The 125,255-nt window shown below is 34.5% G+C and overlaps 7 protein-coding genes and 2 non-coding genes across 11 annotated transcripts; 5 read left to right on the plus strand and 4 right to left on the minus strand.

The window, feature by feature from the left end:
* Positions 1–1,502: 1,502 nt before the first annotated feature.
* Positions 1,503–11,336, minus strand: Rtca (RNA 3'-terminal phosphate cyclase). The gene is made up of 9 exons (XM_068764377.1): positions 11,220–11,336; positions 11,029–11,146; positions 10,058–10,184; positions 8,876–9,061; positions 7,541–7,679; positions 6,937–7,049; positions 5,100–5,247; positions 2,757–2,867; positions 1,503–1,626 (listed from the first exon to the last, which is right to left on the minus strand). Exons 1-9 carry the CDS (start codon positions 11,265–11,267, stop codon positions 1,534–1,536), a joined length of 1,083 nt encoding a protein of 360 aa, XP_068620478.1. The 5' UTR covers positions 11,268–11,336; the 3' UTR covers positions 1,503–1,533.
* Positions 11,337–11,606: 270 nt separating this feature from the next.
* LOC137921521 (DNA repair protein RAD52 homolog) lies at positions 11,607–31,005 on the plus strand. Of its 3 annotated transcripts, XM_068764308.1 has the most exons (7): positions 11,607–11,828; positions 14,699–14,837; positions 16,103–16,254; positions 17,542–17,901; positions 27,256–27,373; positions 30,386–30,558; positions 30,698–31,005. In XM_068764308.1, the coding sequence occupies exons 1-7, from the start codon at positions 11,781–11,783 to the stop codon at positions 30,731–30,733; spliced, it is 1,026 nt and encodes a 341-aa protein (XP_068620409.1). In that variant the 5' UTR covers positions 11,607–11,780; the 3' UTR covers positions 30,734–31,005. The 3 variants fall into 3 exon arrangements, with proteins under 3 accessions (XP_068620409.1, XP_068620410.1, XP_068620408.1); XM_068764309.1 differs by lacking the exon at positions 30,698–31,005 and having other exon boundaries at positions 30,386–30,608; XM_068764307.1 differs by lacking the exons at positions 27,256–27,373; positions 30,386–30,558; positions 30,698–31,005 and having other exon boundaries at positions 17,542–18,789.
* Positions 31,006–32,498: 1,493 nt separating this feature from the next.
* Positions 32,499–32,703, plus strand: LOC137921818 (small nucleolar RNA U3). Its single transcript, XR_011107492.1, has one exon. It is a non-coding gene; the product is annotated as a small nucleolar RNA U3 (small nucleolar RNA).
* Positions 32,704–32,935: 232 nt separating this feature from the next.
* LOC137921338 (minor histocompatibility antigen H13) lies at positions 32,936–42,643 on the minus strand. The gene is made up of 6 exons (XM_068764046.1): positions 42,362–42,643; positions 40,961–41,142; positions 39,592–39,766; positions 36,283–36,466; positions 35,539–35,848; positions 32,936–33,677 (listed from the first exon to the last, which is right to left on the minus strand). Exons 1-6 carry the CDS (start codon positions 42,551–42,553, stop codon positions 33,611–33,613), a joined length of 1,110 nt encoding a protein of 369 aa, XP_068620147.1. The 5' UTR covers positions 42,554–42,643; the 3' UTR covers positions 32,936–33,610.
* Positions 42,644–43,444: 801 nt separating this feature from the next.
* LOC137921478 (WD repeat-containing protein CG11141) lies at positions 43,445–67,391 on the plus strand. The gene is made up of 10 exons (XM_068764251.1): positions 43,445–43,778; positions 47,498–47,661; positions 47,971–48,094; positions 49,118–49,281; positions 51,461–51,596; positions 52,870–53,063; positions 55,182–55,291; positions 61,780–62,287; positions 65,980–66,386; positions 67,172–67,391. The coding sequence occupies exons 1-9, from the start codon at positions 43,554–43,556 to the stop codon at positions 66,365–66,367; spliced, it is 2,013 nt and encodes a 670-aa protein (XP_068620352.1). The 5' UTR covers positions 43,445–43,553; the 3' UTR covers positions 66,368–66,386; positions 67,172–67,391.
* LOC137921821 (small nucleolar RNA U3) lies at positions 63,775–63,979 on the plus strand. Its single transcript, XR_011107495.1, has one exon. It is a non-coding gene; the product is annotated as a small nucleolar RNA U3 (small nucleolar RNA).
* Positions 67,392–75,561: 8,170 nt separating the features above from the next.
* Positions 75,562–98,407, minus strand: LOC137921414 (uncharacterized). The gene is made up of 9 exons (XM_068764169.1): positions 98,256–98,407; positions 97,907–98,189; positions 87,901–88,123; positions 83,301–83,455; positions 80,950–81,026; positions 80,577–80,662; positions 79,224–79,433; positions 77,474–77,611; positions 75,562–76,857 (listed from the first exon to the last, which is right to left on the minus strand). Exons 1-9 carry the CDS (start codon positions 98,316–98,318, stop codon positions 76,356–76,358), a joined length of 1,737 nt encoding a protein of 578 aa, XP_068620270.1. The 5' UTR covers positions 98,319–98,407; the 3' UTR covers positions 75,562–76,355.
* A 1,999-nt stretch (positions 98,408–100,406) lies between these two features.
* On the minus strand, positions 100,407–116,715 carry LOC137921803 (beta-hexosaminidase subunit beta-like). The gene is made up of 10 exons (XM_068764640.1): positions 116,339–116,715; positions 114,595–114,811; positions 111,754–111,863; positions 110,390–110,598; positions 106,291–106,403; positions 105,490–105,691; positions 103,798–103,924; positions 102,817–102,900; positions 101,348–101,550; positions 100,407–100,755 (listed from the first exon to the last, which is right to left on the minus strand). The coding sequence occupies exons 1-10, from the start codon at positions 116,516–116,518 to the stop codon at positions 100,566–100,568; spliced, it is 1,635 nt and encodes a 544-aa protein (XP_068620741.1). The 5' UTR covers positions 116,519–116,715; the 3' UTR covers positions 100,407–100,565.
* Positions 116,716–117,547: 832 nt separating this feature from the next.
* Positions 117,548–118,435, plus strand: EMC7 (ER membrane protein complex subunit 7). The gene has a single exon (XM_068764641.1). It carries the CDS (start codon positions 117,682–117,684, stop codon positions 118,357–118,359), a length of 678 nt encoding a protein of 225 aa, XP_068620742.1. The 5' UTR covers positions 117,548–117,681; the 3' UTR covers positions 118,360–118,435.
* The last annotated feature ends 6,820 nt before the right edge of the window (positions 118,436–125,255 follow it).

Below are 125,255 nucleotides of genomic sequence, written 5' to 3' on the forward strand. Positions count from 1 at the left end.
GGTCGACGTGCTATATTTAGCGCCGGGTACTGTAAAATGTATAAATTTGAGTTGGTAGTGAATACAAGATTCATTATATCAACTGCATTATCGCGCGGTACAATGTCTACAAGATGGACAGACGAACTTATTAATATAATTAAAAAAGACGTCTCAGATGAGTCTTATGTGAAATCTGTGAGTGATCCTATGTCGATCAATATCGTCCCCGCTGTAATGATAATAACAATATATAGCAGGGGAGACCAAGCTCTGAAAGTGCCGGCCATTTTTCGAAATTAGAATTTTTTTTTGAGAGCCGTTTAAAACACAAACAAATGTTATTTTACAAAAATCATACTTATTGAAATTATTTAAACAAAAATAATGTGTGATGAAGTTATATACACCAATACCTCGCTTGGCGTCGTTTCGTTTTGCGTTTTTTTTTTTTCGAAGTTGCGTCGCTGCTTAATTAGTTCTAATTTTCACTGTGCGTCGTTAGATTTTCGAGGTTTCGTTGTTTTGGATTCGAGTCTAATTTTTTTTTAATTTTCTTTTTTTTTTTTCTAAAAGATGGCAACACTTTTGTTTCTAATTGCGCCATGCCATTAAAAATTTGGGGATTCCTTTTCTAACTAAAAACAACGCAATTTCAATAGATATATTTTCACTTTGTTTTGCTAATTTTAGAGTTTAGTTTCAATTCCGTGGTTTATTGTAATAAAGTGTGTTGTGCTTTTTTTTTAAAGAGAATAATAAATTTATTTAAATTTTAACGAGTTGTTTCTGGTTACAAAAATGGCAAATATCTTTCCAAATTATTTATTGACAGAGTTATATTATTTTTGTTTTTTAAATGTTTATTTTGTTCAAATTCCCTTTTAAAAAGTAGTATTTCCGTAACCCTGGTACCTAACTTCGATCTTTACAAGGTTTGCTATAGAAAATCTTAATTCACTTTGCGTCGTGTTTTTGGGAACGTAACCACGACGCAAAATGAGGTATTGATGTATATGCACACGTATATGACAGCACTCCTAATAATACTTAAGATGCCAGTTAGTTAATTACGATCGGTGTTTGGATTTCGCTAATTTTATGTTGGAATAATAATAATAATCATTCACACCGGTAATTTATTTCGATTACCCAGGAGCTGATATAGGTTATATAGATTTAAATATTAAAATAATTCGACTATCAGTCGGAGCCGAAAATAATTGTTCAAAGAGCCGCATGTTGCTCGCGGGCCGCAGTTTGGCCACCCCTGATATATATGGTACGAACGACAAAACACGCTGAGCGATATCGGGCCTTATTACTAAAGTTAACTACGGAGTTCAAAAGCGTCCAAATATTCGAGAAATTTCGATGTACGCTGTTCGCTGATTGGTCAATTGGTATCGAACATTCTGGAACTCATATACTAATTTATACGAGATTCTTTGAGTGGCTCACTTACTTAAAAAAATTCTTTTATAACAGCATAAAGAGCTATTGGAATTGAAAGCTCGGATCGTTTGACATACCAAAAATGTATGATCCTCATCTTTATTCTGAACATAAATTCGTGTTCACCAGACCTAAACCGGTGCACTCGATGATATTTAGATGTTCACCTTCCTCCCTGATCGTGAATTCTACCTGGAAGTAACATTTTTTTTATTAATTGAATATATATATATATATATATATATATATATATATATATATATATATATATATATATATATATATATATATATATATATATATATATATATGTGTGTGTGTATGTATAATGTAAGGCGTAAGCCTCCTTCAAAGATCGCTACACTGGTCTAACACTACCCGCGACTTTGAATCTGCATGCCCACCCATCCTACCTTCAGGCCACCACAGAAATGTACATGCGTACGTACCTTTATCAATCCATGGTACACTCTATCTAATATATAAAATTCTCGTGTCACGGTGTTGGAACTTGAACTCCTCCGAAACGGCTTGACCGATTTTTACCAAATTTTACATGCGTATTCAGTATGTCTGAGAATCGGCTACTATCTATTTTCCATAGCCCTAAGTGATAAGGGTGGTCCACCCCTAAATTTTATTTTTAATTTTTTTAGACAATTTTTTTGGTTTTTATTTTATTATGATACAGCATACAGAAATACGTACAAACCTAAATTTTCACCCCTCTACGATCAACCCTTATCTTACATTTGTTAATTAAAAACTTTAATTTTTTTTGCAAAACAACGTTTGCGGGATCAGCTGGTAAATATATAATAATAGTGTTACAAAGCACGCGTTACAGAAAACACTAAACAATAAACACGGAACCCTAGAATCAAGTAGTGCCGTAAATACGTATGACCTTGAAATTATTTATAGAATTTCGTGTACAATTCTCGGAAATTCTAACCGAGTACTATCTCGAACTTACTAGAACCTTATCCGTAGTATAAGTGTACTCCCCATGACGGCAGTTCAGTGTTTTTATTCGAGTTATAAGATCAAGATCTACGATCATTAATAAAAAGATGACGATTTGGTAAGTTATTTTGACAATGATTTCTTGAGCGATTTGGAAACGCAGTTTGGAGTAAGCGAAAGTATAATTTGTGTTAAATTAGGGTGACCATCTGATTTGTGAATAAAGGACTCCTAGTGAACCAGTGGTGTTTCATTTCGAGTCAGAACCCACGTGTGGTCACATTTAATATAATACAGACAGAGAAATTAATTGAATGTTCGGGAATTCCCCAACTCTAAAAAAAAAATTGAATTACCTTCGTGAGCAATGTTGCGATGTAGATTGCTGTTCTGGTGTGAGTTGTTATATATCCGCATTTAACAGACGACTTGCCTTTAGCGAGCGCCATATATATAATCATCTGATCCTGGAAATCAATTAAAAATCATAATGTGTTTACAATGCGATTAAAATAAGAATAGGACCGGCCTAGCGCCATGTTGTGACGTCACAACGGGAACTTGGTATAGTGTGCAAAAAAAGCATATAATACCAGTGACTAAAGTCACTCGCTCGGTTACCTTCGAAGCAGTTTCCAAATGCTTAATGAAACTTCCAAATACATCACGCGATATATGAATATTGCCATCTGGCCCTGGTACAATTCTTGCTTGTTTTAACTGGTCCAACAACATAATGGCACGTTTTTTCTCTTTCTCGAAGTACTTATCAACATTGCTGATAATCTCTCGAGCTCGCCGATGTAAAACACTACCTCTTTTGCTCATTGTAGAACAAATTAAACAATCAACAAAAACAATTATTATTATTTTTTTATTTTATATATTTTATGCTGACCGTACTTATATGAGTGAAGTTAGCCGAGAGCCCGTCCTATTCTTATTTTAATCGCATTGTACATGTGAACATATTTTGGTACTTACGTATATTAACGCCACCGCGGCAAAAATTTACCTAAAAAGATTCCACCGTAACACATCACTGTCACCTAAATTACTGATGATTAAATATAAAATGAACCACTTTTTATAAAATCAAGAAACAAAACAGCCAATTCTACACCTACCTTCTTGTTTTATCGGCTTGTTAATAAAATTTTTGCCGCGATGGCGTAAATACGTAAGTACCCATATTTTTGAAATGAATTAGCGAATTTTGACAAAGGTTACATGATTGCCGTTTGTGCTGTAATATAGGCCTGGGTTCGGTAAGGGGGAACGTCATATGGGTGGTGGACCCACCTTGTTAAGAGCGTCAGATGCTAGATACAATCAGTAAGAAAAGGTCCAATATTTAGCTACTTCCACAAAATAAAAAAACAGTCTCTGTGTTTGACACTAATCGGTGTAACATAACTCCTGAATATGCCCCAGTGGAGGGGTGAAACACGTGTTGTGTGATTTAACGGTGGTAGTTGTGTGATTCGCATTGTTTGCCGCATACGCATTTATCAGCGGGCTGGCGAGCGGTGCACTTTGTTGCACGACTACCACTGCATGTGCGGAAGTGGCTAAATATTGGTCATTTTCTTACTTAGGATGGACTTCCGCAAGGTAACGCCTGATTCCATTAAGTATTTAAGACACAATTGGCTTCTAGAAAATCTGCTGAAGATTATTAGAAAATAAGCTGAAGCCCGTGTCCAATAGTGGATATTCTTTAGCCGAATCAATGAAACACCTACACGGAAAGAATTGTCGCTTGATGAGCATTCGAAATTTTTACAAACCCTCACATTAGGAAAGCAGGTACCTTTTTTTAGATTGGTAAGATGATTTGCGTCTGTTTTTCAAAAGTTAGAATATCACTTTGTTCAGCCCAAATCATTTCTTCGACTTTTTTTTGTCAAACTCAACTCCTATCGTTCCGTAACAACCGTATTCCTGATTTGGCTCCGTGCGACCTCTGGTTATTCAGCAAACTCAAAAGTCTAATGCGTGATTGCACACAGACTTGACTTGACACTCGGGCAAATCATGAACTGATGGAGGGCCGGCCGCCAGAAGTATAGGTAACTAAATTTTTTTGGTTTTATTCTGGAATAGAATTCAATATTTTTCGAATGTACGAGAGTATTATTTTTGCTGTCGGCGGGCCACCAGTATTCGACCGACGGGCCGCGGTCTGTGCATCCATGATCTAATGCGTGGACGCCGTTTTGACACTATTGAAGTGATAAACCGAACCAAAGGCCTTGAAGGCTGTATTGCAAGCCAAAGAGGTATACTTTTTAAATCTGTATCGTTTTCATTTTACCTATAGGACGACCACATCTAGACATAGCTCCCCTTATTTTACAATAAGACCTATCCTTTTTTTTTGAAGTTCGTAATTTTTTTTCTATCTTTGGATACTATTACATCTTCAGACTTGTTTTATCTAAACTCGTATCAGAGATTTTCTTTAACAGTTTATGAAGTCTTTTTTTCCAACAGAACGTCCACTACTGAACACAGAAAATGATAGATCTATAAGACCTGAGCATATGACTCTCCATAGCTTGTTGAGCGAATTGAGATGAATTGGGTATGCCCCCCCCCCTCCCCCTAGTTAAGGTGACGTCACAATTCAGATCGCGGGCGATGATTGGTGGAGACCTATACCTTGCTGTGAATCTTCCTTTAAATTACCAATTTACCTGCGCATGCAGGTCAACGCAGGCGCCGACTCTTATGAAGTCTTCCAGACCTTTCGCGACCATTTCGCCCACAGTGTAGGCAGTCGTGCCGCGCCCGCCCAGCGCGTCGGTGCCCATAACGCAACCCGACGACGTCTCCGCCGTCAAACTGATTCACAATAACGTGTTAATAATCTTTATTTACACATTCCATTATTACACTCATAAAGAATTAGAAGAATGCCATTGGCATACTTCGTCCGTAACCATAAGATTGACGAAATTATCATTATCATAAGTCTGTATGAGTAACATTACGTGAAAGTCATCGGCGCATCGAAAAGGGGAATTCCACAGAAATATAATTCTATATTTAAATCGTGCGAAAGAGAACACTCTACGACTATATATTATCGACTTGTGATTGGCTGACGATTTTCATTGGTTGAATATTGTTTTTAAATAGGTATAATTATAGGCTAATCTCGATGAATATTTCTGGTGATTGTACCTGCAATTCCATTCGTCAAGCGTTCCTAGCCTAAATTGTCGCTTGACGTATGATATAGGGCATTCCTCATATTCTGATCATCTTTTACTCTTTAGGGCCGCGTCCCTGGCCAGTTGGTCCGCCCTCTCGTCCCCGCGTGCGCTTTCACCCAATAGAAACTAACGCTCTTGCCATTCTCTCTTGCTTTCATACAATTGTCTTTTACTCTTACCGCTAAGGGATGGAGAGTGTCCGCTCTTGCCATTCTCTCTTGCTTTCATACCATTCTCTTTTACTCTTACCGCTAAGGGATGGAGAGTGTCCGCTCTTGCCATTCTCTCTTGCTTTCATACAATTCTCTTTTACTCTTACCGCAAGGGATGGAGAGTCTCCGATCTAGCGACTGTCTGGAGGGCGGAACGCGAGTCACTCAGTATCGCACATGACTGCGCCGACCAGCTGGCCGCGTACGCTGTTGCTTTCGCTAAAGCCAACATCAACAACAACAACAACAACATCTCAACGTTAGCACACGCGCTGCACATCGAGCCGCCGTTGGACACTACACACGTAGGTAAATACCAAAGACACCGGCGGCCGCGTGCAAGCGAGAGAGAAGATCGCTCGCGTCGTTCTCGATCACGAAGTAGTCTTCGCTTCGGTAACCTACCACTACACTACATTCCCACGGGTATAGTCCCTCTTGAAAAGAAAATTTTTGGATGCGATGGTTGGTTTATAGGGCGCCTTATGCATTTGAACAAAGCCGTAGATTCTTCTAGCATTCTTCTCATTCTTTACAAATGGTCGCTATAAATGATCCTGAATTAAAAATGGCTTCAAAGTCTTCTAGAGAGGAATAGAGAGAGTCAAATCACAAATTATAAGATCCGCAGAAGAACCAAAATCATCGAATCTCAAAGAATTGTTCGTCTGAAATGGCAGTCCCATTTGAACCGAAAAGTTGACCGATGACACAGATAAGGTAGCAAGAAGTCGCTGGATGAGGGCAATGCAAGATCAATCATCGAGGTGATCTTTGTGCGAGGCCAGCGCCTTGTAGTGAATGCCTATCGGCAGAGAATAAGTTTTTTTTTATGGCCCCCGCTAATGGGGGCCTTTCGTACTCCTAACTTTTTGGGATCATGGACTTTATGGTTCAATTTTTTTTTCAGTCTTTTCTTTATTTATCACTCTCTTTCACGCAACACAATATCTTTCGTTTTGCTCTTTCATACCTTCTTTCTTTCCTCGCCTTTCATCCATCATCTTCTTACTCTAAGGTGGCTGATAAAATGTACCTACATTTTATTTAGATTTAGAATAAGTTAAAAATAATATAAACAAGTGTTTTTATGGAAAACTCACATAATGCCGCTACAGTTGTCGCGGCTTGAAGTTTGCTCCTTGCAGCAGTTGATGTTGACGTTGGGCAACTGTTTCAGATACTCTTTAGCACCTTCTGCCATTTCATAGGCCAGCTGTGGACAGTTTAAATATAGTTAAGTGGGTAACGCGGGGCTTCTATCTAAAAAAAAATATTTTTCGGACATTATTGTCGTATTTTAAGATTATGAAGCAATTCAGGCGTTACCTCGCGGAAGTACATCCTAACTAATATATAGCTACTTCCGCTATGCAGCAGTAGTGCAATAAAGTGCACCGCCCGCCAGCCCGCTGATAAATGCGCGTGCGGTAAACAATGCGAAACACAACTACCACCGTTAAATCACTCTACACATGTTTCACCCCTCTACGGGGCATGCTTAGGGAATAATAAACAATAATTGTATTTCCAATTAACGAAACATAATTCTGAACCACTTAGACCAACGCATGAAAGAGTTGAAGTGGCAGGTGGCAGTATGGAGACCACGTACTGGCAAGTGTAAAAAAATAAACATATTTTCAATTTAAATTTTACGTATTTGGCAGTCAAAGTGTTAAAAGATTAGGGAATGAAGAGATATACCCTCATAGGCATCGTGCCAGTCACGAAGCTATAACCCTGGACTTGAAGCACCGAACCAGGTTCCGTCATCTCGATCCCGTGCAGCTGCCTCACGGGCATTATCATCACCCTCACATGACCACCGCCACGAGGAAAATACCTGAATCCAAGCATTTTACAATTTAATCCATTGTCTTGGTAACCAGGTGAATGTATACACCATATACAAATATCAAGGGTTTCAGAAATAATAACTTAATGTTAACTTAAGAAAATACGTTTTCCTAATTCGAATTATATGACGGCGGGTCGGTGGCGCCATCTAGTGCAAGAGGATGGAACGTTCCTACCGGAAGTGGACGAGAATGGAACTGACCGGAAGTTCCTACTCTAGAGAAACGTTAAAACCACCGTGAAGCGACGTTGAGGGGGCAGTTCGAGATTCAACGTGGCGCGGAACGGTCGGTGATGGAGGATCGATTACGTCTAACCGAAATTTAATTCGCGTTAATTTGTATTGTGATATCTAAAGTTTTATTTTCAAGTTAAGGTTTAACCACGCCCATATTATCCGTACAAGATGGATAAATTTGTCTCTGATCCCAATCGCCGACATGTATATTAAAATTAATTATTGTTTATTAATTTATTTCTAAGAGCTGCATTACGTCATCGTCAGCGGCGCATTAAAAAGGGGAATTCCACAGAAATATAATTCTTTATCTACATCGTGCGAAAGAGAGCGCTATACAATCATCAGTGCCTCGACTCCTTACTTGTGGCGGATCACCCCGACTCCGTCGCCAAGGCGATTGCCGCCATGCTAAGGGGGATTGGAGAACGGTGCGGTATAACACCCTCCGACGTCCAGCTCTTCGACTGCGGATGGGGAACTCAGATGTTCTTTCTCTCTCTCTCTCTCTCTTTTTCGCAGGTTATACCATCGCTCCATAACTGCTCGTTCCGTACAATCGCCTTAACGAGAGGTCATTCCCTACAGTACAAAGAAGCAAATGATACTTGTTTCAACAGCTCCTAGTAGATACCGGACTGTTTGTATTTCGTGCGACAGAGATAACGCTCTACTAAGCCTAAATTAGCCTATTGTCTCTTTCCAAAGGTGTGCAATATTTATAGCCTGTATAAATAGAGAGAAACAAATTCTTAAATGAAAAAAACAAAATATAATTTTGTTTGAACCCGGACCAAACCATGGGCATAGCTGGTGTATTATATAATCTTTAATACAATAATATCAACTATTTATTAATTTTACCTCAACAAAATTTTTAAAATTTATATAAATATAGTGTATAAGTATAGAAATAACAATTGCTTTCTATAATTTCCACTTACCCTCTTTTTAATATCTCCAAAGAGTAGTCAACTTTAAATTTTTTCAGTATCGGTCTCATCACATGTTTCATGTAGTCTATTGGCGGTGCCATGTCGGCATTGGTCCCACCCCTCAGGTCCAGGGTCACGGTTTTATCCGCCATCAAAGCGCATGGCAGTGCCACTTGAAGATTCAAACTGATAGCCCTGCAAAAATTATATACGTATAAAAATACAACTAAGGGACACAATATACTTGAGAAATAAAAAATACAGTTAGAAATATACATAGGGATAATCCTATATATGGTCCTCCTATCCAAAAATCAACGGAAATTCATTCATATGTTATAAAATAAATTACTTTTTACTACTTGTCCTCGCAAACTTTATTTTTCCAGAAGTGACCTCTCCATTCCAATAGAAAAACTAAAATAATACAACAAATTTTAGAGTGAATAAAGCATTCATAGGACAGGATGATTGGAATTAGATGTAAAACCAAATTGTTGACAAATTATACATTCACTACTACAAGGCTTGGAAACCTATAACCAATCATACTGTAGATAGGATTTGCAATCCCTAATATACAGACTCTCACACTATGAAAACATGCTTTATCCACTTAACTAGAGATTTCTAAAATGTACAATGGTTTAAATATATTTATTAAGAAAAGTTTATATATATAAATAACTTTATACAAAAAAAAACCTTGACATTGTAATAAATTAAATGAAAAAAAAAGAGCATTAATGAAGGAAAAAAGTGAAAAATCAAGTACACTAAAATAATAAACAGAAAAAAAATTACTTTTTTAATGAATCAGAAAAAAATGTTAATAGACAAGACCACTTAAATAATAAACACTGATAAAATTACTTTTTAAATGAATCAGAGAAAAAAAAATAAAAAAGTTTATAAACAAGACCACTCAAATGACAGAAACATAAAATGGTATTTGTGTATGGTACTACCCAATAACATTTAAGTTACTAAATAATTATAATAAAAAGGGACTGAGGTAACTTACACATTAATACATACATGTAAACAATGTAACAATGTTTCGAAAGAGCCAAAACAAGAGCCTAGAAGGCAAAAGGTAAAATGTATTTTGTAACAGACCATAATTGCGTGGGACAGACACAATAAATTGAAAAACAAGCACAGGCATGATCTTTTGAATGTACAACTCACCCAGCAGTTTGAATATCAACTTCAAAATGTCCTCCGGTTAACTGTTTTGGTGTAAATTTAATTTCTGTAGATCCCACAAAGTCACCCTCCAATTGTCCCTGACACATTTTCGCTACCAACTGGATACCTGGAACCATTCAATGTAATAAAGCGTGATTTTAATTAAATATTTTCGATTATTTTTCAATATAAAAATTTTAATTATTTGCTGTGCAATCTTAAATAGTACTAGAAAAAATTGAAATATGACAAATAAAAATTAAAATAAATTTTAATGCATTTATAAAAATGGTGACAAACACATGATAAATATAAGATATAAAAGAGGTTTCTAATGCTTAATTTTAATCATAATAAAGTAGACAAATAGTTTGTGGGGTCAAGTGAACAAATATATGATAAAGTTCCATATGATATCCTAAGTTTTACTATTCTTTGTTATAAATCAAAAATTAAAAGTATATAGATGAAGATATATTATGGTAATACATTATAAAATTGTTGAATTTCATGTTAAAAATATCTTAAAAGTATCTCAATGTTTCTGGCCAGCTCTTCTCCTCAGATCAGTAATCTGTGCCAGTGTTTTCTATTGACAAGAACTGTTCATGAGATTTATAGTGGAAAAAGGTTATGTACTGAAGGTTTTAATTATTTTAATTAAGGTTTGCTGTAGTTAATATAGGGATATTCATAATTGTTTGATAATAGTCTGTTTATCATGGTTAGCAATAATATACAGTATTGTTTCCCAACCTTTCATGTACTATGACCTACCTTACAATTTATAAGTCCCCATATGTAACATTTAATTCTTATATTAAATCGAAACAGTTAAAATCGTAATAAGCCCATTTTTCCATTGCCTTCTTTAATAATCAAACTACCCTCCTGTGAGGCGCGTGCCTAACGTTGGGAAACACTGTCTTACAGAGTAATACTTAACAAGTGAATGCAGATAGACAGAAAACCTTTCAAATGCTGGGCAGCAAGGCCGGGCTTGCTGCGTCCTTTTCTGATTTCTGTTATACGAATTGGTATACCCAAAACGGCGCTGAACGACATCGAATTGCGAAGGATTTGCCCGCCCTGAAATGTAAAATTTTTTTTTATCGTGAAAACAACGCCTAAATAATTTTGAATATTATAAAGCGATATATACCCCTTCTAAAATGCTTCCATCAATTTCCAAAAAACTGGACTGCGACATATCTATATAAGAGAATATAATTATTGTAGTATTTTCAGTTATTTTAATTCTCTTCAGTCGGACCGGCTTTCTATCTCAGATTACATTTACAATGCAATATTATGACATTGTCAAACAGATGTAAATTAAAATACAATTTAGAAATGTTTACGACAGATATATTGATTCAAACATTAATATTTTGAATTTTTATATGTAATTTTCTCTATTGTTAAGTTAGGTGTTATTATTTTACGAAATTATAAATTAATTTTCATGTCCCAAAATTGGCAATTAATTATTTGGCAACGTGAAATTAAACGTCACCTGTAACTTGTGAGTACCGCGCAAAATGTCAATAAATGTTTTGTTAACTTTATTTTGCGAATTGAGCTTAGACGATAGCTAAAGAAAATATATACTTGTAAAAACTTTGTGTTTCGTTGTTATATTTTAATTTTAGTAATTAATAATAGTGCTTGATATTGTTAATGGAACCTTGATACTTGCTATCGTGTTGTTGCATTGACAAGGATGCAGCGAAAACCAAGCTTCCCCGTGACCAACTGCAATATAAAAATGGTAATTAAGTCTAGCTGGTTATTGAGTGAATTTTATAAATATGTTTTTAGTCAAACTTTTAATCATATTCATTTAATTTTTTACCGTCAAACTGATCACGCGAAATATACATTTTAATTTTTTGTAATTTATTTAAATTACAAAAAATTTAATAAGTAAATGGGGAAATTTTTGTATTATTTTATTCATTCCCACATCAAACGTATGGTATATGGTACATTCTTGTATGTTACATTTTCTCAATAACATAAAAATTGCCAGTGTTCTGTTATTAAACAAAATAAATATTAGCTAGAAACAAGTGCTTTGGAGTGTGTGATCACACTTCTAAATACATTGTTTTACAAATGCATTTCTTAGTGTGATGACCTTTATTAAGAACATGTAATTAATGAATGTTTTTTTAATGTAAATAATGATACCTATTGATAAAATACACCAGACACATACCTCTTTATATTGTATCAGTTGTAAAAGATAAGGACTATACATGCAGGTGATGAAGAATTAATGATTTGTTACTAAACTTTTTTGTAAAGGAAATGAATTAATATGAATTACCTATCTTGTCTTCTCTTGTTGTCTTGTTAATAATGATTTATTTGAATAAACTTTTACTATAGTATTTATTTGGTGTATCTTATATTGAGAGGACAGTAAATATTTCATACATTACAGTAATAATTCCCCCTTCACTAGATCTTTGTTGTTTAATTCTGTGTTAGAAGTATATAGAGCATTCTCATATGAACACATACTACACTATGTATATCTTTTCTCTTTAAAGCAGGTTGCAATTTAATATCTTTATAAAAGCACAACTAGCAAAAGATAAATACTAAATTAATTATGACCTATGCACATCACTACAGATATAGTATACATGGGCAATACCTATGTTTTAGTGAGAGAAACAGTGGATATATGAGGAACACGATTACGAAATATTAGGAGATAGGTGCTCGGTAAGGCATATGTCTTTCCCAAAGATCATTACAATGACTGATCTTGCACTGCCTGCATCTAATGACTTCCCTCATCCTTGACTATGTAGGTCCACGTCCGGTTCCGTTTAAAAACCTATAATATAAAATACTAGTATGGAGACATATTTTCTTTGAATTGTTTTTTCCAAGTTTTAATTTTACACACAAAATCATTCCATCCAGATAGTAAATATTTATGATTTTGCTATGTATTGTTTTTCTAAGAGCATTCCAAATTAGGATTTGGAACTTTACTTGATTTTACAATATATGATGATGTTATAGTTTTTGACAGTAAAAGCATTTGTGGTAACCCTCTTGTCTACTTAACATTCAATGTTCCCAAACTCTAAACTAAATTGGCCCTGATGTCAGTTCTTGTTATCACACAAGCTGAATTAGAAATGTCAAGCTGTTCAATTTTATTGTGAATTTATCTAACATTATACAAGTCAACATCTACAATCCTAGTTTCATTGCAGCTTTCTTAAGTTAAATTCACATGATTGCATTTTTAACAACTTTTTATTTCTGATCAAGAATATATTCTCCTTTGTTATCAACAACCTTTTGCCATCTAGTAAACAAATTTTAAATGCAGTAGAGGTAAAAATCTATTGGTACTTGGGAATACTTAGATATCTAATAAAAGATGAAATTCCATACATTCTATTTTACTCTAAATTAATATAAACTTATATGTAAATTATATTTAGTTTCATAGTTAGTTGAGGATTTGACATCTGAATTGTCATTTATATTATCGTCTGTATATGTCAGCAACTTCAATTATGTTATCTGATTGTGTTGTGTAGGCTTTATGGCTTAATTTATTGCTTTTAGTTCGATAACATTCACACAAATAATACATCGGTTAAGAGGCAGAGAACAATTGTGAACTTCTATTTATATTACATTCTTATGATTCCATGTATTAGGGGGATGGGAAAGTAATATGGCGGACAGTCCCACTACGTCGGACTGTTCTGTCCGCGGCGGCAACATGCGCGCCCTAGCGCATTGACGTAACCCAGCAGCCCGTGGGACTGTCCGCCATAGTAATATCATTTCTGTCGACTTATTTTACAGAAAAGCCAATTGATTTTTACTGCTCTGATATTGATAATTTATATGTACTGTATATATATACTGGTCGGTGTAACATTACTCCTGAGAATGACTCATAGAGGGGTGAAACACATGTTGAGTGAATTAACAGTAGTAGTTTTGTAATTCGCATTTATCAGCGAGCTGGCAGGCGGTGCACTTCATTGAATGACTACTACTGCATAGCAGAAGTAGCTATATATTAATCCCTTTCTTACTTAGAATGGACTTCCACAAAGTAACGCCTGAATCTATTAGATATTGAAAATTTGTATACTAGATGGCAAAAGGTTGTTGATAACAAAGGTGAATATATTGTTTATAAGAAATGAAAACCTTTTAAAAATGTAGTCATTTGAATTTATGTTAAGAAAGCTATATTACTTTCTGGTCCCGCTAATATTATAATTGTTACACATTTACACTATGCTTATTTTAATAACAGATCACTTTAACCTTAATTATTATTTTTGATATTTCTTTTCAAATATTGGATACCTACTAGCCTTTTGGATTACTTTAGATAACGCTTCTCATTGGTTGCCATCTAGACAAATTTCTAGAAGTGTTGCCATATATTTTCTTGAAGTGCCTACAGTCCCAGAATGTTTATGTGACGTTTTTAGCTTACATTCCAATAGAAAAAAAATAATTTAACATATATCAGAGTGATTGCTATATAGAGTGATTTAAAATAGGTGTAAAAGCTGTACATTCACCCTTTTAAATTTTTACACTTATGACCAATTTGTGTAGCTCCATGTTTCCGATTTCCAGCCTGATTCAAGCATTCCAGAGGCCACACCATTTGAAGATGACTGGGAGCCTCCACATCGAAGGCAGCAGCTAATTAACTTTGGACATTCGCAGTGGGGTTTTAATAACTGGAGCTGGTCAGTCAGCAAGCAGGACCTTGGTAATTTTTTTTTGCTAAATATAGGTACCGCAGCTTTCATTATGCATCTAATATTTACAGACATGTTATTGAGGTTTGAAATTTTGATGATCCTGGTCTATTTATATATTCTCATGTAAGGTGTGGTATATGTGAAATCTCATTGGGATATACCAGGCTACTATGAAGGTTGGTCAGCAAAGATTTTTTTTTAATGTTTTTGGGATTTGTTACTGCCCATTGTCCGTGAATATTTTTTATCTTGATCAGCCCTCATAACAAACCATGGGAGGAGATGGTGTAAAATACTATGTCCATGTAACAATGGCTAATTATTGTTTTGTTGTATTAGTTTCCCAAAACACAGTCACTCTCTAATTTTTGAGCTTATGGAAATATTTATATCTTTACTATTCCTTAATTATAATAAAAATATCTTTGACAGCTCTTATAGTCTTTATAAACCATCTTAATAATTCATTGTATCCATGACAGAATTTTAATTGATTATTTTTAAGCAAACATCCTTGAAGAAGATTGGGCAACAAAGGAAACACTTTAAATTTAAAAGTTCTTTTGGAGTATAAAGTCACAAGTCAGATGTTTCCTTTTACGTGCAATCATATTCTTTAATATTTTTATTTGATGTGGTCTGATTTTTCTGCAATGATGTATAAAGTAAATTTTTAATGTCGTGTCACCTATAAAGTAACACAACAGAACCATTATTAATATAGATATTTTAAATGTTATTTTAACTTATATGTACTGCTGGTGTACCTTGTAGGATTTTTCCTAGGGCCAGTAGGTCTCAGTGGCAGCATCACAAAGTCGGAAGTAGAAGTGTGTTTATTCATTCCAGCTTCGTCCATGTTTATGTGGACCTAAATAGAGAATTTTATTTCAGCGAGATTCCTCTTTTCGATGCACCATTGACAATGATGTGATGCTGCCATAATACCGATTTAAATAAAGAATTCTGTGTCTATGGGATTCCCCTTTCGATGCACCGCTGACGACAACGTAATGTGGCCCCTACTACCTAAATAAATAAATATGAGTTCTCCAATAGTGTAGTGTAGTTCCTTTACTTAGTGTAGTGTATGGTATGTGTAAATATATTTTGTCGGTGAAAAACTTTAATAACATTTATTTGTATTATTTATAAATGGCTGGTTATGTTTAGACTGAAAAAGTGACATTTAAAAAAAAACATGTGTGTCTTCGAATTTCAAATATTTATTTTGTGCTATTTTTCATTTGATTTTTTTTTTACATTGTTCTAGATTTCGTGGACTACGTAGGCGGTAAATGTACAGCCGGCGTCGCGGCGTTTGTGTCAGTGGCGGTGAAAAGCTTCGACATTCACCGCGAGAATGTCGGTTATGCGACCGCCCAGGGAAACAATAAAGGCCTCGCTATACACCGTGCCAGGAAGGTAGTGTACCTGTTTTTATATGATTAGTCCAGTGATGACATATGGCATTGACATTTGTTGAGCTGGTTATACACTCCATCATCCTGTCAGCAGATATACGCCCAGTTAGGTCTTGGCCAATCCGAGAACCTTTCGAGCCCAGCCCTCTGCAAAACAATTGCAAAATGTGCCATTCAAAGGAACAAAACGCAAACACAGTAAATAAATAGAAAATAGATTAAAAAAAGGATAAAATAGAACCAAAGTGATACATAAAACTGTGATAGAGAATAATTATAGGATAAGTAATAATAATGTAAAATAAAAAAAATGGAAAATGAAAAATGTAATAACAAAAGAGGAAAGAATGAAAGATAGAACAGAGCAAAAGAGAAAGATAGAAGAACTGTAGCATGAAAGATAGATAATAGACTGAAAGAGACAATAAAGTACGAAAGAAGAGAAAGAAAATAAAAAACTATGTGAAAAAATAAATTGCAAATAAAGTCCCTGTCCCACCATAAATAGGGGTACGAGAGGCCCCCAATAGCGGGGGTCACAAAAAAAAACCTTTCAGGCCCCATCTATTGCCACTTCAGGCTAAGCGATATTCGTGATTGTGCTTCATCAGACTTCGGAATATTTCAGTAGTTCCGCAGAAATGCCAATAAGATAAGAAAAAAAAAACTATGACTTTCAATTTGTCTCTTCGGCAAACCTAATATGGGCAACGTTCTTTGATGTTCTAGAAGAAGTAGGTTATTTTCTATTTTTAATATTAGAACACCACGTTAATAATGATTACATTAATAATGTTTGACTTTTAAAATATTCTAATTTCACTTGGTTTCAATTTTACTTTTTATAGCTGTGTTAATTGCCTATGTAACTTTATTTATAGTTTAGTAAATAGAAATAATTATTTTGTTCACGCCTAGTATATAATATATTATTTCGTCCATTTACTGTATTCATGGAACAAACAATATAGCAAGTGACTGAAAAATTTGATTATTGTGAGACGATGCTGATTGTAAAGAAATTTAAAGATGCATTTATATGTAGAAATTTATTAAAAAGTTCAATTAATTCAATAATTATTTAATTTAAGTTAGTTTAGAGATTTCTTGCAACTTTTTAAAGTTATTATAAGTTGGCATCTTGAAGCTAGGGTCATATGTTTGTTATAGTCTAAAGGAGGGGAAGGTCCTTCCTCGACACCAAAGAGATAAGGCTGCGTTTAATCGGCCGACAGTAGTCAGTCGCCTCTGTGCGTGCATCGGTGTTAATGAGAAAATCAATTTTCAGTGCGCCGTGACGAACGCGCTGCGGGAGACGCTCCTCAGCTTTGGGGGTAGCGTGGCCACCGAGCTGATGGAGTTGCTCGACACCAATAAGGTTGAGGCTTTGAATGTTGCGCCGGAGCCGCTTGTTGAAAACAATCAGAACATCCCCAATAGACAGGAGAGCAAGGGCAGTCCGCCGAGCAAGGCCGTCAGGAAAGAACCCGAGCCGAATAGGGCTGCGGTGCCGGCGGCTGTCAAGAGCGCGGTGCTGAGCGCTCCGCCCGTCGCCAAGGCGCACCCGATGCCTGCGGGGCTGCCGCAGGGCCCACGCCCCCGGGCTCCAGCGCCACCGCCGCCGCCGCCTCTTCGCCCCAACTCCAACGTAAGTTTCGTGGTGCCCGTGATGGGCGGCGTGGTCCCCCCGCTCTACCCGCCGCCGCGTCTCGCTCCCCCACACGTCGCCCCACCCCACGTCTTCCCCAACTACTACGAGTACGCGGCCGGCCCGTGGCACTTCACCTACGAGAGCTTCGACCGCCACCACAGCAACGTCAACTTGAATTTTAACATCCCCCCTAAGAACCTAGTCGTCAACTCCCGAGCCGGCTCCGAATGTAAGAGCGCGTGCGCCCGGCCCGGCATGGAGGGAGAACCCGTGCAGTACGGCCCTCCCCAGAACCAGGGCTGCTGGATCAAGCCCACAATCTTCTACGACGGCTTCTGGACGGAGCAGAAAGTGAAGAAGTGGGTCGCGGAACAAGTCGAGAAGCAGTTCCCGGAGGAGTCACAGCACAAGACCAACTCTCCGAGCGCCAACCAAGATACCGCGGCGCCCAAGTCTTAGAACGCCAACGCACGAGAAAGCCAAGCAGAGTGACGTTTATTATTTTAAACGGATACGTTTAAAATATTGTTTTAAGATATTAGATTTCAAAACGGTTCAGATGGACTCTCGAATTTTTGCCTGTCAGTGACGTGTCTGACTTGTCCATCGGAACCAGCTAATAAGGAAGAAGTCCGGAGACCTCTGTTTTAAGGAATATCAGGGCCGTCTCGTTAGTACTCCGGAACTGCCGACCGGTTGCATTTTTTTTTAATATACATACACCATTAAAGCGTTAAATATCTTATCGCCCAGTGTGTCGCACTCGAGATATCATTCACGGTTGTAAGGGCAGGTACACACCGGCGACATTTATAATTTAAAATTATTTTTTTAATATTTATTTACATAACAATTTTACGCAAAAATGAAATATACAAAATAAAATTAATAACACAAAGATGTAAAGTAAATGTGTAAAGCTATATTCTAAAATGACATGTCAATATTAACATGTTTCTTAATATGATTTTCTAATACTAAGAGAGATATATCTTAGTTCAATATAATTATAAATTTTTATTAAAGAAAATCATATATTTACATTAACATTTTCTCGAACATACGAAATTGATTTAAATAGATATTGTGAGTAAATTGCTAGATTTCAGTTCGCTCTCGGTGTGTGCCTGTCTTAATGGATGTATGTATGTCAGCGTCACTGCCTCGTTTGGTTGTGTAGTCGAAGTGCGATTATATTCGTTCGAGTTTCGTTCGAGTTGATTGCGAGATGAATCTCTTATTGGGTACACTTGGAATTCATTAGTGTTAGGATATACAGTTTTAATGATTTAGGGCGTAGTGAAAAAATGGGACAAATATCTATATGTTCGTTTGCGTGAGTGACCTTTTAACGGGAGGGCGTTTGTGAGGTCCAGTAAACCAGGAGTGCCACTACTCTATGCAGTGGACAGTACGAGCAGTTGCTAGAAAAAAAATCTAGTTTTTGTTTATTCATTTATCTAAAAACTTTTTTTTACGCAAAAGTGTAAATGAAATCTAGAAGAAACTAGTTGACGGAACGTGCAAAAAAATTGCTGAAGGGTTTAACATATATACATTTGTGCATGTGTGTAAATTTTAACATTATATAAACATACACATATTTTTTTAACCAACGGTCATAAACAGGAAGAGACAGTAAACAATGATTTTATACAGTTTAAAGATATGGACAGTCAATTGACTTGTGTAATATTAAGTCAATCATAATGACTTTGCATGCTTCTCTGGGTTAATAGTCAATTGACTGTCCGTACGTGTCGTTTATAAAACTTACCACGTCAATTATCGAACTGTATTTGTAACAGTTGTGAAATGATTTTTTTTAAGTTAGGATTTCGTTTTTTTTAAGTTAAAAGTCTGGACTAAAATGTGGCATTGAAGTTCCAACTCCTCGCATCATCCCCATTGCTGAGGATCGTGATTCCCTGGATACGGAGTTATCTTTGGGTTAATTATGCTGCTCCATGTTCTTATCTTTGGCATTTTAGAGAGTAATATGAATATTCTTGTCAAGTGGCCAGCGGATTTGGTACGACCAACTGATGGAGTAACAAAGTTTGTCTTTTCTATTTGGCAAAAAAATTTGATTACTTGTTGCAGACAGAAAGAGATATTTGCGACTATCTCTTTCTTCTGATGTCTCAACTTATAATTGCGATGAGAAATCTTTTTGTCTCATACGAGCTATTTCCCATTTTCTCATAATAAGAATAAACGTATTGGTTGGACCTAGATCTGATTGTCGACTTTGTTTAGCATCGTTCAGGGCTTGCTTGATTTACATACTTCAGTATAACTTTAAAATTCAAAAACTTAGAAAGAGACAATCGTCTGAATTGCCGGTCAATGTTACGACTGTCTCTTTCTTCTGTTGTTTAAACTCCTTAAAAGCCTTTTACGAGATTTATCACTTGGAAGAAATCTATAAGTATAGGTCGAGAAAAGTATGCTGGGAATATATAAAATACAAAAATCGAAACTAGCACTTTTATGTTATCACAAAAACTTAAACTTTGTGTTTCAGGTACCAATCTGAGGCCACAGGAAATTCAGGCTTTTTTTGTGTTTATACAGACATGCTTAATGAGAATTGTTACTTAAAATGGTTTGATGACTAATTTAATCCTTGGTTTTGGTGGACTTGGGTCTTCTCCAAAGATTGCGTTGACCTTAATAAGGTCGTCTGACTAGAGGTCCGATGCGCTTACTGATCCGTGAGTTTACTTCAGAACCTCAAGGTCTAGCGGTAACCATTTGTTTTGCTCTCCATGTAGGCACATGGTAAATCTATCTTCAACTTTACCTCCGTTTCTAGGGCACTGCGCATCCTTGCATTTGCGGGTGTTGAGATAATTAGAGCTTGTATATGATACCGGAAGTGAAGTTTTGAATTTATTACATATGAACTCATAACCTCATAGCCGGCATTATGGAGCCTTTCGTCCTTCGGATGTCAGCTGCATGATCATTCAGACGACCAATTCAAGTTGATCAGTAATCTCTTGGTTGCGAATCTTTGAAAGATTGATATGCACAGTGAATGTCTAACGATTGATAATTAAATGAATTAAAAGACATTACAATGAAGTTTAGAGAACGGTGTTCTTTTATAATACAAATTCGAGAATTTTTTTCAGACTTAGATAAAAACTGGTCTGGACTAAAAAATGTGGGTAGATCTATTTCGGAATTGTGTTTCGCTTGTGGCGTGCGGTGATTGGATGCGAGTATTGTAGGCACTTGGAGTTAGTGATACTTTATAACGTACTATTAGCGAATGTAGTAAACTATTTTTTAATGGAATTTTTTGGAAGTTATTAGAATTAGTTTTAAGTGTTATTAGTATAAGAGTGGTTTAGCATTAGGACATGTTCTAAAGTAAAAGTTTTTTATGATTCACTAAAGTGTATTTGGACGAAGTGAAGTAGTTTTGGCTCCATGACTCACGTGAAAAAATTGCAATAAGTATGCGGTGGTGTAAAATGTTATTAAGTGCATTCTTTTTGATGGCAGCTCATTGCCTTTTTTTATATCTAACGTCATATATCATTTGATATCAAGATTGAAAATATATGTCCTTTATTTCTTCGTCTCTTAGCTCAGACTTAGAACTCAGTAAGGCAGAATAAAAACGTGTGAAATATTCCTATTAAGCATTTTATGTCTTTGTCATAAAGCATAAAATAGCTATCCGTCTCTCTCTTTTATGTGTAAATTTGCTATATAAGCCCATCTCTTTCCCTCTAACTCTAAACGAGCAGTAAGTGAGCACGAAAATTGAGTCTTAAGTATAAAGATATAGAGATACAATTGAAACACACGCGCGATTGAGAGTGATATATCTTTTGCTAAGATATATACCTTTTTGTCTTTAGCTCGTGAGCTACCTATCTCTTCAAAAACTATTAAAATAACTTCATAGGTTGTGTACTACTAGGCGTAGACATGTCTGATACATTTCCAACAGGGATGGACAGAAGCGGCCATCACCCAGCGTTTTCCATTACGAGGCTTTTGTTCCACCACCTCTTTTCCACTTCAATATCTTAACACCTTCACTGTCAGTGTCTTGAACATGGTAGTCAATTAGAAGCCAAATTTTTTTGTTGTTTATTTGTTTAAAAAGTATTTAAATCAAAATTAAAAATACGTAGTGCGTACATTAGCATGTTACATAAAAGTAGGTAGGTAGGTGTTTCGCGCCAGCGCGAGATCGGCAGCAATGTTAGGGATCTAGCAGCCAACTCTTCTGTGCTGTGGTCTGCCAGTTTTTTTCCTCTCGTTTCCGCTATCTTGGATGGACAAAGAATTTTTTTTTTTCACATGAATATATTTTCAATCTTCGTTCATTCGTCTCAATGTCTCAAATCACTTTCTGTCACAGTTTTTTTTTTTTAATTTTAGGTCCCTTCCCATTGTTTATCATCACCGATAAATACTTTTAGTTTTTTTTTTAAATTCGTGAATCATGGAGTCAAATGTTTGGAACAAAGACGCGTATCGCAGTGCACTACAATTCACGCCTCAATATGAAATGTATCTATCTATCACAATGTGCTCAAATCTCAATTTATAGTTAACCATTAGTGTCCTATATACAACGTAGTGATTATACATATATAGTGATAGAAGTAATGAAGGAATGGTGAAGCCACGATATGTGGAATACAATGTAGATGTGTGTGAAAAGGTGAATGTTTTTACAGCAATAAATCGTTTGAAAATTATCCAATTTTTCATTGTCATATATATGTACAGTAATACCCCGCTTTACGCGAGGGATACGTTCCAAAAAAAATCGCGTTAACTGAAATTCGCATATAACGAGGTTTATGATTAAACATAGTCAAAATTATTACAAAAAAATACAAATCATTTTAATCAATCACTTTAATTCTAGAAACACTTTATGCAATACATACACTTTGTTTTTTCGAAAAAACACATCTATTGTCTTTTGGGTAACGTTTTTTTTACGTTCTTGTAAAATACGTTAATAACACCCAACACTGTTTTTAATTGTTTGACAGATGGTCAAGACACCATAGAGAAGTTGATGACTACATTATATTTATACGCACTCTTTCGCGTAATTCGAGGCATTTGAGCGCGAAATTTGCAATTCGCGTTATAGTGAAACCGCGTATAACGGGGTCGCGTAAAGCGGGGTATTACTGTATGCTGTATATATTTATATATACATAATATTTATCTGTATTCCATGACTGGGTGGGCGGCGTGTGTAAACAGGTTGTCTTGAATGAATTTTTCACGTTTTCAGCAAGTTATAATATACTATTTAGACATATGTATGTTTGAATAAAAATCTTTTTTGTAACCATATAAAAGACTTGTAGTCTTTGGAATAAGCTGGATGCCTATATCTAACCGGATTTAAAATCGGAGAAGCCATGTTCAGCTGTCGATGTCCTGTGTTTGAAATGATGGTGAAGTGGTAATAAGTTGGAATGGTTTATATTGGTACACCAATACCTCACTTTGCGTCGTGGTTACGTTCCAAAAAAAGGCGACGCAAATTGAAACGCTGCAAAGTGAATTAAGATTTTCTATAGCAAACCGTGTAAAGAAGGTAGGTTCCAGGGTCACGAAAATACTAGTTTTTGAAAAGTAAATTGAATGAAGTAAACATTTAATAAAACAAAAATAATATAATTCTACCAATAAATAAATTGGAATAATGTTAAATTTTTATTAACCAGATACAACACGTAAAAATTTTCATAAATTAATTATTCTCTTTTAAAAAAAGCACAACACACTATGTAATTGAAAATGAACTCCAAAATTAGCAAAACAAAGTGAAAATAAAACTTAAAATTGCGTTGATTTTTAGTTAGAAAGGAAATCCCCGAGTTTTGATGGCATGTCGCAATTAGAAACAAGTGTTGCCATCTTTTAGAAAAAAAATTAAACACTTGAACTCAAAACAACGCAACCTCGAAAATCTAACGACGCACAGTGAAAATCAGTACTAATTAAGCAGCGACGCAAAACGAAACGACGCAAAGCGAGGTATAGGTGTATTTGCATTGAAGTCGATATGAAAATAAGTACATTTTTCAAGTCTCTTTTAAAGTCTGAAGAACTAGTGAATTTTAAAGAGGTTTCGACCTATATACTGACTCATCACGATATCTCTGGAATTATAAGTCTAAAATACTTGAAAATTTAAAGTCATATTATTTTTCTCCAGGAAAAATCAGCTAAGAAAATAATTTACGTAATTTAACCCGCAAGTTGGTTAAAAGCGTTCATATAAAAAAATTCTAATTATGGCTATTAAGTTTAAAACTGGACCAGAACAATTTTTTGGGTATGTTAAAAATTGCCAAGAATATATTTTATGATCACTTTTACCAAAAGCAGTGGGTGCTACCGGAAGCGGACGAAGGACAGCTAGTAAACTAATAGGGGGATCAGAAAAAAAATAAAAGATCAAAGATAAAGATAAAAAATTAAAGAAGTAGAAGGTAGAGATGAAAGACATATGTCGGGTAAAAAATTTGTGCAACAAAGAAAATTTAAATGAAGCATAAGATATAAAAAAATGCTACAAAAGGTATAACATAATTGTTATAATATAAATAACTAAAATATTGCTATAAATGTATATAACATATTAAGTAAAGTAATGTCGCTTTCTTAAGTTAAATTCACACGAATACATATTTAACAAGTTTTTATTTCTAATCAACAATATATTTACCTTCGTTATCAACAACCTTTTGCCATCTAGTATACAAATTTTCAATGCCGCAGCGGTAAAATCAATCAGTTTTTCTGTAAATTATATTGACAGAAACGATATCACTTTCCGGTCCCCCTAATATATAATATATAGGTTACAGTCAGGTAGTAAACTATTTATATTAAAAAAATAAGGTAAAACAGTGAAAAAGAGAAAGAGCATTCGAAACAGTGAAAGTCCTGTAACAAAAAACAAGATTCAAATTAAGAAAGGAACTAATATATAGCTACTTCCGCTATGCACCAGTAGTCGTGCAACGAAGTGCACCGCCCGCCAGTCCGCTGATAAATGCGCGTGCGGCAAACAATGCGAAACACAACTACCACCGTTAATCTACTCTACACGTGTTTCACCCCTCCACGGGGCATCCTCAGGAGACGTTAGACCGACCAGAGCCAAACACCGAGTGAAAAAGATTCAAATGTCAAATTTTAATTAAAAAATCAATTTTTATAAGAAAATTACGATGAATGTTAGATGACGAAATTAAGTAATAAGATACTGTATCGAGGATTCAAGTCGGCAACTGCTTTCGTATTTCGTCGGATAACCAGACGCCATTACGGATTACGAATTGTTGGTAGTTGCGTATAAACTTTTGTTTTCATAATTATTGTTATGTCTGGCAACTCTCTCGGCGTGTTAAGTACATTTAACGTTCCCACATTGGAAATTTCAAGCTGTTCGATTTCACTGTGCAAACATGTACTAACCTAGTTTCTTTGCACCCAAAGCAGAAGAATATATCCCATCTAGGTTATCATTTGAAAATCACGAACAATGCCGCCAAATCTTTTGTATAATATCTAATAGATTCAGGCGTTACTTTGCGGAAGTCCATCCCAAGTAAAAAAATGACTAATATATAGCTACTTCCGCTATGCAATAGTAGTCGTGCAATAAAGTGCACCGCCCGCCAGCCCGCTGATAAATGCGTATGCGGCAAACAATTCGAATTACACAACTACCACCGATAAATTACTCAACATGTCTTTCACCCCTCCACGGGGCATCCTCAGGAGTGATGTTACACCGATTAGTTTCACTCGGTGTTTGGCACTAATCGGTGCACTTTATTGCACGACTACTGCTACATAGCGGAAGTAGCTATATATTAGTGCTTTTCTTACTTGTGTATAATAATTTGGTCATAAAATAAAACGTTAACTAAATCTTAATATATCAACTATTATTTCAAATACCGTTTTCGATTTAATTATATACCTAAGTCTAGGACAACAGACAGTTAGGGGGGAGTACTCATAAATTAAAAGTTATTGAGCGGGTGTGTAAATAAAAAAGGTTGGTTAGACTGTTCTAGAACCTTCTGGTGTTTTTTCAACCATCTTTACTTTTATTAAACTATGGTAACATTAATTAATCCGTTATTTTTGATCAGTATAATTACGTTTCCGAAGAACTTGCACTTCTGTACATAAACCTTCCTAAACATCATCACCATATCATCCTTTTAACGCCCACTAAGGAAAAGGCCTCCCCTTAAAGATCTCTGCTCAACTTGTCCTTGGCTTACCGGCCAGCAACTTCCTGCGTGCGACCTCAACTATGACTTCGGTCTACCTAATGCTACCAGTTCGTGGTAGACATACCAGAACCCTTCGACTCCATTGAACAATAGATAACCAACAACAACCTACCCACTTATATTCACTTCCTAGCAATGTTCTAGAATTCTCTAATAATTAAAAAAGTAGTTAAAAAACCACAGGCATTTTATACATTCAGAAAAAGAATCGAAAATTCCGAACGCGTTGTAAAAGAGCCCACAATAAATTCAAATTTGGAATTGTTATCTATTTCTCAACGTAGTTGTGTTCTGGAACATTCTTAAAACTAAATCACGCACATGTCTTCTTACACTTTACGTTTAGTTTTTTTATGTCTTAAATCGAATTAACGAATAGTTCACCTATCCCTCGATTTACACGGTACTTGTTTTACACGTTTTCGCTATTTCACGGTTTTCACAAAAAAATCGAAGCGATTGTTAATAACTTATTTTATTACCATTTCTCATAATGTAAATATTTCTGCTTCAAACATCGATTCGGCACAAATAACTTCGAGTGATGAAAGTGAATTCGAACCTTCGATTCCGAAAAAAAGAATGAGAGTAATTTCTGACAGTGATAAAGGATAATAAAACACCTTTGGTTTCATTTTTTGTTCTTCTGTTTAATGTATTGTAATTAAATTAAAAACGGTGTTTCCGTAATATATAAATTTTTTTAACTTGTCAGTGCATTTTATTTTTATTACTGTGTACACCTAAAATATATTAAAAAATCACAACTGTTAAACAGCAAAATTATGCATTTTCTGCAAGCTTTTCGATTTACATGGTTTAAACTTGAAAATTTTTATTATTCGATTTACACGTTTTTCTCAGGAACATATCTACCGTGTAAATCGGGGGATAGGTGTATTAAAATAAATATTTCACCTAATTGTTCGCCAAACATTACACGTTTCGATTAGCTATGTTCAAGTCAAGCTGTGACTTAGATATAATGAAGGAGAGGAATACGGTGTGGTCTTAATCACCGCTTGGTGAACAGGAGGTGGTGAGCAGCGACATCAGCGAGGAGGAGGCACGGGCGGAGAGAAAGAGACGCCAGAGGCTCGCACAAGAGGAGTTCCGGCTGAAGCAGCTGCTCAAACAGAAGTCCGAACTTGGTTAGCAACAACACATTTGTGTAAACATAGTGTAGTCATAAAACTAACAAGATTTTTATTAAAAATCACCTGTATTTGAGTGTCATCTAGAGAGATTGGTTATTGGATTTAAAGAAGTGAATGTATTGCTCATATATCAGCAAAAGGCTTTAAAGGTCACTTAGCTTCATCAACCTGTGTAAAGTGCTAACTTTGAAATATGGTTCATTATTTTAGTTTATTGTAAACTATAATTAATTTTAATTTGTAGTAATATTAATTTTGACGTTATCATTTCTGAAACCATTGAATTTTGGATAGGATGTACCGTATGTTAAATGAAAGGAAATAAGCTAATTATGCATCGGTTTAAAGCTTTTGCACTTATAATCAAACATCCTGTATAGCTATGATCGACAGTGAAATTATTTTGAAATTGTATATTGAAGAAGTTTTTGTTTGAAACATACAATTTTAGGCACTCAGCGGAATATACGACGCAAGCGAATGACCTCAATTTCAAATGTTGCTTTGTCGCAGATGTTCCATTTTGTTTGCTTATACGCTTGTTAAACATTTATAATGCTAACAATTTTATTTTATAAACACTGTGTTTCATTTTATTATTTTATTTCACTTTCTCCTTCTAAGATTTTTTCTGTCCTTCACAATCTCTATCTTTCTTTGCGTTCATCTCCCATGCATCAGTTTCCTTCCATCACCTTGGTTCCTAGACCACTGTTTGCTACATTATCACAATATTAAATCAAATTTACGATTCTACTTATATTTTACTATTTCATATAATTTTTATTTCTAGTTTCATTATTATATTATTGGTTTATTCATGACTAGCTTGGGATATTGCTCGATCATTTTTAACTTACTTCTGAGTCTTAATTATTTTCTATTATATATTGTACTGCTTTTTTTAGAGAATTTTTAGTTATGGCTCGAACCATCGGCTGCACGAGATATGTGACCACTGTTACTTCAGATGACCTATTCTTTGAGCTACGTCTGTGTTCTTAATTCTTCTGCGGATCTTATAATTTCTGATTCGACCTCACAGCTAAATTATGAGTGGTCTGTTTATAAAGTCTATCGAAAGCGACTTTATTGACACCACAATACCCATTCTTAGGGGGCGGCTGCATGCTTCCTTACAGCGAACAGTGTGGATGAACTGAAATTGGAACCGGATCCATCCTTGGCTCGCCTGTAGTCCAAACTGCCGTCCCAAGCCGCATACACAACATCAACACTACTCACAGCTCTACTCGAATAGAGCGGTTTACTACGTGCAAATGACTTCTTGCAACTGAAATGCGCCTGTCCAGCTTCTGTTTTATTTTCAAGTTCACGGCACCTTCCGCTCCTTGAACTCAGTTTCGATGAAGCTGTAAAAGCCCATTAACAGCATCAACTTCAACCGAAACCGTCATTTGTCGGATCCTTAAGTCAAGAACTGCAAAACACTCGGGTCAAATAACTCAGTGTTTAAATATTACATAAACCTAAATCACAAACCTAAAAAACTTAAAGGCTTTTTTTTAATTTATTCATATTATTCACGTGGTCATTTATAGTGATCACTGGTGTACTATATGAAAAGTTTGTTAAAAGAGGTAAGATAATTTGTTCAACGTGTGGGAGGACGCCCCACGCTTCGCTTTGGGACGTGTTGCCAGCTGTGCACGTGGTGTGCCATCTACTCGCCTTTATAGAAATTATAGTTTTTGTAGCTCTGGCAAGGAACGGTAGCTCGCTGCACCCAGGTAAAGGAAGAGAAAAAACAAAACTAAATATCGCCCACGCGCAGGTACGGACATGAGAAGTAATGCTTAAATTAAAAAATAGAGAAAAAAGTAACAATAACAAAATTATCAAATAAAAGAAACCAAAATAGTAACAAATAATAAAAATAATGTGAAAAAATTATACCTTAGAAAAAAACACTGCTAGGCGATAGATGTTAAGATGGCGACATAACAAACTTACCAATCCTATGATAGGTTATGTCAGGGGGTCTTCAACCTTTTTAGTCAAAAAGCCAAAAATCAAAATTTACAAAGCTTTTAAAAAAAGAGCCAAAAAAATTGTTTCTTGCCAACAATAAATAGTGTGTCACGAGGCAGAGGTGCGGTGAAAAGCGATTATAATGGGCTGACAGATAAAAATGATGTCCATTCTCCTTTTATATATATATATATACATATATATAAATGTATGTATGGAACTAAAGAGTCGCTGAGTTTGATGAAGCTGTAAAAACCAAAACGGCTAACAGCACGTATCGACATTCGAATATTATATAATATATATGTATATATATTTCGTATCCAAAGGGCCGCAGGTTGTCGACCAAAACAAAGATTTAAAACACACTTATATTATCGGAAGAATAACAAACATAAAAAAACACGACACTGCTTTTGCAACTGTTGCCACAACTAACAAATTACAGTATTGTTCTATCTTATACAAAGAATAAAAATAATTATCAAAAGAAGCAAATGATACTTGTTGTAACAGCTCCTAATAGATACCGGACTGTTTGTATTTCCTGCGACAGAGAACGCACTACAAAGCCGAAATTAGCCGATTGTCTCTTTCCAAAGGTCGATGTGTAATATTTATCGCCGGGTATTGTACCTTTATTTAAGTGTTTATACACGCCCTTTTGAATCGTCAATTGTTATTAACATTATTAAAAGAGCTACAAAATAAGTCAAGTCACTAATTTTAAAAGAAATTAAACAGTGTTCGACATGTACATAATACCAACCTTGCAAATCAATCAATAAAACAACTTGCACAACTAAAAACTATTCAATGCTATAATAAGATTTATATAACATTGTACTTTTAAACGAAACCTTTTATTTCCCGAGGGTGTATAAATAAACCTGTAATTTTTTTAATACGAGTATTCCGTATGGAACACTCACACGGTTTACTCTTCACAGTTTCATTTGAGTTAGGAAAGAGAATTTCTCTTATCCTAAAGTTCCATTTCTCCATTGTCACCAGATGAACAGGCGCAATCAGACGGCAGCGGCTTGGATAGCCTGCTAATGGCTTTTCCCACGCAGGACATTATTATCGAGGAAACGGGAACCGCTGAGGAAATGGGGAAGAGAAAGTCGCCGGGAAACGACGGCGGGCAATCCAAACGACGGGGCAGTGTTGCCAACAAACTAAATGTTATTACCAATTAGAATTAAGTATAAGATATTTTCATAATGCTATTATTGTCGAGAAATTGTTATAAATAAATTAAAATATTATTCATTTTTTAATTATTTTTATACATAGTGTAATGGTAGTTTTAATATCTTGTAGGAACTCCTACCAGACAACCCAGAGTGGCGTAGATAACAAGAAATCACCTTTTTTTGGTTTCGGGAGGAAAATCTTCTGAATGGACAAAAAATACTCTACCCTCTGACGGAAAGTCACTGTAAAGTAAACAGTACTCCTAAGTAGCACGCAGATGACGCCGCTGCCAATCCTCTGGAAACTCGTTTGTGAGAAGTAGCAATCCTATATAATGCACGATATGTAAAATTTTATATAAAACTAGCTGATCCCGCAAACGTTGTTTTGCAAAAAAATTGATATTTTAATTTACAAATAAAAATAAGGGTTGATCGTAGAGGGGTGAAATTTTATGGTTGTATGTATTCTTGTATGCTGTATCATAAAAAAATAAAAACAAAAAATTTCGTTAAAAAATTTTTTTTTTTTTTAAGTGTGAACAACCTTTATCACTTAGGGGTATAGAAAATAGATAGTAGCCGATTCTCAGACCTACTGAATACGCATATTAAATGGTATTCCTACCCACTAAAACCTCTTTGGTGGTCATCTACGGTGCCTTTGAAGGGGCTGCTAAATCTCATACGGAACTCGCAGGTGACCAGTACTGTGCCAAGACACTTCCCAGGGAGAAGCTAAGCGTCCCTCGGTGTCCTAGCAACCCTCAACCCTCAGGAACCCGATGACCTTTTAGTCGCCTCTTACAAGAGACAGGGTATACCTTACCCCTATCTAATAACCTCGGGCTAAAGGGTTGACGGAATGAGGCGTCCGGAGGATCGAGCTTATCCCGATCCCACGACCTCTTTCTTCATGATGCCCTCACAGGCAACCAGCACAGCCTATGCGGTGTTCTTCGTCAGTGTAGACCCTACTGCTATTAGCAAAGGTCTAACGCGACATCTTAGATCAGGATCGGGTCGCTTGGACTCCTAGCTTGAAAACCCTTAAAGATCTCGTGGCGCATATGCATACAATTTATGTTACGTTATTTTTAAACTAGATGGCGCTGTGTCTACATAAAAAGTTCATAATATTAATTTTTGTATAAAGGAAATATTAGTTGTAACAAGGCAATCTAGCATTCGATAAAAGAAACCTGCCTAATCACCCTCAAACAGCAAAAGAATTTTCAGAAACTCAGGTGTTTGGTTTCTCCGTTAATAAATTTAATAGAAATCTATTTATTGAGTTATTAAACACAATTAAATATATAAAAAAATTAAACGCACCTTTAGATATATTTCCGAACGTTTGAGTCATTGGTTTTGAATAAAGTTAAATTATTCTTACAGTTAAAGTGTATTTTACTTCTCTATATTTATCAACGTTTGTAATACATTTTTATAACATTGACATGTCATGACAGATTAAAGTATGGATACTTCAACAAATAGACATTCAAAGAGAAAAAATTAAAAGTTTTCTTTTTTTATATTAGGTCCTGGAAAAACTATTTCGCAAAGTGTATTTATAAACTTTACCCCAACAGGAGATAACTATGTTACTGTGCCATCTAGTACTTAAATCGTATACTATGATCACAACTTTTTGCAAATTTGATGCGCATGCGCATCTTTATGCATTTAAAGTGTCTTAATACTTTCATTGGGTATAAAAACATTTTTAAAAGTCAAAATAATAAAAATATAGTTTTTTTGGAGTTCAATAAATTAAGAGAGATAACCACGTTGCGCATATGAATATAATTACTGTAATTATGTTATTTAAATAGATGGCGCTGTAAGGTTTGGTTGTAAATCGTGGGTCGCGGTGTTGAGATTTTTCGTAGCGCAATGAGGTCGTGCGGCGCGGTAGCTTCGACAAGACCTTACTTCATAGGATCATTTCTATAGTAAGTGCTTCACGAGACCTTCACACTACGTGAGATCTATCCAGCCGCGATGAGGAGACGTGGCGCGGCGCCCTGAGCGTGAGGCGGGCGGCGGTGTTCCACCGTCAGCCCTCGATGATCGTTCGCTCTCTTGCGCAAGCGGGGGAGTGTGGGGTGTTGTCGCTGTCTGAGTGGCTTTTTTAAAACCTATATATATACTCTTACTTGTTATACCCTTCCGGTAATTTTAATATTCATCATTTAATTAAACGTTATGTATGTATTATGTAACGGCTTGTCCAATATATTTTGGGTATTTATTTCAAGTCCGAAGGAAATGTTACATTAGTATGTTTGTATAAAAGTTTGAAAATCCCTTGAACATTCAGAGATCGGGGTTGATACAAGTAGAATTAATGAAAAAACCATTGACATCTTTAAACATTTATTATGCATATTCATACACCAATCGTGATTAGTGTTGCCCTGTTATTCAATAAATTCGCGTTGTGACATGTACTGCTTGGTACGGGCATTCGAAATTCAAATCATTATCAACATACACTTTTGAATAGCCACAAAGATATTTACGAAAAAAAAATTTACACATGTTTACAGCCAATAAGATTTTTAAAGTATAAAAAGTAAAGGTTTTACCATAACAAAAATATAAACTTAACTATCTAAGACTCACATTGAGACAAACAATATATACAATGATTTGTTTGAGATGTAAACATCTCGGAAAAAGAGGAAAAATAAATATAAAATAAAAGATTTTAATATAGTACGCACTACACCAACTATAACATTGACATCGAACAAGGAGACGGGGGAACTGTGCTTATTAATGTAATATCCAATCAAACATTCAAATGGAAGATACTAAATATGGAAGTCCCTCGTGAATTTTGATTCTACAATTCTAGTAATTTCAAAACTAAATCGACAAATAGCCGGAGCATCACAACACCGGTTCACATCCATAGCAATGGTCCCTCCTCAACGCCGTCATTGGAATTAAAAAAATAAACTTTTTGTCTATGTACTTAAAACGCAAGATGTGCTGAAGTTTGTGCTCTCGCATCTGACGTCCGGTCTGGTTACTCGGTCTTCTTGGTCTTGCCGCCCTCGGTCGCCGGGACTTCCAACGCGGGCTGGTCTTCGTAACTGTGGCAACATTACACAAAGATTAATCACACCGCGTCACAATTCAAATATCTTAATTCAAGTACACATTTACACTCACATTTGTGTAGTCTGTGATTATTTTAACAATTTAAGTAGTAAGTTACCACTGGCTCGGAATGCTGATCTGCTTAGAAAAACCCGGCCGAAGACTCGGTAGTTAATATTTTTAAAATGAAATGAAATTAAAAAAGTATGCATTATAATATTAACCATATAAACATGTCTTTCCAATCAACTAAAAACTCTTGAATGCTATGATAAAATTTATTTATAATATACTTCTAATTTTAGATTTAAATCTGAGAAACGGAGGTATTATTTATTTATGTATAATGAAATGAAGCATAAATATACATATATATATATATATAAATGTCAGAGTTGCAGAAGTTGCTGAATGTAGGTAATGCAAGACTGGTAATCATTAAGATCTTTGGTGGAGCCCTATGCCTTGCAGTGGGTATCTATCGGTTAGTATGATGATACATATTTTGTTACCAACTTAACCATAGAGAAACAAAAGACCGACATAGCACCGCGAGATGGTAAGTTGGGGTGACCTAAGTTTCTGAAGTAGTCCAAAGAGATGTCTTGATAATATATTTTTAATGATTCCCTGGAATAGGTCCATTAAATATCTTATCACTTTCGACTCTATGTTTATGTTTCCAGCACTAATACACAAGGCTAGGTACAAAGCTGGCTTCGTAGCTAGTAAAATATATTCTCTTACTCTGTTCGTTTACAATAGAGTCGCAACTAATGAATATAAAAAAATCCACATTAGATTGTATTGTATTATTATTTAGAAATTATTGCTGTTAGACCTAAGGCTTTTAGAGCTTCGTCTGAAAAGAAGTTTAATGAATGTAATGTACAGATTGGAGGGCAGCATTGATCACTTCCAGGCAACCAAGGAAGGTTACTGATCCTACTTCGGATCACCCACGCTGATCGCGAAGATGGGTTTACGTTTCGGTCGGTGAAGAGTGTTATTTTTGAGCATGACAAATGTTTATTCGTGAGGTGAGCAAGCATCAGCGAAGTCCACCTCAGATGTAATTGATATCCCTACTCTGTTGTCGAAAGTCGGCGAGAAACTTTTCCCCTACAAACCTATTAGTTGAAATTGTATCCAAGTTGGTAGACTGGTCCAAGTGGCATGCGAGTGTGGCAATACTTTGCACACGTCGCGCTACACTACTCGACTGTTTAGATAATGTTAGTGCTGTTGGCCCTAAGGCTTTTACAGCTTCATCTGTCATGAGTTCACGGAATGGTAGAGTTCGTGAACTATACTAAAAACTAAAGCATTTGTGTTTCAGAGCCTACATGTGACACTTCGACCGAGGTGAAGACAAGGCTTACCCGGTTATGTAAGTGTTGGTGTAGTGACAGAAGAGAGCATAGACACCTCTGCAATCTAAGGAAGGATTCTGATCCTACCCTGGATCGCCTACGGTGTTAGCCGTTTACGTTTCGGTCAGTGAAAACTGTGGTGTTTTGTTTTTGATCATCACACGTGTTTTTTCGTACGGTGAGCGAGTATCAAGCGCAGTTCACATAAGATGTAACGCTCGATGTACTTATTAGCTAATTGATATCTCTACTCTATCCGAAACTAGGCGAGAACCTTCTCCCGGAAGCACATTAGTTAAAATTGTATCTAAGTTGGTAAAGGACTGGTCTAAGTGGCATGCGACTGTGGCAATATTTTGCCCACATCACGTTACACTACTCTACTATTTAGATGATGTTAGTGCTGTTAGCCTTACGGCTTTTACAGCTGCATCTGTCATTAGTTCACTGGAGGCGGAATTCTAAGTATTAATATAGTTACTTGAAGAGAGCGTTGATGTCGCCCTTGAGCAGCGCCAGGGTGAGCGGCGTCGCCAAACAGGCGGGAACCAAGTAGAGCAGCGCCGGCTGCGCGTGGCGCCACACGTGCATCACCAGAATGGTGGCCAGCAGACCCGCCACGTACGCCAGGAAGGTCGCGCGGAAGTACAGCTCCGAGCCGCGCTGCAGCGACTTGTCGAAGCGCAGCAGCAGCGCGATGAAGATGCCCGGCACCACGATGTCCCCCAGACCCAACATCGCGAAGTTGCTGGCGCTCAGACCGTTCACCAGCAGATCTTGCGGGAACACCACTGTTCACGGAATATTTCACATTATATCATCACGGATGTTTACTATTAAAATTATTCTCATAATTATAAACACTTGTTCATTCAATAAATGTGGGTAACTAAGATAGCAACCATTGGAAAGCAAAATTTTTTACTCTTCTGATACTCTTCAGAGAAAGTTGTAAAGGTAATATTTGAAATAAATATCAGGAGTAATAATTAAGCTTAAAGTGGTATAAAGTAAGCCGGTAAAGCCTACAGATGCACAGCCCATCGGCTGATTTAGTCCACCAACACTTTGTAATAACACTGTGTGTAAATTTTCAAGACAATTTCTTTAAACATCTCAAATTTTTGTCAAAAATAATATATATTTATATATATATATATATATATATATATATTAACAACCAACTAAATATATACTCTTTACGATCAAATTTATATCAACGTACGTTTAATAGGCGCTTCAAAAGACTTTGCGACAGTGACCATCACGTTGGTGCCGAAAACCCAGAAGATGTCGTAGAGGAAGAGACCGCTGAGCAGGATGCAGCCGGTGACCACGTTGTTCAGGTGCAACAGTTCCACTCCGTTGATGGCGAAAGCGATGCCGAAAAGATTGTTGGCGATCCAGTGCTGTGAAACAATTTTATTTTATTATAAATGTTCAGTATTTGAGCAGTTTTGTTAACATAAAGCTTTTACACTGGTTTCAAATCAACCTGTATATAAGTGAAATATATAAGAATATATAGGAAAAATATATAAAATAATTTTATTTATTATTGTAATGTGAGAGGCTATAAATACACTAATTATGGTATATTGCGATAACTTTTGTTTAATGTATTGCAATGTGTTAAATGACTGAAAGTGATTTTGAACCTGTTTACCACAAATTTGCATATTATCAGACTATGAATTAATTTATAAATCTTAGCAATTCCAAGTTAATTGTTTTCTATGTGAGACTTTTTTTTATACATTCTCTATTACCCACTACTTAATACTTTTAATAGTTTCCACAACTAATATTTTTACTAGTTATTCTGATATTTTATATACTGTTTTTGTACATTGTTTAAGTTTGGTCCATCACTAAGAAACAGGTTCGAATGTACTGTTACAGCCATGTCGCATTTCTTACGCGATTAAGTGAAGGTCGTATAAACCTGCGTAAATATTTACAAAACATTCTTCAACAGGTTCAGTGGAGTGGTAAGACTGGTTACATAAATATATTCATACTGGTAATTAATTATCATATCACCTGTTCCGACAGATAATAATAGAAAAAACTAAATTGATTATATTATCGATAAATACTAACTAATGCTGCATTAGTCAATTAAAACTATGTTATCATAATAACTTTTATTTATTACTGCTTGAATTAATATCTCTGTGTTCATCAATAAGAAAAAAAACCTATTGCGTTCAATTTGTTCTTCCTTTTAGCAATACAATGTTTATATAGGTATTATTATAATTTTTAGATATATTCTTACTTCATACTTTAATTTAAAAAAAAAAGTTAAAATTATTAACAGCATTATTAACCTCTAGGGAAAAATGTTTTAATATTATACTATAAAAAACAAAAAAGGTTATGAAAATAAATGAGAATTTGTGGGGAAAATATACCATATTAGACTTAAATTCAAATAAAAACATCATATACAACAAATCATTGAAATGAAAATATTATCAGATTATTATTGAAATCTTAGTTTGCGAAAAATAAATCATATTCCTTGTTTGTTAACCGTTGTAATGTCATATATTAACTGTAATATGCGTAAAAAATGCCACAAACACTTTTTTATGGAATTTTGGAAATAAGAAAATGTGTAATATTTTTTAAAATCTATTTTCAAAATTATTTCAACATCTATTTCTAACGCCAAAAAATGGAATCAAACAATTTAAAAGAAAAAGGAAAAATTAAAAAATATGTATATGTTATTCAACACAAAGCCCATTAGGGTGTAATAAAAATATTTTTATTTTACATATAGTTATAATAACACAGCAGATGGCTTATTGCAGATTAGTGTACAAGCTAAGAAAGAGATTACATGTATTTCTTAGACTTCTCCTTGACGAGTAAGCTGTCTGGAATATGGTGTAAGCATCCAAAGTTCTGTCCGGAAAAGAGTTAGTTCTAACTTTGACTCTGGTAATTAGAGTCCTAGTTTAGACCCGCTGAGTTCCAAAATCGACTCCAGAGAAATCAACCTCCTTTGGAAATAAAGTCCCAAAATTGGTTTTTATAAATTCAATACCTAGTGTTTAGTTTTTAATAAAGAAGTCTCAGATTGTTGAAACATTATTCTATTATATTGTATTTCAACGTCAGTAATATTTTACAGCAAAGTTGGTCAAGGCAGTGCAATAACATATATTGTCAGGTTTCAACATTGTATGTGTAAGAATTCCCTTAAAGAAAAAGTAGGGTAAGACTACTAGGTATTTTCTAATATCTACCTGGCTTATAAGAATTCTTGCATACATGACAGATTTTTAGTTTATATTTAATTATTAACCTGCCAAATACATGACATGAATTTTCTTAATAACATATTTTGGGTCGAATTTTCACCGAATTTTAACGAGCAACATTTTTTTTACTCCAATGCTGAACTTGCACAGACTAAAAATACATTTTTTTGTATAAAAAATTATATACAGAGAAACTTTATTTTGACAGGATGGTTGGTTATAAGTATTTATTTATTTTTTATATTTACATTATTTTGTACACCATAGATTATAACTAAAATAAAAAAGAAACAATTCATCAAGATGTGGTCTTATCACACTAGGTGATCTTTACCAGACAACCGTGGATGAAGATGAGATACATAAAGGGGAGGGTAGTTTTGGGTGTATATATGTACAAATACATACATAACTACACACATATACATATAAACAAAAATATCTTAGGTAAAAAAGCTTTACAGCGGCAAATTTTCAAAAAGCTCATTTACCACTAAAACAGCTTTTTAAACTCAAAAAGCTGCTTAAATACGCTTTCCTAACACCCATTTGACCACTCTGAAATATGTTACTTTAATTTATTTTTTCCATTAGAAGGCGACAATAAGTTATGGAAGTACAAAGTCTACACGCCTACGCCACGGTCTCTTTGCCAAGACGTTTACATATAACAGAGTGGCGATGCACTGTAACATTAAAAACAAGAAAATCTACGAGGTAAAAAATATCGTTTCAAACTGGTTTGCCTCGTTGTCCTATGGCGAACTCGAGAATAACCTGGATTTAAATCGGCTAAACTAAAAAAAAAGTGATAACTCATCTGTACATAATCCTCACGACACAGGCTTAGCCTAGTGTGAGGGTTATAGGAAATAGAAATTTTAGAAATAAGTAAACTTTGTTAATCTATATCGCCAAATCTAAACTGTAAATAATTTTTGTCAATAAATCTTTTCATTTTCATTTCATTTCATTTCATTTTTACAGGGACAGATAGTAAACAATAATTAATTTAAATATGTAGTAAAACAAATTATGAAAATGCTTTTTCTTACTTAAATATCACTGTTATACATTAATTTTAAAACCATTGATTTCTCTCAACATCTCTTTAAAGCTTTGACACCTATTTTTAATCATCCCATGTTCCAAATGCCTTTAATTGACTATATAAAATGCCTTCAATTGACTACATAAAATGCAATAAAATCATAGAAATGTAGACTAACTTCAAGTACTGAATTCTGAGTGTGTCTTACCTTTTTGAGCAAGTACCAGGCTCCGAGACAAAGAGAGATGAGCAGACAGATGACGTCATACGAGGTGAACTTATAGTTGATGATGTCGGAGCGTCCATCTCTCTCGCCGCGGGTAAAGTGCACATGGTATGGCACATTGGGGATTGATGCCGGAACAACCAGAGCAATGATTGGGCTAAAATAATGTACATTTATTCACTTTAATTCATAGAGATTACTTGTGAATGTAAACACAATGCTTAAATATATATTACAATATTATTTAAGTTTCCTTATTATATAATGACATCCTTTAACTTAGTTATAAGGTTTCCAAACAAATTCGGACACATTTTTTTTTCATAAAAATTTTGACTATAGCTTTAATACAATAGTAGAGCTATTTAGACCCAACATTGAATGATGTACTGTCACCAAACATTGCTGATCGATCATATGTAAACTTGTGATGGTTTTTTTTCCATCACTGGTGGCAACCATGCAGTGCAACTGTTCATCAGTATATCACAAGCCGTTTCTCTCGCTTATAAGAGCCAGCAAATCTTTTGTTATAAAAATACTTTACAATTAAAAATAAATAAAGAACTATGACAGAATCTAATGAAGTACCTTTCAATGAATTATATGAACATACTTTATCTGATTGTGTAATTATGAATCAAATTATGTCAACTGTGAAAATGATACAGCATTAGAAGAGCACAACTCTGATATTAGACAACCAAAATATCTTAAAACAAATATTATAACATCAGATAATAACGAAAATTTGCAAAAAGAGTGGAACAAATATGATATTTCACCAAACATACAGAACTATTTAAATATTCCTGGTGCAACTATTGAACTTGGTAATGCTCCGAGTATCAGTAGGGTAATGGTTTTAATTTTTGATAGTGGTGTTTTTGATTTAGTCATTAAGCAGACCAATATGAACACGCCTGGTGACTCAGGATAAATTTTCAGTGAAATTTCTGGTCAACAATATGTCAAAAAGATTTAACAGGTTTAACAAAGGGTTAACAGGTAGGACTTTTTGTTTATTAACCTATAAATTTTAAATTAAACCTTCTATGTATCTAAATAATCTATACAAGATTTCTTTTAATGTCACTTTTCACATATACACTCCAACATTTTTTTAACACCGTGTTTTTACATGATTTTGAAATAACACTGTTCAATAATTAATAACATCATTTTATTATGCTGAAATGAAAGTTTTCCTTTGATTTTTGTGGTATTTAAAAAAAATACTATTCAGCTATAGCACATGTTAGAATTACTAAAAATTGGTGTCTATAATTATTCACCATGGCTTTGCAGCCTCTCCTGCAATATATTTGAGTAAAAAAAAGCAATATATTACCTGAGAAGGTGGCTCAATGCCAACACACCGAGGAAGAAGAAGTAACCAGTCAGAAGAAGGTTGATGTACTCTTTGGAGAAGAATTGGAAGAAAATGTACAGGGCAAAGAGTGCGCAGGATGCTATCATAGGGAACATCAGCGCATCTTTATTTGACATTGTTTCATGACGCTGACCAGATTCCTGAAAATGAGTGCCTATAGATTATTACAGTTCTGTTAAGGAATTAAACAATTATTTATTTTTATGTATAGGCATTGCGAAGCTCCTTTGTAAAGTCAAGATATTAATGTATCCAATATTTATATATGTACTCATATAAAGACTTCAGTCAGTTTAGAATGTTTTCTATTAAAAATCTCGACAAAAACAATAGTGACTTGTTCCATGCTAATTTTACAATATTTTCTTGTAATAACTTATTTGCCAGTGAAAATCAATGCGATCCTAATCCCAGATATTTTTATCTCCTAGATCAGTGTTTCCCAACATGGGGCCAGGATTTTGCTGTACATTATCTTTTTACTTCATCGCATCCTTACTGAAGATGTAATTTTTTCTCTAGTCATGTCTCTTGTTTAAGGTGTATTTTTACTATAGATTTCTAAGGAATCATGTAAGGGATAAATTAGTTTCATTCTGTAATGACTGGACAAATTTAGATTTCAGGGGCTAAGACCGGTTCCCTGCCAGACCAGTTTACTGCATAGCATTACACTCTAAGTATGTTATGAAATCAATCTGTTTTAAGTCATATGCTCTTAATAGAGCAGTCAGGATAAGAGTATACTTGGCTTTCTCAAAATTCCCTGCTGTCTTACCATTTCACATCATTCCATTTTGCCTAACCTTACTAAGTACAAATATAAATAGAGTGAAGAGTCCTATTAGTTAAAAATATGCATTAGGTCGAGGGTCATCAATATCCAGCCTCATGAAACATGATGCAGCTTTGAATGTCTATGAGCAAATTATTGATGCAAAAAGTTATTTTCACCTTATTTCTTTCACTATAAAACATCAATAAGTTGCTTTAATCAAATTAGAAATTTTAAAAGAATTCTGAATTATCAAATATATTTAATTACAATTTTATATAGTCACCACATAAGGCAATCTAATTTCGTAATTTCTTTTAATATTTATAATATATTTTTGACGTAAATATTAATTAAATTTTTACTGCTATATACAGATAATATAAGCTTTACTAAGTGAAACAGGTTGCAGATAGATGAGGATAATTAGCCCTTGTCTCAAATAACTTTACTTTGTGATTTTTTTGAATTGACCGTCGCATTGCCACGGTGACAGTACGAAGACGTGTAATTCTGCCATTGGTAAACTTCCTGTATGGTTTTGAAAACAGATTTTAACAAAGTCTCTATTTGTTATCACTTACCTTTTGCTCTTTCAGGTACTTAACAGATCTAAAAGATCCGAAAAATATGGGTAACACAGCCATTACCACCAAACTTAAGTACGCAATCGCGATGCCCTCGATACTTGACGGCGGCTTGTCCGTAACATTTTTTAAAGTCTCTTTTACTGTCTCCTCGATGTTCAGTGGCATTTCTGTTACAGATTCTGCCATTTTGCCCAATATTCTTCAAATGTAAGTACAGAAACCTGGGCTGCTTCCACAGACCTGCTCGATGTTTCAGTGCCACTTGACAAGAAATTGACAAGTGTACAATTAGATTTATCATGTTGGCAAATATGCACAGATAAGAATTTGAATTACAAAGCACAAATTCTCTAATTTTACAATTTATATAAATATATTAAAACGTATGCATTTAAATCTAAATTTGAAAAAAAATATATCGTGAGCATTATTTTATGCTTAAGACTCTCAATTATTTCAGTAACCTTCTTCATTCGACACACTATTTTCTTTGCCCATCGATATAGATGTGGGAAACGCACATCACTTATATTATATATCATTTCATTAAACCATTTGCTATTCTCTCTTTAATATAAACATATTATATCCCCCCGCATTGCTGTAATAAAAAGAGGGTGGTAGTTGCATGAATGGGACAAGCACGATAGTAAAGAAATTGAGAGGTGCGTTTACATTTTTGTACTTTTTAAAAAGTAAACAAACAATATTTTTTTTTAATTTAATTCAAATGTCTTACTTTATCTCATCAGCTGTCAATTTTTAAGTTTCTAACACTAATAGAGAAATTTTAAATACTGTTCTTTTACTTTTTAATCGATGAATCTTTAGGTCTGTATGAATAATTTTAATGACATTATTGATATTTTATAAAATTAATTTTTTTCTGATAATCCAGCTTAAGTATAAATATACTAAGATGTAAATATAAAAAAACTTTTATATATCAGAATTAAAATGGATACATCTTTTAAAATTAAATGGATTTTATAATGTTGGTATTTGTATACAGATGTGAGTGGAATGGATTGAATGTCGTATTGTGTCATTCATAATTCATAACGTCAAATGGTTGAGTACTGTCGACTTGTTTTAACATTTTATTATTATTTAAATCATGTGCAAATATTCTTTAATTGATTGAACTTATTATTTAGGCTTTTAAATAATAATTGATTGTTCAAAAATGGAAGTTACAAGTGGTGCCGAGGAAGGTTTTATTCGTGAATGGACCCCTTGTTCCCATATTTTGAATTTGATTCCGCCTAGAATACAAACTGGTATATTTTCTAATGAACTATGTTTAACGTGTGTTGATGCTGTTAGTGAATATATAGCTCTCGGTACAAATGTGGGCTTGGTATACTGGTATGATAGGAAGAAAGGAAATATTCAGAGGCTCCGATGTGAGGTGAGAATGACCATTTCTATAAACATATGTTATCATTATCCTTATGTCAATATTTTTCCTAATTGCAAAGATACAATAAAAATCTGTCAAATAATAATTTTGTTATTACTTTAATTATTCTATTGCTCAATACGCACGAATTTGTTTTCCTTTACCTTGGACGACTTATCGAAGTTTCGGGTATTTTCATACTTTGTATTTATTGACATTTTCTAATAAAATTTAATATCTAATATCTGAAATAATGCCTAATACTAACTTTTAAATGTACACACGTATTTTAATTGATACATAATATTAATATAATAGAGATTAATTATAATTGTCATTTATAAATTTATATGTAATATATTGTGAATTATATTTTTACCTGGAAGATAACAATGTAGGTTGAACAGGAATTTTCCAATAATTGCTATTGAGGGTACTTTAGATTATTATAAGTACATTGTTTTATTTGCAAAGATCAATTTTCTTGTGAAACATGTCTCTCATCTTGTTTGTTATTTTATAATAATATGTGATTGAATAAATTACAAAGAATCTGTATAATAAATACTGCCAATCCCTAAACTATTATACAACAAAATTTTAAGTTTCTCTGTGCATTGTGAGCAGTAAATAAATATTATTTTTTTCCCAACAGGGCAATAATGTTAACAATTATTTTTATTTTGCTTATGTTGATAAATATTATTTTTACATTATAATTTCATAATAATTTTTGTTTTTAATGCACAACTTGCAGTCATATATGCCTCTCATAAAATATAAGGCAAAATAACATAAACAAGCTGTTTGTAACCAAATTTACCGTTATTAATTTTAACTACCATTAATTATATTATACTTATGATTTTTTCACATTACATTTGTAATAGCCTCTATAGTGAGATGGTTTCAGGAGAGCAATCTCTTACTAGCCCTCTAGACTATCTTAAATACTAGACTACCTTAAAAACTTGTGGTTAATCCCCATCTTGATAAATTTGTATGAGTGTTGCCATGTATTTTCTGAAAAGGTTTCAAGTTTATTAATGGAAATGTAGTTTAATGTCTATAGAAAATTTGATGTATCGAAAATACTCTGCATTTTTTATAATGAGAGAAATGAAGATGTATACATTAAGAGACTTATTATGGTCTTTTAAAGAAAAGTCTACCTCATTAGATAGCGTCATAATGCTTAATTAATGTAGTCTGGATATTATAATATTATTTATTATTATTATATTCATTTTATAATTAAGCTCATATTTAGGACCTTCAAAACCTGATAATTTGCAGTGTAGAGAATTTCTTTTTAAAATTTAAGGGGAGTTATACTACAGGTTTTAATTCTGTAACTGAATGGTTATTTATAAATATTTGTTAAGTACTGTAGGTAGCCAAATTACTGGTTTTATGAAGTAGGTAATATGAGATGTAACTTCTCAGCATTCCATGGATTCACCATGTGAGTGCCAGATCCATCGTGTTGTTGGGAAAGGGGCAGGGTATGGTAAGAGGCCTCTATGTACTGTATTGGTGTTCAATGCCATTAACCAGATTTTTCTTTCTACTTTACAAAGTATGAAATGATACTTCTAATGCCGCATTGTAAGGCAAGTCCAAAATTGAGCTGATGTTCACTTTGTACGGGCGTAAATTCTTCAGCAGCCACAGATATTTTACAGCTATACGTTGGAAGTGTATTCTCTAGTGCAGAGCTCCCAAACTTTTTTGAGTCATAGAGCCCTTGCCATGTTTTTCCGTGTTGGGTAGACCCCCTACTTACCTGATATTGATTTCCTGTAAATTTCTAACTGTAGTAAAGTTTAGTGTTAAAAACTTAAAGTAAAAACATGTGTTAATTTATACATTTATTAATTGAAATTAAATTAAAACTACTTAAAATAAATTTTGTATCTACTATACCAACTAAACCAATCTATTATACCAACATCCTACAACTTACACAATTTTATAAACATATATAATACATTTTTTTACTTCATAGGTACTTTTATAAATAATGTAAATGTTTTGATATTATAAGATAGTATGCTGTAAGTAAATAGGTACTATCAGTGTATGTGTTGAGATCCACTATCATGGACCCCCATTTTCATTTCATGGACGCCCAATTTTTTTTCTTTGACGTAGACCTCTTGCAGGTTGTCATAGACCTAGGGGTCGATATAGACCACTTTGGGAATCACTGCTGTAGTGTAATGCCACTACTATTCCAAGATCGCTTTTGTACTGAACAATTGAAGGTCTTAAATAGCACATGACATCACATTCTCGTTGCCAGGCGACGCTTGCAGTAATGTGCGCCGCGGGCGCTCGCCGGACTGTCAGCGCACCTTCCTTGGGTGGCTTCTGAACCTCTTCACTGCTATATATCTCACACTTCTACCTCCCCCACATACAAATTTATGAAGAATATGTTTCTAGTTATTTTGCTGATTAGCTTTATAATACTGGTTTACCTTGGTTGTGTCAGCTTTAGGTTTCCCAAAATAGTCAAAATAAATTTTAAGTTTTTGAAATTACTAATTAGTTCAAGTCTGAAAGATATCACTGCTATATTTCCAGTAATTCTTTATTATAAACATAAAATGTAAATGGCCTTGTTGTTCTTCCTAGAAATTAAAAGTTAATGATATTTCAAGTAGCAATCTGAGTCATTGTTTTTAAAGACTCTTGCATCCAATTACTCCATGGAATGTTAGTAAATGCTTAACAAAATTTGCCAGCTGTCCAGTGAAATAAAAATAATTAAAAAGCTACAGCTTCTCTGGTAGCCCTCAAGCTTATTTTCTATAAATAAGTTTAGAAGAACTTTATTAAAAACTTGGCCATGTTAAACAAGTTGAAGCTGTAGACAAAGAGAAAAAAATATTTGTTGTATGCAACTAAAAATGGTGATAGTAGTAGAAATTCCCAAGGAAGCCTTCAAATTTAGTCACTATATTGGACATAACGCCAATTTAGATAGACGCAGAGATTAGCCAGACTGGATTTAACTCGAGACAATGGGACTCCAAAATTTAACCACTACAGAGTTTAATAAAATAAATTATCGTTGTAAATTTGACATGACAACATCTTCCTCCTAAATCTGACTCTATGTGCATTGCCATATCTTATTTTTATTAAGTAAATAACTTAATCAGTGTCAGTTACAACAAATATGTCCCCCATTACTAAGAAATCTAAACAGATAATGCTCAAAATAAACAATCATATTTATTATCTGTGTCCTACTATAAGGTTAGGTTAGAACTACAAGAACTTTGTTGAGCGATATTACACTCATTTTTAAAGGAATGGTTTTAATCAAGCCAACTCAATTACTCAAGTGTGTGTTGATGTTGTTGTGGAGTTTCTTCCTACTTCTTCTCCACAAGTATAACACCTTGCAAAACAGAGTAGAGTCAATAAGAGTTCTGTTAGAAGTTCCAATGTTGAATAAATGAATTTCTTCTTTAAAAAATCCCTTGATTCATTGATGTTGCCCACTATATTGGTGCAGCCCCCCTGTGAACTTAGGTGAGTGGCCTTGTAGAGTATGTGTATGTATGTATGTATGTATATAAGATATAATACTCCCGTATCCTAAAATAGTATAGGGATAGCAGTCGCCTCTTCTTCTAGATGTGCACTGCTTAAAGTATATAACTATCCATAACACCTAAAGCAAGTAAGGATTATTTGGACACCTTTTATTTCAGGCATCTGCAACTCCAATAACATTTGTGAAGATTGTTAGCACCGTGGACTATATGGTGGGTGTGGGCAACGCAGCGGGTCAGGTCACTGTCTTTCAGATACCTAAAGAGCACCCTGAGAATATTCCAGACGCGTTGAAACCCAAAGTGGAACCTAAGGTAGAAAGGTGAGAACTTTACATAGCTGTCTTTTCACACACTATAATACATGGTGATTGGTGATAGATGTAAAGTACAAAGCCTGCACAGACAGACAATAAACATTTAATATGTTTGTATATGTATTATAATCCAAATTGATCCAAAATTAAAACGCTTTTACTATGGTATCAGCGCATTATTATTTCTGAAACAGATTTTTATATTATTTTATATTATTGTTTAATCATCCAGCGATCATCCGTCCCTTTCACTTGTTTACGGTGCTGGTGAAAGAGCGCTATATTAGCTCTGAAAAACAAAATATTGACTTTCAGGTACACCATCGGCGACTTGCACAAGAGCAAGATAACCTCAATCGAGTGGTCGAAGAACGGCATGCGACTCTTTTCCGGCGACAAGGACGGACTGATTATCATGACAGAGATAGACTTCTACATGGTAAGTTGCGGTATGCCTAGAATCTGAAAAAAAGTCTCATCCAACACATTTAAAACACGCAAACGAATATTTTTTTTTACAAAAGACATATTTTTTGAAATTATATGACAAAAGTACAAAATATGTGTCTTGAAGTTAGGTATAATGGCACACTGGTGTTGGATGTTATTATAGGCAACGTCTATCTGATACCAAGTTCTCTCAAAATAAACTCTTTCAGCATGCCTGACTTGAATTTGCAATGAGGATAAATAATCAACAATATGGGCTGTTTTATTTTCTGTCAATTAATTTATTGTCATGTTAAACAAAAATCAATGGTTTAAATTAAAATAATATTAAAATCAATTATTATTTACTATTTGTCATTGAATATTTTTTATTGGCCAGTCGCATTTCAATAAAAAAAAAACTGAGACTGAAACTGATAGAGTTATTAGAGATTGGTTTTATATCTATTATTAATCAAACTTAAAATGAAAAATAATTTCAGCGTGGTGCATTCTGAATAAAAAAAAGACATTATTTTTTATCAGCATAACAAACATTTGATTTTTTATTCCACACGCATTCACATATTTATCATAGTACACCTATTTATACTACGGAGAAGGTTCTAGTAAGTTCTAGATAGTACTCGGTTAGAATTTTAAAGACCCGTAAACAAATATCTATAATTAACTTCAAGATCACTCGTGAATACGGCAGTTCTTGGTCCTAGGGTTCAGTGTTTATTGTTTAAAGGGTTCTGTAACTCGTACTTTGTAATAATATTATTAAATAAATCTTATAGCATTGAAGAGTATTTAATTGATCTAAATGTGTCAAACTTGGTTTGTCAATTCATTTATATGATTGATATTATAATTTACAAATGAAAAATTGTTGAACTGTTTTTAAAAAGAGCAACTATTGAGTTTCTGATCGTCTCTTATCAGCATTTCTAGCTGGTGACAGCTTACAAAGATATTTTGAATTTGGAATCTTTTTTTTTTTAAATAATAGTGTATGTGACGTCCGCAGCACCTGTGCAAGTCGATTGAGATCGTGAATGAAGAGTACGAGATAGTCCAGATGAGCTACCACCAGAACACGCTGCTGGTGTCCAGCATGTACCGCACCATCGTGTGCGAGCGACGAGACGCACGCTGGCATGTCAGCCAGCTCGGCAAGAAGGAGAGGAAAAGGTGTCTTATATCCTACATATTTAAAAATCCGACGTTTCTTGTTCATCGCGTGTGTGCGGGTGCTAGTTTGTATGTGTGCGTGTCTATCTCTCTGTCTGTGCTCGTATGTGTCTGTGTGCGTATGTGCTCGTGCGTGCGTGCGTGCGTGCGTGTGCGTGTGCGTGTGTGTGAGTGTGAGTGTGTGTGAGTGTGTGTGTGTGTGTGTAAAAATCTTTACGTCAGTTTAGAACATAGACACCCACTAATATAGGCCAAAGATATTTATGGATGTACCATAATCGCCACTCTTGGCAGGCGGGTTGGCGATTGCAGTATGATATTTTGGTACTCAGAGAACGCCGCTGTTCATCAGAAGACTTGTGAGCAGTGGCAATTCTATATATGCACAAATGTGAATTATATAAGTCTCTGTCCCTGGAATCGAACATAGTTTTCTTTTGACTCTGTGTTTGGCACTAATCAGTGTAACATAACTCCTGAAGATGCCCCGTGGAGAGGCGAAACACGTGGTGAGTGATTTGACGGTGGTAGTTGTGTAATTCGCATTGTTTGCCGCATCGGGCTGGCGGGCAGTGCACTTTGTTGCACGACTACCGCTGCATGTGCGGAAGTGACTAATAAATATTGGTCCTTTTTTACTTAGGATGGTCTTCCGCAAGGTAGCGCCTAATTCCATTAAATATAGTTTTCTTTGGTTTACTTATGTATCCCATTTTGATAGTCTCTTTTATGATTTTACCTTCTAATGTTTATACCAGGGTTGGCAAAACTGCGGCTCGCGAGCAACACGCGGTTTTTAAACGATTATTTTTGGCTCGGATTGTTTGTAGAATTATTTCAATATTTAAATTTATATAACCCATGTCTGCTCCTGGGAAATCGACACAAATTACCGGTATGAATAATAATTATTATTATTCCACCATAAAATTAGCGAAATGCAAACGCCGATGATAATTAACTGGCCTCTTAAGTATTATTAGGAGTGCTGTTATATATGTGTGCCATTATATCTAACTTCAATACACATATTTGGTACTTTTGTGATATAATTTAAATAAATATTATTTTTGTAAAAAAAAATGAATACGCATTGTATTAAATCAGTTTGCGTAAATTTTCAAATTTCGAACTATGTCTCGAACTATCAAGTAGCTTGGCCACCCCTGGTTTATACATTTGTTTTACTATGTTAAACTATAATGGTGGTTTCTATTAATTTGTTCGCACTAGTCCACATTGACAGGATTAGCGATTCCAGATAATCTTCTCCTTTCAGAGGGTTATATATACCATGCCTTAAACGACTAGATAGAACAGGAGATCACTTGATGGTATAGTCGCCAAAAAATGCATATAAGAAGTGGCATTTAATTTTATTATGTTTCATATCATTAAAAATCGTGTATGCTTTAATAAAGATTTTTTTACGGCCCTCGCTATTAGGGGCCTCTCGTACCCCTAACTTTTTGGGATCAGAGACTTTATTGTTCAATAATTTTTTTTCAGTCTTTTCTTTATTTATCACTCTCTTTCACGGGTCACAATATCTTTCATTCTTTACTTTTGACCTTCACAATATCTTTCGTTTCATCTTCGTACTCTAAGGTGGTACATTTTATTTATTTTTATTCTTTAATTTTATCTTACATTTATTTTATCTTTATTTACACATTTATTTTACTTTCTTAATTCTTTATTACACATTTCTTTTTCTATTTCTTATTATTAGTTAACAATTTATTTTGTGCAGTTTTTTTTTATTAAGTACCTTATTCTATACAGTTTTATTTCTTTCAACCGTATCACTCGCCACCACACGAGCGAAAAATAGGAATGATGGGCTAAGGTTGTCGTCGCCCATCATAACGGCGATGCTCTCTATGTCTATCTTTAGCTTTGTTTCAGTCTCTAGGGCACTGCGCATCCGTGCATGTGCGGGACAGTAGGCCACAAGGTGGGCCACGGTCTGGTCCACACCCGGTTCGCAGTAGCACGAGGGGTCCTCCTTGTGCTTGAACCTATGAAGGTACTCAGAGAACCCCTCGTGTCCCGTGAAGAGCTGCGCCAAGACCGCGTCCACCCCGACCTTGCGAAGCACGCGATAAGACTGCTTAGCATTCGGGAATTAATAAAGATATTGTGAATTTAAATTTGATGATGGGATTGGTGTTTGCAGTTTGTGTCGTCTGGGAGCGGTGTTCCAGCATTCATATGCACGCGGTGGTCCTGCGGCTGCATACTGCGCGCGCGCAGGTCTGCGTATATGGCGCGCCGATGCTGCCGGCAACGTACTACACACTCTACTGTTTAAGGTAAGTGGTGTTTGAAATGATACCTGCTCGTCTGAAGTGGCACTCGAGCGGTGACCACCAGCCGGTAGACCCCCCACCAGGTGCATAGTTAAAGTCGTGAGAAGTTCCTGGATTCACATAGCCCACGACCAGACAATGGGGCGGATTGAAGATTAGTACAGATTAAGTATAAAGCGAACATTATACCAAAGACATTCATCCCTAATATTCAAGCGGTTAAAATTAAAATATGCTATGTTATAAAATGAGTGAAGCCTATTGTCTGAAATAAAGGTAAAAATATCAAATTGTTTAAATTTACATTAACGGCTTCCAAGAGTTAGATTCATTGAGAAATATCACTATTTTGGATTTCATATTGTGAAATACCTGGTAATTTTAGATATTCATCATCGCATAATTAAAGATCAATCTTAGATATTAATGGTAGCATAATTAAAAAATTTATATAAAAAAAAAGACTATAGAAAAGGTTGATAGGAGACCGACCATCTTTGGAAGTAACCAATCTATTATGAAACAATTTAAAATAAATTTATCTGATGCTTATATGTGGTTTGCAGTGTGTACTTTTTAACCCTAGTATATATATATATATATATATATATATATATATATAATACTAATGTGTGTGATGGGCATGTGATGGAGTTTAACAGGTTAGGTAGGCAATGTTAGAGACAACACCTAGCGAGCTGGAGCACAAAAATTAAAACGCTTATATGAAAGATAGACACAGTTTATTTTAAAAGTCATCCGCCTACAACTTGAGATACACCAACGCCGTAATAAGTTATTTGTCATGCAAATGAAATAATTTTTACATATAACTTTCACCGCTCATTTATAAATATTAAACATTGATTCAAAATTGATATAACATAGTCTTTAATTTCATATTCCATCACAGCACTAAAGATTTAATACAAATTCACAAACAACATCACATATGTCACATGACGCCGTTCGCCATTATTATATTTCATAATATTTTTCGGCGTGAGACGCGGTTTTGACAGCCGCCTACAAATCATACGGCGCGCGTCCTTACATTTTGCGCATGCGCAGACCGATGGATTGACAGATAAGCGAAAAAATTTTGACAACTGTGATTATTTCGCTAGAGGCATATGTCAAATATAATAATTATAAAAGATTTATATATATAAAAGGTTTTATATAAGATCGGTCATCATGGACATATTTATATGGTGTCTAAGTTTTGAAGTGGAAGTATATTACCTGACTAGAATATTGCGAATGCTGTTCGTAGGAGGCGATCTCGAACCCTCTGACGGTGGCTGAGCTACTGAACCCAGCTCAACGGAAGGCGGAGCGCGGCGAGCAGAGCTTCGGACCGCTGCACGTGTTCCGCGAGCACTTCCTGGTGACGCACGACGAGCGTCTGCTCTATGTCCTGGATCCTCGATCGCTGACTGCCGTCGCCGTCGTCGACGACCTCCGCAGGTGAATAATAAAATTTTTAATAGTTGAACTCAAACTCTTTACATAAAAGTTATATATGTAAACTGGATCAGGTCGATTTTGATGTCCAGAAGTGGACTGGTAATGTTTCTGATGATGAATGATACATAACAGGGGTGATAAAATGCGGCTCTTTGAACTAATTTTTTTGGCTCCGATTGTCCGTACGTATTGGACATGATGGCCCTAAAAAAAAATATAAACACTGCCAAATAATTATGAAATTTACTAATAGCAAGAATAATTAATAAAATTTAAAAATAATATACACTCTTTTTTATTAAAATGGGAATTAGAAATGTCATCTAATTATTACAAAAACAAAGTACAATGAAGTTGGTGATAAGATGTCACATCTAGTTATAATTATTAAAACTTAAATTGAATTTCTGTTGGACATACAGAAAGTAACACTTGTCTCACAATAATTTGAGACGACTTTATTTTCTTATATATAATAGAAGGCTAGCTGTACTCGCGGCTTCGTCTGTGCGGAATTTAACAAAAAAAATTGAATACGTTTAGTTTTTTTTTTTTCGTTAAATAATTTATGTAATATAAAAATAGTCTAAAGTTACTAATTATTACACCAGCTATCTATCTATGTAAGTCCAATCAGAATCAGTTCAACCATTTCAGAAATTAGCCTGGACAGACAGATATAATTTAAAAAAAAATATTTTGGTGTATGTACCATATGTATATTTACATGAATGTAGTAATAAGCGGTTATTTTAATATTACAAACAGACACTAAAATTACATTTAATTGTATATAGATAAAAAAAATATTACCAATAAAATTTCTAGTGTGGCTTACAATTACGATGACGGCCATTTATTCTACCACTAGAGCTTTATAATACAGGAGTAGAGACCACGGAGGAATGTAAACATCGAACTTATAAGGTAGACAGACGACCTTGCTAAGGTAGACACTGGATGTAGACTGTCTCTAACCGTATTGGAAATCTATGAATGTGGTCTAGTCTTAAAATCCAGGAGTAGAGACCACGGAGGAATGTAAACATCGAACTTATAAGGTAGACAGACGACCTTGCTAAGGTAGACACTGGATGTAGACTGTCTCTAACCGTATTGGAAATCTATGAATGTGGTCTAGTCTTAAAATCCAGGAGTAGAGACCACGGAGGAATGTGAACATCGAACTTATAAGGTAGACAGACGACCTTGCTAAGGTAGACACTGGATGTAGACTGTCTCTAACCGTATTGGAAATCTATGAATGTGGTCTAGTCTTAAAATCCAGGAGTAGAGACCACGGAGGAATGTAAACATCGAACTTATAAGGTAGACAGACGACCTTGCTAAGGTAGACACTGGATGTAGACTGTCTCTAACCGTATTGGAAATCTATGAATGTGGTCTAGTCTTAAAATCCAGGAGTAGAGACCACGGAGGAATGTGAACATCGAACATATAAGGTAGACAAACGACCTTGCTAAGGTAGACACTGGATGTAGACTGCCTCCAACCATATTGGAAATCTGTAGAGGTGGTCTAGCCCTAAAGTCCAGGAGTAAAGACTACGGAGGCAAGTGAACATCGAACATATAAGGTAGAAAGACGACCTTGCTAAGGTAGACACTGGATGTAGACTGCCTCCAACCATATTGGAAATCTGTAGAGGTGGTCTAGCCCTAAAGTCCAGGAGTAAAGACTACGGAGGCAAGTGAACATCGAACATATAAGGTAGACAGACGACCTTGCTAAGGTAGACACTGGATGTAGACTGCCTCCAACCATATTGGAAATCTGTAGAGGTGGTCTAGCCTTAAAGTCCAGGAGAAGAGACTACGGAGGCAACTGAACATCGAACATAAAAGGTAGACAGACAACCTTGCTAAGGTAGACACTGGATGTAGACTTCCTCCAACCATATTGGAAATCTGTAGAGGTGGTCTAGCCTTAAAATCCAGGAGAAGAGACTACGGAGGCAAGTGAACATCGAACATATAAGGTAGACAGACGACCTTGCTAAGGTAGACACTGGATGTAGACTGCCTCCAACTAGTCATATTGTAAATCTGTGGCGGTGGATTACGTCAAGAAGTATGTTATGTGTATTGTTGTCCCCAGGATCATGTCGGTGTCGGTGAACAAGGAGGAGATCTTCGTTCTCGAGGGTCCGCGCTCTCTTGTGAGGCTGGCGCACGCACCAGAACCCGCGGCACTCGCGCGCCCCCAAGGTAACACGTGACCTGCGCACGTCCACGCCCCCCGCACTGCTCCTAGCTGACGCCATACTTAAATTTCAATTGAATTTAACAATCTTTGATATACATTATAATATCAAAACAGATTAGTAAACGAACCAAGTTCCGTTTTAATTTTAGATTTCACAAATAAAAGTAAGGTCTAATATATCTCGTGGAACTTATATATGAATACACTCACACCAAAAAGCGTTTATATATACACTATGTACTATATATGTATATGTAATATATGAACAATACAAAATTATTACGCACGCTATTGTGAGCATTGACAACGCAAATATATCATAAATAATTAAACTGTCATAATGCAGTGACAGATACAATGTTGTATATACCATATAGTAGATGGCGTTACTAGTCAAATATAAGCGAGTTGGGAGATATTTCAGAGTGTTGCAATGATAAAAAAGTATTAAGAAATTTGAAAGGAGGTATGTTCAGTAATTTAGTGTATATACTGTTTACGAACGAAAAAGTATGTAACATTGTGACAAAATTTAATATTTTATGTTCGGGACTACGATTTTAATTATTTCACGACTTAATATACTAAAGTGCTACCGAAATCGCTGTACCGCGCCTTAGGTAAACATACGGGGGAGGGGGTCTTGGTTAGCACTGACCCGTTCTATCATTCCACAATTAACGCACATTCTCTCTTACCCTCAGGCCTCTCCTCTCTCTAAGGCGCGGTACAGCGGTTTCGGTAGCACTATACTAGATATTAAAAGTCCTCACAGTCCGCTAGCATTAAGAATGCAGTGAACCATTATTGTCTGCTGGCCTAACAACGTGCCTTAGTCAATAAAATTGACCCTTTGTGTTTGAAAATATGTCAACTGGTCATTGTGAAGGTCGTTTTCTATTATGGAAAGATTTAATTTCGAGTGCGGGGGGGTGTTTAAGCTAGAACTTTAAAGATAGCGAAGCTGGGGGGTCCCTGGTGAGCCTGGGCTCTTGACCACCAAACTCTTAGATAGGTTTCGGCGGACTGTCTACGGAGTGACTCCGTTTAAAGGCCTCCGTGAGGGCACCTGTGCTTGGCCTGTTACTTGTCGATATCCGCTTGGTATTCCAACTCAAAGGTATCCGAGAGAGCCTGCCCTCGGCTTGGTCGATTTCTATCACTTGGCTAACATTACTGCCACTTCGGAGAGCGGTAACGATGGATGAAGTGGCGGAACAAACTCCAGCAAGGATTCTATCTAGTATGATCGAAGGTTGAATGGTTACAGGATATGGCTTCGGACGATGATCACAGTATTTTATGATCAATGTTATGGTGATTGTTATATCACTATGACTAGATGACGTTGTGATTTTTACATTGAATATATTCAAAATGGGTGCTTAGTATGTTATAAGTAATTTTAATATTACCAAATAGGTGAAGCGATGTATTATTCTCATAACTCTGGAATTTGTCTGTTATACAGGGTGTTTGGTTATGGAAAGTATAGCTCATGTATTGTAAAGAAATGTATGGTACGCCTTATCCAAAAATCAACGGCTTTAGAAATAATTTGTAATATAGTAGGAAAAATCATTTTCAAAATTAAAATTACTTCATATTAAAATTTATTATAGTTAAAACATAAAAAATAAATCAATGTAACCAAATATCAAAGTGATTATTTTATAATGGCATCGGAGATAGCTTTTCTTCTCCTAATGTCAAATGAATTCGCTGTATGTTCACACCTTTAGAGCTTTTACATCTATAATCAATCATCCTGTATATTTCATTATTATTCTTATATATGTTATTTACATAGTTAAGAAATAAGAAAAAAGAAGTCACATACATTGTGTGAGTTCTCGTTGCATCTAAAATAGCTTCACCTATTTCGTTCATTGTTAACAAATGTAAGGTAGATTGAAAAAAAAATCCGTCCTTTAAAAGTGAGGGTAGTTTTGAATGCAATTTTAGTTGCATATAAAACATTTTTTTTTTTTCATTTTTTATATAATGTTTGTGCCAATTAAATTTAATTATCTCGGTGCTTGATTTAATTTAGTAATATTTTAAATAGAAGGACGAAATGATATACATATTACAAGTTATACTATATTCGCTTGACACTTAAAATCAAGTGATGTTCGCAGTACTCTGGCCGGGTAGGCCTTACTAACAAGCTCTTGATAGTCCAAACCATTTATCAAAATTTAAAAAGGCTGTATGATTATCTTTTAGTTGCTTTAATTGTGTGTATGTATATATATATGAGGTGTGTGTAAAATGTGTCATATTAATAGTAGTAATATCAGAATACATACAATAATTAACTTTTCTGTAATGGTAAAAGTTTTAAAAATTCTTTACACTGATATTTAATTAAGTTTTAGAGTTTAGCCAACTAGACGTTGATTTATGGGCCGACTTGACGTTGATTGATGGGACACCTATGTAGAAAGAAATAGATATTTTTATTATTTGCTTGAGTTTATATTAATACAACTAATTTGTGCGAGTCCCAACAGTGGGAACTTTTTGCTACGTTTAGTTTAAAATTTCAGTGCTGACTTTCAATAAGGAGACCCAGTACGAGACAGTGTTTACATTTTATTTCAACGCTTAGTGTTGCCCTATTATGTATTGTAATATTTACCATTCCATGTAACATTTTCAGATTTGAATTGAATTTTTTCTTCAAAGATTTATTTAAATTTGAGTGCCATGGATAAAAAATGGGTATTTTATGTACTTAATTATGATACCAGAAAGAATAACTTTAAATATAGTTATTATTTTTAGTGTATATAGAACCTATTACGTATACCAAAATATGACCAATGGATTGTTTAGATTTTGATTAGGGTCTAGCTGGAATTTGAACTGCTAGAAGTCATTGGCTTGTCGTGTTGCGATAGAAAAAAATAATGTAGCATATTTCAGAGTGATTTATACAGGGTGTTTGGACACTATATATATATCTATATATCTATATATATATATATATATATATATATATATATATATATATATATATCTCGCTAGACTAGTTCCGTGTAATTTTTCTTATTACTTCGACTTCAACTTCGTTCAACCCCCATATAACATTTATTTTAGAGAAATGGGGATTCATATATGATAAAAGGATTTATTATTCATATACTATATGCATCACAAATTTGCTACCTGATTATTTTGTTCAAGAACTTGTTTATTTACTTAAAAAGTGTTTCATTTTCATTTATTTTTACTTTAGTGTCGTTAAAGTTAAGTTAATTTCGTTGAAGTTTAGTTTAGTAATTTAAGTATCCCCAAGTAGACATTACTTAAGGCTATTGCCGAAGTCATCACTTAGTAGGAGTTTTAATATTAGTAAATTTTATAAACAACTATAACTTTATTAACTTAGTTAAACTTAGATTAAAGGTAACACTAACATTCCATAGAGTATTCTTTTTTTTGAATTTATTAATATGTAAACTAAGCAAAGGAAATTTATACAAATTCAATTAATACTTTCTTAGAATTAGAAATTATATTTTATATCACATAAGGAGCTTACTTACAAATGTCATAGTATTTAAAGGACAAGAGGTCAAAAATTCGTCACCTTTATATGTCATATGGAACATGTATGTGCCATTGGCGTACGCTTCCTTCGGTACATGCCCATTTAGGCCACTGATACATATCTCATATATCAGTAGTACACCCACTGTGGAAACATATATAAGTGTAATATTAATACACATAGCTTGATTCGCATGTGTGAACTACCAGTAGTACACAATAACTTGGAACATTATTAGAAAACCATTAGTAGTAGGCACAAGTAAGAAAATAGTTGTACACAGATGGAACATCTAATGCGAAAGTAGTCAGTACACAGTACTACTGCTATTACACATATCAAATGTGAACCACTGGTAGTACACAGTCATATGGAAAATTAAGGGTGATGTCATTAGTATGATACACACCAGTAAGATACAGGTGGAACATAGCTAGATGGAATATTAAGTGAGACTATACACACAAGTAAGACATGGGTGGTACACAAACAGAAGGAACATTAAGCGTGTTAGTAGACCGTCAGATGGAATATTAAATGTTAAACACTAGGTTGTACATATAAGATACAGATGGAACATAACTAGATGGAATTTTAAGTGACACTACCCACACGTAAAACTTGAGTAATAAATAGAAGAAACATAAAGCGTCAACCACTGTTAGTACATCGACAGATGGAACATTAAATGTGAAACACTGTTGGTACACACAAATAAGACAACAGTGGTACGCAGCTAGATGGAACATCAAGTGTGAATTGTGTAAAGGTAGTGTTTTACACTATTCCATCTGAATGTGTAATGCCAGTGGTTCAGTACAGTCAAACATTGAATGTGAACATGTTATTTAATATATTGTATTTTTGGGTTGTCAATAATTTTAGATTTTAAACATTTTTTTAAACTATGTTATGTTTATAATTATTATTTAGTTTTGTATTAGTATTGAAGATGAACGTAAAATCTAACGTAATAGCTGAATATCAACTTGTACTTTTGTTATAAGCCATTTTGAAAAAAAAAAATTAAAAATTTTTATTTTTGTAGAACGGTTCTTTTTAAATTTAATTTTTTGTCAATTTGACCAAAAGGGACCAATGTATAGGTTTACTGGACATATCAGCAAGACCATTGTACTTACATATAAATATACTTTTGTGCAGAAATTTTTTGTTTTTTATTTTCACGTTTTGCCATTACTCTCTCGTGTGCGTCAACCGTCGCCATCGTTTGCCTGCATTCAGTATATTTGTGTATGCGAGCAATGGTTCTGTTGAATTTTGGTTTATTACACAATTATTATTTATATTACACTGTGTTCACCGGACAGAGGTGGTATCAGTGATGATGAGGTAAGGATGTGTTTACACGGTAATAAAATTCAGTCTACCAGTGTCGTTTGCACGATTCGGTCGCGTTCTTTTGTTCTTAACTCCTGAAATCTGTGACTTGTATAGATTTTAAACAACGGTAGTGAATACTATGTTAAAAAACATAAAAAGTTATATATGCTATATAAACAATTCATGTATGAACCATGTAAAAAGTAGCCACGTGTAAATACATCTTTACATCATCTGTACCTTTCATTTGCTAGAAAAAAGATGAAAAGGCAATATATTATCTTAATTCTAATAAATTCTTTATTCTTTGTTATAATGTCTAAATATTCAAACTTTAGGGTTTTAAAATGTATATACAGAGTGATTGATAATAGGTTTAAAGGGGTGAATGTATAGTTTATTTGCTGTTAATTAATGTATGGTACACCATATCCAAAATATCATTGGTAGTAAGAAATAGTATGTTCAAAATTCACATTGCTATAGATACAAAAATATTATTGTTTACTATTTATCTCTATAGAGTGTAACCATTTGATAGCCATTAAAATACAGAAAAAAATAATGGAACATATTTCAGAGTGATTATACAGGTTGATTGTAAATAGGTGTTAAAGCTTCGTGCTGACAAATGAGCTAAACATTCACCCTTTTAAAACTTGTACTCCTATAACTAATCACCCTGTATATAGTTCAATTGATGTGAATATTTATATATTAAAGTGAATTTTTAAACGTATAGACAAAATACGGTTTAAATTATATCGCTTATTACATACATACATGTAAATATATATAGAATAGTATGAGGTGTATAATCAAATTTTTATTAAGAGCGCCTACGTAATATGTATATGTTGTGGGTGGAATAATTATTGCTAATATTTTTTAACAGGCGCTTCATTCTTTTTGTTTTAAATAAATTATAGAAAAGTGAGTTAAATATAGATATATACATTTTTTTTGGTTAATGTAGTAAAGATCATAAGACGTTAGAAAGCTGTGTTCACATTATTCAGTTGAAGTTTGCTGTAGAGAAATTTTAGTTTAAATTTACGAACAAGATATGTTAATCTGAAAACGCTGAAGTGATGAGTGAATAACAATCACCACAATAACCAAAAGAGGTGATCTTTGATCCGAAAAATGGAGATCTGTGATAATTTAAAAAAAAATAGAAATAATTTTTATCTTTTTTCAAATCTCAAATCATGGTGATGTTTTTAAATAAAATTATAATTTAAGCGAAATATATTTGTTTTATAAATAACTTGGTTCATTTACTTTATTGTATCAAAATTAAAATTCTCAGCGCCATCTTTTCAATTACTGGAATAATAGAAAATTGAATTGTGAAAATTGATTACTAGCTTGAAAGCTTTAATTTTTAGTCATAAAATCCTAAAAAAATAACTCGTTAATACACTTTATAAATAATCTATTATAAGAATTAAATTTATCTATAAATGGTTCAACCGAATAAACCTTTATTATCAAATATGATTTTATTATGTAAATTCTTTTATAAAAATTCTTACGAGTTTTGTTGTCGTTTTTAATTAACATAACCCTAATTAATGTTTACAGAGGAAACAACAAACTTGATGACCAAATCCCTGACCACATCAATCCAGCAAGCGGTGAACACAGTCCGGGACCTGACCCACCTGGACCAAACCGTGCCTTACATCAACAGCGTCCTAGAGCAACCAATCTCCATGTTCACGAAGAACGAAACCATCGAGACCGGAACCGTGGCCAAGGCCGAGGAGTGCTTCGAACTGCCTCCAATAAAGCATCTGCCGAAAGACATATCCGACAATGTCCTGGAGTCGATTATAAACGAATTCAAAGACGTGTCAAGCGACGCGGACGAAATGAGGAAAGTTAAGTCGGATGAGCTGGAGAAGAAGTTGAAGCTGTACAATAGCATAATGGAGAAGAAGTACGACGAGGAGCTGATACACAGTAGCAGGAGGAGCCGGAGGTCGGAGGCCGGGTCCGGTGGGAGTACGCCCCGGCACGGCACCCCTGCGAGACGTTCCAACGCTGTCAGTTACACCAGCCCGTGCTTCATCAACGTCAGCGTCTACGGGTAAGGAATATATCAGGTTTATTTGTTATATATGTTATGTTATATATCTGACATGTATCATACATATTGGAAGTGGCCAAGCTCCTTGAAAGTCTGTGTCACTTTTCTTGATTTGCGTATTTTAGTAAGCCGCTGTAAATTCGTATTTTAAAAGGTATCCAAAAAAATGTTTTTTTTATTGAAATTATTATTATTGAAAATTTAAACGCAAGTTATTATATTATATATTGATTTTAAATATTAAAAATTATACAAGATTAATTGTAATGATAATTACTTACATTTTATTTGAACAATTGTTTTGGATTCTGATCTGTGTTTGAATTTTAAGATAATATTTTAAATATAATAACACGAAAGTAAAAAGGGGACTCGGGTACATTTATCGAGCGATAAAAATAACCATTTAAAAAACTAAAACTGTCTCGCGAGCTGTGGTTTGGCTACCCCTGATGTACTTTATGCAGTATATAAATGATTTTAGAAATATAATGAAATAAAGACATAAATAATGTAAATATACATAAACTTATAATTAATATAGGGAGTATATATATATATATATATATATATATATATATATATATATATATATATAAATATATATATAATATATCTAGTAATAATCTATCTAATAAATAACATTATTAGGGCTGGGTTCTTTAACCAAATCTAGTTCAAATTAATTTTCTCTCATCAGGTAAACAAGTCTTTTTCAAGGTTTTTTGGTTACTATGAGTAAAAGTTTTCCCAAAAATTTAACACATTGAACGAAATAAAATGTCCTCCAGTAATCATAACAAAATAGATTATATATTTATTTATATCAAATAAGCATGCTAACAGCAACATAAGTGTAATAAGTTTCATATAGCGGTACAAAATGAAACATGTTTGCCTATTGTAGGTGGATATAGCCCTGGCCTTATTTATGTTAGCTAGCTCGTATATCTGAACATTAATAAATAAATAAAACGGTAAAAACAATAAATGGCTCTCTATATTATATTAATTATAGCAAAGGTTTTAAAATTTCATCGCAGCAAATCACACGCCTGTATAATACACTCCCGTGTAATGCTTTCAAATTATAAAAATATGCCTTAAAAATCCTGTCCATGTAATTTTTAGGGATAAAATATCTGGTAATTTTTTTTTAAAAAAAGAATATAATTGTGAATGAAAATTCGTTAAGATCTAGTTGCCTCAATAGCTTTTGTCGTTTCTATCCTTATGTCGTTTAAAAAAATATATTTAAAAATCGAATGCCGTTTTACCTTATATTTAAAATTGAATAATAACAAAAATATATAGGCATCAACCTTTATGGTAGTTTTGAAGTTGCACAAAAGAGGTCGCTTTTGTAAAAGGAAACGTTTCATAAATGTAACGGATAGATGGCGCTGTGCAGTTTAGTTATGAATCGTGTGTCGCGGTGTTGAGATTTTTCGTAGCGCAATGAGGTCGTGCGGCGCGGTAGTTTCGACAAGACCTTACTTCATAGGATCATTTCTATAGTAAGTGCTTCACGAGACCTTCACACTACGTGAGATCTATCCAGCCGCGATGAGGAGACGTGGCGCGGCGCCCTGAGCGTGAGGCGGGCGGCGGTGTTCCACCGTCAGCCCTCGATGATCGTTCGCTCCCTTGCGCAAGCGGGGGAGTGTGGGACGTTGTCGCTGTCTGAGTGGCTTTTTTGAAACTTATTTATCTCTATTAAACTAATTTTAACATAGTTCTGTTAGTAATAGGCAAACTGTCAAATTGGTTTAACTATTTTGCATATAGGAGAGGAGGGGAACTATAGATATAAATAGGCATGGTTTTCAAGTTTAAACACATGGTGAAAGGCAAATAAAAAATGGTGGGGGGGGGCACCTTTTATAAATATAATTAGATGTGTTATAACTAAAATAAGTTTAATGTAATATATGATGTATATATCATCTATACATATATATATATATATATATATATATATATATATATATATATATATATATATATATATATATATATATATATATGTACTATACGTTCTGTCGCTGTTTGGCACACGTTAGTATTGTAAAAAAATCGAAAATATATTCGTTATAGAACACAAATAAATTTTTGACTATAACAAAATCTCTCCTAAGCATTATTAATCCCATTTGATCATGGGGTCTGCTTTCCTTAACTTCTTTCTTCACCTCGCGCGGTACGACGCGTAGTTTGCGGAAACTTAGCAGGCAGTCATGTCTTTCGCTATGGTATCGGCCCATCTTGTTTTCCGTCTTCCTCTTTTTCTGGACCGAGAGATGTTTAGATCCATAGCGACATTCCCGATGTATTCAGATCTCCTCTTTACGTGTCCGTACCATCTAAGCCGACTCCTCTTGTAGCTTATCTGCGATGTCACGTACCCCAAGGCTACTGCGAATGTACTCGTTGCGTATTTTATCGAGCCTCGTTACTCCGCACATCCACCGAAGCATCTTCATTTCGGCGACTTGGACTGAACGGATATGGCTTTGTGTTATAGCCCATGTTTCACTCCCATAGGTCAGAACAGGTCTGATCATGCTTCTTACATATCAGGCCTTTAAGCTTAGCCCTTTCCACTCCAATGTCGAGTGTTACTCGACACTGATTTTGTTCCACAAGCTCCACTGTCGAGTGATACTCGACATGGTGTAATACTTCTTTTTGCGGAAAATTTTAAAACAGGAAAGATTTTTGTTACTAAAATGTTTGAATCACGAATGAATGGAACATATTCTAGAATCCCAAGATACTATAATTCAATTAAATTTCATCGATGCTACATTACAGCCTTGGAGTGGAAAGGGTTAACTGTAATTCCTTGATCACAGGTAACGCCAGTTACTTACAGCCACTTTAGCTAGCCAGCTGCAATTCGGTGTTGTATTTTTGTTGATTCTCATAAATAAATAACAGTAATCGTTAATTACGTCTAATGATCAGAATAGGTGACGCACTGATTCCAAGTAAACGATTTATTTACCATCAAAAATCATGAGTCATTGAAAATATTCTATACAAATGTTAACCAGTATAACATTTTTTCAATTTCTTCAAAATCATTTTTTCTTTTTAATATCAATTATTAGATATTTTCAAAATTTTCTTTGATCCACTACGTAACTTTACGAACTTGCTTAAAAGCGTAATAATAACGTAGAATATACCTTTTAAATATTTCAAACGTTTTATATCCATCCGCTTTCATTGATACAAGTCAATCTATACATAGACAAGATCAGGTACATTATTATGATATAACTCATTATTTAGGCCCAACGAAGCTTGTTCTACTGTTGTTGCCTAGGCCTTACTGCATTAATGATTCTACGGGCTTTACGAGGCACACACACGCTCTAGATCTTGTTTTTTCTATCAAAAGGCTCCCTTAAGAACCTAGACACGGGTAGCTTGTGCGGTTCGGTTATAGGTGTTATTTTAAAAAGGTGAATATATAGCTTATACGTCATATATTAAGTATGTCATTAACATATTAAAGTAAATAAAAATTATTTATACCTTTGGCATATTGAACACGAATTTCCTATGTTAACTGATAGAAAAATTCTGTTGCTTAGGTCTAGAAAGACATGCCGTACGTAATTTCGATTATTATACACAGTTGTTATAATAAATTTGTTGTAAAAATAAATAAAACTTGATTGCAGAAATGATCCACAGAACGATGACTTACTTGAGAAGCAGATAGAAGAAAAAGAGAAAATACTTGCCAAAATGTTGAACCTCGAATCTCTTAGCATAAAGAGTCATGGAGTAACTAAAGAAGCGCCCGATGAAATTGAATACAAACACTACGTCGAGGAGAAACCGGTGGCGCAACCGTTACGGGTTGAACAGAAACCGGAAAAGAAACCAGATACAGCCAAACCGAAATTGGATCCTAACGTTATAGATTTAGTGCCGAAAATAGTACAACTACCTAACAATTGGAATTTGGAGAATATAGAACTGAGGTTGGATATGAAGAACGGGAAAGACGTGATGAACCTCATCTCGCCGGACGATCATCTGGACAGCGAGTGGGAGGTTATCTGATCTATTTTAAGGCGCTTAGGTAACTCTTTTTTTATTTATATCTCTGCACAGGATGTTCGCATTGAGGACATGAATTTCTTAAGGTGGGAAGACGCAACCGGTTTTATTATAAAGGTTAGGCCCATGTCGAACTGTGACATCCTACAGATGAATTAAATATGGTTTTTTCTTGTAAAAGAATTATAGTTCGTTGGCGTTAAGAATACGATTATTGATCGTTGTCTGCCGGCCCTATTTGCGATGGACCGTCAATATATTAGTCTGGGAATTTTTTATACTCGTTTATTTGAAATTTGTGGTTAAAGTCATAGATTTATATTCATTGTCATTGAAAGGTCATTTATTTGACCATATATATGACCATCTCCTAAATCCATTTCCATTCCATCATTTTATTTCATTTCCATTCATCCATTTTATAGTAAATTAGCAATTACTTGTAATGCCCTTGTATGCGTGCGAAAATCGAAGAAAAAAAGATGGCCATAAATTGCAAATAGGGCCATTGTCCGGCTACAGATTCGGAAGATTGTCCGCACGCCTAATCATGATTTCCAACATATCAAGTCGTTCCTAATCAGAGGTTCAAGTGATATTGACCAGTTGAAGATATATTTTAGGATGCAACTATTACTTCTAATCGATAGGTCGGCGGACAATGATTAATTTCATTTTTAACGCGGCCGAACCAGTATTTTAATTTATTCATATTTTTTATGTTCTGTTTCGTTAATTATTACCGCATTTGAAGCTTTGTTGAAGCAAAGAGAAATCGTATTATATACATATCTTGTAATATTTCAGGTAAACAAGTGTGGAAGAAGTGTATCGGATCGAGTGATGTGAGGTTGAATTAGTTTTAAACTTGACATTTATGGAAATTTTATATTAGAGGGACTGGAAAGTAATGTCGCTTTCTTAAGTTAAATTCACACTACATTTTTAACAAGTCTTTATTTCCAATCAACAATGTATTCACCTTCGTTATCAACAACCCTTTGCCATCTAGTATACAAATTTTCAATGTCGGAGCGATAAAAATCAATTAGTTTTTCCGTAAAATATGTCGACAGAAACGACATTACATTCCGATCCCACTAATAATTTTAACACTCTAATAGTTTTTATGATTTGACATTTGGTGCAATATTCACGTTTTTATAGACGAAAGTTTTTTTAATTGATTTAGGACATTGTACACAATGAAAAATGCACTCCTTCAAATTCTAAAGAAAAAAAAACTCGTCTCTATTGAATATTTAACTAATGCCAACAGACATATAGTTTTTGTAAGTGATAAAAGAAATTAATCAAAAAACCGACATCACAAAAATCTGACTAAGCTATCGTAGTCCCAACAATGGGAATATCACAAGACTAGGCATAAAATCTCACTAATTACTATCGAATTAAAAAAAAGTTTGTATGAAGGTTTATTAAGGTTGAGTTTTATCGGGAAATAGCTGTCTTCATAGACTCTCTACTGTCAAAATCTAGATGTCGCATTTAGATTTCGAATACGACAAATACTACAACGCAGCTAATAAACTATAATACAAATCTGCAGCGTGCAAACTGTACAATGGAAAGCTCATGGCGACCGTTCAAACGCGCGACCTTCACAATAAACTATCAAACACAAATTTCATACAGTACAGTCAAACGCGCGAATTCCAAAATGCACTGTCAAAGTGCAAATATAATATTGTAAGAATTTTCCAAAACAGTATAGTCGTTTTCAAGTTAAGGTACGACCAAGAGAAATAGGGATTTATTTGTAACAACTTTTCTTAAATATTTTAGAACAAAACCAACAGTAATTTATTTTAAAATGATTAGGTAATCAATAATACAAAAACCAGTGAAAGTCACACTTTCGAATGCAATTAAGGACGATGCGATTGATTACAAGGCGTGAGTAGTCCGACAGACAATGATTGTAGTTCGTTTGCGTTAATAATATTCTTAACGCGAACGAACTATGGTTCGTTGAAGATATAAAAATGTAAAATATAACCGAACATTTACTATGTAGTTTTTAAATATACAAGGTAATTGGAAATAGGTGTAAAAACTTAAAAATTAATGTATTCAGAAACAATAAACAGCGTAATGATAACAGTAAGAAAAAGCGTTTTCAAAATTATACTTGTCTGTCCGTTCTCCAGTCTGAACTGTTAGGAGTTATTGTTTAGTCGCATTCCAATAGATAAAGTTAATCAATGAAACATATTTCAGAATGACCAGTTTTTAATATCTATTGCCAATCACCCTGTATAATGCACCGAATATTTACAATGTAGGTTTTAATATAAGCAGTGTATATAAAAGGATGCATTTATTTGAGGCTTTTTTCTATACATTCATGTACAATTGTAATATAAGTAACCCATAAAGAGAAATATAATATATATATATATATATATTTAATACGCTATGTCCGCTATGTTTGCACATATATGAAAGTATTCGTAAATCAAAAATTTATACGTGATCACATATATAAGATCACGAATAAATTTTTGATACTCAAAAATAAATAACATTAATCGTTCAATACGTCTAATGATCATAATAGGTGACGCGCTAATTCAAAGTAAATTATTTCTTCACTATTAAAACAAAAAATTTTTTTTGTTAATTGAATTAAATAATTTTGAGCCTTTCCAAAAAATTCCGTGTAAAGCTTACCTAAATGATTTTTTTTTTCAATTTCTTTAAAAGTCATTTTTCATTTTAATATCGATTATTAAATACTTTCAAAATTTTCTTTGATCCACTACGTAGCTTCATCGATTTGCTAAAAAAGCTAATTTATAACATATATATACCTCTCAAATTTTTCAAACTATTTATATCCAGTCGTCGTTATCGATACAAGTCAATCTATACATAGACAAGATCCGGTATATTATTTAGATATTTTCCAATTACGTTTTGAAAACTTTGCTCGTGTTAATACATGCGTCCTAAAAACCAACGTCAGATCTTTCTAGAGAAAATACGTAATTTTATTAGTAGCCATAACTAGACGATGGAAAATGATTGGGCACTGTTCCTAAAAAGAATATAGTTTATTCTTTGCACAAGAAATATAACGAAATAATTAGATGAGAACTGATATTAAAGAGGCAAACGTATGATGCGCACGGCGGGAATATGAAGCTATCCAATATGGAAGCCGTTCGGCGCTCGACTGAGCATGCGCGGGCGCGTCCCCCGCCCGTCGCCTCACACCCCGCTGTCGTCTGGGCGCGCTGTGATGTGCGTAGTGTAGTAACGGCTAGATGCAAAGCTAACAAATAGAAAATAAAATCGGAGATCAAATTATCGTAAAATTTTTATCTTAATATAAACAAAAAATTTAATTATTTCTCCACGTATATACAGGCTAAATTATTTTCTCATTTGAATTATAATTAATATTAATTTTTAAATTTCTATTATGAATCTCGTCAAGGATTAATTTACGAAAAATTTTTAAACTGTTCTTTTGGTTATAAATTATGTTATTGGTGAAATACTGAAGAATATATGTTATTATCTATATTTTGTTATAAAGATTAGGGGTTGGCAGACTTTGGCTGGCGAATTTCTAGTGGCTGTTGGAATATTTCATTTTCTCACTTTTTAAGCTTGTCATATTATCAAACTGCTTCTGTAAAAAGACTAAATGGGTTTACGGGCGAGAAATAATATTTGCAATTTGTATACTATATAATTATATATGTTTATATGTCTGTAGGTATGTATAAACTTTTACACTATTATCTTTGCCACAATCCCTCCGTGACGCGGCTACCACAATTTAGGAGAAATCAATTTAAAAAAAACCGCAAAAATTAATAATACGCAAATAATATAACTGTTTTAAAATATCATTTACAATAGTTTCTAAAACGATACGTAATTCAATTTTAATTTTCTATTAATATTAAGCTCCGTGTATAATTAGTTCCTGCCGAATCCTGTCTAGAATATAAACAAATTATAAGGAAGACTATGATTGGATTGTCATTTAGAGAGACCATCCGCGAGTAATAAGACCTGTGAACAGATACGCGATGAATTCTCATACGTAACACTAAAAATGAAAAATGCTATAAATAAAAAATGGTATAAATACAGTAAAAATGAAGCTTATGGAGATTGATTTTAATATGTGCACAGAATCTGGATATTTATAACTATGTAGAACATTAAGATTCAGTAACAAAGTTTTTTTTATCCATAAATGATCTCTTCACCTATCTTTTAATATGGTAAATATTGTAATAATATATTTATTTTTTATTAACGCCCGATCTTTGATGTTTATTTGTACAAATTTAAGTAAAATTTTATGTTTAGACAAACTTGAAGATTAGAACTAATTGCAATGGAATTGATAATTTTTTTTGCGTATCACGGGCTGACCCAGTTGATACAATAAAACTTTAGATCTAAAAATTAAATTTATAAATATAAATTTTAATCTCAAAACATTTAAAGATCTCTTGAAAAGGTTGTCAACGTCTGACGTTGTATAAAGTCATCAGTACTGTATTTGCCGGACATGGTTAATACCTAGTTAACTCGCAGATTACCTCATTTAAGGTAAGGATGCGTTCACACCGATTCTTAAATTTTAGTCTAGATCAGACATTTGCACGGTGCGGACGTGTTGTATAGCTCTAATGTTTTCTTACTATTTACCCTACGATATGAGGTGTTTTTAAACTGATTTTTAAGAACATGAAACAACATTTAGACAATAACTGAAAATGAACGTAAGTTATATATTAGCTCTGTCCGGCATATGAAGTACAATAAAGTTCGCAACTAATTGGATATAAATTGGATTTATCTATGAATTTATGCAATAAAGAAAATATTAATGAAGATATTTGATAGATATAAGTATATTAAAAAATTCTGGCAGCTGTGTAATAAATAAAAATGTCTTATGCCGAATACCTATAGTTGTAGGCATGTGACAGGTGGAGCTTCAGCAGTCTCGCTTGGCCTAGCAACAGACAATTAGCTTAAGTGTTGCCATATTGTTTTTCTTGAGATATTATTCGAATAGTGCAACACAGTACATGATATAAAGCGTTTATTTTGTGATATAGATATTATTGTTTATATTTCGCATTAAATTATTATAATTATTGTCTTTGAATTTTATTTTAACTGTCACATATAACCAAACTTTCTTGTCCACGTGAGCACTAACTCACCTGAAGAAAAGTAACGATTTAGTCGCAGATGAAGCGAAAAAGAACATTCACTTTGACCTTGAGACTTGGGTTATATTTCTCAGGAAATAAATAAAAATGTTTATAAAATCTACCAAAAAATCATTGATATTACGTACGATGCTAGAATAATGTCAAAAGTGCAATTTACCCAGGATTGTAATCCTTTCTACTTAAAATACGTGGCGACGATAGCATCAGATGCGCTGATCCGAGAAAATCATGCGAAAAACTCAGGTTTTTTTTTCTTTTTGTGATTTTACTCACAAGTCATTCACAATTATTGTCATTGAAAAAACCTTAAACCTATATTAGGATGCTTTGTATTTTTAACGAATACTTTCGTCAAATCTCATGTAAAATATTTTCTAAAAATTCTTTAATTTGTGATTGTGTGCAAGTTTATAGTATATATGTAGGTTAATTAACTTATATTCTATGAAAGGGTAAAAACATTTATTATTATAATACCATTGATACTGTGATATTTGTAAAGCTAATATTCTGATGCATATTAACCTTACGGTTAACTTATTATGTAAAGAAATGTCTTTATTTTTTATCTCTGTTTTTATCTAAAAATCACAGGACACGAGTGAGCGAGACATACAATATATGCCTGTGCGCAAGTGGGTACTCCTAAAATTGAAGTAGTTAAAGTGGTTTCCATAATTTCTATTTAATTACGTTTACATATTCGCACATCCGATTACTGTTGTTCTAAGAGGGTATGTTATACCATCATTTTAGCTGCATGATGTCTAATGCTGCAATAGGTCTACATCCAACGTCTTGACTAGGTTGTATGTCCATCTTGCTTTAGTAGACGACTCAGTGTGCGCTTGCAGGTTCATGATCTTCACTCCAGACCCTTAAAAGAGATGGTGCTGAGGTGTTGTGTGACCGGTCTACCGTTATTTCAACTTCCCAATCCACTGGCTTTTTTGTTAGAAAAATCCCAAGCCTACTAAACCTTCCATGGCTCGATGAGAGGACGTTGAGCTTTCCAATGATGCTTATAGATAAATCATGTTTCTGTGCCGTAAGTTGGGTAACAAGGTGCATGCATAATCAAAATATTTATTTATCAAGAAATAAAACACGTAAAACTATTGTTTTACACATACATACTTTATTTGGATAACACGATGTGGCTCCGAAATAAACAAAAATAAACCGATATCGGCGCCTATTTGTCTTTTACAAAAATATTCTCTTTAAAAAAAAAACTCAAGAAACAGATCACCGTTGCGTCTATAACGATCAGTGTTGCCATAAACGTCACATTATTTTTTTACCTTCAAAAAAATATATATCAAAATAAACTTCCGAAACTATACGAAACAGTAAAAGCATTTAGAACAGATTACACAGATAAATAATAGAAATAATAATACAGGAACTTTAATAACTAAATTAAATATCGTGAAATGAGGGTAGGAAAAGAATTTACATCGATACGAATAATACTTCAAAAATCACACACCTGATGTGTTTGTCTTAGGCCAGTCAATAAATATGCGAGAATAAAGAGATCGACTTTCCACTTACATAAAGCAAACAAGCTAGGTTTAAGTACCTTATGCTACATTAACATAGAAATTCACCTAAATATGAAAATACATTAGAGTTAAGAAATTATTCTAGAAACTGGCCAAATCATTTAACTACACCCGTTTCGCCCATATACAGACGGCAAAACGTACACAGATATATAAGTAATTTATTTGTCACACGTCGAAGCGCAAACATATACAATTAGCTCCCAACAAAACATTTTCAATTCAGTTCCAACATACAACTCCCAATAATCAACAGGGCCAACAATGTAAATATCACAACACGTCAGCGCAAACTATATTACAATAAAGCTGCCTATAATTCAAACAACTTTACACCTCCCTCCCCTCCATTAACAATTTCCATAATACCCGGCGATAAATATTGCACATCGGCCTTTGGAAAGAGACAATCGGCTAATTTCGGCTTCTTAGAGCATTATCTCTGTCCTACAATACCTGTGTGACGTTTTGTCAGTCGTTGTATTTCGTGCGACAGAGATAGAGAAATTAGCCAATCGTCTCTTTCCAAAGGTCGATGGGCAATATTTATACGGGTACTGTACTTCGCTATTTAAAATAAATTATAACCTACACATTTCAATTTACTTGAAATATTTTAAATTTCAATAGTTTTCAAACCTGCTTTTGTGCGGTACACGAGTAAGAAAAGTTTTCCAAACAAATTATACAGGGATGCATTAAAAACGTCCCGTGTAGAATTATTTAGAACATTATGTAAAACATATAATTACTAATTCTTTTTAATTTTTTCTGATTTATTTAAAATTTTCACAAACCGCACAAAAACAAGGTTGAGTATACAGAAATATCCCAGTATAACACGGTAGATTAGTTCCGGCTTGTATGAGAAAACTTAAACTCTCATGTAATTTGGTATATAACACGTTATGTACAAGTTTTCTCGATAAAGGGTGTTTAAATCGAAAATTAAAGAAAATTTATACTATGCAGGAAATATCTGAGTCTTATTAAAATCAAAATTATTGAAAAGGTAACTATGAACTGTGTAAATCACTAAAATTTTGAGAAATATAAAAGTCGGAATTCAGCGTTATAGAGAGCAGTGTTGAAGTAAGTACCGTGTTATATGAGGGAACATAGTATTTTAAATATTAATACTAAAGTCGTCTTACATTTTGATCTAAACGAAAGATATTCAACACTAAAATTGAGACATTTTCTTTTGGTCGTATTTATTAGAAATTTTCATTATCAATCAAAACGTTTTAATTTTTTAAATTAATTTAGTTTAAATTAAACTTATTCATAACGGTTATAATAACTAAATATTTTCATTAAAAAAAAAACAAATTTACAATGAAAACAAATTACCGCCAAAACAGACAGGAGTAAGTTTTTTTTTTCGTATTGTAAATGTCATCATTTTTCAGCCAGTGTCAATCTAAAAATTACATTAATACTTAGGCTTGTGACATTTCTAGTTTGACTTGTTTTATAATAAAAAAAATATCATTTCGAATACTTTGAGCAATTTGTAATACGCGTCAATTTTTTTATGTTGTCTTTATATTAGATTATCGCCTTGAACTGAGCTAATAATTTTAAATTCCGCCAAAAATGGTATCCGGTTTCTTAAATATTTAATTAAATGTTGCCATACTATTAAAACAGTAAGAAATTGTAGTGAGATGTTTTAATACCTAAGATATACTTCGTAACTATTTAAGCTCATACATTAGCCTATGTGTTATTAATTCTAAATTTTTAAATTCTTTAATGAACGCATACATGAATTTCATTTTGATTCTGGTGTGTATATATTATCTGTGCAGTTAAGACAAATGGAGGGTTTATTGTACTTTTTTATTCGTTTCTATCGATGCAAATATTTTATTTCTGTGTATTAATATTTATGGTGGTATTTTTAATGATTTGTTTTCAATTTGGCAACTAAAACACGAAAAATATTTTTGGCGCCAATCGTTGCCATATGTATAAAAATTACACGTTCAATATTGGCGAATTATTACACATCCGTAATTATAAATAAAGTATTACTAATAAAAAAAGTCTGTGATATTTCAGTCTTCCTATTCATTTATCTTCGCCATATCGGTTATAACCTAACTATACCACACTAAAGTCATTTAAATACTTATTATGAATACATATTGTGATATGTTTCCCAAACGACAGACATGTTTGTATTAATTTTGTTATAGTAATGTTTATAATTTATGTCTTTGCGTAAATGTCAAATATTTCCCGCCTAATTTGAGTGACGTGCATCAGCATAGATTCAAAATAAAAAATAGCACGTTAATTCATAATGTAACGATAAAAATAACAGCTTATGTATTTATCGCTTTTTTCCTTCAAAAATATTAATTAATTGTTTTTTTATTTTATTTTTATGCTTCTTCAACTTATCTCGACGTTTGGTACTGTCTAGACATCTTAGTCACATCTATCCATTTCTTACATCTACGCGACGTCATCTTCTAATCTTTTCATTTCTTTGGACGGAAACTGACGGCACGTTTAATTTTCGAACACATTATTATGCCTCGTTAAGGACAGTTATTGTTACCACATACAGTCCGATTAATTTATACGCGCGGCGCTGTTGCTTTTATATGGTTGGCATCAGCTGAGTGTGGCAACACTGGGCATACGCACACACATTTCGATGGGTGATGGAAATTATTAATCAATATTTTTTCTATACATGGCCCCACGCGTATATGAAAGTCGAACTACCTACAATAGCGAACACGCATTGGATCACGTCCCGAAGTCGATATGCGATAAATTCGTATTTAAGTTAATATCTTAGACAAATGTTAATAGCAAAGTGAAAATGATAAGCCGGTGTTATACAAAAGCCGAAGTATTTAAACCGTATCGTCCTATAGTGCGATTTGAGCCTAAACAAGCAACACTTTCGGCAGGCTAGCCTCGTCGGTGTAAATTTCCACTTTCATAGCACAACACCAGCATGAGCTTCAAGTTTCCTCGTGAGCGGATATTAACTCTAAATACTTACAACAATAATTCGTCAAAACGACAACAGTCAGATCAAACTCCTCTCAAATAAATTACAAATCTCACCCCACCCTACTAAAAAAATATCACATACCTTCAGTCCAATACTGGTAACACCGAACCATAGACTAAAAGCGACGGCACTATAAACTAGCGACTAGATCAAGCGAGATTGGTCCGCGGGGACATCACTATGTAGTGATGCTCTATGGGCGGCGGGGGTACGATCGGCGACATGGGCATGTAGTCGCTTTCGACTTCGGGGTCTTTTAACCGGATCTTGTTGAGCTGGTCTCTGCCGCGGAGGATGAGTTCGACGATCTCCTGGGGCAAGGCGAGGGCGGCCAGGCCGTCGTCGTTTATCTTGAGGGAGACGTCGCCGTCAAAGTCGTCGTTCCCCTCCAAGCACTCGACGGACTTGGAGCATCTGTTGGTCGTGACGTGGTGCGTGTCGTCGAGGAACTCGCAGCTCTTGGTTTCACCCTTGGCTAGGCCGGACGTGATCTTCAAGTTCTTCATCTTCCTGCTGACCTTGAAGCTCTTGAATATATCTCGCGGCGGAGGGAAGTCGAACTTCTTCTTCTTCGTCTCCACGTCCTTGATCTCCTTTGCGTTTTCCGATTTGGGCGAGCCCGCGATCCGGGAGTCGCTTTTCAGTCTTTTTCTGCAATAAAAAACAAATTTATTGTAATCTAGTTTTGTTTCTTTTATACCTTTTTTATATTTTTAATTTTACTAAGTTTCACTAAAAATAGTCACTACGAAACATATATATAGTTATATATATAAGATTATGTTTTTACATTTATTTCTAATTTTCCCATTATTTATATGTAATAAGTAGTAATTATTTGCATTTGTTAACATTGCAACACTGAGGAGGCGGAGCAGTTATGTTGCATTGTGAATTATTTACTTAAAAGCCAACTCATGAAGCCTTTCAAATTCAAGTTATTTATTCGACATGGATAACATCTCTTGCTGATGTCAAATAGAGTCTACCGCCTCGATAAATTTCTTGGATAAAGATCCTCACACTTGAGAAGAATAGACGAAAGGAACTCTAAAATTAATTGTGCTATCCCACAGGAACTGACATGTGCTGACCTGTCTTGATGGTAATCAGCGAAGAAGATTACAAAATTTTTTTTGAATAAACTCCTTGTACTTTGAGTTGCATGTAAACAATGAATAATTTGGGACATAGAATATAATGTATCATACCGTATATTTGACATTTAATAAATGCGTGTAAGTTAGGCCTTTGAATTAAGAAGTACCTGAACACGCTGAAGGGTTGCCGCGCCTTGGGCAGTGTCCTGGTGTGGCAGCAGCGCGGCAACGAGCCCAGGGAACTGTGCCGCGTCACCGCCGGGGCACCCTCACTGCTGGACCACGACTCACCCAGCTTTAGAGTGCTGGAAACAATAACCACCAACATATTGTTCCCCTTCCTTGACAATTGGAGATCACTATATACTTAGAGTATAAATTATACAGGTGATTAGAAGGAGTGAATGTTAAACTCATTTAATGAAATGATAAAGTAAGAGAAAGAGTTTTTAAAACATAGTAAACATAAACAATGTAATATTATAGTGATAACTTTATACAGATGGATTGGAAATAGATGTACAAGCTTTTTTCACAAACAAGCTTTGCACATTCAGCTTTGTTATACACAGGTAAAAATACTTCAAAACGAGCTATTAGAGATTTGATGTCACATATCATATAAATACTTACATATACATATATTGTGTATATATTATGGCGCTAATAAGTATATTAACAGTGTAGCAGTAAGCTATGAATATATATATATATATATGTATATATACACACACATATGTATATAAATATTATTGATAACTGTTTGTTAATTTGGTTAATAGAAGTAACTTTTTTAACCTTTCTAATCTTTTGATAATATAATTATGTAGTCCTATAAAGATCAGCTTTTTTAAGGCCCCACCATTTGGGGGCCTCTCGTACCCCTATCTTTGGGAAGGACAGGGCCGATTTTTATATTTTAATAATTCTTTCACTATCTTTTTTTTCCATAATCTATCTTTCATCTACTTGCATTCTACAATTTCTCATTCATTTCATTACAGTGGCGTACCTAGAACTTTTGCCGCCCGGGGCGATCTCCAGTTTGCCGCCCGGGGCGATCTCCAGTTTGCCGCCCTTTCTATTATTTGTCAATCAAATAGTGGTTTTTGATTTAAAAAAATATTGATATATCACTTCAAAGTAATCATATAAACTTTTCAAAAGAAATAACATTTATAAACTGACATCAAAAAAATTTAGGAAAAATTGCCGAACAAAGTCGTAAAGATCCTTTTACGAATTCAACGAATTTTAATGAATACAATAAAATAAAATTATTATCTTGTTCTTGAATTAGAATTCAAAATTTACACTAAATAATATTCGAAATCATAATTTATATAAATCAAAGATTAAACTTAAAATAATCATTTATTATTCAAGAAAGAAAATAAATTTGAAATGAAAAAGTTGCTTTTTACAACTATAAGTAAATATAAAAAATGCCGCCCCTAGCTAAGTGCCGCCCGGTGCGGACCGCACCTACCGCCCCCCCTAGGTACGCCACTGTTTCATTATGCTGCCATTATCTGCTATTTGTTCATCGCCTCACTTCCTTCGCCTCGTTCCTTAATACCACAAGATTTATTAACCTTATTTATTTACTTAATATATATTTACTTAATATATATTATTTACCATTTTACATTTTTAATTTGCTAATTATTGCTACACATCACAGATTTATTAATTAATTAGCTTATCTATTCGTTTATTTATTTGTTGATTTAATTCTTTTCTATAGACCTGTATTTTTCTGTTCATTTTCATTGCCTTCCTAACTATTCTCTTAAATTTATTAATTAAAAATCAGCTTGGCCGAAGTTACTTACCCTAAAATAGTTGGATCTCAATTAATAAGGTTTATAGACAAGTTTGTTTAGTCGGATCGTGGATGCAGGAGGTGGTGCTCACCCGTGGTGATGTCGCGGCGGCAGAGGCGGCGGCGGGCAGCGCTTGCCCCGGCGCACGGTCGCGTAGATGCAGTCCGCCACCGACTCGTACGTGGGCTCCTCCAGCTCGAGCGCGCGCCGGGACATCGGCGCAGGCGCAGGCGCGGGCTCCTCCGAGATCTCCTCGTACACGCCCGACGACACTGACGCCAGGGAGCGTCGGTCCGACGTCCTGCCAAACGGTTACATCGTCTCTTTGTAATGCCACAATGGCTGAATAGACCACAGCTGTTGAAAAATAAATTGACCTCGTCGGTTTGTGTTACAAGGGTCACCAGCCCCCGTGCATTCTAGATAGAACCATTTCTGGAGTTTCTTCCGCTACTTCTCCTAACGCTTTCCGAAGTGGTAGTAATGGTTACCAGGTAAAACTAAAAAGACTTCGTCGAGGTTCAATCCTCTCGAATACCCCTCGTGTCGGAATTCTCAACGAGTAACAGCCTAAGCCGAGGCCCACTGGTGGGGGCCCTTGAGCCAAGTCTCTCCATGAAGCTTCAGCTGAAGTGATCTAAGACCTCGGCGGCCTTTCAATCTGAAATTAAATTGACGTATGTAACTATATATAAGTGACCACGCTTCTGGCCTCCACGAGGCTGCCACTCTTCAACGATATCCGCTCAGCATCCGGACTCGGCATCCGAGAGCACCTAACCTCAATTTGGTTGGTTACTATTACCTGGATAAGATTACTATCACTTAAAGCGTTAGCGCTAGAGGAAGTGGTGGAAGAAACTCCAGCAACCCTTCTATCTTGACTGCTTGGTGAGATCTTTTCAGTATTTCTGCCACTATCAAAATAATTTTTAATTATCTTTAATGGAATCTTAAATACTTTCAGGGATACCAGGCCCCCGCTATTGAGGATCTCTCCTTCCACCCCTACTTTTATTAATAATTTTTTCACTTTTTTATTTTTATTTCCATTCTCTTCTTTCACTCCTCACAATATCTATCTTACTGCCTCTTTCATTATACAATTCAATCTATTTCTCTCTTCCGCTCTTTCATCCTTCATCTCTTTCATCCATCCTCAATCACTGCAGTTAGGTATATTTACAATTTGACATATATCACAGTTACGGTATTGTTATTAATAACATTTTAACTTGTTTCCTAATATAATTAATTTTAATTTACACTTTTTATCTTGCTTGTTTTTCCTATTTATTCCATTTTTAGCCGCCGTCCTGCATTTGAGGAAGTGTTCTCTGCTTTCGTCCTCTATCATGAAGGAGGCGATAGTCGCTTCCTCGATCTTTTCTTGCTACATTAGGATCACATGGATTTTGGTGATTAAAAACAATTATATACTCACGTATCGCCGCAGTTGTTTAGAGGTGCGAGGTGCAGAAGGGCACGGGCACGCAGAGCGAGAGGGCCGCTGGGTATATGTCGCGCCTCCTGCGTGGTAGGACACCATCGTGACAGTTTCCTTATCATACCAATATCATTATTATTTCAGGTCAAGATACCTGCCTCCCTCATAGATCATCATCATCACCGCTCCCATCCAGCGACTTCCTGTGACTTTAACTATGGTATCGTTTCGCTGAGTGGGGGGTCTACCAAAGCCACGTATACCCAGCATAAATAACCAGCTCGTGGTCATCGAGAATCTTCCGACTCCAACATTAGAAAGTTTTATAATTAAATATTTTTGTAATTTCAGTAACATATGTAAAGTTTACCTTAGACATGATAAGGTCTGTGTCGTCGAGGGAGATCTCAGAAGGCCCGCTGTACCAGCTGCTCCTGCGCACCTCCTCTGCAAAGCATTCAGGAATTTTTTTTTACTCCCTGCGTATTAAACTATCTAAAATAATAATATTTAAACCTTTTTGGTCATCTACACGGGTTAAATATGGCTTGATTAATGCAAGCAGTCAGTGCTTTCGTTCATAAGTGGAATTATTCAATATCAAACTAAAGTACCCGGCGATAAATATTGCACATCGACCTTTGAAAAGAGACAATCGGCTAATTTCGGCTTCGTAGAGTTCTATCTCTGTTCCACACTACCTATGTGACGTTTTGTTAGTCGTTGTATTTCGTGCGACAGAGATAACGCTCTACGAAGCCAAAATTAGCCGATAATTTCTTTCCAAATGTCGATGTGTAATGTTTATCGCCGGCAACTGTATGTTTTAATTTTTTAATTATTCTATTAATAAAAAAGATATTTATACTATAAGTGGTTATTGCTATTATCTCTGACGCTAAATATTCCTCCTCAGAATGTATGGGTTAATACTTTTCCTAAATGTACTCGCAACGCCATCAAGTACTATATAAACTTAGTGTGATCTAATTCAGTAGCAGTAATAAAAATTTGTGATAAAATAGTTGTGATATTAGAAATATAATTAAATTGCGATGTAGATTGTAGGAATATAAACAGAAATTAAAAATAAATAAATTGTTAAACAAATGATAAAAACAAGAAATATAAAAATTGTAGAAATCTGGACGAAAGGCGAAGGAAGTGAGGCGATGAATGGAAAGGAATGAAAGATATTTTTGAAGTAAATTAAAGGATTGAACGAAAGAGTGACGACGAACGATAATTATGGAAATTATTTACAATGTAAATAAAGAACCCTGTTCATCCATAATAGAGTTAAACGAGATGCACCAAAATCAGAGCCGAATAAAAAAAATCCGGTAACAGTAAATGTTTGAACGAAAACTTTTAGGTGTCTTATCCTACAAGTTTTGCTACTTATAAATGAGGTTTAGGATACTTTCATAGGCTGATTTGGAGAGTTGAACTGCGTGATGGACCAATTCCTCTACTAAGAGTAAGAACACAGGGTATTTGGTAAACATAGAATGTTTGGCACTAATCGGTGTAACATGGCTCCTGAGGATGCCCCGTGGAGATGTGAAACACGTGTTGGGTAATTTGGCGGTGGCGGTTGTGTGATTCGCATTGTTTGTCGCATACGCATTTATCAGCGGGCTGGCGGGCGGTGCATTTCATTGCACGACTACCACTGCATGTGCGGAAGTGGTTAAATATTGATCCTTTTCTTACTTAGGATGGACTTCCGCAAGATAACGCCTGATTCCATTAAATACTCTACTAAGAGGTTTGTGCCTGTTTTAAATACTAAATATATTTATCAGTCGAACATTACTCCGCTGGGTTTGTGGTAGTTTCTTTATGATAGGTGCTCTAGGTGTACCACAGGGGCATGGGCTTTGGTCGCTTCATTATACATTACATTGGTTAGTGACAGTCTTGTTAGATATGCTATTTACCAGTCAGCCATTGTTATTACTTCAACAGGTGTTAGATGCTCTAGTACAGTGATTCCCAACGTGGTCTATATCGACCCCTAGGGGTCTATGACTACCTGCAAAGGGTCTACGTCAGCGATAAAAAATTGGGGATCCATGAAATGAAAATGGGGTCCACGATATTGAATCTCAACACATACACTGATAGTACATATTTACTTACATCATACTATCTTATTATATCAGGAAATTTTTAATTTCCTTTCCATCATACCTAGTGGAAAGGGGGTTAAGCGCTGTTACCAATCTCCTAACGAAAAAAAGAAACGGACTAGACATCATTAGCCGAGGAGATTTAAGATTAACTCTTACAAAATTGACGCCAAATGTTGATAATTTATTATTAAAGCATCAGGTTCATCCTTCTCACTAAAAGTATTGACTTATTGCTTATGTTATTTTATTTATAGTTTATTTAATGTTACGTATATTTTACATAACAGATACAAAATTTTATTTTGAGTAGTTTTAATTTAAATTCAATTAATAAATGTATAAATTAACATGTGTTTTAACTTTCAAGTTTTAACACTAAACTTCATTACAGTTAGAAATTTACAGGAAATCAATATCAGGTAAGTAGGGGGTCTACCCAACACGGAAAAACATAACAAGGGGTCTACGACACAAAAAAGTTTGGAGAACTCTGCTCTAGTGTTACCAGAGGGGTCTCAACTTTGCCTGCTGCATTATAAATAGTATCAATTGAAGGTAGTCCGAAGTCCAGTTGGATACAGACCTGGGTCGTCACCGGAGCCCCGCAGGTCGCCCTCGCTTCGGCTGAGCTTGGCGCGCGGGCGGTCACGTGCTCCCAGCGCGCTGCGCACGGCCGTCACCAGCTCGCCTGCCAGCGGACTCGACAGCTTGATCACTCCGCTTCCGTAATTGAAACCGCTACGAACAAGAGAACCGTATGTCTATGATCTAAGTTATTTGGTGCACGTAAAGGTTGCACTTAATTCCATTAATACAGGATGATTGATTATAGGTGTAAAAGCTTCAAACCTTCTTAATTTAGTTATTTTTATTCCTTTCTTTTTTAATTTAGTTATTTTTATTCCTTTCTTTATTTTTCATTTTATTCCTTCTTAATTTTAAATTCGGCTTAGGTCACTCTCAAATATGTTACATTAATTTATTTATTTTATTTCAATGCGACATGCCAATAACTTCTGGCATAGTGGAACTGGACACATCTTTAGTCCAAATGTGTACACGGGAGATTTTCGGAGTACCTATATAGATTTAAACAAAAAGATAGTCTCTCGTACTTCTGTGACCCACCGGTGGACCAGACCGTAGTGCACGTGATCACTTGCTGTCCCGTATATAGAGGTCAAAGAACGGTATGAGAGATGTTGGAAAGAGAAATAGATGTTGAGAATATCACCTCCCTAATGTGTGACGAACTTCGTCCAACATTCCTGTAGCCTTAAAGGTGGTATTGAATATCATACGTTTAAATAAGGCTCAGAAATAAAAGAAGGGCTCGGGTAAAGCCTTCAGGAAAATTAAACTAATGTATAATACATTAGCAAACTTTAAATTAATAAAGAAGATACTATAGAAACGGTGTTTATTGTCAAAAGTGCTGATCAAAAATTGTAGTAATGTAAAACAAACTGATCTAGGAAAAATGAGAGAAGGAAGACAATACGTAGGAGATGGAAGTGAGATATTCTGAAATATAAAAGGAAGTATAAAAGAAATTGTGAAATAAACGAAGAACTAACAAAAAAAATTACAGATTACAATGCCCCGGTTCCAAGTAAGTTAGATTGAATGACAGGATCCAAAAAATGGGAGGATAAAAACCAACTTTGGCTGTACAAAGTCTGAAGGAACAGATAGTAAACAATTATTAATTTTAATATGTTGTAATTAGAAATTTGAAAACGACTTTTTTATAAATTATTATTATCTTATTTATTATTTCTAAAACCACTGATTATAGATAGGGTGTTTCATACATTGTTTGACAGCAAATGAGCTATATATCAAAAGATTTACACCTACAATAAATCACCCTGTATATTAAAAAAAGTGACGTCACAAATCACATCTTTTGTTCTACTATAGCAATTTATTTACTTGTTTTGTAATCTAGAGAGCCTGTATTCCAATTCGCGACCTATATTAAAAAAATCTAACGTTACAAATCATATCTTTTGTTTCACTATAGCAATTTATTTACTTGTTTTGTAATCTAGAGAGCCTGTATTCCAATTCGCGACCTATATTAAAAAAATCGTGACATCACAAATCATATCTTTTGTTTCACTATAGCAATTTATTTACTTGTTTTGTAATCTAGAGAGCCTGTGTTCCAATTCGCGACCTATATTAAAAAAATCGTGACATCACAAATCATATCTTTTGTTTCACTATAGCAATTTATTTACTTGTTTTGTAATCTAGAGAGCCTGTATTCCAATTCGCGACCTATATTAAAAAAATCGAACGTTACAAATCATATCTTTTGTTTCACTATAGTAATTTATTTACTTGTTTTGTAATCTAGAGAGCCTGTATTCCAATTCGCGACCTATATTAAAAAAATCGTGACATCACAAATCATATCTTTTGTTTCACTATAGCAATTTATTTACTTGTTTTGTAATCTAGAGAGCCTGTATTCCAATTCGCGACCTATATTAAAAAAATCGAACGTTACAAATCATATCTTTTGTTTCACTATAGTAATTTATTTACTTGTTTTGTAATCTAGAGAGCCTGTATTCCAATTCGCGACCTATATTAAAAAAATCGAACGTTACAAATCATATCTTTTGTTTCACTATAGTAATTTATTTACTTGTTTTGTAATCTAGAGAGCCTGTATTCCAATTCGCGACCTATATTAAAAAAATCGTGACATCACAAATCATATCTTTTGTTTCACTATAGCAATTTATTTACTTGTTTTGTAATCTAGAGAGCCTGTATTCCAATTCGCGACCTATATTAAAAAAATCGTGACATCACAAATCATATCTTTTGTTTCACTATAGCAATTTATTTACTTGTTTTGTAATCTAGAGAGCCTGTATTCCAATTCGCGACCTATATTAAAAAAATCGAACGTTACAAATCATATCTTTTGTTTCACTATAGCAATTTATTTACTTGTTTTGTAATCTAGAGAGCCTGTATTCCAATTCGCGACCTATATTAAAAAAAATCGTGACATCACAAATCATATCTTTTGTTTCACTATAGCAATTTATTTACTTGTTTTGTAATCTAGAGAGCCTGTATTCCAATTCGCGACCTATATTAAAAAAATCGAACGTTACAAATCATATCTTTTGTTTCACTATAGTAATTTATTTACTTGTTTTGTAATCTAGAGAGCCTGTATTCCAATTCGCGACCTATATTAAAAAAATCGAACGTTACAAATCATATCTTTTGTTTCACTATAGTAATTTATTTACTTGTTTTGTAATCTAGAGAGTCTGTATTCCAATTCGCGACCTATATTTTTACCCTACATTTCCGAACCCAGCGCGGCTGTTATTTTTACATAAGGTGAGTCATGACAGACGTTATATTAACCACGTTTTGAACGATGACCGGTTAAAATTGAACTCATTAGGAGAGTTTGCGTAACGGCGCTCCTCGGAACGGCGCGGCGGTGTCGTGGGAAAACCTAATCACCGACGTAACAACTAATTGTTTGAGGAAAATAAACAAGTTTGTTTTTGTAACGAAATCGTTGCGTTTTTGTTGCTCTTATAATATATTCAGATGTTTGCTGTGGTTGGAAGGAAATTTTTGATTTTATTCAACTGTATTTTATTACGTCAACAGCACACCATAACTATATTTAGTATGTAAGAAAAGGCCTAATATATAGCTACTTTCGCTATGTAGCCAAACACCTAGTGATGGGAGTGGCACTAATTGATGTAACATTACTCCTGAAGATGCCCCATGGAGGGATGAAACACATATTGAGTGAATTAAGGTGGTAGTTGGGTTTCGCTTTGTTTGCATGCGCATTTATCAGCGGGCTGGCGGGCGGTGCACTTTATTGCACGACTACCGCTACATAGCGGAAGTAGCTATATATTAATCCTTTTCTTACTTAGGATGGACTTCCGCAAAGTAACGCCTGAACCTATTAGATAATATACAAAGATAAAAGATGAAATTCACTTAATCCACATAGGTACTTTTAACAGAACTCTCACAGATCGTCAACATTTTTTTTAATCTATTATATTTTTGACCTTCTCAAGGTGTTATAGTTGTGTAAAAGAATCATACAACTCCACAACAACACATCTTTTAATATAGTTTAACAAAAATTATTCTCTCAATTTTTGTATGGTGCACCTTGTCCAAAAATTAATGGTTTCAGGAATAATAAATAATGTGATAACAATAATTATTGTTTACTATCTATTCCTGAAGACTTTATACTGATAAAACTTATTATTCTGTAGCATTCCCAGAAAAAAATCGTATTGTATATATGTCATACTATATCTGTTAGTTACTAATGTGGTTTGTAAAAAAGCATGATGAAGTGATATGTGATTGCATCGATTAATAAAGTCAAGAAAGCAATGATGATGACTGTTTTTAATAAAGCATGATGAACTGATATGTGATTGCATCGATTAATAAAGTCAAGAAAGCAACGATGATGACTGTTTTTAATAAAGCATGATGAACTGATATGTGATTGCATCGATTAATAAAGTCAAGAAAGCAATGATGATGACTGTTTTTAATAAAGCATGATGAACTGATATGTGATTGCATCGATTAATAAAGTCAAGAAAGCAACAATGATGACTGTTTTTAATATAGCATGATGAACTGATATGTGATTGCATCGATTAATAAAGTCAAGAAAGCAATGATGATGACTGTTTTTAATAAAGCATGATGAACTGATATGTGATTGCATCGATTAATAAAGTCAAGAAAGCAATGATAATGGCTGTTTTTAATAAAGCATGATGAACTGATATGTGATTGCATCGATTAATAAAGTCAAGAAAGCAATGATGATGACTGTTTTTAATAAAGCATGATGAACTGATATGTGATTGCATCGATTAATAAAGTCAAGAAAGCAATGATAATGGCTGTTTTTAATAAAGCATGATGAACTGATATGTGATTGCATCGATTAATAAAGTCAAGAAAGCAATGATAATGGCTGTTTTTAATAAAGCATGATGAACTGATATGTGATTGCATCGATTAATAAAGTCAAGAAAGCAATGATGATGACTGTTTTTAATAAAGCATGATGAACTGATATGTGATTGCATCGATTAATAAAGTCAAGAAAGCAATGATGATGGCTGTATCACACCAACCTGTCCAGGGTTAGAACGCAAACGTTCCTATCACCGGCATCGTCGAGCCGCGCGTCAGTGAGGTGATCCCAGGGCAGCAGCGCCGCAAGCCGGCGGGGCTTCGCGACCAGAAGCCCGGCGCCCGACAGCGACACCGAGCAGTCAGCTCCTCCCAGGCCGCATTTCTTCGACAGTTCTGTACAGGTCACCGTCACAGAGAACGTGTCTTTGAGCGAACTGTCCCCTGGAATGATGGTCAGTGGATGAGAAAAGCGTGATCATGTTTACTTGCGTTAGTCTATGAAAATGTTGGGTTATTTTTTTTACAAAATGTTTGTTTAAAGAGGTCAATATTCTTACAGAGGCGACATAATATATTTATGATAATATATTGTACGTATATATATACATCCATAGTGTATTTACAAGGCACCGTGAAATACTGGCTGCATCAAAGTTTCGACTGCAAAAAGTCTCTAATTTATTTGTAATAAACAGAATTAGTTTTTTTTAAAAAACCACAAATCATTATTGTACTACCATTTACAAAATTCAAAGCGCATATTAAAAGTTTATTGACGGAAAAGACTTATTATTAAATAAACGAATATTTAAATGACAAGAATCCTTGGCAATGATGTCACCTGATTATTGAGATTTCATTTAGGCGATATTTTATATGTATGTATAAATCTATATTGTTAAACTATTAAAATATGTGTTTTTATTGAGTTTCTTCCTGCTTCTTCTACACAAATATAACACCTTCAGAAGCAGAGTAAAAAATAAAATAAAAATAATAAGTTTATGATCAATAAAAGTTCTGTTAAAAATTCCAATTTTGAATAAATGATATTTATATAATTTTTATTTATACTTTAACACAAATTAGTTTATATGGGATATCAAAAACAAAATAAAATTACTTCAAACCAAGGGCTTCACAAACTTTGTAATGGAATAAGTAAATACATTCTTAAGCCCATTTCTGATTTTAGAGATGGAAGAGGGAGTAAAAGGTGATGTATTCGCTATGAGGCAATGATAGCAGCGATAGCATCGATGGTGGCGTCTGAATTCAAATCGGCGTTCGAATTTTGAATTCGAATTAACAAAAACGTTTTATTGAGTATAGTGGTCGTTGTGGCCAGTGCTCTAATGAAAATAAAAATTTCTGGAATGTTCGATTCAATTAAAAAAGGTTATAGTAATTAAAGAGATGTGTTAAACTCAAAGCGTGGGAAACATGACGTCCGACCAGCTCACGTGCACATTTAACACGTACCAACAATGTACTTCGCCGCGTGTTTTATTTTAACTCAACTCACCATGGACGCGTATATATAACAATGGGTCCGGCGATGTGTGCACTTAACCAACAATGGACTTTGAACAAGCATTCGTTTTCATTGATTTCTTTTCATCGTACAACCTTGTATTTTAATAGCGGACATTCACATACGGCTACTTGCCTGTGCATTCATTTACATTGTAGGTGGCGCCAACTACAAAATTATCGCATCTAGCTCATTTCAATGCTGCACTGTCGAACATCTAGACACTTTCTCTATATTCCGGAACAAAAAAACAATATACAGGATGTTTGGTTATGGTTGTAAGAGCCCTTAAAGGGGTAAACGCATAGCACATATGCAAAAAAAAAGCTTTGAACCTTTTACACCTATTTTCAATCAACCTATATAATTTGATCACCCTTGAACATGTTACATTAATTATTTTTTTCCATTGGAATTCGACAGCCTAGTAACTTCTGACAGTAAAAAATTTGCTGGATAGATAGGAAACAATAATACATTTTAATATGTATAATAGTTATCGAATTTTTAATCACTTTTTATTTATATTTATATTTTTATTCAGGCAGATAAGACCACGAAGTCTTTACTAACTACTACTCTACAGAAGCTGAAGGTCTGAACGGACATTCTTCTGTTCTGCGCATTGTGATCTAACCACTGCGAATTAAACTTGCCAATTCGTTGAACTCTAGTATACATACTTTAGTATTAGTAATGTATAAATAGGTTTTAGACGGTATAGCACTGAATGAGCTTAGTCTAGAACTTTGGTAATAACTTATCCCGAAAGTTACCTTATAAGCGTCCATTTACCGAATTGACTAAAGTTAACTTCTGTTATATAGCTACCGAAACCGCTGCACCGCGCCTTAGATATGCACGCAGCGAGACGAGGAGAGTATCGGCAACTTCGTTGTGGCAATTCATCAATGCTCACGGTGGTGGCATAGATACTATTTTGTTCCTCGGCTCTTAACTCGTCACACCTATCGGACGGTACAGCGGTTTTGGTAGCACTATTGTGTTGCCAACACCCAGTGATTTTCACAACTATTATCGGTTTTGGATTCTGTTGGTTTTCAAGATTAAAATTCCGCGTTAAAAAAAGCTAAAAGAATCCGCAAAGGGCTTAACATTACCGAGTTGGTCGCGAGCGCATGGCAAACGACAATGGCACATAAAAATAACTGGCCGATACACATTGGCGGGATTAAAATTTCAAATGCAACATTTGCATTGAATGTTATGACGTGCAACGATGACGCAGATTCGGGCCAGGGCCGCGGTCTCCGAGCTTTGCTTGCACACTCCATACAGATAACCATTAAGCGTTTCATTTGACAGCCATAAGCTAGCAAAGTACAACGCCCGGCGATAAAAAATTCACATCGACCTTTGAAAAAAGACAATCGGCTAATTTCGGCTTCGTAGAGCACTATCTCTGTCCCTCATTACCTATGTGACGTTTGTCAGTCGTATTTCGTGCGACAGAGATAACGCTCTACGAAGCCGAAATTAGCCGATTATCTCTTTCTAAAGGTCGATGTGTAATATTTATTGCCGGGTACTGTATCTATGTTTTAGGCATAAACACATTAGCTGATGCTATAAAATAGATTGTTTAATTTCTTTGGAAATCTTTAATCTGACCACCTTTCATATACCAACCACACAGATCCACATACCAACACTTGTCTAAATTCTTCGATTGACTGTCCATATTGGACAATGCAGTCAACTGTAAGTGGCTTGGTTACATCTTTGGTACGCTATACAAGTTCCGAAAAGAAGTATCGACTCATTCGCTACATATAGTATATAGTAATATTACTTTTCTTATATTTTTGGTAATATATATTGTGTATATATATGTATATATATAATATATACTCTGTGTTTGGCACTAATCGGTGTAACATAACTCCTGAAAATGCCCCGTGGAGGGGTGAAACACGTGTTGAGTGATTTGGCGGTGGCGGTTGTGATTCGCATTGTTTGCCGCATACGCATTTATCAGCGGGCTGACGGGCGGTGCATTTTATTGCATGACTACCACTGCATGTGCGGAAGTGGCTAAATATTGGTCCTTTTCTTGCTTAGGATGGATTTCCGCGAGGTAACGCCTGATTCCATTAAATATTTAATATATATTGTATCTGTGTATGATAAAAGAATACGGTGACTTATTTTATTGCGAACAAAGTGAACAGTAATGATAAGCAAAGTTTATATGAAATTTAAATGAATTTCTTTCACAGGACTTTCTTTGGCAGCGATGCATTTATACCAACAATGAACTGCGCGGTTGGAAACACTTCTGAACTTCCTCTTTCGACAGGACCTTCATCTGTTCTGATATAACTATATCAATATCGAGAATTGAAAGAAAGCCACTACAATTTTGTAAAATGTTGTTGTTATTTTGTAAAGTAATAGATAAAAATAAAATTAAATAAAAGGTTGAATAACAAAAAAAAATTCTAATTGATTCACGCGTTACTTTGCGGAAGTCCATTCTAAGTAAGAAAAGGACTAATATATAGATAGCTACTTCCGCTATGCAGCAGTCACTGGTGTTTGGCACTAATCGGTGTAACATTACTCCTGAGGATGCCCCGTGGAGAGGTGAAACACGTGTTGAGTGAATTAGCGGTGGTAGTGTAATTCGCACTGTATGCCGCATGCGCATTTATCAGCGGGCGGTGCACTTTTGTGCACGACTACTGCTACATACCGGAAGTAGCCATATATTAGTCCTTTTCTAACTTAAAAAAAGAATTGTAAAATAAAAAATAAGGATAGAAGTTAAAAATTGGGAACTAAATTGTGATACTAAAACAATGCCGCGAAGGAACAGATATGTGTAACGATTGTGAATGAAAGAAAAGAGTATACAAGAAGATGTAGTGAGAGAACTTGTCAAGGATGGCAGAAGAGAACGATAATAAACAAAATACTGCATTATTATTTGAAATAACGTCCCCATTGATAGCCAGAAAATTATGAAAAAAAATTGACAAGGTGTACTTGACCTTGTAGATTGCAAATTTAAAAACCCGCTAGAAAATGGCGACGGTTATTCTTTTCGGAGGGGCGGCGGTGTAGAGTAAAAAATCTTCTTAATCGCCGTTTCGCAAATGTGGGTCAACATTCTCTATTGTATTTTGTTCACACGGCAACGGTTTACTAAAAAAAATTTATATTTCCTAGTTCTCTGACCTCCGTTACAATTAATGTTTTTAAGTTAGTACACTTTATTTAACCAGGGAAACGTTGAAAAACTTTTGTACAAAAAAAATTGTATGAGGCTGCAGAAGTTGATGCAATGCTCATGGCTGAAGACCTGCGCAGATGGTAGCCTAGCGCACCACAAGCTTTCCGAAAAGGGTCACAATTCTCAGTCGTGAGAGATAAGACTTAGATACAGACAGAAGAGACATCTAATCCAGAAATTAAAGGTTTCAGAATTATCAAAAAAAAATTTTTCTTCTAAAATGCCCCGTATATGTCGAATAAATACAAACTAAAACTTTTTTCTTGAAAGTTTAGTCTTATAAATGTATTGCATTTTCAAATACATGCCATCGATGTCTGTCTGCCGCGGCAATTTTTGAAAATTTTCCATTCAGGGCGCGTGGGGCGTACACGAGCTAAATTTTAAAAATTCGTTCAAGACGTGTGCTTCACACTTTTTCAATACTGCAAAGCTATATTTAACGGGAAAAAGTTATAATTTTAATATGCATTACGTACGCGCATACGTGATTTGAAGTTTTCTATCTTCGACCCTTCATTTGTTTAAGAATCCTTTGTTTTTCAAAGAGAATTGAAAATGGCCTGAATGATAAGTGCAGCGGAGGTCGTATACGCCGCACATGTTATGGAATGTGTCAATAATTAATTTTGATTACTTTTAAGCACAGCTTTGAAGAAGATTTCGTGCCGAAAGGATACATTTTCAAATTAAGAGTTCTTTTGGTGTTTAAAGTGGTAAGCCAGATGTTACCTCTTACATGCGATCAATTTTCTCTTCAATATTGTTATATTATTTAATTTTGGTCTGATCTTTCTACAATGTTGTACAAAGTAAATTTTTAATTTTGTTCTCACTTACAAAACTTTCAAATTCAATTTTAATTTATGTATGCTGCTGGTGTACATAAATAAATAAGGAAGAAGAAGTAAGCATTTTTAGTTAGTTGGTCAACGTCGAGTTTCAGGGAAAACCTGACATCAAATATATCTTGAGGACTGAAAACCCTCACAAAATCTGACCTGGAAAGACGTGGGAGTCCCGAAGACTTAAGAAGGCACTAGAACTTTCTAGACTTTGCAAGAAGTAATGTTTAAGTACACATTTAGAACTTTTTACAATATTTTTAGGAATTCACAAGTTTATTGGAACATATGTCGTCGCCTTCAACGAATAAAATGATATATATATATATATCTCTCTAAATTTTATATTTTATTTCTTTGTATAGTTTGAAAGCTAATTGTATCTATTTTTAGCATGCCAAATAGGAGTATTTTTTTAACTTATACCTTAAATAGCCATTATTTTCTTGTTCATTTAGAGAAAAAAAGGATACTTGGTCTATCTCCGCCATTTTTGGCCAGAAAATAATGAAAATAAATTACAAGGTATTTTGGACCTTGTAGATTTCAAATATTTAAAAACCTGATAAAAATAATTACAGCGATTGTCGTTTTACTCTGTGAAGCAATATATATATAAAATGAAAATGTTAACCAAGCAAAAACATATAGTCGAGAGAAATTCTAAAGTTTATATTACAACTTCTAAAAACAGCGCTGAGGGTGGATCCTTCCTTGCTTACCACAAATCTTTTTGTTCAGGTCACGTTTCCCTGTCTTGTGCCGATACCAAAGTGAGCCACAAGCGACACAAGTTATAAATAAATGCTACCAAAGTAAATCAGCAGCCGTAAATTTATTTTGATCGTTTACAAGCGCGACTGCATGTAGATCGGCATTCCGTTTTTGCTTGAAATATACAATATACGCAATTTCGCCATAGAATTCACAAGATACTTTTAATATCGTAAATAGGGATTTTTTACAAAAGTCTAACTTAATCTAAGTAGAAAATAACTCAAATCATTACGAAATATCTAGAAATTGCGTTCTAGTATTTAATTTTCATCATCACAATTTTAGATTTCCACGACTGAACATAAGCCATCACCACAGATTTCAATAAGGAACCGCTAGGAAGCTGCCTGCATCCACCGTCTTCCGATCATAACAAGGTCATATCCACCTTGTAAGTTGACTATATTGCGCTTGCCTATCCTTGGTCTCCATTTCAGAATCTAAAGGTCCTCGCGGCTATATGACGTGCCTCATCTACTTCAACTAGCCAATTTTCTCATTGCTGATATATTCTCCTCCAGCTCATGCCAATTAGGCTCAGGGGAAGAGACACAAATCATCATCAATGACGTGTGAAATGTCCTCATGGATATTGACCACGACCAAGAGCACGTGATTAAGAAGGTTTTGAGGTTAGAGCTCTGAAGGCATTTAGTCTAGTTCCCTTGATTGAAACTTAGCTAGAGGGCTACCGCGAAAGCCTGAATCACGCTATTACATTATTTATTTCATCTAATTAGATATTACAACCGCAACTAACAAAACGACATCACTACATGAGCGCCGTAAGACGAGTGATATTTATACTTGTACAAAATAGTTAACGGCCTAGGGGATTCCCCTGTACTCCGCTCACTAGTTTAAATATAGGTTTTCCAGCCTGTTTTTTAGCTGCCATTTAGTCCAACAAATGTGGACCTGTGGAATATTCTTCACTTTATTCACATAATAACTCGATAAGTTAAAAATTGTATATACTCTCTGTTTCTCTGGTAAATTTAATTTTGATAAAATTAATATAAAATTGTGTTATTTGCAATAGTATTTTGACAGATATATAATATTAATAACAAAAAAAAATCGATTTAGGATTAATTGAATACTTAGAGATATACGATACGCAATACTATCGTATGAATTCTCTGTCTACCCTCCAAAATGCAACATGACTTGTGCAATGTTACCCCAAGTAGAACCAAATTTTTAATACGCCATAAATTGCAATACAATAGACAGCTAATAACGTATGCGGGCTTGAATACATATCAAATATTGAATATACTTCATAAATTTTTGATATTTTTGGATGGACATTATTTAGAATAATTGGTTATAGGTACAAAAGCTTTGAAGGTGTGAAATGATTGGTAATTTTTTGTTAATGTAAATCACTAATAATAAATAATGTAATGAAAATAAAGTACAAAAAAGCATATTCAAAATTCATATTACAACATATTAAAATTAATTATCATTTACTATCTCTCCCTATGTCTATCTGTCCTTACTATATCTCTCTTCTTTGTACTATCAAAAGTAATTGGTTTGTTGCATTCTAATAAAGGAAATTAATTTATATATCCTATTTCAGAGTGATCACTTTATATTTCTAAACTTATATACATCCAAATATAAATTCACTGCCTTAAAGCTTAAGTATTTATTTCCAATAACTCTGTTACAAGTGTCCAATTATTTTTTATTTGATTTCTTAATTTTTTTGTAACAATAGTGAGTAATGAGAAACCATAAAATTCATCTGATAATGTGGTAAAGTAAAGCAGTGGTAGCCCAGTGCTAAAGGACAGAAATTCCCGGGTTAGATTCCCTGGATATTATCTTATATAATTTACACCTCCCTTCCCACCTCAATTTTAATTTTATGGTCTCCATAATAATAGGGAGACCAGAAAGTTATGTTGTTTCTGTTGACATATTTTACAGAAAAGCCGATTGATTTGTTATATTGTTACCGCTCCGGCATTGGAAATTTGTATACTAGATGGCAAAAGGCTTTTGATAATGAAGGTGGAATATATTGTTGATTACAAATAAAAACTTGTTAAAAATGTAGTCATGTGAATTCAACTTAAGAAAGCGACATTATTCTCTGGTCCCCCTAATATGTTTGATGAAATTGATCAACATGGTACCTTTATTTTTAATCAATTCAATTTTGTTACCTTACTTTAGTTAATGAAACATTTTTTTATTCTTTGCAACATACTCATTTAATGGAGCCCATATTAGTTATATATGATAGGGCTGAGAGCAGTTCTGTTAAATTTTCAAATTCAGTGTAGACATACAGCTTGTAATATTTTGTCTATGAAAGAAATAATCTTTTTCAAAACTTACATTTTGTAAAACTACAGGTTGAGCTAATAACAAAATTTCAAATAAAAAATATTTGTAAAAAATTTTCCTCTCCATAAATTAAATTGACATTTTGTTTTCAATGTAAACACATCCTTATGATATAAATATTAGATTTTCATTATTAAGATTAACTATACCTTAACAAAATGACTCTTGCTGACACATTTTAAAAAAGATATAGAAACTGTAATGATACCTGAACAAACTCAAGCAAATGATTAACAAATATGGACTTGTTACAAGTTATATGAACAAATTATACAATGATACTGTTTACATACCATTGTGTAATTCATTTTACAAACACAGACATGACTTGGTGTTTCATTCGGGGCTCCACTGGCAACCTTACAATCATTCAACAAGCCAACAAGAGAGATATACCCAGGGAATATATATATATATATATATATATATATATTCCCTGGGTATATATATATATGACGAATTATACACAGGGACTTTATATGGCATTGAATCAGGAATAAGAAGATACATGAACAAAATCAACCATCATAGCCCAAGAGACTGGCAAGTGAGGTTGCTCCCATATCATGTAAAACTTATGTCCACAGGTGCACTCATAAGGTCATCGAAAGATACTGGATAAAGACCACTTTCATTCAGTCCTGTTAAAAATCTTAATGAAATGCCTATGTCCAGCTGTGCATGTCTTACAGCTAAAGTGATTACATTGAATGCATAAGCATGGTGTAGAAATAGCCCAACTAACACAACTTCACAGAGTATTCAGTATTAGTTAAAAACATGACTTTAAAAAAAAACAAACCCATGTTTATTTTGTTTAGGAATATCTTTATGAAGATAAGATAAGTAAAAATAGATAAATGTCATCAGCTGCAAAGGGTGAACTGTTTATTTATGTTAACTAAGGTCATCAACATTTGGGCATGAGGTCACTATTATGATGCATTAATAATTTCTAATAATATACATATGGTGTAAAAGAATGTACATGACATGTTTTAGTAAGAATTCCATTAATTCCATAATTAGTCATTATTATAAATGTCATTGTTTTTTAATCCAGTGTTACTTATTCTATTGGCACTTTCAATGGATTCTTAACATATTTTAATTGATAATGATTTTAGAGGAAATATGTATTACATTTTTGATTAAGCAAAATGCTATAATTCTGCTAAAACATAAAAAGAACATAAGAAATGAAGAATAATTTTAGAGCAAGGAGATAAATAATACCAAAAAAAATAATTTAAAAATAATTTGTTAAATTAATAAAATTAATTATGAATCAATAAATATTAATTAAATTAGTCTGAATAATAGATAGGTATTAAATCTAGTAAAAAATAAAGTGTGAGAGCAATGTGACATTAGTTTGAATTTATTTTCTCAACAAGGTATACTCGAAAAATAAAAATTCTAAATAATGTAGGTAGATAACTTACCTAAAAGCTTGTCACTGTTTAATAAATTGCGAATCTTGTCCATCCACAACTGCGCGTCGCTGTGCGAAGGCGCCGCCAGCAGTACCCGCGGCTTGCACGGCTCCTCCACGGAAAATACGGCGAAGGCGTGCGGCCGCGTGCGAGACTTCGCCCGCTTCACAACACACCCCGACGGCAGGTCTACAGTCCCCGCGGAGGCCCCAGCTTCGCTGCAGTACACCGCTAGCGAGCCACCGCCGCACGTTGCGCTCGGTCGCAGTATACACCACTGTCTCTTCCATGACTACCAAACAAAACAATTACAACTTCACGAAAATTACAAAGTATCCGTTTGCGAAACACAACTTACCTTGAAAGGATTCAGGCCGAGGTTTGATTTGAAAGGATATTTTACCTCTAAATAGCCTGACATCTTTATTTATATTATTTAAAATGAGCGAAGCATATCGTGATTAATTTTAATTTATATACGGCCAGTGGACGATATGCACATGTATTCAAACAAAAATTGTTTACCAGTACGTACAGATAATGAATATTTAAAATTTTATTGATGGTTTCGGGATGCGACAAAACCGTTAAACCGGTTTACGGTTCACCATTAAATATATTGGAATTAATGTATTTTATTATGTTTTATAAATATGAAAAGCATAAATAAGTAAAACTTCAATTCAAGAATGTGTAATATAAGTTTGTGGTAATTAAAACTGCTCGAAAATATCCTATATAATTTTTTTAACACATGTCTGCAATGCTATTTATTTTCTTGCTCTCTGTTAACAGATTTTGCTTGGTACACGTACGTTTTATTACACATATCTCCTAAGCTATATTAAAAGAACTAGGATTGTGATTGATCCTCATATTTAAGTCTTTTATTTAAGTGGCTCATCCGTTAGTAAAGTACAGCCGACCCGCGCATAAAACCACATAGGGTCGCAAGATATACTTGGCAAACCTCGAATGCCAGGATTAGTAGAAAATAACTAAATTAGGTATAGTGTTTATTTATTAAAGCCTAAGATTGATGTACAGGTTTTATAATTAATGTTGACAGTCTCGTGAAGAGCTTGTATATATAAAAATCTGCTTAAAGATAAATTGAAATTGGAAATGTTTCATGATTTGTACGTCTACAATTTTAGAAATTTTAAAGTCATGGAGGGAAAAGTAGCTTGATAATCAAATATTTTTTATTACTGACATTTTCACAATTACACAAATGCATACGCAAACCTTTTTAGCTCCTTTACAAGCAATGCATATATGAGCAGTTATTTTTATGTAGAAACTGGCATAACTTAAAGATTTCTTTTTAAATTATTGCATTTAAAATAAAAATTGAATTTTGCTTTCAGCTTAGAATAAAAGCCATTTATATAATATTTTCAATTCTAAAACTCTAATATCGTTTACGTACTTTAAAGATTAAATATCAATTGTTTTCCGCCTTGGATTACGTGTCTATGGTACCTTTGTATACAGTAAAAAATCATACAGTTATATTGTGAATAGATGATGTAGCCTTTCCTTTACTGGCTATTTCGCAAAATTACTGCCGTTGTTAAAATAAATAATTTTTAATTTTAAATAAATGTTTAGTTATTTCTTACATATTCGTTCTCAAATTAAAATATACAAATGCCGGAACTAACGAGAGTAGCGCTTCTGTTACTACATTTCGCGCCATTTTTTTCTGACTGCCCGGGAATGGCGGCCTCGGTGACAGGACTCGTTCAGCGCAGCATCTATAGATGGCGCTATATAAAGATTTGCCACAGTCGTATAACAATGGTGGAAATGTAGAGTGTCTATATAAAAATATAGTACGATAATGAATAAACGCAATATCGCCGTGTTTTTCTTTTCATGTTGCAGCTATAATTGTTTATTCTTGACCTTTGTAGTTTATTTCAGTAGTCGCGAATATTCTATTTAGGTGTTCTCCATAATTTTTTAATTCATCCTTGGGCCATCATTTTCGTCTCTTGGCACAATCCACTGTTAGCTGATGTAGCGTGTATTACTAGCATTGTGTTTAGGATATTTCATTATTGTATATTGACCACTATGTTTGACAACATAATTGTTTTTCAAACGATTTTCTGTGTTCGCATACTTGAGTTATATTTCACTACTTTCCTCAAATATATATAAAGGAGATCGACTTCTGAGGCGAGTAGATAGAATTAATGGCAAGCGCAGAGTACTACGTCCACTCTTAAGGTGGATAGAAGACTTGTTAAGGACCTAGGAATATGCTGCATGCAGGTCCCTTCAAACCGGTTCTTTTAGAAGCTCTGGGAAAGATTTATTTCCAGTACCGGACGTCTAAAATGATGATTTAGATGAATCCTGTGAATTCCAAGCTATTTAAATACTTGTCATAAAAATGACAAAAATCTTATCTTACCGGGCTAGAAAAACATGATGTAAATAAAAAATGCAAAATACTCCGTAAATTTATATATATATTTATATATATATATAATAATACAAAAATTAAAAGTGTAATAAACAAACGCCAATTATCAAACTACATATTGATAGTGATGTGAAACTTGCAGAAAACCGTAACAATCGGAACGGAAATTCCGGTTTTTTTAACTGGCGAAGCAATAGACAATAACAAAGCGCAAGTTTCACTTGATAGTTTTTAGGGTAGACAAAAGCCAGGTCCGCTGGCTGGCTGGGCTGCAATCCCTCGCCGGTTCATGCGGCAAACGTGTTCCTCCAACCGTTGGTAGGCCTCCAAGGGGGGAGAAGCATTCCAGTAGTGGGAGCGAGGATGTACAGCTTCAGAGCTCCAAAGGCGCTCAGCTACCGCACTAGCTCGCGGCCACACTCTATACAACACACAGATACAAATTTTGTAATTTTCATAATTATTAGTAAAAATTTTAGTAAAACAGAAAGACTTTTGATACTGTCAAGAGTTATTGACTAATCGCTGTCAAATAGAAAAAAATTAAAGCATTTCAGAATGATCATTTAAAAAAAAATTGCAAGTAATCGATTTTAATAAGTACTTTAAAACAAAAATAAAGCAATCACTCTGAATTACAATTTTTTCTTCATTTTTTCGTGTGATATGTTTGACTTTGTTCACCAGTAATGACGTACGACACTGAACGTAGTCTTTCACTTCGCGCCTCATAGGCAAAACTCACAGCCGTTCAACGCACCATGAAGAGGGCTGTGTTTGGGATTTCTCTCTCTACCAGATGATATCAGAAATGATAGAGTTCAGCAGATTGGCATGTTCAAGTTGCAACGACCAAGTCACATAAAGCCCAGAAAAAGTGATCACAAATCGCCAAGCACAGTGTTCAACGTCTACCCAGACAAGGAAAACGCTGAATGCAGGCCAATTCTAACGGGAAGGTCCAGTCCAACCAGTTCCATGGCTGAAATGATGATAATAATGCAACAAGTTACCGAGGTATGACGTTGCGGTCGTCCACCATCTCACTCCACATGCAGGCCTCGCCGCCCACGATGTTCGGTAGCAGGCTGTCGCTGCCAGTGGCGTCACGCACCATCTGCCTCGGGTCCGAACCGTACAGCTTCGACCACTCGCTGTTCAAGTCGTCCAAATACCACGCCGAAGAAAATATCACTTTTTGTCCAGCCTGCAGCACCTAGAATACAATCATACAGTTTTCATACAGTGCCATATATATTGTGACTATGCCCAGGACACGCCCACAAGAGATCATTTACTAATTTCGAATGTTCAGGTCTTCAAAGTACCACTCTAAAAAATATAACACTATGTCTAGTCTTCAGCACTTACGGTGCCCACTAGAATGTATTTATTAATTTCAATTGTCTTTTAATTGTGATTTTTTTTTAAATTGAAAGTTATATTATAGCATGCTTATAGCAAATTATAGCATATAACAGAGGTGGCCAAACTGCGGCTCGTGAGCCACATGCGCTCTTTGAACGATTATTTTTGTCTCCGATTGATTGAAGAATTATTTCAATATTTAAATTTATATAACCCTAATTTATATAACATATCAGCTCCTGGGAAATCTAAACAAATTACCGGTGTAAATAATAATTATTATTATTCTACCATAACATTAGCGAAATCCAAGCACCGATCATAATTAACTAACCAACATCTTAAGTATTGTTAGGAGTGCTGTCATATACGTGTGTACTATATCTAACTTCACATTTATTGTACTTTTGTTTCAATAATTAAAAATAATTATGATTTTTTTTATAAAATATTCTTTTGCGTTTTAAATGGCTCGCAAAAAAATTTCAAATTTCGAAAAATAAGTCGCACTATCAAACAGCTTGGTATATAACAAAAAGTTTTAGTAGGTTTAAAAAGGCCTCTTTTGCAAAGCATTGTCGTTCACCGTCATCGACCCCATGCACTTCAGTCTACATAACCAAATTATAAATAACGCTACCAATGTTGCTTTAGAACAGTGATTCCCAAAGTGGTCTATATCGACCCCTAGGGGTCTATGACAACCGGCAAGGGGTCTACGTCAGCGAAAAAAAATTTGGGGGTCCATGATAGTGGATCTCAACACATACACTGATAGTACCTATTTACTTACATCATACTATCTTATAATATCAAAACATTTACATTATTTATAAAAGTACCTAGAAGTAGTAGTTTTAATTTAAATTCAATTAATAAATGTATAAATTAACATGTGTTTTTACATAAGTTTTTAACACCAAACTTCACTACAGTTAGAAATTTACAGGAAATCAATATCAGGTAAGTCTACCCAAAACGGAAAAACATGGCAAGGGGTCTACGACACAAAAAAGTTTGGGGAACTCTGCTTTAGAACTTCGTTCCAGAGCTGATGTTCGTTCTTGAAGGACCAAGAACTAATACAAAAAAAGCCGTTTGAAATATTACATACTTTCACCATTTCGTCGACGAAGAGAGACTTCCAAACTTGCACCAGCGTCCCGTTCCGAAGCGGTACGTTTTCATCGAAAACTTCCTGCATACAGAGTATAATACAATGGTTATAATATGAAAAATTTAAAGAAATCTTGCTTCCTATTTCAAAAACAGTTCATAAAAATCACTCTACCCACATATATTTTACAAATTTATCATTTTATATACACAATCATTTTTAATAATTAAGATAAAGCACAAAAAAAAGTTATAAAGAAAAAATAACAAAAAATTCATAAATTATCCTAATAACCAAATTTTTCTCCTCCCATACAAACCATACATTTAAGTCAACACAATAAGATTTAGTAAATACGTTGTAAACCATAATGCATTACAATAGAACCGTAATTAGGCTATTAAAAAAGTTTTAATGAGCGCTATAAAGGTGTTAGATGAATAAATGTAATTATCATTTCAACCGTGAGGTTATCCACTAGACATAGGTCTTCGCTATACAAGTCCAATAGGACCAGTTGGAAACGGCCTGGATCCTTTGTCTTCCGATGACTTTAACAAGGTCGTCGTTCTATCTTGTAGATGAACGTACGACGCTGCGCTTACAGATCCGCAGTCTTCACTGACTCTCAGACCCCAGTGGACATCTGTTTTGCGCAAATTATTTTTATATCTAGTGGATTCAGGCGTTATTTTGCGGAAGTAGATCTTAAGTAACAAAAGGACCAATAATAGCTACTTACGCCATGCAGCAGTAGTCGTGCAATAAAGTGCACCGCCCGCCAGCCCGCTGATAAATGCGCGTGCGGCAAACAATGCGAAACACAACTACCACTGTTAAATCACTCAATACGTGTTTCACCCCTCCACGGGGCATCCTCAGGAGTAATGTTACACCGATTAGTTAACTCTGTGTTTGGCACTAATTTTTGAGCCCCCTTGTTCAGGTGAGATGAGGACGGAGCAGTTGCGGACTCACCTGCCAGACGATGACCTTGGAGCCTTTGCCAATCAGCGGAATGATGTTGTCCATGAACAGTGCGTGCAGCATGCCGGCGTTGAGGTTGTTGTCGCGCATGTACTTGCGGATCTCAGGGTTCGATCGCCTGCGTGAGACAACGTAAAAACGGATAACGCTTAAAGGAAATTGTACGTATAAAGAATTTATTGGAACATTTCTCGAAAGCACCTTATAAAATATATTTTAGGATTGAGTAATGTTATTAAGGTTTTATTTAGTTCGACCCGTACGGAATTTATTTGTTTATTTATTTGGGTCAAAATTATAAATTGAAATATAAGCACCTTCCCGTTGTCAGATTGATCTGAAATTTGGTACACACATTTAATTTAGATGACAATACAATATAATAAAATCAATAACATTATAAATCTGAAATGGCCGCCGATACAAAATGGCGGATTACATATTTTTCCTTAACCCCCTCAATATGGGTATCAAATGAAAGGGCTACACTAGTAAAACACGATGATTATGTCAAAATTTAAAATTCAAGATGGACGCCGTTCTAATATGGCGGACTGGGTACATATTTTTCCACAACCACCACAATATGGGTATCAAAAAACCATTTAACTTAAAAGTTTTTTAAATGTATTTATTTCTGATTGTACTAACAAACACAACTGTAAGAAATACTTAGAAATGGCGGAGTACAAAAGGCGCTCAGCCGTGAAACCTTTATCTTGGTAATAACACGGGGGCTTTCTTCGGAGCCATGGCTGAAGCCGCATCTGTCTGCTGGATTACCAAATTGAGAGGCAGTCGAGCTTTCAGATTTCTTAGGTTGGCCGCTCCAGGATGTGATCTAGCGCATGAGTCCAAGAAAGAGACCTCTGCTTGGACTGTTAATTAGAAAGCATAATCCGTGTTATCCAACTCAAGGGTGTCTGAGAGTTCCAAACCTTGACTTGGTAAACTAAGGCCAATAAATGTGAAAAAATGTAGACGATACCACAGGGAAAGCGATGGAAATAAGGCGAAATACCAAAGAAAAGATCAGAAAAGGAATGCAAGGTATTGTGAAGGTAAAAACGGAGATATAAATGGAAGATATTAGGCAGGATGAGAGAGGAGCATGATAATAATAATATCTGGTGAATAATTGTATTCTTAGTCCTTGGTATACCATGATAGAGGAAGAAGGAGAGTTTTGAAAAAATGGGTTCCAAATATGATGTGTCAGTTGCTGTTTGACTAATATTAATGCCATTTTGGAAATCGTCAGCGTTGGAAGAAATGGCGGAAGAGACTCAAACAACGCTATCTAATGCAATCGGACCCATAACCTAACAAAAACCAAATGAAAAAACAAAATTTTTGAAAAACAAAAAAGGATAGTAAGTGTTATGGTTTAAATAATATCACAGTTTAGGAGTCTCATCTTCTTTTCAGCTGATGGATACCTCCTGCAAGGTATAGGCCTCCCTCAAAAATCGCCACGATATCCAATTCTGTGCTGCCCGATTTCAAAGACTTTCCGTGACCTAATTATGTCCTTAGTGGTAGGAGTCACCTATTATTGAGTAAATTTCTTGAAATTATAAATCTCCAAAAATACATCGTTTGTTCTTATACCACCACACTTTAATAACCATCATACATACAACACACCATCAGGATTACTAACCGTATCCTGTGGTAACTCACCAGCAATCTGTATCCACTTCATCACCGCCAACATGCAGGTACTTGTCGGGGAACCAAGCCTGAACCTCCTGGAATAGTTCCCGGATCAGTTTGTACGTCACGTTCCTGATCGGATTCATTGGCCCCAGACCGATCACGTCGTTGCCCCTGTAGCACTCCGTGAGGATGTTGGGGTACGCGTTGCCCCATGATCTCGTGTGACCTGGAAATCGATAAATATTTAAATTGATATTATTTAGATAACCTGGATTTATTAAACAAAATAATTTATTAGATTTATTTTGTAATACTAATCGATGTTCGTAATGGTTGTGCCGCGGGGAATTCCCGGGGCATTTGGCCGATCGCAACTCCGACTAGACCCGCACGCCGCGAATGACGCAAATTTTTACTGCCTCTAATCTAAGTCCTTCGCTCTAGTTTTTTCATGCTTATGTATAGTTCATTCAAAGTGTCAAGTATAAAATTACTTTTAAAATACAATTTTTTTTTAATAATATAGTAATACAATCTGTAAACAAAAAGCATTACGTATAAAATTTTATAAACTATATATTTAATTTTCATCTCACCCAGAGAGCAATGGAGAGGATAATGTTTGCAGTTTCGCTGCAAGAATTAACCAGAACTGGGAAAATCCGCAGAAGAATCAAGGAAACAAACGTAGCACAAAAAATTGCACATCGCTTGTGCGTATCATAAGCGTCCCGTAAGAAAATCCCTTCACTAGGTAGACCGATGATGATCAGCGTTCGTTTATCGGCTGAAAAGAAGATTAAGAAGAAATAAATGAAACCTTACCAGGTACATCGAACTCGGGCAGGACCCTTATGCCCCGGACACGTGCATATTCCACGACTCGTGCGATGTCATCCTTAGTGTACACCATGGAAGGATGAAAGGCGCCGCTTGAACTAAAAAACGAAACAAAAAACAGTATTTAGTCCCTTTGAATTAAGAATGCACTAAATTATCCTCGCCGGCGGCCTAAACATGCTCAGTTCTCCAAAACATTCATCATCAGCTATTCACTTGTAAAAAGTCCACTGAACATTTCTAGGACAATTATAATTTTTAACAATCAATTATTGTTTTTGAAAATCGAAAGGACGCTCTTTCCAAACCGCTGCCATACATTTTCTAACCAGAAGACGGCTATCTTGTATCCACACTATGCTTTTCGGGAATTTTATTTATGGAATCAGGCGTTACCTTGCGGAAGTCCATCCTAAGTAAGAAAAGGACCAATATTTAGCCACTTCCCGCACATGCAGTGGTAGTCGTGCATCAAAGTGCACCGCCCGCCAGCCCGCTGACAAATGCGCATGCGGCAAACAATGCGAATTACCCAACTACCACCGTTAAATCACTCAACACGTGTTTCACCCCTCCACGGGGCATCTTCAGGAGTTATGTTACACCGATTAGTGCTAAACACAGAGACTCTGTGTTTGAAGTGGATAAATATTAGTGAATTTTATTTACCTTATACGAGTTGCAGTAGTTCGTATTTAAAGTTACTTATCACAAGACATCATGAAGTTTACAGACACAAACGCAACTAAACACAAATCAAGTTTTTGGAGGAGGCCTATGCCAACAGGCACACTGAAATTAGAGACATACTTTAAAAATAAATTTAGTTTTAAAATGTGTAGCAATAGATTATTTTGTAAATACTAATTTCAGAATAAAGGGCTTTATTATTATTATTATCACAAGACATAAATATTGTAGCTTCCTTGTTTTTAATATTTATATCAGGGATAAGCAACACGCGGCCTTTAGGTTGCTTGCGGCCCTCTTGACATGTTTATGCGACTCGCCACGCATTTCGAAAATTGAATTTGTACCTTCTTAATTTACCTTCTTAATACACCTTTTACCATAAACACTAACATATAACAATATGAAATTAATTATAATTAAATGTTAGAAAATAAACTCAAAAAATTATTTGTGTCAACTTAAGCGCGATTTGATCAAACATGCAATAGAAATGTGCAATTTATAAGAAAACTTAATTTATTTTAAATTTTACATTTTTTTATCTATTCTTTATTTGCGAACCGGCAAATAAATTTTAAAAATTAAATTGGCACCTTGATTGAAAAGGTTGTCCACCCCTGGTTTATAGCACTTCTGATCTAAAATTCCTAAAATAAATTTAATTTTATATTTTAATATGACAGGCAAATAATTTCTGCAGAACAGTCTATGAGGGCAGATATTTTTAACAGATTGCTATAAAGTCCTTGACTGTTACAATGTGACTACTAAAAACAGTAATTATGTAGCAATCAACAAAGAGTTTATTTGTTGTATTTTCCTGTTACGCATCCGATACAATACAACAGTGTTTATGCTATATATAAGGAAAGGCATTCACGTTTTAATGTAGGATTATGTAGAGAGCTATTACTTCAATATTCAATTGTAAAAACAATTGCAAAACTTCATATTGATTTTATTTATTTAAAACACTTTATATACAATTGTATATAAAGTGTCTCAATTTTATTTCATAAACAGAGGTGTACTATATATAATTGCAACTTGCAAGCGTTAGTATGCATGATATATGGTAAAATTAATAGATAATGTTTTCAGAATTTTAAATTTCTTTTCGATTTTTGGGGCAGCTTCGGCATTTCATTTTTTTAAATATACTTCAAATTTCATAATCACAGACATATTTAAATAATTATTTATAACGGCGAACTTAGTTCCAAAGGCATTCTCTACTAGTTAATCGTTTAGGCGCTGCAGAGATAAATTTATGAAGGTGGGTGAAAACATACGGCAATAAATATTGCACATCGACCTTTGGAAAAATACAATCGGCTAATTTCGGCTTCTTAGAGCACTATCTCTGTTACACGCTATCTATGTGACGTTTTGTCAGTCGTATTTCGCGCTGTTTGATTGGCACTGGTCGGTGTAACATCTCTTGAGGATGCCCCGTGGAGGGGTGAAACACGTGTAGAGTGAATTAACGGCGGTAGTTGTGTTTCGCATTTATTAGCAGGCTTGCGGGCGGTGCACTTCATTGCACGACTACTGCTGCATAGCGGAAGTAGCTATACACTAGTCTCTTTCTTGGTTAGGATGGACTTCCGCAAGGTAACGCCTGAATCAATTTAGGTTAAGATCTACGACCAGCGATACAGAGTGACTATTTGGCAAGTTATTTGGACAGCGATTTCTTGAACGATTTGGAAGCGTATGCTTTTTGTTAAAGTAGGGTGACCATCTGATTTGTGAATAAAGGACTCCTTGTGAACCAGTGGTGTTTCATTTCGAGTCAAAACCAACAGTACGTAACAATATGTTTACCAAATATAACTATGCGGTCTCGACGGCATACTATGATCACAAAGTAAGGTGTAACTGTCATTTAAAACTCGCGAACAATAAGAAGGCAGGTAATATTTTTTTCCTAGGTTGGTAGGACTGTCTGTCAAAAGCTTGAATAACTTTTGGCTTCGCCCGAATAACTTTGAAGGATGTTTTGTCATACTGCATTGTTTCTTTGTGACTTTTTTTTTCCAAAAACTCGACTCATCGTTCCACAACCACCTTATTCGCCTAATTTAGCTTCGGTGCTATTTCTAGCTATTCAGAAAACTCAATAAGACAAGTAAGAAACTGTTTGCAGTGGTCGCGCCCGAAGACTGCCTTAAACAGTTTTATATATATTAAATATAAAATGTAAATATTTTATTTATTCTTACAAATCCTTTACACCTCCTTCAAAGTACTTCGCGTCCGATACAGCGCACATTTGTCAACGCATTCTTCAGTCCTCGAAATATCATCATCATCAATCATAGGAATATTTAATGGAATCAAGCGTTATTTTGCGAAAGTCCATCCTAAGTAAGAAAAGGACCAATATTTAGCCACTTCCGCACATGCAGTGGTAGTAGTGCAACAAAGTGCACCGCCCGCCAGCTCGCTCTGTGTTTGGCACTAATCGGTGTAACATAACTCCTGAAGATGCCCCGTGGACGGGCGAAACACGTGTTGAGTGATTTTTCGGTGGCAGTTGTGTAATTCGCATTGTTTGCCGAATACGCATTTATCAGCGGGCCGGCGGGCGGTGCACTTTCTTGCACGACTACCACTACATGTGCGGAAGTGGCTAAATATTGGTCCTGTTCTTTCTTAGGATAGACTTCCGCAAGGTAACGCCTGATTCCATTATGTATCAATAGGACAATACGGGGACGTCGTTTTAACACTAATGAGGATATAAAAACCGAATCGAAGGTCTTGAAGGCTATACCGGTAAAAGACTATTCCAACTATTTCAAAGACTGGAAAAAGCGTTGGCAAAAGTACGCTTTATATGGTGATGCGTTTTGAAAAATAAATAAACTAAACTAAATTAAATTTCAATAAAAAAAATCACTGTACTTTTTATCAGTATCATATAGTACATATGAATTTTATAGTAACAATTTTGATTTGAGATTAAATATTTATATAATCATACTTTTTTCGTTATTATGTTTTATTTTTTCGGCAAGATAGTAAGAGTAGTATATAAAAACTAGCTGTTACCGCAAACGTTGTTTTGCAAAAAAAAAATAGGGTTTTAATTAACAAAAAAAAAAAGGTTGATCGTAGAGGGGTGAAAATTTAAGGTTATATGTATTTTTGTATGCTGTATCATAATAAAATAAAAACCAAAAAAATTGTCTAAAAACTAAAAAAATAATTTAGGGGTGGACCACCCTTATCACTTAGGGGTATGAAAAATAGATAATAGCCGATTCTCAGATCTACTGAAAACGCATATAAAATTTGGTAAAAGCCGGTCAAGCCGTTTAGGAGGAGTTCAAAAGTTCGAACACCGTGACACGAGAATTTTATATATTCGATTGTCAGCACTCACCTCAAGCCGGGGAACTTTTCGCTCTGGTAAGGAAAACTCTGATCGTCCACGATGTGCCAGTGGAACACGTTCATCTTGTTCATGGACATCGCGTCCAAGGTCTTCAGGATGTTGGACAGCGATATGTAGTGTCGCGAGGTGTCCAACAACAGACCTCGATGCGGGTAACGGGGATAATCGTATACTTGCGATGCGTTTATTCTTATTTCCTAAAACATTCAATTTAATTATATAAACTAAGTTAATTTTTTCTATAAATTCTAATTTCTATCGCTAGTGGAATTTTTTACATTTTTTTTTTGCTTTTACTAAACGCAGACAGTCGGGAGAGGGTTGCCGCTATTTGAAACGGATCTTTCTTCTCCCATCTGCGTAGCACGACAGCGTTTTATATTTTTTTACAATTTTCTCTTATGGGTATACATACACAGCTAAAATTTATACATATGAACAATACAATTTGGAAGTTTTACTCAATTATATATTAGTTGGTACATTATTTTATTTCAAGTCGACAAACTAAGTTGTTTAAATTAACAATGTAATATACAGGATGATTAGTTATACATATAAACGCTTTAATGCTTATAGACTTATTAATAAAAAATAAGCGGCGAACCGCGATAGTTCATGTTCAGTCTTGTATTTTAAGGTCAGCGAAATAGAAGCAAAATGTATCGAATTTCTGTTTCGCTGCCCATAGAACTTGTCTCAGGGAGCGCCGCGGCGCCCCCATGGACGGCGGCGCCCGTGTCCATTGCACACCCTGCACTATAGGTTAAGCCGCCCCTGCCTACCGGCCCTAGGAAGATCCCCTCAAGGACCACGCCAGTATTTACTTTTGCTATTTGAACGCGACTGGTCAAAATTAAGGTTGTGGCGTTCATTAGAACGCACCCAAATTTATTATCTATGAACGCATCTGTTTTTGCATGCTCCATCCTACACTCGGTACAACTCGACTTCTCTCCGACGCGCCGCGCTACCGAGCGGACGTGTAGCTTCAACTGTTGTTCAACAAAAAATACTTGTAACTCAGATTGAGATTTATTGTTCTGTGATATTATATAAGTTTAACCATCTGGCAAGTGTTTTTCTTTACATCGAATTACGGGACGAGGGGCCTGTACTACCCCCCTGTACCCCTCGAAGTTTTTTTTACAATATTATCATTACGATGTTTAATATTTTTGAAACCTTATATTTTTTGATAGAGTGCCGTATATTTGATAGTAAACGAGCTTAACATTCATACAATTAAAGGTTTTACACCAATATTTCATTTTCATAAATTTCATAGTTTGCAGATCTGAAATACAAGTGATATATAAAAGTTTCAAAGCAAAGCTTCTTCAGCAACTTACATTCATGTCATCGGAAAGGTAGAACTTTTGCGCAAACGTCTCCAAGCCCCGCATTATCCCCCACACGGAGGCGCTCTTCAGTGATGATGTAGAGGAGATGTTCATCCAGTCTGTATGTCAACAAATATAAATGGTGTTTTACAATTAAAATATTTTCATGATATTACACTGCATACGCAAATTAAGTGGTTTAATGTTTATTTATTCATACCTTTTTCATATTACGGTTTATTTTTAATGTTTTAGAGTTAGCGCTTAGAGAAAGACCAATCCAATCAAACTAAGCTCCCCTACAATGACATCCTTCAAGGGGTGGAGCGAGGGTTTGGAAACTGAAGAGACCTGACCGTAGAGTTGGCTGAAATGGGCGTGCTTGATGAGCCTATTTAGAGGCAAAGAGGCCTATTAGCAGAGATGGAAGCGTCTGTTTCCTCTTTTGTGGCGTAGTAGCCGCGATGGTTGAGAAGGGTTGTGATCTTCTGGATAAGTAGTCGTCTTCGTCATGCTGGGCTACTTATTCCTATCTTTGGCATCGTAGAACGCACCAACCTACCGATGGAACTTCAGCTTCCAATTTTTCCCAGAGTAGATCCCCGTTCCACTACCCTAAACCCTGGTTGTACAGTCACAAGGTTTCAAGATCAGTTTGGCCCATAATCCGTTTCATAGTCGCTAAAGCTAGTGCTAGGTAAGGATCTCTACGCAAAACACCACTGTTTAGGTTTTTAAAGAAGGGCGTGATGGCTGGGTTTTACGACTCCGAAGGCTTAGTTTTTTGTAGGGGAAGAACCGAAGGGCTGTCAAAGGGCGCATCTCTATGCTGACAACGTCAGTTCTTTAATATTTATGTAATTATTTTTAACACGTATACGTTGTTGAATAATCAGTTTATTATTATTAATTTCTAGTTCATTGATTTGCTCGACATGTTGTAATTGAGAATTTAAAACCTAATTACGCCAGTAATGGAAATTTACGCTCTGATGGTATTGTATTGATTCTACTATTATGATAAATTTTATTACCATTAGAAATGGAATAAAAAAAATGGAGCGACTACTGAAAATGGTCAGTATATTTGTTCATGTGGACATGCAACAGATAAAATATACTTTGGAATCATGGAGATTCCTCTAAGATTTTAGAATTTTTCATTGTGACTAAATTCACAAAGATTTTTGGCTAATGTTTCGTGGGTTTGAGAGGGCAAAGCGCGGAAGGCGTTTGCCTTGAGGTCTACCACTGGAACCTCTCGGCCCAGGCTGTGACTTCACTAATAATATTACCGGATTGGAAAACCGGTGGAATATTAGATAGCTTGTCTTAAATGAACTAACGTGCGAATACAAAATAAAGCCCACGAGTGAGAGACCTTAAGTAGCACTGTCACTTTAAACAGAAGCTATATAGCGTCGTCTTCAGCGGCGCATCTAATAAATTCCCCCACCAGAGCGCTTTATAATCTTTTTATTTAATTATTAGTAAGAAAAGGACCAATATTTAGCCACTTCCGCAGAGTGAGTTCAGAAAGAGTCACTCTGTGTTTGGCACTAATCGGTGTAACTTAACTCCTGTAAATGCCTCGTGGAGGGGTGAAACACATGTTGAGTGATTTAACGGTGCTAGTTGGGTAATTCGCATTATTTGCTGCATGCGCATTTGTCAGCGGGCTGGCGGGCGGTGCACTTTGTTGCACGACTACCACTGCGTGTGCGGGGAAGTGGCTAAATATTGGTCCTTTTCTTACTTAGGATGGACTTCCGCAAGGTAACGCCTGATTCCATTAAATATTTAATTACATACTACGGATCATAGAGATGTATCGGGCGATAGAGGCCGGCGATTTTTTTATAGTTTTAATAGTTTTAAAAATTGGTATAAATATGGGCCAAGTTTGATCAATATACGCACTTCTACTTTGGACTTTGTGTTGTTGTTATCTCCAAGGCCTACCGCACCTAGAATCCCACAAGCGCCACGCCTGTATTTCTGCCACGCATTTATCGAGATTTATGCATCCAACAACGAAAACACTTTATAAAGCCAAGTGTATTCACTGAGAGGTATTGTTCCCCCAAAAGATCACCACGATGATCGATCTTGGGTTGTTCTTATCTTTGCTACACTTTTTGTATGGCCTCGTGTTTTTGCACCACGTTCAACCTCAATCATGGGAGGACAGTCTTTTATTTACATAAGAATTTTAACAATTTTTTTTTTTATATCTTTAATATGCTTTTCCTACTTGGATCCCGTTTCTTTGGAGAGCTCATTCCCCCCTGCCGTGTAAGCAGGGACACATTTATAATAAAATTTTCTTATTTCCATGTTGTCGTTCACATTATCTTCCATTCCTTTTTTTACCTTATCTTTCATACATCAACTCTATTCCGTCGCCTCCCTTCCAGAATATTGTAATAATTAATCTCTTTACTATTTATTGGAATCCAGCGTTATTTTGCGGAAGTCCATCCTAAGTAAGAAAAGGACCAATATTTAGCCACTTCCGCACATGCAGTGGTAGTCGTGCAACAAAATGCACCGCCCGCCAACCAGTTAAATCACTCAACACGTGTTTCACCCCTCCACGGGGCATCTTTAGGAGTTATGTTACACCGATTAGTGCCAGTACTCTGTGCTTGGCCTAAAGATGCCCCGTGGAGGAGTGAAACACGATGACTGCGACTGCATGTGCGGAAATGACTAAATATTGGTCCTTTTCTTACTTCTCTTTACTATGTTAACGGTCTATCTAGTGAAAGTGGACTGAGGACGAGTCTACCAGGCCTAAATTATGCACAGATTATAAACACAAGTCAGAAAGGCAGTTAAAAAACTTACAGCTTTCGTCCATTTCTAAATATGGATAGTCTTCGCATGGTGCCGTGAGTTCTATATGAAGCTCGCGGAGAGCATCCGGTTGAGGATCCCCCGACACCTCGCGCTCCCTCCGCTGTCCCGGAACTGGCTCTCGTGGGCGGACTCCTGACTTCGTTTTTACGATATACGAATATCGTTCGATAGCACATGTCAGGATAACACATGTATGGTTCGTTACCTGCACAAACACATTGTTAATAAAATTTTAAACCATACGTCTTAGTGTACATATATATAATAAAGTTCCACGAGATATCTCAGAGCTTTCTTTTTTTGTTTTAAATCTAAATTTAAAAGTATTTCATTAAATAAATCTTATCATAGCATTCGAGAGGGTCTAGTTCAGTGATTCCCAAAGTGGTCTTTGTCGACCCCTAGTGGTCTATGACAACCTGCAAGGGGTCTACGTCAGCGATAAAAAATTTGGGGTCCATAAAATGAATATGGGGGTCCACGATAGTGGATCTCAACACATACACTGATAGTACCTATTTACTTACATCGTACTATCTTAAAATATCAAAACATATTTATAAATAATAATATAAAGAAACAGACTGGACATCATTAGCCGAGGAGATTTAAGATTAACCCTTACAAAATTGACGCCAAATGTTGATAATTTATTATTAAAGCATCAGGTTCATCCTTCTTACTAAAAATATTGATTTATTGCTTATGTTATTTTATTTATAGTTTATTTTATGTTTATTTAAAGTTACATATATTTTACATAACAAATACAAAATTTTATTTTGAGTAGTTTTAATTTTAATTCAATTAATAAATGTATTAATTAATATGTTTTTTTACTTTAAGTTTTTAACACTAAACTTCACTACAGTTAGAAATTTACATGAAATCAATATCAGGTAAGTAAGGGGTCTACCAAACAGCGAAAAACATGGCAAGGGGTCTACGACACAAAAAAGTTTGGGGAACTCTGGTCTAGTTGATCGCAATGCGTGGAACTTGGTCTGCTGACTCATTTATATGGTGGACATTACAATGTACACATTAAAAATTGTTAATTTTCATTTAAAAAGTGCAAATGTAGAGTTTCTTGACTAGTTCTTCTCAGCAGATCAGCATTACTGAGCCGGCGGTAGCTTACTACGTATTATGTTAAAATAAATGACGACTCAAAATTGCGTCTTAATTCTTTCATAAATTTCAATAAAGAAAGAGTGACTATTTATTTTTCCTTAACGATTAATGTTAAAGATAAAAAAAAACAACAACAACAGGTCGTTCACCGGACAGTGGAATGTACTTAATCAATGCTTTTATAGCAAATTGCGCAAATCTCGTTGTAAAAATATCAAATATGGTTGGCCTATTCTAAATACAAATCGAATGTACTATTTTGGCGGGAAAAACATCGCGTCGAAAGCTTTTTATTAATTAAAAAAAAAGTATTCTCAGCACATAATTTTAAATAAATATTTGTCAGCCTTAAAACTAAAAACCACTTTTATCATTGCATTCCTTCGATCTAAATAAAAAGTAGTGTTAAATTATATCGGAGATATAATCTTAAAAGTACACTTTGATATGGTTCCGAAATTGCGACACGATAAAGAAAAATCAATAATTTCAACAAACAACTTTTAGATTGCGATAGGTATTTCTTGATAGATATAAGAGAATATTTACCGAATCAATAAATATGTTTTTAAAAAAGGAATCAATATAAATCACTTACTTTTATTTTAAAATTTGAAGGGTTGAAAACGTAGTAAATATCCTCCGTGCTTTCATATTGAGGTTTTGGCCATACCTCTCCTTTGGTGGGCGGATACTTTGGTCCGGGGTTTACAATAGTCATGCAATTAATTTTATTTATCACACATAATAAAAGAAATATTGTGATTAATCGTAACATCTTTGTAAAGATAAATACGATAAATTTTGTAGCCTAATTTAAAAATACGTAGTTGTCCGTCTAAGATCGATATTTCAAAGAGACTGTCCACATTATTCTGTACCGCCGTCGATAATACTATTGGCGGAACAACATTAGCGAACGGTAAACAAAATAAAGAAATAATGCCTGATAACGTCGATAACCTTTACTGACGTGCGGCAACACGGGTTTCTATATGTGTAGCATGAAATAATTAAAAACAGACGTTAAGAAAGATATACACATTTAAATTTTAAAAAAATTTAAAAAACAGCATTAACAAAAAGATGAAAATGACAAATAAATCAATTGTATTTTTAATTTCTCTTTTTGAATTTACGTTTATTTTTTAAGACAAATTAAAAGATGTAAAAAGTCTTCTTTCTTCTAATTTTGTATAAGTACGAAAATATGATAGTAATCATTTCAGATTATGTCTGTGACGAGATAAATATAAAGATTTTATTTGAATTAAACGCATAGCTTTTCAATTTCAGAACGATATAAAACAAAAAGTTCTATGATCTTTTATTAGAAGGCTTGTCACGGGGGTTACTGGAAAACTTGATGATTTATATTTAAACGAACCACTAACTACAAAAACAATCTACTTTTTATGATTCTTTAAGGTTAACATTATATCATTAAAATTACCATATATATTTTAAATAAACATCAGTTAAAATCTTAACAATTTTTTTTTAAATATCCAACACTGGCTAGACAAAATTATTAAATACGAATTTCACTATATGTAATTATATACATGTGCCAACTAAGAAATTGTTATTATTATTGCCATGACCATATCAAATATTGGTATTAATTTTAGTATTCGAGTAAAAATCCTTAAAATTATTGGGTTTTTTAAAATATAAGCACCTGTGTATTTTTTGATAGTTTAGAATGTTTAAGCATTTTAACTACTATTTTTGTAACAAATTTAACAGTCTGGCAATGTAACCCAAAAGTCAAATGACTTTTATAACCAAGTCATGTCACTCACTGATGGTTAAACCTAATAAGATATATCTTAAGATGATTGTATGAAGAAAAAAGCTACTTAGTCTAATTATAAACATTTAAAAGGATTGTTAGAATTGCGAGTGATCTGTGACCATAGATCTATATTGGAATATAAAATGAATGAAATACCATCATTAGTTGCTATCTTGCTTTCTTTCTTTGCATTTACATCAAACGCGATCAACTCTGCAGAAGAAGATGTTGGCAGTGGTAGATATGTTATCGAAGGCCGTGTATTTCCATCAGAAGAGGACGATCATAATAATTGGCAAGTGGAAACGAGGATCCATGTGAATGGTGGGGAATATATCGGATTTATTAAAGAGGATGGATCATTCGCTATACACAACATTCCCTCGGGTTCGTACGTGGTGGAAGTCGTACATCCAGACTATATGTACGAGCCGGCACGCGTGGAAATCAATTCTAAAGGAAAATATCGAGCTCGAAGAGTCAACTACATTCAGACATCGCAAGTTATCCAAGTTCCGTATCCTCTAAGAATGAAGGCGTTGTCTAAGTTCAGGTATTTCCAAATACGTGAACAGTGGAGGTTAACTGACTTTTTATTCAACCCTATGGTTATCATGATGATATTACCACTGCTTCTCATTATGGTGTTGCCTAAAATGATGAATGATCCGGAAACTAAGGAGGATTTGAGACAAATCACAAATCTAGCAAAGATGTCGGAAATGCCTGAGATGTCGGAAGTAATAACAAACCTTTTAAGTGGAGGCTCAGCTACGAAAACAGCAAATACAAAGACTAAACAAACAAAGAAGCGACAATAAGTCAAGCTATAGACAATGTTAGGTATTTTATTTAGTAACTGTATGTTTTACATTAATTAAAATTATTTAATATTGATTTAGTGTGTTATCATTCCAAATACAAAATAACTTTTTTATTTAAACATTTGTAGATCCAGTATATTTGTGTGTATGCTATGCCATATATTACTTCCCATGACACCTGTTACCTAAAACAGAAAAGGAATAGGGCTAATCTATTGAAAGTCACTCACGGTATCTTTATAAGTGGTGTATTTTCTGTATGACACAGACTTGATAATCCATAGCATATGCATAGCAGCATGACATAATAATTACTTTTATAGAGTAATGCTGCTGATGATACCATTTTTGTACTGAAGAAGAAAGTTTGATTAATCTAAAACATGAGATTAATATAAAAATTGAGAAGAAAAAATTGTGGCAACACATACCAAATATACATGTGATTGGAAATAGGTTTTAAAGCTTTAAAGAGGGAAATGTGTATCTCATTTGTTGTCAATTAATGTATGGTCCACCTTCTCCAATATCAATGGTTTCAGAAATAATAATAAACAAAGCAAATTATATCAGAAATTATTGAACTAGTATTACTGTAAAAAATAATTTCAAAATTATCTCTATTGGAGTGTACTATGCCCAACCTTAACCTTTCTGAAATTCTTATGCTACTTATGTAACAAATATAATCATTAATATTAAAAAAAGATTGTTCAATAAGTAAAAATAAGGATCTTAAGTGAACGGTTTTAGACAGAAATAACTAGTTTTGACAGACATTTATTTGCAACCTGCATGCCGAGTGTGGCAATTATGGTATATTCCCGCATAGATATAACCTATGTCCTACAGTGGGCATCGATGCGGAAACCTTTCATTTGCATTTATTAAACAAAAGCCACTGGTATCTTCTCTTTATGGTTACTTTAAAACTATTTTTTTTTGTCTTCATATTACATAGCTTCTTTTGAGTGACATCAATTAATATGTTAGCCGATAGAGCCAAATATTGCCTCAATTACCTCTCTCCTCTCTTGTCTTGCGCAGCCGCGCGACTTTCCACGACTTGACTCGTTGGTCACCTAATGGTGGGTCTATCCACGCTGCATCTACCAGTTTATGATAACCACTCAAAAACCTTTCGTCTTTGACGACAGTCAATAATGGGGAAAAAATAACATACTATTCTAGATTAGTGCAAGTCTGCATTGACCTTTGTAGAAGTTTTTCATCAAAACATCATATTTTAGCATTAAAACAACTACTACTAGATATTGGCTTCCCTTATAAATCTTCAATAGGACCGCTTGGAAGCGGCCTGCTTCCAGTCTACAACCAAGACCATCTATCCATATTTTGGGTGGATGTCCTGTGTGCTAGTCTATGGTCTCCGCTTCAGAACCTTGAGGCCCCTGCGGCCGTCCATCCACCGCGAGATGCTACATTATCAAATATTCTTTTTGATATCAATACTTGCTTACCAATTAGTAGGAGGTTGGCGAACTACCACCGTTACACAACAGAGTTCCCTTGGAAGTGTACCAAGCATTACAATTCTACGTTTTTAATCCGCATAGCTTAAATATAGAACAATTTGCGGGTTTCCTTATTTCTGAGAAACATAACCTGGGTCTTTTCAAGGTTAGAGTAGCCAGGTACTAACTGAGTCAACATTCTTCATCTTTGACTACATTGACATTTTACAAGAGACGAGTTGGTCAAAGGCGACCTAGTAAATGATTAAAAAGTTTATATAAATAAAACAATTTGATGTTTTGAAATCTTTTTATTTAGAAATAAATCTATGAAGAGTCAATAATAATATCTCGCTCCACTATACTACACGCCTGCTAACTCACAGCATGGACACACACAATTATATAAAAGTAAAAAAAAAAACCTCAGACATTGGTAAAATTTGGACGGAAACTAATTTATTAAGTAACTTACCACTTATGAGATTCTTTCACACATACATTCAGCTAATATAAAATAGACAATTTGTGGACGGGAAAACTTTGAATTTTTGTACATAAAATAGATCAAATACTCCCATAATACAGTGGTGATACAGAGATCAGGTATTTCGATGCATATTTACCTAAAGTTCATGTGTTGGCTTAATATGGAGAGCATTTTTATGAATAAAATTCGATATTCAATTAACGTGGTAAATATAAATATGTCCTCTTGTGAGACAACCAATTATGCCTACTTGTTTACAGATAGAATAAAAAAAAATTAGCTCAACAACTTACAACTTTACCATACCGGTTGGAAGCGACCTGTACCATCTTCTGACAGCCTAAATAAGGATGTCTATTCACCTTCTGAGTGAAGATTCTACACTGCATTTGGAGGTCCAAAGTCTCCACATCCACAGAACCTTTGTTTTGCACCTTGGCCAGTGTCACTTAAACTTGCCAATCCGCTGGGCGTGAAATTCTCCCATAACCATCTTTAAGGGTTGTTGATCCACTATAAACATGCCAATGAGGCCTAGAGTGAGAGACCACTTTTCTATTATCTCTGGTAACACATTGGTCTTTCTTCTTAAGGCACAAAGGGACATTCAACGTTACATCTATTGTATTAGCAAGGTATTAAAAATGCCTCCATAAAAACAGCCAAAACAGGTACATGCATCAAAATATTATTTCTGATAAAATATATTTATACATCTAAATATTAAAATACATTCACTTATTTAATATATTAAATAATCGAAAAACATTTCTGTATTAATTTCATCACAAATATTGTCCGCTGTTCATAAGGCATTGTTTTTAAAATATTGCTTCAGAATTTTATATACTTAAGACTTAAAACACTAAGAGTATTCACATTCTCTATAATTTTATTGTCAGATATATAACCAAAAGTTCATTATTTAATCATTGAAAAATGAAATGGTTTATTTATTAGCAAACTTTTCTTTATAATAATGTTCATATTTTGGTGGAAAAAAAATCAAAATTAACTATGCAATTATCGGAGATTTCAAAGTGAAGCATAGATCTTCCACACAGTGGTCAATAACTTTATTATAGTCATTGGACGACCCTGGATGCAAAACATTATCAAACTGGTCATTGAAAAGTTTAAGGGTAAATTTTTATCATTACGAACATACTATGGCGAAAATGATGAAGATAATCGGATTTATGTTTTCAGAAGTATCTTCCATAATAACCAAACATTTAAAGAACTGTTGGCTTATTGTGGAAGGTACTTCTGAATCGATTAAATCCAGAAAGGCCAGAAGATATCTACGGGAGGATATATCGTGATCTCCACTCTTGGCAAATGGGTTGGCAATTGCAGTGATATATTATGGTACTCATAAGATGCTGCTGCCCATCCTCTTGGAGACTTGTATGTGGGCAGTGGCAATTCTATATAATTAATGCACAAAATGAGAATTATAAGACTGTATGCCAGAAATCTTAGTCCTGTACCGCTGGGTAAGAAATGCGTGAGTGAAATATATCAATGTAATGCATTTAAATATCTTCTCTGTTAAAAAACGTACAGAGAATGTGAATTAACTCTTAGATACTGTCATTTACTATAACACACTTAAAATTATTTATATTACAAATTTGCTTTGCCAATTCATATCTCTTTAATTCAGGCAAGCATTCTATGCTATGAAGTCCTGCAGAAATCCTAGTTCATTTTAGATATGTTACATAATTGTCTAATGTAAAACTGAAATGCGTGAGCACCAAAGAAACAAAAAAAAAAACTGAATTGTTTATGGAACATACTCCATTGAGAAATATTGTACATTTTGATTTTAGAATCATAGATAATACATTTGTACTGTCTGTACAAATGTGCTCTAAATAGATGTTATATATAATCTATGGGAATACTTTCTTATCTATGTTAACGTAAAAAGGAATGGTGGTGGACACATATCATTCTTAAACTATAAAACCTTATGATAATTGTCTTTTATAAACATGTATCGGCCATTGTAAAAATAAACAATGTACTCAGATACAAAAATCGAAATTATAGAGAAGTGTTAAAAATAAGCAAAAATTAATAAAATTAAATTGTATACAATAAAAAAAATCTACATTGTATTTTGTGATTAACCATCCTATATACATAATTTCAACCTTTGTTGTCTATACGGGTGGGAATTTTATTTTAAATGTTGAACAGGCAACATTGACACAGATAATAAACCTTAAAAACACACATTAAGGTAGATGAAGGCTTGAATACTAATTCACAAATAGCAATTTACTATTTCATATACAGTACCTGGCGATAAATATTGCACATAGACCTTTGGAAAGAGACAATTGACTAATTTTTTTATCTCTGTCGCACAAAATACGACTGACAAAACGTCACATAGGTAGTGTGGGATAGAGATAGTGCTCTACGAAGCCAAAATAAGCCGATTGTCTCTTTTCAAAGGTCGATGTGCAATATTTATCACTGGGTACTATAGAAAACTAGTGGGTTTTATGAAGGGTACTTGTAAATAGTGAGGATTCGTTCGAAACACTTATTTTCTTATGAATACTTAGCGTGTCTGTTAACCAGAGATCAGATATATGGATGCTTATTTACATGAAGTTTATGAGTTGGCTTAATATGGATACCCCTACAGCATCGAAAAAGTTCAGACGCCGAAAAGAACATTTTATTAATTTATCTGTGAATAACTCATTAAAGCCACATCCATATGTCTTGAGCACAGCGTCTGATGGCAGAGATCTTAACTGATCATGGTCTTAACCGACATCTAGTTACTTTTGGTGTTACGGACTACCCTCTGTGCAGGACATACTTGGAAGAGGAGACTGCTGCTCAAAGGTAACATTCTATCTACAGTTCACCTAGAGGACTCTTAGCATCTGCTGAGATTTCTTGAGGAGTTGGATTGTCAAAACTAGAGTTAACTCTGACGCGAAGTGAACCACTAGCCCTTTGAGACGAAACAAGACAGTTCCATAATTTCTTATAGAAAATATAACTGCGTAAATATGCATCTAATTGTCCAATCTCTGAAATCATAAAATATATCAATATATAGATTTTTAACATTTCTTTTTTTATTTTATAATTCCGTATTATATTCCGTATTATATTATCTAAAGAGATTGAATTGTATTAATGAATTATTTACCGTTAATATATAAATGCACACCTCCAATGTTATTTCAAGAATTATTGATTTAATTTAAGCCGACAGTTAACAATAAGTTGTCTTAATACATATTTCGTTAAAATTACTTACATAAATGTAAAGTTTATAAATAAAATAAAAATGTCAAAATTGTAAAAATTGATATCTCATTACGATATGTTTTCTTTTTATATATTGTATGTAACTAAATATAGTATGTAATGTCAAACTAAGATCTGCTATATAAACTTTTAGATTAACTTTTTATATTTTACTTTGATTTATTTGTATGAATTTTTTACTACAGCAAAAGGAAGTTCATATATCTATCTATGAAAAGCTAAAGACGCTATTAGAGAGGCTTCGTTAAAAAATTATGACGACATATAGTAGACATATAAGATATTCTGGTTTATATATACATAAGTATATGAAATAATATAACAAAAATAATTACATAAATAAGATTAGAACTTGAAATAAAGAGAAACTTGTTATACTTGCTTCTAGGATTCAAAAATTGTTTTACACTTGCGGACAACTGTGGAAAGTTTTTCTCTAGTCTTGTCTAATATCTTGGAATTATCATGTAATAAATTTATTTAAAAAAAACACTCCTTAAAAATTCTATTACAGTAATTTTTTAAGTGAGAATAAAGATGGAAATAAATAACTTACTTATTCTCTGTTGATGTATGTGCTGTTAGCCTGAAGACTTACAGCTTCATCTGAGTCCATGGACTTAAATAACTTACTAAATTGATTATATTGTTAAAGTGAACATAGAAAAAAAAACCCATCTGAATTTGTTATGGATTCTTCGCAGATCAGGGTTTTATTTTTCAGCCTTCTCGTGCGCCATTGTTTCGGAACACTAATATATTATCATCGACGTGTGTCACCCCTTGCCTAGATCCCCTCCGGGCTCCCTTAATTTAACCCCATGAAGCGTCAAGTAGTATTGTAGCGACCTTCTAACTTTATTGCTTATAAGAGGTTTTAAGCTAGACTCTGTGCCATGACTCCTGAAACCTACTAAATCTGCAAATGCCATATGGGCAGCAGAGACAGTCCAGTCAAATAAGGGTGAGTTTGGAATAAAAAATGCCATCAAAGGGAAGTTCAATTGTTACTATTCTACCAAAATTTAGCCATTCTAGCATTTCACTTGTGATCAATGTGAATTTGAAAAAGTAAATAAATTTTTTTTGTATAGCAGATGTTAGTTTGACTACAGGTATGTATATGTGAAAGCTGGAAAAATATCGTAATATCCATGTATTTTTAAAAAAATACTATCTTTTTCATCTAAATGAATTTGTTATCAGCAATATATAAAATAATGTCAATTATTGAGTAGCGCAATTGACACATTTACAAACATTATATATAAATAAAGGACAAGTGACACTCAAGTGTTTTGTACAATTTAGATAATAACAGATATGTAATATACACTTGAACACATTACACTGGCATCGAACGTCACAATCAATATAAGTCCAAGGTAAAATGTCAAACAGTTTTTTTTCTTTTTTTAGTATTGTAATGTTCATGTTTTTATACCAATATTAGTTATATATCTGGACAATCAAAACTGTTAAGTTCAATTGAATAAATGCGTTTGAAATGAGATTCTGGCAATATATGCTACATATACTATCGACGGCTCTAACATACATGCCTTTAACAAGCGCTAAATTTTAAGTGGTTGACATGTGAAAATGAATAATCAAGAAAA

This window comes from Battus philenor, unplaced genomic scaffold, assembly GCF_028537555.1.
Source record: "Battus philenor isolate CCGP_79_NKW_IND1 unplaced genomic scaffold, ilBatPhil1.0.hap1 SCAF_19, whole genome shotgun sequence".
NCBI classification, from domain to species: Eukaryota; Metazoa; Arthropoda; class Insecta; order Lepidoptera; family Papilionidae; genus Battus; species Battus philenor.

Bases quoted from the DNA above. Each gene is read 5' to 3' on its own strand.
- LOC137921803 (XM_068764640.1), bottom strand. From the start codon at position 116,518: ATGTTACGATTAATCACAATATTTCTTTTATTATGTGTGATAAATAAA. The intron at 102,901-103,797 runs GTGAGTCCGCAA...CTCTGTATGCAG, and splicing joins CCAAGGTCATCGTCTGGCAG to GAAGTTTTCGATGAAAACGT. The intron at 101,551-102,816 runs GTATGTAATATT...ATTGTATTCTAG, and splicing joins TCGTCGACGAAATGGTGAAA to GTGCTGCAGGCTGGACAAAA.
- LOC137921414 (XM_068764169.1), bottom strand. From the start codon at position 98,318: ATGTCAGGCTATTTAGAGGTAAAATATCCTTTCAAATCAAACCTCGGC. The intron at 88,124-97,906 runs GTAAGTTATCTA...CCATCATTCCAG, and splicing joins AAACAGTGACAAGCTTTTAG to GGGACAGTTCGCTCAAAGAC. The intron at 79,434-80,576 runs GTGAGTATATAA...ACCGTTTGGCAG, and splicing joins CTAAACAACTGCGGCGATAC to GACGTCGGACCGACGCTCCC.
- EMC7 (XM_068764641.1), top strand. From the start codon at position 117,682: ATGAATGAAATACCATCATTAGTTGCTATCTTGCTTTCTTTCTTTGCA.
- LOC137921338 (XM_068764046.1), bottom strand. From the start codon at position 42,553: ATGGCAGAATCTGTAACAGAAATGCCACTGAACATCGAGGAGACAGTA. The intron at 39,767-40,960 runs GTAATATATTGC...ACATTATTTTAG, and splicing joins GCATTGAGCCACCTTCTCAG to CCCAATCATTGCTCTGGTTG. The intron at 36,467-39,591 runs GTAAGACACACT...ATTGTTTCACAG, and splicing joins CCTGGTACTTGCTCAAAAAG to CACTGGATCGCCAACAATCT.
- Rtca (XM_068764377.1), bottom strand. From the start codon at position 11,267: ATGTCGCAGTCCAGTTTTTTGGAAATTGATGGAAGCATTTTAGAAGGG. The intron at 7,680-8,875 runs GTAAGTGGAAAT...GCTTGGATTCAG, and splicing joins TTGGAGATATTAAAAAGAGG to GTATTTTCCTCGTGGCGGTG. The intron at 1,627-2,756 runs GTAATTCAATTT...TGTTACTTCCAG, and splicing joins TCGCAACATTGCTCACGAAG to GTAGAATTCACGATCAGGGA.
- LOC137921478 (XM_068764251.1), top strand. From the start codon at position 43,554: ATGGAAGTTACAAGTGGTGCCGAGGAAGGTTTTATTCGTGAATGGACC. The intron at 48,095-49,117 runs GTAAGTTGCGGT...TGACGTCCGCAG, and splicing joins CAGAGATAGACTTCTACATG to CACCTGTGCAAGTCGATTGA. The intron at 53,064-55,181 runs GTGAATAATAAA...TGTTGTCCCCAG, and splicing joins GTCGTCGACGACCTCCGCAG to GATCATGTCGGTGTCGGTGA.
- LOC137921521 (XM_068764307.1), top strand. From the start codon at position 11,781: ATGCAGCGAAAACCAAGCTTCCCCGTGACCAACTGCAATATAAAAATG. The intron at 11,829-14,698 runs GTAATTAAGTCT...TCCGATTTCCAG, and splicing joins CCAACTGCAATATAAAAATG to CCTGATTCAAGCATTCCAGA. The intron at 16,255-17,541 runs GTAGTGTACCTG...ATCAATTTTCAG, and splicing joins CTATACACCGTGCCAGGAAG to TGCGCCGTGACGAACGCGCT.